A 144,179-nucleotide genomic window follows, 5' to 3' on the forward strand; every position below is an offset into this window, starting at 1 on the left:
TCTTGAAAGCCCCTTGAGGGTGGAAAACTGAAGTGCACTGTCTCTTTCAGAAGCAATGGTCAAGGAATCTAGCCTGCATATTCAGTTTAAATCACACAGAAATTATGTTCCCAGTATTATGTATGCTTTGTAGTTCTGGCATCTCACTTTGACAGCAATCTAATTAGTGATAAAGTAATCATCCTGGAGTTTTTAGGTTTTTGGTTTTTTTTAATCTTTTGTAAATAATTGGGGCAAAACCCTGGCCCAGTGGCAAATATCAGGCAGGACTGTAAGGCAGTACCAAGATGGTTGAGAGTTTGCTGACCGCCCAGACTGACTTAGCTAACACTTGGGAGTTCTTCAATGCAAGGCCTAAAATGCCCCAGACTGACGTCTCCTGCATCTTGCCCTCACCAGGTACCCTGGAACATAGGATGCATTGTAGTTAGATTCTCTCCCCTCCTCCTGGTTCATTTCCCAGGATGCCCAGGCTGCTGGTCCAGAATCTCATTGCCCTGTTGACTCTGGAGAAGCAGCATTTGCATCACAGGACTTTGTGGCAGTCTCTAACATCCCTCTCCCTCCCCCTGGTTAAGTATCATATTGTACAGTAGCTTTCAAACCATACAGTATTCATTGGGTTACTCTTATTATTATCAAGTAGCTGGAATTGTGAAGGTCGGAGTAGTTAGATCTTTAGCTTTTATTCCTTTTTTTGTATTACTATCCATGTGTATAAATTATTGATCATGTTGCTGGCTTTTATAAACTCTAAGCAAGGGAGGAGCCCTTCTTCACCCTTTGCAAATGGTAATGAAGCACTGTTTTTAAATAAAAGAAAGAAACACCACTCCTGGATTCCTGAGCATTTGTGTTCCAAGCCTCTCAGTAAATTACATTTGAGATCCTGGGGAAATGGGAGTCTCTACCTCCCTTTGCAAATAACGCTTCTGCTTTGATTTGGAAAACAACTCTGACCCAATTGAGAAGCAAATGTGAAGCTCAGAGAAACCATATTTAAGTGAACAGGTAAGTTTACCTTTCATAGGAAGTCTAGGCAATGCCAGGTCCTACTACCAAAATAGATTGGATATATTTATGTCGTGGAGCTTTTTAGTGTAGGGAAAAGAACAACTATGGGGCACAACCTGATAGAGATGTATAAAATTATTCATGGAGTGGAGAAAGTGAATAGAATTATTTTTTCCGTAATACTAGAACTTGGGACAATCCAATGAAATTGATTGACAGTAGATTCAGAACAGGCAAATGAAGGCCCTTATTTGCCAAGGGTGCATTATTAATTTATGGAATGTATTGCCACATGGCTTAAGTGGCTTTGGAGATTAGTCACATTCATGTAGGAAGACTAGTCGGTGATAGTAGGCCACAATCCCAGTTGCTGCTGCTGTTGGGAAACAACAGTGGGAGAGGGATGTTCCCTTCATGCCTTGCTTGTGGGCTTCCCAGAGACATTTGAAGGGCCACCATGGGAAGCAGGAAGAGGGCTCTTGCATTCTTAATGCTTTGGAATCCTGCCACACTTAGAATTGTCTAGGTACTGCAAAGGGAAGGACATTTGGGAAGGAGGGGTGTTGGGAACAGGACGATGTATGTAGTAGCAGTTTGGAGAGGCAGAACTTGGCTCCTGGACACCTGCCCTGGCTTTCTTGTTAAAAGCTTTCAACAACAATAACCATGTTCAAACTTGAAGCCTAGATACTATTAGAATAAGTGGTGTTTCTGGTATTTGAAAAAGACTTGGTTCATTGTTCAGTTCTAGATGGACTTCCATTAGAATTTTGCAAGATCATCACAGTGTAGGTTGGCCAGATTCCTTTTCACATCTCAAAAGCACTTGACCAGGCATTCACCACAGCTTACTAAAACTTCTGAATCCTATTTCTTGTGCCTCTGATGAGCAGAATTACTCGACTCCTCCTGAGCTATTTTTTAAAATACTATGCACCCCTCGATCAGAGATGCTAGATCAGTTTTCAGGAACTTCTCAAAATCCTATGACCACCATGGTGGATTAAAGTGAATAGGTGTGGTGTTGCCCAGCTATATGAAAAAAGACATGGAGGGCACATCCAGTAAAGCACATGCTTTGGATACAGAAAATTCCTGGTTCAGTTCTCAGCTGGGAAAGAGATCTGTCAGTCCAAGATGACTGGGCTAGATGGACCACCAATGGTGTGTTAATGCTCATCCAAGTTGCATCCGCTCCTCAGCCTCCATCAAAGTTTTTAGAAGACAAAAAGTGGCTCCACCCAGATATTTACTTATTTAACATAGTTCTATGCCGCCCAAAACCTGCATCTCTGGGCAGTTAACAATTAAAATCATTTAAAACCCAACGTTTTATATGAATACAGTTTTTACTGCTGCTGCTTTGTGGTTTTTTGTGTTACTGTTTTATATAGGTAGGGGTGTGTGTGTGTGTGTGTGTGTGTGTGACCTTTAATGTGCAATAGAAGTTAAAAATTTTAAAACATTCAAAAGTTTAAAAACTAAACCACAGATGTAACAAACTAGCAGACATTTTGATGTAAGATATCATGATGTCTTACACTGGAACGTCTGCTATTTTGTTACATTTGTGGTTTAGTTTTTAAGTTTTAAACTTCTGAATGTTTTTAAACTTAACTTTTATTGCGCATTAAATAAGGTTATTGAAAATGCTTTGCAGTGTGGAAATGCGTATTTCATTGCCCTTATACCATCTTACACACACACACACACACACACACACACACACACACACACACACACAAACACACACAGGGCTAAGGACATACATGGCAAGCCCTGCTGCAGCTGCGACCTATGGAAATGGGGCGTGGCTTTCCATGTATGTGGAGTTGGCGGGAATGAGGCTGATGGGGCTTCTTCTGTGGAGTGGGAGAGGGTGAAGTTGGCTTCTTCGTGGGCCTGCCTGTCAGGGTGGATTTGATTTAAATCACGATTTAAATCACTAGCAGGGTGGATAAAAATAAAAAAAATCTGATTTAAATTTTAAAAATTGGATTTTTTTGATTTAAATCGGATTTTTTTATTTAAATCGGATTTTTTTGATTTTTATCCACCCTGCTAGTGATTAAAATCGTGATTTAAATCAGTTTGATTTAAATCAAATCCACCCTGCTGCCTGCCATCCAAATGGTCAGGCCATTTTCAGCCCATTTCATTTCAGAGCTCTCTGCCAAAAATGGCCTGACCTGTCATTTGTGCAGCAGGCGTGCTCATGGAGAAGCTTTTGCCACCGCCATCCCGGATGGCAGGGGGCAGTTTAAGGGAGGGGGTGGGGGCATGAGGCCAGAGGGGGCCAGGAGAACTAGCGCACAGATTAATAACCATACTTTTTGTATTTTAATTACATTGGGATGGTATTCTTTATATATAATTCTCTAAGACATGCCCATCGCTAATCCCATGCATGGCAGCTCTTGCGAGAGTTTGCAAGTAACTGCCTGGATAGCAACGGGGATTTGGGGAAAGGTGGTGGTTGCCGACCAGCAGGCAAACAAAATGGCGAATGGCAGTGGGTGGCCGGCCGGCCAAAGCAAACGATGGTGGGGGTGGACGGGAGGGAAGAAGGCAGCGGTGATGGGCAGGGGAAGACGGCAGGTGGGGGAAGAAGATAGCTGGCCAGCGGGCGAACAAGATGGCCGGGGGGGGGGGAGAAGATGGCTGGTGGGAGAGGAAGAAAGCAGCAGCGGGGGTGGGGGGAGAAAGCTGCGGCAGGCAAACTAGAGGCACAGATGCTCTGCACCCAGCCCAGCGAGTTTTAATAATATCGGTATAGAAATCAAACAATAAAAATAAACAACAAATACATATAAGGTGGGCCTGCAAAACATAAGGCCCAGGGGCCAAATTTGGCCCATGGGATATATATTTTTTTCTGGCCTGCAGATAGGAATAATCTGAAGCAACAGCAGGAGCCATGAAGTCTAGAACTCTCTTTATCTGTCCAGCAGCAGCTGAATGCAGTTGGTTGCTTGAGACCAGATGTCCCTTGAGCCAGAGCCTGCTAACACCATCTTTCCCCTGACTTCCGCCCTCTGCCCCGCTCATTTTCATTAAAAGTTGTTATTTTTAATATAATGTGTTAAAAGTTAAATATAGCCCCCATTCACCAAGTCCATGGTTGGTTCTGGCCCACCAGGGCATTTGAGTCGTGTACCCCAGATATATGGCAAGAGACCCCCCCACACACACACACACACAATGGACTTGAAATATGAGTGCAGCAGGGATGTAATGAATGTAATTCACAAGGCAGGATGTGACAGACAGCTGGTTCCCTACATTGTTGCAATTGCCCTTTGATGATTTGATAAGCAGCCGAGAAACAGCCATATGAGTTCACCTCATCCCTAAGAGATGTCTACACAGGGCAGTTCAATAGATTTATCTCTGTATCATACTAATGTTCTGGAAACGCTTGGGGAGTCACTCTCATGCTTTTACCTAGAAGCTGAGGAAATTAACTTCTTGTAAACAGGCATCTAAGGTTAATGCATTTGTATTTACAAAGTACTTTGAGATGAACAGGTAGAGGGTGCTTTCAGTTATAAAGTATTAGTCACTCACTGAAACATTAGCATTTTTCAAGCAGATAGGCCCAATAACTAGAGAGCAGAAGCAAACTGCATTGCTAGAAATTGTTTTTAAAAGCAGCATTTGTCTTGCCAGAGAGAAAGCCAGCCCTTCAACATAAAATGGATACCAAACTTTGTTAGTAGTGCCATCTGGTGGTAGATCCGAAATATATCGCTTCAATATAGACTTCAATAGACAGTCTCTTCAATAATAGACTGGATTGGAACAGAGGGTTAGGAGAGCCATTGGCCTTTTAGAACAGATGCTGTTATTGAATTTTGTTTAAGCTTCTTGCAGCTGCTCTTCAAGTGGCAAATGATCAAACCTCTGTAGATGGCACTTTCATTTCTATTTCGTAGCAAAATAAGCCTATGGGGAGGAGTGGCTGTGGGAAACAGGTTCAAGTGATTCATTTATTCACATTTTTAAACTGGCCTTTCTCCAGTGAGTTAATGGTGGTGTATGTGGTCCTCTCCCTTGTTATCCTCACAGCAGCCTTGGAGGTAGGTTAAGCTGAGAGTTGGAGGCTGGCCCAAGATCAACCAGTGAGCTTTATTACTGACACCAGCTATTTCCTACTCAGCTTGAGAGATCAATGCATTGCTCTTCCTCCTAGGGAATCAGAGCAGTATACATGATATATCGCCCCATTTTTATCTTCACGACAACCCTGTGAGCTAGTTTAGGCTGAAAGAGAGTGACTAGGTCAAAGATACCCAGTGAACCTTACGGCTGAGCTGGGACTTGAATCCAATTCTAAATCTTACATTGCATCCTGTATGCCACACTAGGTAAGTCGCTGGACCTAGACTACTTGCAAGGTTGATTGTGGGGCTTAAAATGCTCCTTTGAGGAAGGGCAGGATGCAAACGACCCAAAACAAATTGTGTTCTGCTCTTGTTTAAGGGATTAAATTCCACCATTTGGAACACAGACTTATGAATTCCGCTGTACAGCAGAGCCTCAATCCAACAAGCGATCTACCCGCAGAAGCAGGCTTCTGTAAATACAGCTGATGTGTCTATAGGTGCAGCTGCATAGGCACATTACAATATTTATGGCCTTTTAAAATTATGATGGAGATGTGCATCCCTGCCCAGAGCTGCAGATTTGTACATGGAACTAGTTGCATGTGACTAGAGCTGGACAGGAACCTAGGTCTTTTGAGTCTCAAGTTGCTTTCACGCTATTGGCTTCTTCCACCCTCTCATATGGAACTTGTGAATATGGTTGATGTTGCACATGATGCAGCAAGTGAGCATTTTTAAATACTCTACAAATGAGTCTTAGCAAAAATGATCTGTTGGGATTTATATTTTCCTCTTCTGGTGAACAGATGCTGCCTTAAATATGCATATTGTTGTAGACGTAGAGCAAGCTTTTTTCCTGTAAAGAATTGCACATCCACTCTCTTTTCATTTGAAAACAGTGGGTGTGATATTTTTAAGTGCAGAAAAATATAAACAGTTGAACGTATGGGTGATCAAAGCATTTCCTGTGAAAGTAGACTCAATTCTTGCACTTGGATTTCTCCAAGTTAGGTGCATCCTACACTGTTGGATACTAGACCCAACGTCTGTCACCAGTCCTGCTCTCATCCATTACAAATAACATTTGCTATCATTTACTGTAGTGCTTGTGGACAGGAAGAGGTAGCACAGTGAGAGGAAGCTTGAAGGTTAACACAAACTTCATTACATTATGTGCCTTACTAAATACACTGAAATGCAAAGACCAGGGAAGCTATTGCATTCCTAAGGTTGGCAGAACTGATGGAGAAATCAGTATCTTTTACCCAATAGCACTGCCAACTTCTCAATATGTGCTGTACCAGAAGGCAGAACTCAACCTTTTCCTCTGAGAGACCAAGTGACAGTTGGCTCCCTCGTTGCTGTGAGCAAATCATTCTTGGAAACATCTAGAGAATCAGCACAGTGTATTTTTTCCTCTCTTGTGTGAGCAGAGACCAGCTGTCCCACTTACTGGCCTTTCGGTCTCCCCCCACCCCTTCCTTTAGCTTTGTTAAGAACGTGCTGAGTGTTGTATGAGAACTTTTCTAAAAAAATGAGATAATTTATAATACAGATTGGTGCTAACAATACACTCAAATACACCTATAACTAGAGGGGAGAAATTAAAAAATTGTGTGTGTGGGGGGGGGAATAATACAGCTGTCCCAAGTATTAACACTGTCTCCTTTATCATGATTAATCTTCACTGCTTAATCAGGCTTTTCCAGTATCAGTTTAATCTAATCTAGCGAATCAGCTTTAAGCTTCTTCATTATTCTGTTATCTATTTTCTTCTGAAACCAAAAATGAATTTCTGTCCATATCACAAATCCCTTACATGAAAGAATACTACAGTATATGTTATATTAGTTTATTATAAAGTGTGTGTTAAAGCATTTCTTTCTCAGCTGCTGGGTGAGGACATCTAAATAATGTGGGTTGTCCTACCCAGCATGCTCCAGTGCAGGACGTCATCAATTCAAAATGAAAGCCTTTAAGTAGTCTGGGAGGATAACCCCTCCCAGTTTAGTTCGTCCTGCTTCACTCCAGCACGGTCGACAGAGCACCGCTCCTCTAGCCTTGCTTCCATCTTGAATCCTATAACTCTCATCCCTCTTTCCTCCCTGCTTCTCCTTCCTTGAGTCTGCTAACTCCAACAACAACAACTACAACAACCTTCCTTCGACTCTCCACCTTTCTACCACTCCTCTCTCTCCTGCCAAACTGACCTGGTCTTCCTCCCGCCTTATGCCTCCCCCTATGGAGCCACAAGGACTGGGCATTCTCCAAGTCCTGCTGCCACAACCGAAACAAGTGATGGAGTAGGCAGCATTGAGCGGGGCCCAGCGCCACCACGCACTGATCCCCACCTCCCGAGCCACCCCGCCACGGTCCAACGTGGCCAGATCGGGAGCGAGCATCGCCCGCAAAGGCATGGACCCAACCTCGGGCCACCATGCTGCAGAGCGGACCACCAGGGCGCACGGGAGGAAGCACAATCGCTGTACACCACCCTGCGCCCACCTAGAGAGTCCCAAACTTGAGACCCAACAGGAAGCCAATCTGAGCCCTTCACATCTAGCCGTAGCTGCAGCTGCCAGACCCAGCACCTCCTTCATGCCACTCAGAGAGAAGCAAATGGATATTAATAATGGCAGCAAGGAGGAAACAGTGGAGGGCTCCACTGCGGAGGGCTGCGAGAGCCAGGAAATTATGGAAGGGGGCAACATGGGCACAGGAGACCCCAACGCGACCCAGCTCCTGCAGCAGCCCAACCAACAGGAATGCGAGCCCAGCGAGGAAGCGGTGAGTCCCAGTATGGGAAATCCTATGCTACCCACAGAACCCCTTCCCATAGACCCTTCCTCTCCTGTTCCAAATGCCCCAAATGTCCCTGAACCTCCTACTAGACCGGGCACACAGGCCTGGATGGACTGGTTTGCTGGTATGCTCCAGCAAACCATGGGCGGCCTCCCCCTTCCCAAGCAGCACAAAAATAGGGCAAGGCGCAGAGTGGATCACTCCTCCCCTCCCTATCGGAGGACTCAGACCCTTAGGAACATAGGAAGCTGCCATATACTGAGTCAGACCGTTGGTCTATCTAGCTCAGTATCATCTTCACAGACTGGCAGCAGCTTCTCCAATGTTGCAGGCAGGAGTCTCTCTCAGCCCTATCTTGGAGATGCCTGGGAGGGAACTTGGAACCTTCTGCTCTTCCCAGAGCAGCTCCATCCCCTAAGGGAAATATCTTGCCTTCCCTTCAACAGACTCTGTAGAGTCCCCAGTTAAAAGGAGGGAAAAGGGCAACAGGGACCAATGCCACCACAGCCACAACGGGAGGCTCCATAAGAAACACAGAAAAGCGCCCAGGCGCCACCTCACTCCCCACTCCTCGGATGTTTCCGAATATGAGTCACCTGACCCCAACCCCGGCAGGCCCGTGGAACCCATATCTCCCCAAGGCTGGGAAACCCCCGTAGAGGAGCCCACAGAGCCGGAATTGCCCACGGATCTACCCACTGAGCCAGATCTTGGAGAGGACTTGAAAGAGTAGGGGGAATGGTCGGATGGCCACCAGATTCACGCAGATTGTTTCCCCCTGAGGATTTTTCAAACCTATTTGTAAAAGTTCTCCAAACCCTGGGCCTCACAACTGAAGGCCTGAAAGACCATACTTCCAGGGAGTCACTAGTGCTTCCCACCATGCCATCTGCAGATCTTCTGTTTCCCTTACCAGAGACCTCCTCAGGGGTACTGCGGCAGAAGTGGCAGGCCCCAGCCATATAGAAAAAGACCACCAAACTGGCCAATAAGCATTACAGCTTTGTTCTCTCAGCAACCGCCCAATTCCAAGTGCCTCCGGTGGACGCTCATGTGGACGCTCTCACGTTGGGAGCTGTGCTACCTAAGGACAAGGAGTTGGTCCTTAAGGACCCCAGTGAAAAGAAATTGGAATTTCAACTAAAGAAAAATAATGAGTGTACCTCCCTCTCCATAAGGGCCTCCATCGCAGCCTCCATCCTGTCCAGGGCCGCTCTACTCTGGATGGATGAGCTATTACAATCCCCAAAACTGGACCTCCACTGGCAGAGGCAGTTCCTCTTAAAAATTCAAAAGGTGCAGGCATTTATAGCAGATACAACACTAGATGCGGTCCATTTTGGGGGCCCGCGCCATGGCTAAAACACTGGCAAGTTGACTCCACGTCGTGAACCAGCTTGTCAGCAGTTCCCTTCTCTGCCACCAAACTATTTGGTGACGAGGCCTTAAAGGACATCTTGGTGGAGACTAGGGACAAGAAGAAGGGACTGCCATCTGCCACACGCAAAGAGGACAAGCACCCACGCAGGAGGTTCAATCCTTTGGCCCTTACGCCCAGGCTACCAATCCACCGAAAGAGACCCCAGGCAACAGCGCACTGGATGGAATAGGCAATGCTTCAATGCCAGACCTAACCCCACCAAAGCAGCAATTTGGACAGCAAAACAAGTCACACAAGGCGTTCTGACTTGGGTCAGGTGGGAGGTCAGCTGTCTCAGTTCTATCACACCTGGGAGATTTCCATAACTGACAAATGGGTCCTTGACACGATCAAGAATGGATGCAGGATAGAGTTAATGTCAACCCCCCGACACCGCTTCATGCCAACGCCGAGGTCAAAATCGCACCAGAAACACACGGCTCTAATACAAGCAATAGAGCACCTCCTCAGCACCAGCACAGTAGAACTGGTTCCCACGCAGCAGCACCATCAAGGTATCTACTCCATCTTGTTCACCGTGCTGCCAAAAAAGACAGAACATCCCGGGCAGTCCTGGACCTCAAGTACCTGAACAAATGGGTCAAGCAAAGGAGGTTCAGGATGGAAACATTGCACTCCATAGTGGAAAACCTGCAACATGGGGATCTATTCATCTCCATCAACCTCATAGAAGCATACCTTCACATCCCAATACATTCAGACTCCAGGCGTCTGCTGTGCTTCTTTTACCAGGGATACCATTACCAATACAAGGTGCAGCCATTTGGGCTGTCATCAGCACCGAGGATATTGCCCAAGGTGATGGCCCGACTAGTGGCCCACCTCAGGCTCCGGGAGTCAGGCTATTTGCTTCTCTAGATGACATCCTCATACAGTCCAGAGGCGCCTCCGCCCAAGATGTAACCACCATGCTCGAGACGCTGTCCTTACACGGGTTCCTCATAAACGAAGCCAAAAGTCAGCTGACGCCCTCCACACGGATCCAGAACCTGGGAGTAATCATGGACACCATATGAGATAAGCTATTTCTCCCCAGAGAAAGAAGGACCAAGATCCTAGATCTCACTGGTAACATGATGAACTCCAACAGAGTGTGCATCATGGCATTAGCACAACTTCTGGGACTAATGGTGTCCACAATGGAGGCGGTGCCATGAGCATGCTTCCACCTCAGACCACTACAGTGGTTCCTCTTACTGCACCAGCAAGAGATTGTACTGAGGCGCCAAACAACGGTCATCCTCCCCACCACGATCAAGAAATCTCTGCACTGGTGGATGAACACAACAGCCCTCAGCTAGGGGAAGCCCTTCCCAACCCCCTTCAAGTGATGACAGACTCCAGCTCCCACGGATGGGGGGCACATTGTCTCTCAAGCTCTGCCCAGGGAATGTGGGTTCCTCAAGAGAAACACCACAACATGAACTGGCTGGAGTTGAGAGCCATTCAACTAGCACTCAAGGCCTTCACCCAACTGTTCAACCCCAAGGACATGCTCATCAGAACGGACAACATGACTGCCAAGGCACACGTAAACCGCCAAGGAGGGACCAGATCCCACTCCCTGCACAAAGAAGCAATCCTTCTGTTCCAATGGGTGGAAAGGCCCCTCACCTCTATCATAGCCCATCACGTCTGCAGCATAATGAACACACAAGTGGACTGGCTGGGCCGCCAGGAATTCCATCCAGTGGAGTGGAGGCTCAATCCTGAGGTCTTCAGGCTCCTCACGGAAGCTCTGGGACAGACGGAGGTGGACCTCTTCGCATCTCAGCACAACTCCCAATTGGCATGCTTCTTCACTCGCTTCCCGTGTCCACGAGTGGAGGCAGTAGATACCATGTTCAGTCCCTGGCCCTGAGAGCTCCTGTATGCCTTTCCTCCAGTGCCACTGCTTGCCAGGTTCCTGCTCTGGGTCCAGCTGATGGCCCTGGCGGCCCCTCATTGGCCACACCGCCCGTGGTTCCCAGAGATACTGCACCTAGCAGTGGATGGGCCATGGTTCCTCCCAGCAAGAGATGATCTATTTAGCCAAGGTCCAGTTTTGCACCACGATCCAACCTGGTTCAGGCTTGCCACCTGACGACTAAACACAGCCTGCTAGGCAGCCTGGGTTACAACAAGAGAGTCCTGGACACCCTGTTGGCATCCAGATGACCCTCCACAAACAGAATCTACCAGTCCACATGGCACATATTCCTGTGATGGTGTAGACAACACAAGCTCATGCCCACAGGCTGCAGCCTCCCGGAGTTATTGGCCTTCCTTCAGGATGGTCTGGACAAGGGCCTGCAGGCAAACACCATTAAGCGCCACGCAGCGGCGCTGAGAACTCCACCTAATGAGAAGAGCATATCATCCCATCCTCACTTGAAGCGATTCCTGCAGGAAGCAGCGCTCATATTACCACTGGTGGTACACAGATTCCCCTCTTGGGACCTGCACAAAGTCCTTAGAGCTCTGCACGCACCCCCATTTGATCCACTGCGCTCTATCTCACTGCGGATACTCTCCATGAAAACGGTGTTCCTAGTAGCCATCATCTCCGCCAGTCGAGTGTCAGAGCCCAGGGTGCTATCCGCCAACAACAGGCTCTGCATATTCTTCTCAGATTCAGTGACACCAACACCAGACTCTTCATTCCAACCAAGGATCAGTCTGCCACAGATCCCAGAACCTCGTCCTGCCCACCTTCTGCCCCAAACCCTCCCACCCTCGGGAGAAGGAATGGCACAAACGTGACGTCCACCAGTGCCTAAAGGCCTACCTCAAATGGACATCACCCTTCAGGGCCACGGAAGCCCTCTTTGAATCCTTCCTACCATCCACATTGGGACAACCAGTATCATCAGCCACTCTGGCTAGATGGATAAAAGCCTGTATCACCCTGGCATATGAAGTACAGCACCTGCCCACCCCACTGAGACTAACGGCTCACTCCACCTGATCAGCGGAAACCTCAGCAGCATTTTCTACAAACACCCCCCTCGAGGACATCTGTAGGGCAGCAACATGGTCCGCTCCGACTACCTTTACAAGGCAGGCACTACAAGCTAGACCTCTGGCACTCTTCAGAGGCAGCTTTTAGCAGGCGTGTTCTCCAATATGTTCTTCCTCTCCAGTAGCCAGCATTGCCCGCCCTCCCACGGTCTTGAGCTGTGGCATGTCCAACGTGACTGAGATGTCCTCACCCAGCAGCTGAGAAAGGAGCATTGGTCACTCACCGTGAAGGCTTCTTCTAGCTGCTGGTGTCAAGGACATCTCGACCCACCCTGGGCACCCTCAGCTACTGGTCTTTTCCTTCCTCAATATCTGAACTGTACCTACCTTAACAACTAATCTGCTCTTTGTCTTATACATTATCTACCTTCCAGAGGCTTGGCTATCCTAACTAAACTGGGAGGGGTTATTCTCCTGGGCCACTTAAAGGCTTTCATTTTAAAATGATGACATCCTGCACTGGAGCATGCTGGGAAAGATAACCCATGTGACTGAGATGTCCTTGACACCAGCAGCTAGAAGAAGCCTTCACGGTGAGTGACCAATGCTCTTATCTTAACCTTTCAGCAAGAACCACTTCCAAGGTGCTTCACAACAGGAGTTTAAAAATACATGGGAGTTCTCCACACAGCAGGCTTTACCATGAGTTTTCTGGGAGGCTTTACTACGAACTCAAAGTTATTCCAAAAACCCGACACAAAAAGTGGACTTTTTTTTACCCTGGATATAAATCAGACTGCACTCTAACTCACAGTGAAAAACCCAAATTGTGTGTGAAGTGCTCCCCAATAGCTTGTAGGGACTTCGGGGATAAATCTGCAAGATATGTGAACACACCCTCCCTCCATTCCAGAGTGGGGAAAGCCCTGTGTGAAAAGCCCTGTGTGAAAAACTTCATGGGAAGCATATACCATAATAAAAACCAAGTAAAGCAGCAATTAGAAAGTCATGAGTTTTAAAGTTTTGTTATTGATATATTCTAGACTGTGTGGTTTGTATTTTAAGATTGAAAACCACCCAAGATGTGTATATGGGCAAAAGGTAAATAAATAAATAAAAGATCAGTAGTAAAGCAATTGGCAGCAGTAACCAGCAATAGAACAGCAAGGCTAGTATTAAATACTACCCACTAGAACCTTGGAGAATAAATTGTCTTCAGCAGGTGCCTAAAAACTAATAAATTGGGCACTAGGCAGGTGCTCCTGGGAAGAGTATTCCACGATCAGGACACCACTACCAGAAAGGACCTGTTTACAGTCATTGCCCATCTGAACTCTGAAGGTGGGGACACCCTGAGTTGGACCTCGTATGATGATCCCAACAAACAGACAGTTTTATATAGTTTGTAGATTCTGTCAGCTTCTCTTATCTCTTCTGACGAACAACAGCCGTCTCGCCCTGCCTCCACATTCCTGACTCAGTCTAGGAGGTTTGTCTTTGCAGACCTGGACCTTCTGAAGACAAGCCTGCTTGCAGGTTGATTTCTTTCCTGTTCCACCTGTGCCTTGATTGTTTCCACCTGAGTGCTTGACTGTTTCCACCTGTCCCTGAGGACCAGCGATCTCTCATGAGAGGGGAGATTTCTAGATCCCTTGGGAGCATAAATTGCGTGCAGCAAAAACCACCACCACCACCACCAGTTCTGGTCTGCATGCATTGCATCTGCAGTTTCACGTTCAGCAGAGCTGTCCTGGGTTGTGAGGAGTTTGATTCAGGCTCCTTCCATTTCCAACCAGTCCCGGAGACCTGCTGTGATGCTTTTAATGGGTTCTTTATGGACAAAATCTCCTGTGTTCGGGCTGACTTGGACTCCACTATTTCTGCAGAGTCTATTAAGGTGGTGTCCAACAATCCCTCTTACAGTATTAGATTGGATCAGTTTCAATCTGTGATGCCTGATGATGTGGACAAGCTGCTTGGGGTGGTGTCGCCTACCATTTGTTCTCTGTATCCTTGCCCGACTTGGCTGCTTCTATCTAGCAGAGAAATTGTTGGAGTTGGCCTAGTTAATATCATTAACTCATTGTTGATGGAGGGTAGGATGCTTCCTTGTTTGAAGGAGGCAATGATTAGACCACTTCTTAAGAAGCCTTCCCTAGATCCCTCAGTGATGGATAGTTATAGGCCGGTCTCCAATCTCCCATGGCTGGGCAAGGTGATTGAGAGAGTGGTAGCTACCCAGCTCCAGGAAGTTTTGGAGGAAACTGATTATCTAGGTACATTTCAAACTGGCTTTAGAGCTATGGAATTGAATCTGCCTTAGTTGGCCTGATGGATCACCTTTATCAGGGAATCGACAGAGGGAGTGTGACTCTATTGGTTCTTTTGGATCTCTCGATGGCATTCGATATCATCGACCATGGTATCCTTCTGGATTTCCTGAGGGAATTGGGGACAGGAGGCACTGCTTTGCAGTTGTCCCGCTGCTATCTCTCAGGCAGTTTCCAGATGGTGGAGCTTGGTGACAGTTCCTCTTCAAAATGGGAGCTATTATATGGAGTTCCTCAGGGCTCCATTCTGTCACCCACGCTTTTTCACATTTTCATGAAACTGCTGGGTGAGGTCATCAGGAGATTTGGTGCAGGTGTTATCAGTATGCTGATGACACCCAAATCTATTTCTCCTCCTCCTCCTCAAGAAATGGCATTCACTCCCTAAATGCCTGCCTACGGGCAATAATGGGCTGGATAAGGTATAACAAATTGAAGCTGAATCCAAGCAAGACAGAAGTGCACACTGTGGGGGATCGGAATTTGAGGGATGAGTTAGATCTTCCTGTGCTGGATGAGGTTACACTCCCCCAGAAGGAAAAGGCGTGCAGATTGGGAGTACTCTTGGATCCAGGCCTCACCCTGGTATCTCGGAGGCTATGGCCAGGAGTGCTTTCTGTCAACTTCAGCTGATTCGACAGCTGCATGCATTCCTTGAAGAGAATGATCTCAAAACAGTGGTGCATCACCTGGTAACTTCCAGGCTTGACTACTGCAATGTGCTCTACATAGGGCTGCCTTTGTACATAGTTTAGAAACTTCAGTTAGTTCAAAATGAGACAGCCAGACTGGTCTCTGGGGTAACCCGGAGAGACCATATTATGCCTGTTTTAGAACAGTTACACTGGCTGACAATATGTTTTCGGGCAAAATACAAAGTGCTGGTTATTACCTTTGAAGCCTGAACGGCTTGGGTCCAGGCTACCTTAGAGAGTGCCTTCTTCTGTATGATCCCCATTGCACATTGAGGTCATCTGGAGAGGTCTGTCTCCAGTTACCACCGATACGTCTGGTGGCGACTTGGAACCAGGCCTTTTCTGTAGCTGCTCCTGGCCTATAAAATGTGCTTCCAGCAGATATCTGCAGCTTAGGCTCACTGTTGGCCTTTAAGAGAGCCCTAAAAGCTCACTTGTTTGGCTTGGCCTTCCAAGATTTTTAAATTGTTTTTTTAAAAAGAATTTTCATTGGTTTTAAATTATTTTTAATTTGTTTTTATATTTTTTGAGCACTGTGTTCTAAATGGTGTATGTTTTTATGTCTCTTTAAACTTCTTGTACACTGCCTAGAGCCTTTGGATGAGGCGGTTCATAAATGTAATAAATAAATTACTAAATAAATATGGTAGGTGGACTTTAAGAAGAAAAGAGATACCGTTGAACATCAGCCATGTAATGCTGAGCTGGGAAATTAACTTGAATCCTGTTCCCAGCTAGCTACCAGCAGATCTTTACCAGCAGTCGCACCGAGTCGTGGAGACGTAGCAGGGGGCAGCAGCAGAGCAACGAGGGGCCAGCAAAATCTTCCCCTCCCCACCTAAAGTGTCTGCCCGCCAGTGCAGGGCCTCTCACAGCGTGGCTGGCCTTGCTTTGGGGGGGCCCTTTGAGACAGCAGACTGGGAGACAACTGTCTCCCCTTGCTTAATGTACCACATGCCCCTGCCTCTGACTTCCCAAGTATTTGTCCTTTAGGCCAAGTTTTATATGACTCAAGTTTCTTTTCCCGATGATCAAATGAGACCAAGTTTTGGTTCACAATAAAGTTCTTTTAAAAAAGAGTTTGAGGGGGTGTGTTTTGCATTTTGTTCATGTTTCAACCATGAGAACTGGAAAAAACAAATCCAGACAAGCAGAGGAACGGCAAAGAAATCATATATTTAAAAAGCAACCCATGTGATGGAGAGTTGGAGCCAATAAATCCCCAGCTGCCACCTGTTAGCAGCACAGCAATCTCTCTCAAAATATGTATTGTGTACAGGGAAATGTACCATTTCTTTATGTGTAGATTTCACATGGTGGAAATGTGTCTTCTGGATAGCAAGCAGGGGACATTTCTTTAAGTGGGTGTAGTGGGAAGGAAAAGGGACATTGATTCTCCCCATCTCATGTTTTGTGCTTCCCTGCTCCACTCACTGTACTTTGTTTTCAGTTAGAAGGCTTGCCTTCCAGAAGAAGCATATTTGAAAGGATGAGGGAGAAAAGGCCATTCACCATAATGCAGAGTATTCTAATTACCTTAACTGACAGAGGATAGCCCTATTCACATGTTATGCTCAACAACCCAGAGCAGTTTACATCCCAAAGCGGTTCCCAAAGTGGTTTTTGTGTGTGTGTGTGTGTGTATGTATGTATGTATGTATGTAGAAAGAAAGAAAGAAAGAAAGAAAGAAAGAAAGTGGCTCCCTGACCTCAAAGGGCTCACAATCTAAAAAAGAAACATAGGACAGACACCAGCAATGGCCACTGGAGGGACATTGTACTGGGGGTGGATGGGGCCAGTTATTTTCCTCCTGCTAAATAAAGAGAATCACCACTTAGATTGCAATCATGACTTAGACTGGGAATAAGTCCTGCTGAACCCTGACTAGGCATGCATAAGATTCTTCTGCTTGATTATTATTTGAGAATCCCAAAACCTCAATGCAGCAATCTGAAATGCCTCTGAGGGTGCATATTCACCCTCATGTATTCACAATGGCTTAACTTGGATTAGTCACACGGCCACATCCTTTAACCATCCTTGTTTTCCTCACAATGACGAGCATTGATACAAGTACAGACTTCCTTCCTGTTGTTTCTGAGGTGTTCTGAGTGTAGATTACCTGGTAGCATATGAGATTTTCAATGACAAACCATGATTCCACTCTCATATGCTACCAGAGAATAGCAACCCATGGGGGTGGTTGTCACCCTATGTGCTCTATACCACCACTTGCTCTGGGCCACCCCGGTGCCCCCCAAGTGCACTTATGGGGCTGCTGAAACCTCCATCATTCCCTATGAAACAAAACGCACACCCTTACCATGGAGTGAGGATTTTAAATCACATCAGTAATGGCACCTACTGTGTTGGTGGGGTAGATAGGATCTTAGTCACCCTTTCTGTATATTTTCCAGTTCATTTATAAGATAGGAGTGTCCACAACCACACACAGTATTCCAAGTGTGGAAACACCATAGATTTTGGCATTATGATTTCAGACTAACAGTGATTATCTGCAGCCTCCATATGGGCGGATTTGCCGCTGTCAGGAATGCTGTTCTGGTGTGCTTGTTGGTGTCAAGATCCACCCAGACATGGAGGTCCTCTAGACTGGAGCGTTTGTGGTGGCAGGATCGATGGATTCCCACACTTTAGTCAATCCAGGGCAATTGTGGGCTGGCTGTATACACACTGCCAGCCCCAACCCCTGGCTTGCCTCTGGCAGTGGCAGGAGGAGGAGAGAGGGAGGGAGAGGGAGTACATGTGGGAGCCATGGGCAGTGGTGGCGGCAGCAGGAGGCGAAAGAGAAAAAGAGACCGGAGAGTGCGGCCTTGGAAGGAGAATGGAGAGGAGGAGGTGGGAGATAGAGACAACAGGTGTGGAACCAGGAGCACAGTGAGGGCTGGAGGAGAGGAGAGGGGAGGGGAGGGGAGGAGGGGGATGGAGAGAGAGAGAGGATACTTGGGATGGCTGTGGCACCAGCAAAGTGGGTGGAGGAGGAGAGGGAGCAAACCCACCCCTCCCCACCCATAGAATGTCATTGCTCCACCTTCATCTCCTGTGAAAACCCATTCTTAAATGTCTATATCCTGAAATCTAATCTGCACAGCAGCTACCTGTGCATACAAAATAGCAAACACCAGGGGATCCCAGGCTCAGACTGGCCCACCGGGCAGTAAGGCAAATTCCCGGTGCACCCCTCGCCTGTGTGCCCTGCCACCGCCGAACAACGAGCCCCCTCGCTACCTGCACGAGTTTCCTTCCTCCCTCCTTTCCTGCCCAGCCTGCAGCTTCTCTCATGAGTCGCAGCACTCACCGAGGACTGGGAGACAGCTAAGCAGGCAGGCTGCTCTGCTCTCAACTCTGGAACCGACAGAGCGTGCAGTTGGCAACCAGCCGAGCCCCATAGGCAGTTGCTTTTCTACTGGCAAAATGTATGTCCCTCCTGCTGGGTTGCAACCACGGGGCACCTTTGAGCAGCAGCGAGCGGGAGAAGAGCCCTCCTGCGTGCCCCTCTTCGCCGCTCCCTGCAATCTACCTGACAGCGAGAGGAGAAGCCAAGAGGAGATTACCAGGGAGCCAAGTCCACCTCCTGGCACATGGGGTCTGTCATTGGTGGGTGGGCAGGCACTATGTGGAGGGAAGGAGTAATTTAGAAGGAAGGGGAGCTCCCTCTTCCCTCTCACTGGCTTCAGCTTCCATGAGGTTTGCAAGCTTCTTCGGTTTGCAAGCTGCCTCGGAGCCAAAGCCAGCAGGAGGGAAGGGCTTGCCAAAGCCAGCAGGCACTTGCCAAGGGGCAAGAAGCAACTTAGACAGCTCATGCCCATTTACTCTCTGGGTCCTGACTCACTTTCCTCCCCTCTCCAGTGTCCAGCAGCAGCCCTTCTCTCTCTTCTCTGCTTGCTCCCTGCTGCAAAGGCTGTTAGGGTCTGGGGTAGTGGTGGGGGGATGGATGGATGGATGGATGGAAGGAAAGCTGTCAGATCCCTCTGTTTCAAGATGCTCTTTGAAGCGGTTGCAGCAGGAGGAAGCAAAACATAAAATCAATAATGTACAAACACAATAAAACAAACAATGAAGTGCAGTCCCAGTGAATGATTACAGATGAGCAAAGAGTCAAGCCAATTGTATTCCCTTCCCTATTGAACCATATGGCAGTTTCATGGAAAAGCTCTCTAAAATAAACTTGCCTTCACTTGTTTTTTAAAAACCCACAAGATAGTGTTCTACAGACACATTCACTAGAAAGGCAGGATTGCCTGTAGCTCTCTGTCAAATGCACATTTGGTGGCAAGCCTGGCTTTGCTTCTAAGTAGCACAAGGAGGACGTTGGCAAAGTTGCACCTTGGGTATGGCTGTGTGAGCATTGGTTGGATCCATGCCTGCTGCTATCACTGGGCTGCCTCATCTCGGGCTCCTGCCTCAGAAGGCTGGATGGGGAAGGAGCAAGGCTGGTGGGGGAAGGAGCCAGAACTGGTTGGCCCGGCTGGGGCACCTGGCCATGATCTCCTCCCCCGCAAAAAAAACCCCAAACACTACAGGCTGCCTCCTGCAGCCCAGCTGCCCTTGCCTCACACATTTATCCACTCCCACCAGTTACTTATGTCCTCCCCCCGTCATTTCTCTTCACCCCACCATTTCTCTCCCCTCCCCATTTTCTCCCTCTCAGTATTCCCTCTACAGGGATTCCCAGATGTTGTTGATTACAATTCCCATAATTCCCATGCAAAAGCCATGGCAGCTGGGGATTTTGGGAGTTGTAGTCAACAACATCTGGGAATCCCTGTTAGAGGGAACACTGTACCCAGCCATTTTCAAGCCCTTTATTCTTTCCTTCCTCATGTCATTTCTCTTAATCACTTTCCCTCTTCTCCACAGTACTTCTTCTTATCCAGCTGTTCAGGCTTGGCATGAGGGGGGGGGACATGGATGGGCAAGGCTTGGCGAGAGAAAGAGAGAGAAGGGGGCATCTGATGGGCATCTAATTAGACTGGCCTAATTAGATTAGAAACTGGAAGAAGAAGCCAGAAAGGTCCTTTAGGGCATATGCATAGACTAAGCTGTTTTTCAGATAATTGCCAGATTGGCTTCCCATGTGGGTGTGGTGAAGAGAAGGAATGGATTCTGTTGGGGGAGAAAAATAATTTTAAAAATCTGTTCGCTGTGCAGACAACTAACCAAGTGGTTTTCTGGCCAGTATCTGTAACATCAATATGCCCACTGTGCTGTGGTTCATTGGGCAAGAATTAAGGAAGTGTAAAAAACTTTTGTTTGCAAGGACAGACACCCAAGCCAAGTGGTGAGCACCCATGGTGGGCAGAGTGGCATCCAGCTGTTCAGCAAGCATGGAGTAGTGATAGGGTGTCCCCATGCATCTTTGCTTCCCATGGTGTTCTCTAATCTATCTATCTATCTAACTATCTATCAAATTTATATACCATCCAAACTTTTGTCTGTGGGCTGTTAAGTTACAGGAGATGGTTCATAGCTGCAGCAAACATCACTGGAAAACCTGTGATTTTTCTATTTATGAATTCAGTTTTGAAATAGGCAGACAAGCTGTTCTTGTAACTCCAGAATGCATTTGTTCTCCACTCTTGTAGCTGGCCTCTGCTTTACATATATATAGCCTGTGCTTCCTCCAAGAAACCCAGAGTGATGCACATGGTTAATTTATACCCCCAAAAGCCCTATGACAAAGGTTCTGCTGAGAGATAAGTGACTGTCCCAGAGTCACCCAGTGAGTTTCGTGGCTGAATAGGGATTTGAACTCAGGTCTCCCCAGTCTTAGTCCAACACTCTAACCCCTACATCACACTGGCTCTTGGCTCTACACCACACATGACATCAGTTTTCCAAAAGAAGTGTGATAAGCTGTTGGAAAGGATTCCAGGGTCTTCCTAGGACCTTTCAGCATAGCATTTACACTTCTTAAACTTAAATTGTTATTTAGCTACCTCTGGAAATATACAGTGTCTGTCCCCACTGTATCTCCCCTGCTCCATCCTCTACAGGGTTGTTTTAAATATTGCTGCAGTGATATGTTTAAATGCTTTGAAATTCTGTGATGCTGTGTATATTAGGAACTGAAAATAATTTTCCTCTCTTGGGTAGGTGTATAGGGGTGAGGGGCGAGAGGGCAGGCTTCTTGTGGAAATTGGTGGGGAGAGAGAACTTAAAACAGTGCTATTGTAGGGCTCAAGCAGAGTGAGTACAATACACACAAACAAATTGTAAGTAGTAAACTCCCATTAAGAGCCCAGAATCTAGTGGAAGCAAAAAACCAACAACCAGAAGTTGGCATCAATATATGGCTCTAAACTGAGTTGTACTCAAGTCTCAGAGGTAGTCTCAATTGAGACTGATGAAATGTGCTCCTGAAGAAGCGTTTCGTGGAACTGCTATTTATCCTGGGGAAGCTGTAGTGCCTTTTTCCAGTCTCTTCAATCGTCGTCCAGCAGACTACACAGCATGCATTGTTTTCCTTTTCCCTACCTCTGAGACTTGAGTACAACTACAACTGACTACATCCCTTATCATCGTTCCCAATCATCAGACACAGTAGGCTGTTCTGCTTTCGTCTTTCTGCTCTTATGGTTTATGAACATACTGGATGCATGTACTTAGACCAGGAGAACAACAGGAGCTGCTATTGGGAACGTGAGCCAATTTAGAACCATATATTGATGCCAACTTCTGGTTGTTGGTTTTTCATGTCTAGTATGTTACATGATTAAATCTTATTTCTATTTAATTGCCTATTAGATCATTCTGTTCATGGCCATCACTGATGGCTTTAGGGGCTTCACTAAAATGTTATACCAATGCAGCATTTTACCTTCACTGATATGGACAGAGTACACATGTACTTCCTTATGAGGCAAGGCTACAGCATCTGGTGCTTTTTAATTTAGAAAAGAGGCAACTATGGTGAGACATGATAGTAGTGTATAAAAGTATGCATAGTGTAGAGAGAGTGGATAGAGATATTTTTCTCCTTCTCTCACAATACTAGAACCAGGGGTCATCCCATGAAACTGAAGGCCAGGAAGTTTAGGACCAACAAAAGAAAGTACTCTTTCACACAGCACGTAATTGATCTGTGGAATTCACTGCCACTAGCTTGGATGGATTGAAAAGAGGCTTAGACAAATTTGCGGAAGGCAGGTTTATCAATGGCTAATCTTGGCTATGGGTCACCTCCAGCCTCAGGGATAAGATGCCTCTAAATGCTAGTTGTAGGGGAGCAACAGTAAGAGAGGGGGTATGCCTTCACCCCTTGCCTGTGGGCTTCTCAGGCATCTGGTTGGCCACTGTGAAATGGGATGCTAGACTAGGTAGGCCTTGGGCCTGATCCAACAGGGCTGTTCTTATGTTCTTAGTCTCTTTAGTTTAAACTTCTTATCAAATATTCCAGCTTTATATGCCCATGATGCTTGTTGCTATCTAGTTGGTAATCTGTATTACATGCATTCCAGTGTTTTCTAACTTTTAATCCCCACCCCAAAGAAAGCACATATTTCTTATGTTCTTAGTTTTACTTTGTCTCCTATGATGTAGATTATTTTACTTATGAAATTTACACCCTGTTATGGATTTCTAAAATTCATTTTGCAATCCCCTGAAGGAGAGGTCTTGTTGCCCCAAAATGCGTTGGGGGCTTGCTTCTACAAATAAAATCTTCTACACCATTCTTTCTATGTATATGCTGCAAACTTTCAAATTTCTTGTAGGTTCAATAAAATGATCATTTTTCATCTCCTCTTGGCCAGCATAGTTACAGAATTCCTGTCATTGTCTTGACTTTTTACCAGAATGTGATCAGAATAGGCTGTTCAGAAGGATAAAATACTCTTTAACTGGGCAGCTCACCCCTACTCTGTCTGGTTTCCTGTTTGATTGAACTTGATAAACATTCTGATTGGTTCCCAGTAGATTTCGTCGTGTTCTTATTCTCTCTATCTGCCCCCTCCAGTTCTTATAATAGTTAACCTTGCGTTCTGGTCGTGTATTTCTAAGTCCAGCTACCTACTGCTTTTTCTTTTCTTAAAGGAATAATAAATACATTCTTAATGGGGTTAACAAATTGTGAGTAAAACTTAATTTATTTTCAGAGGGTGGCACCTGGAACAAAAAACCCTTTCTCCAGAGGAGGCCTCTTTCTCTAGAGCAAAGAACTGTAGGTTCAGAGGAAGAGAAATTGTGGATGCTACTCGCAGTGTTTTTGTTTTAAATTGTGATAGTAGAGAAAACTTGTGGCAGGCTTATTGCTATACACAAAATGGTGATAAATTCTTGCAGAGTGGAAGACATATTTCCAATTTCTAACCCAGAAGAAACACTAAAAGATAGACGCGTGGCAAATCTTGTCTCCTATGCTCGGAAAGTAGAAGGGGATATCTACGAATCAGCAAATAGTAGGGTGAGAATGAGTTTTATAATTCTACTGATATCCTATTTTCCCCCTCAGGCATTCATTTCTAAATTCCTGATCCTGGTGTCAATCCTTTACATCTGTTGCTTAAAAAAAAAAAAAAAAAGTCATGTCTCACTTCATTGTAATATGTGCAAAGCACACACTTTGGAAGGAATGCTTCAGTAATATCAGTAAATCTTCCATTGCACTAAACGCTTAGTATCGATAAAGCCAGTTACCAGGATTTGGTCACACTCTATTCTGTTGTGATAATGGATCAGAACCCAGACTGGGCCTATGCAGAAACGCACTTGAATCTAAACCCCTTCCATTTAGTTCTGTTATACAAAGGAAATGTGAGACTGTGTGTCTGTGTGTACGTACAAAACTTGCTCTTTCTAAGAAAATAGGCTCCTTGGGGTAGAGAGTAGACTTAGGCCAGATCCCAACAATGCATCTGAGTACATGTGTGTACTCTGTCCATATAATTGGAGGTAAAATGCTGCGTTGGTATAACATTTCAGTGACGCCAAAAGCTGCTCACAGTGCCTAACACTGGGTGGTTGTTAGACCTCAGCAAGGGGCAGAGCTGAAGCCATCTGATGTTGAGACCCAAGGAAGCTGGCTAGAAGTCCAAGTGGGCCAGAGGCAGATGTGTGGTATGAATCTGGGATTAAATTCCAGAGGGGCCGGAAGCAGGTGCATATTGAAATTAGGGGTGTACACGGAACCGGCTGGTCGGGAGCAAAAGTGTGTCGCTTTCACCACCAGCCCTTGCAGCTGGCGGCGTGAACTTCCCTCCCCTGCCTGAACTTGATCTCAAGCCAGCCAGCGAGCATCCGGCTCCTTTCAGAGGCAGCTCTCTGCGCCTTCCTCTGAGCTCCTCCGCCCCAAAGCATTGGTTAATCTGCTCTGCTCCCAGACTCAGTCACCTGACAATGAATATGCGCTTTCGCGGGTGATTCAAATTGTGCTGGAGTAGTAAACCAAGGCATCTATTGGGAGGCGGGCGGGGCGGGGGGCAGTGGTTTAAAGAAAATTCTGGTGCACTTCAGCTGAAATGCCTGGAGATATTCCTTTTAAAAAATGAGTCAGCGCCGTGGAAAAGAAGGAATGAGAGGAAACTGGATTCAGACTGAATTGTTTCCCTTGCAGTCTAAACCTCCTCAGCCCTGTTGAAATGGTGCCGATTCTGAGTCAAATATTTTTTTGTCCGAATCAGATTTCAGGGTCTGGGCTTCCCACGCAGTTACTCAAGCCTTCTTTCAAGCAAACCCTTGCTGATGGCAATGGGACTTACTCCCGAGAAGGCATGCAAGCAGTCATTTGGGGCTGGGGTGGAGGGAAGAGACGCTAGGCTGGACGGAATCGCTAGCCCATTAAAAAGAAGAAGATAAGAATACACCTTATCCTATCCTTTGCACTTTTTAGTGTAATAAAATATGCAAGTTTCTTTTTAAAAACATGTGTAATCCTGCCAGAATCACGATGTCTTTGTTCTACCTTTTCCTTTTGAGTGGTGTAGGGGTTACTGTGCATTCTTCATTTCTTTCTCTCTTGGTGAGCACACACACACACACACACACACAGAGACACACAATCTGGATGCAGCTCTTCAGGGTTTTAGGCAGGGGTCTTTCACAGCCCTTTGTGATGTTGCCAGGAATCACAAGGCAGCTGCTCCACCACTGAGATATAGTCCATCCTCTAACAGGGAGGCTAGCAGGCTTACAGAGTGGAATGCAAGAGGAGAGAGATGAGGGGTGAGAGAAGGAGGTGCAGTAATACAGCTTAGGGGCACTTTCATGCACAGTTGGTACTGGAGATGGAGGAGCTTTGAGTTGCCACTGGAATGCTTGTAGAATGGTTGCTTTAAAAAATGATATAAAGCAGCTCTGACACCAGCATCATCATCATCATAAGATGTGTGTTTGATACATATTGGTTGAGTTTTGAGTTATTAGTAAAAAGAAATTAAAATGCTTTAGAGAGGAAGCTTATTAGGAAGTCAAGCGATCACCAGCAAACAGTGTCAATTCTGCTTGATTTGTTCCACTTAAATGCTTGCAATTCAAGAGGACACTTTAAAATGGGTATTTTGGATGACTCTCCGTTCATGCTTTCCCCTCTCAATCCCACCCTGCCATCATGACAAATAAGAAATGAATGGCATTGAAAATGTTCAAAACAGAGACCTAACTCAACTGGGCAAACAGAGCATTGGGCTTTTCATGGTTAGAGTGCTGGACTAGGACCGGGGAGACCTCAGTTCAAATCCCCATTCAGCCATGATACTAGCTGGGTGACTCTGGGCCAGTCACTTCTCTCTCAGCCTAACCTACTTCACAGGGTTGTTGTGAAAGAGAAACTCAAGAATGTAGTAATAGTCCTTGGAGGAAGAGCGGGATATAAATGTAGTAATAACAACAACTACTACTACTACTACTACAACTTTAATAAATCTATACCGGATCGGTCGTTGCCCGGGTCAACAAGGACCGTGCCAGGTGCTGGAGTCCCTGGACATCTGGTGGCAAGTGGGCAACAGGACTCAGGATCTTCAGTTGAGCAACCAGGGCTGAAGACAGCGAAGTTACTGGAAGAAACGTTGCTTGACCGAAAAAAATATATGAAAAATGCCAACAAGGAAATAATGATCTGCTACTACAAGTCTAGTCCAACTAGAAGAGGTTATTTAAAAAGAATGTACCAAATTTGGAAAGAGAAGCTTCCAGATACAGAAATCACAGAACAAAGGCTAGCAGACCAGAGAAGATTCATAATAAGAAATAAAGTATTCACAGGAGCTGAGCTGGAAGAACTGCAAAGAGCAACACAGGCTCAAGACATGGAAGAAGAATTACCACCAACTGAAGCAGTTGCTCAGGCGCAGGTGGAGGTGCTGGAAATTGAGTATGCCACTGTTGCTGAACCGTTTCAAAATCAAAACCAGGCTACCTCCCCTTTGCCTTCACCTCAAAAACCCAAATGCCATTTAACAGAAAAGCAACAAGAACTAAAGCAAAAAATAACTGAGCACATGAACCAAACAACCACCAGGGTTCAACTTCCAGCTCTAAAAACAGTTGCCAAAAAACAACTTGCTCAGGCATTAAAAGATGTCAATGCTGCACTTGCAGAAATAACAACCAATAATTTGCAAGAAACAAACCAACTAATGTACAGTGCAGCAACAATAACAACACAAGAGCTCGGATATAAGATCAATGGACGTGTAAAAAAAGAAAGTAGTACATCACCTAAATGGAAGATTAGATTAGAAAATAAAATCTCCAGGCTTAGATCAGATGCTAGTAAATTGAAAGATATGAAAGACAAGAAGCTGAAGAATGAAAACACCAAACAGTATCTGATCCAAAAATACCACCTAGATTCAAGGAAAATTAGAGAAGTCCTGGAAATAATAAAGCAGCAAATAACAGCAGTGTCAAAGAAGATTAGTAGATATGAAGCCAGAACTACACAACACAGGCAGAATCTCCAATTCCAGTCGAATCAGAGACGTTTCTACCAAAGCATAGAAGGAGAAACTGCAAGAAACCTAGAAACACCAAATAAAGAAGAAACAGTGCAATTCTGGGGGAAATTATGGGACAATCCAATAGATTATAATAAAAAAGCAGGCTGGATGAAAGAGGTCAAAAAATTCTCCCTAACACCAGAATTAATAAGTGAAAGAGCAAAGAAAATTAAAAATTGGACTGCTCCAGGCAACGATGAACTGCATGGCTTTTGGCTTAAACACCTAACAAGCCTTCATAAACAACTATCAAAACAGTTCAATCACATTTTGCAAGGAGGTGATATTGAACAATGGCTAACAACTGGGAAAACTCATCTCATCATGAATGACCCAGCAAAAGGTGCAGTTCCAAGTAATTATAGACCGATAACCTGTCTGCCAACCATGTTCAAATTATTAACTGGAATAATAGCAGATGAAGTGATGCAACACTTATTAACTAACAAACAGCTTCCAGTTCAACAGAAAGGAAATTGCCCGAACACCAGAGGCACAAAAGACCAGCTGCTGATTGACAAAATGATTTTAGAAAACTGCAAGAGAAGAAAAACCAATCTAAGTGTTGCATGGATTGACTACAAGAAAGCCTTCGATTCATTGCCTCACACATGGATACTAAAATGTTTAGAAACAACTGGTGTCAGCAAAAACATTCAGATATTTATAAAAAAAAAGCAATGAGCATGTGGAGTACACAGTTAACAATCAATGGTGAGACACTTGGACAGGTTAGCATTAGAAGAGGCATTTCCCAAGGGGACTCACTATCCCCTCTGTTGTTTGTAATCGCCATGACCCCACTTTCACAAATACTAAACAAAACAGGCCTCAGATACCAAACATCTAAAACATCAAGTAAAACCAACCATCTACTGTACATGGACGATCTGAAGTTGTATGGTAAGTCCCAGTCAGAAATCGAATCACTGCTAAACACTGTCCGTATATTCAATAGCGATATAGCAATGGAGTTTGGACTAGACAAGTGTGCTGCATTAATAATGAACAGAGGGAAAATAACAAAAACAGAAGGAATAGAACTGCCCAATGGAAGCAAGATCAAGAACCTGGAAGAGAAAGAACATTACAAATACTTGGGCATTCTCCAGGCTGATAACATTGCACACACTGAAGTTAAAAGAAAAATAGGAAGTGAATGCATCAGGAGAGTTAGAAAAATACTCAAGTCCGAACTCAATGGCAGGAACATCATACAAGCCATAAACAGCTGGGCTATACCTGTTATCAGATACACTGCAGGAATAATAGACTGGACCCAGGCAGAGCTAGAGACGCTGGATCGTAAGACCAGGAAAATCATGACTATCAATCATGCTCTGCACACCCTCAGTGATGTAGATAGGCTATACCTCCCTTGCAGGTCAGCTGGAAGAGGAATGCTGCAAGTCCATCAAACAGTAGAGGAGGAGAAAAGAGGCCTTGAAGAATATATCAAGGACAGTGAAGACGATGCACTTCAAATGGTCAATAATGCGAAACTATTCAACACCAATGAAACAAAGCAGGCCTACAAGAAAGAACAAGTCAAGAACCGAGCAGAAAAATGGAGAAATAAGCCCCTGCATGGTCAATATTTGCACAATATAAGTGGAAAATCAGACATCACCAAGACCTGGCAATGGCTTAAGAACGGCAACTTGAAGAAAGAAACAGAGGGTTTAATACTGGCTGCACAAGAACAGGCACTAAGAAGAAATGCAGTAAGAGCAAAAGTCGAAAAATCCACCACAAACAGCAAGTGCCACCTTTGTAAAGAAGCAGATGAAACAGTGGACCACCTAATCAGCTGTTGTCAATAAGGATGTGCATGGTCTGGACCGGCACCAAGGGGGGGTCTCCCTTTAAGGGCGGGGGGGTAGAACTTACCCCTCCCGCCGCTCTTCCCCCTCCGGCGCTGTAGTTTAAAGCGAAGATTTTGGGGCGGCAGCATTCCTCGCTGCCGCCCCTGCCCCCGTCGTCGCTTGTTAAGTCTCTGTAATAGCAGCACGCATGCGCACGTGGCGGCACGCACGCGCCCATCACCACCGTGCACGCGCGCGCTGCCTACGTCACACGCAGCGTGCGTGTGACGTAGGCGGCGTATGCGCTCACAGCGGCGACGGGCGTGCACGCGCCGCCACGCACACATGCGTGCTGCTATTACAGAGACTTAACAAGCGACAACGGGGGCAGGGGCGGCAGCGAGGAATGCTGCCGCCCCAAAATCTTCGCTTTAAACTACAGCGCCGGAGGGGGAAGAGCGGCGGGAGGGGTAAGTTCTACCCCCCCCCGCCCTTAAAGGGAGACCCCCCCTTGGTGCCGGACCGGTCCTGCTCCGAGCCGGTTCGGAGGCCTCCAACATGGCCTCTGGACCAGTTTGTGCACACCCCTAGTGTCAAAAGATCGCACAGACTGACTACAAACACAGGCATGACAAAGTAGCAGGGATGATACACTGGAAGATCTGCAAAAAATACAAGCTACCTGTAGCCAAACATTGGTGGGACCATAGAATCGAAGAAGTTGAATCTAAATTACAGTTCTGTGCAGTTCTATCAATAACTACGGTTCTATGCACTGGGAAACGAACTTGGCTCAAACTCAGCAGCAGGCAACAGGTGGGCAAAGTGTCTGTCAGCTGTCAGGAGAGATACGTGTGCTGTTTCATATGCTGTTGCTTGCTTCAACCTGCCAAGGCTCTGAATTAATGTGACATGCCATTTAATCATCTTCCTTTCTCTACTGTCAAAGAGGTATGCATCAAAGTTATTGCTTTCATCATATATTACAATCAAATTTTAAGGTTTGAGCTGTTGTACTTGATTCATTTACCATTATGAACTTTGGCTGACATACAGACTAAATTACTCCTAAGTAGTCCTACTGAAATTAAGTAATTCCTTAGAGTAACTCTGGAGTAGTACTATTGACTAAGTTAGGATGTCAGCCACTGTGTTTTGTTTAGTTTCCTTAGGGAACATTTTTGTCCCTTTCTGTACCATTTCCAGCATTACATTATTAAAGAAAGCAAAGGCCACATCTATTTGCTAGACAGTTATTTCATTCATTCATTCATTCATTCATTCATTCAACATATTTAGATACTGCCAAAATGTATGTCTCTGGGAGGTTTACAAGCTTACACAAACAAAATTAAAACATTAAAACTATTTAAAATTTAACACAATGTTAAAATTGTAAGTCTAATTAAAAGCCTGGGTGAACAAATGTGTCTTAACTGCCTTCTTAAAAGTTATCAGAGATGGGGAGGCTCTTATTTCAGCAGGGAGCGCATTCCAAAGTCTCAGAGCAGCAAAAGAGGCCTGTCTGAGTGGCTACCAGATGAGTAGGTGGCAACTGCATATGAACCTTTCAGGATGATCTCAATGGGCGATGGGGTTCAAGGTGAAGAAGACACATTATCTTAAATACCCAGAGCCTAAGCTGTTTTGGGCTTTATATAATAATCAGCATCTTGTGTTTTTCCTGGAAACTTATCAATAGCCAGTGAAGCTCTTTTAGTATAGGAATAATATGGTCTCTCCAAGATGACCCAGAAAGCAACCTGGCTTCCACATTCTGTACCAACTGCAATTTCTGGACGATGTACAAAGGCAACCCTACATAAAGTGCATTGCTGTAGTCCAGTCTGGAGGTTACCAACATATGTACCATTGTTCTGAGGTCATTTATCTCAAGAAACAGATGCAGCTGGCATATCAGCCGAAGCTGATAGAAAGCACACACTAGGACACAAGGGAGAGGTTTGGATCCAGAAGCACACCCAGACTATGTACCTATTCCTCTGGGGAAGTGTGAACCCATCCAAACCTGGCAGATCAAAATAATCTCCCGAGTTCCAACCTCCATCTTATCTGGATTCAGTCTATCTCTCATCCAGCCCATCACCGCCTCCAGGAAGGCATTTAGGGAGGTTATGCCTTCTCCTGATGTTGTTGACCTGGAGAAATAGATTTGGGTGCATAAAAACAAAAGAACAGATCCTGAGGAAGTATCCAAAAACAAAACAAAACAGTAAATAGCTGAATATAAATAATATTGAAAATAGATCAATAATTTATATACAGTGATCCGGCTATATATGAACAATAGAACAATAATACTGAAAACTATGAGACCACAACAGCTTCCCAGTATTATACACTGTTTCAATATGTCTTTTTCAAGTATCGACTCAGTTCAATTAATCTTCTATAAATATCAGTGGTGGTGTCTTGCTATTGTTTTTCTGTTGGACGATGAATAATTTTCAGAGAAAATCCATCAGTTGTTTCTCATCATCTGTCCATTCTGTCTCCTTGAAGGTTTCCAACAGACTTGGGTATCATCAGCATACTGATAACACCTTGCACCAAATCTCCAGATGATCTCTCCCACCAGTTTCATGCAAATGTTAAAGAGCATTGGGAACAATATGGAACCCTGAGACACACCATACAAAAGTTCAGGTTTTGAAAAGCAACGGTCTCCAAGGGACATCATCTGGAATCTGTCCAAGTAGTAGGTGAAAAACCACTGCAAGGCAGTACCTCCCACTCCCTACCCCCTCAGATGTCCCACAAAGATACTATGGTTGATAGTATTGAAAGCTGCCAAGACATCCAAAAGGACCACCAGTCACACTCCCTCTGTCAATTCCTAATTGGAGTTCATCCATCAGGCTGACCAAGGCAGTTTCCACCCCATAGCCTGCCTGAAAGCCAGTTTGAAATGGGTCTCGATCAACCGTTTCCTCCAAGACTGCTGGGAGGCCACCACCCTCTCAGTTGGAGACAGGCATAAAGTTGCTTAACAATGTGGGATCCAATGCAGGCTTCTTCAGAAGAGGTCTAATAATTGCCTTCCACAACAACCACCCTGCCTGATAGAATAAGGTTAGACTCAATAGGACTTACCTTTCTGCTTGGACAGATAGCTTCCACTACTGTTTTTTGCATTTTTGAAACATTTCCATAGGTTTGCGTGCATGCATACACGTACACACACACTCATGCTGCACACATACAGATTAGACATTTCTCTTTTCTCATATTTTCTTACATTTCATTTTCTCTAACATGCACAACCTCAAAGGTATGTATATAGGCAGCTCACAGACAGAACTGCATGTGATTCCCATCCCTTTAGTTAGCAGTCCCTGCAAATGAGTCTACAGAAAAGGAAAAGAAACACATGCACAGAAGTCCTGATCCATGAAGGTAAAACTGTTGTTGTTTTTAGTGGCAACTCTATTGCATTCATTTTTATTTTGCAAGGGGTTTTTTTTAAAGTAACCTTCATTTCTCCCTTTCCCACAATATAAATACTTTTGGGATACATCCTTGGGCTGCAATCCTTTGCACACAAGTTACTTGGGAGTAAGTCCACTGAATTAATTGAGGCTTTACTTGGGAGTAAATTGTATAGATGTGGGTTGCGAGGCTGCAATCCTATGATACATTATCTGGTACACCATGCTCCCCCCGTACCTGAAAACATTTTATTCAAAGGTAGAAAAAACAAATGTCAAATAAAATTCTTTATTGCAGTCACAGACCAGTACAATATTAATACATACACACAGACGCCCAACAGGATAAACCATATAAGCTGTAATATAACATCAACAAATTATTAATAATAATAAGAATTAATAATAATTAATAAACTTTGTTAGCCAACCCATAACAAATTGTACTCTGAGTGGCTTACACTACATCATTAAAACATGGGATAAAAACACACATTACATCATAACAGGCCACATCTTTTTTGAAAAAAAACAAGCCAAAAAACAGGAGAAAGAAAATAAAGACAAAAACAATCAAAACATTTTTTTTAAATCAGTTACAATCAGATTTTTTTTAAAAAAAATTAAATTTAAAAGGCCTGAGTGAACATAAAGGTATTTTATGGTGGTGTCTAAAAGAACAAAGTGATTAAGCCAGGCGAACCTCACTAGTGAGGCTATTCCATAAATGGGGGGCAGCAACCACCAAAAAGGCCCTCTCCCTGGTAGCCACCCACCTCACCTTGTTTGGCAAGGGCACCTGGAGGAGGGCTTCTGCAGATCTTAAGGTTCGGGTAGGGACATATGGGGCAAGGCACTCTCTGAGGTAACTTGGTCCCAAGCCATTTAGGGCTTTAAAGGTTAAAACCAGCACCAGAAACAAACTGGGAGCCAGTGCAAAACAGTATTAATCAAAACAGTACAACTAAATTGGGTTCAGAATGAGCTCCTGGTGAGTTTTGCTGGCTATCAAACAGAACTTAGCCCCATTATAAATCACTCTGGTCAGCTAGGAGATAATCAAACTAAAAAGAGTCCATACGATTTGGAAGACAACTTATAAAAGGAATTATATATTTTGTGAAAATACAGATGTATGTTTGATCACTGCCTGCCTGTTCATCAAAAGCATGTTGAGAAGTAGGGAAAGGTAAAAATAAACCTGATGAAGTTGCATCAAAATCCTTTCCTTTTAGAAGAGAAAAAAGGTAAGAAATACTCTGTTCTAACTTTGCAGAAAACCTTCTGATAGGCTCCTTGAGATAGTTGTACCATTCATTGGTATTTTTGTGCTTCCAGTGCTAACTTGCAGCTTCTGTAGTGCTTGGCTGTCTTCCAGTGCTTGTGGAGCCTCATGCATTAATTTACTTTTATTTACCTTAAAAACAGATGTCCTCTTTTTCATAGAGATATTTCCAGGCAGCTCACACAATCCAAGAGGTAAAAATACAAGTTAGAACATTCAAAGCAAAAGAAGAAAAAGTCATTGCAAATTAATAAAAAACAAAACAGAGAGCATTAAAACCACTTACAATATTATTTCTCAGATAGTGATAGGAGCAAGGGCTGAGGGGAAGAGAACTTTTGCTCAAAATTTACATTACATGATATTTGTATTCCTTATAATTTCTGTGTAGTATAGTAATATTATCCTGAGCTCAAATCCCCATTCAGCCATGAGACTCACTGGATGACTCTGGGCCAGTCACATATCTCTCAGCCTAACCTACCTCACAGGGTTGTTGTGAGGAGAGAAGAGAAAACAAAACCCTATATGGATTCAACAACATATACGAGTAATAACAGAATTCATAATAACGTACTGATATTTTAATAGAATCTTAACCATGTGATTAAAAGACTGTGCAATTGCATGCATTTTAATAATACTGAAATAAAAATAGATTTGTATATTTCAATAAAATTTATATAAAATGGTCATTAAAATAGTCTATATCCAGTTTAAAAGATTGGATCCAGTTATTCATATTGAAGATGTATTGCTGGCGAAGCAGGAGAAGTATGAATGGATGTTCCTGAGTTCCCTGGAGGTTTTTCACACATGGCTTTATGCCTTGGGATATGTGAAGAGCAAATCTTCTTTGCAGCAGATTTGGCCCCTCCATGCACTCCCTGGCAGATCTTTTTCCTGTGTGTCCGGGTTTTCCCTCCAACACAGAGGAAGAGGTGAGAGAGCTTCTTTTTAAAATAGTTAATAGCAAGAATGAGTAGTCAAACAGCTGGATCAAACAGTAGGACGCTTTGTCTTTGTGAGTGACTGCCTTCATCACATGATGTTTACCACACAGACCCCCAACGCACACCCCTAACTGAATCAGCCTAGACAACAAAGGGCTCAGGTTACATCCATTCTGCATATCTAAAGCCTATGTAAAACATAGCAAGACACACATTTCGAAGTCTGTGCTTGTGTTTAAATAGGGAATCTCTCCCCCACCCTGCACCCTGTTTTTGCGATTGCAAATCACTTAGAGCAGGCCATACCCAAAACAGCTCCCCTTCACTGAGTTTTGTAAAAACCCTGATTTACTGGCATGACCACCCCAAACATAACAGAGAAAAATGCGGGGCATAACACTAGTCCTGGGTTATTTTTCAAAAGCCTATGAAAAAAGAGGATATATTTAAACCAGACTTGCTTTGGGCTAAGCCAGAATTCACAGCCTCCATTGGGGAAAATCAAAGTCCTTTCTGTCCTGGTCCCTGATAGCCTGCAGGGAGGTTGGGATAAATCCAGCAAATATGTGGACTAGCACACTCCAATCAGTGGATTTGCAATAAAAGCCATGTGTGAAAAGCCTCCTGTAGTGATTGCTCATTTTGACTCTTTCAAGTCTTCTTCAGTTGTGGTTTTTAAAGAAAAAAATCTCTTTCTACTCCTGGTCTCTACCCACCACGAGGATTTAGCTGTTCCCTTTTCCCTTCAATTTGAAACATAACCATGTATACTGCTCTGGACTCCTTGGAGGATGAGAGGGATATAAAGGTAAAAATAATAATATGAAAATAAAAGATGCAAACTTCTGTTAAAGCATTTTGAGTTTGTTTGTGTTAAAGCATTTATATCCTGCCATCCAGCAAAAACAACTTGCTACCTCACAAAAGGAGTTAACAATACATGGAATGTATATACCACATTTTTAAAAGTAGCAATGAAAAGGTAAAATAAAGCAATTGACAGCAAGAACAATATAAAACATTACATACTAAAGTTAAAAAGAATTAAACTATTCTGTACTAAAAGCCTAGGAGAATCAAATGGCCTTCAGCTGGTGCCTAAAAGCTAGCTAAGTAGGCATTAGGAGTGCTCTTGGGGAGAGTATTCTACAACTGAGACACCAACACCAAAAAGGATCAGTTTCTAGTTGCTGCCCAGCTGAACTCTAAAGGTGGGGACACCTACAGTATGATCTCTGATGAGATTCCTAACAGACAGTTTTACATGGAGCAAGCGGACATTCAGAAGCGAGGGTAATCTGTTGAATGTCAGCCATTAGTTTCATGGCTCAGCTGGGATAGTGGAGCTAAAGTTTTTCTGGGATAAACAGCCAGATTGGGACCAGGAGTAGGGAAAATACTGGAGCAGCCTTCTCCAGTGACCTATAAATATTTGCCTGGCTTCAAAGATGGCTACATCCAGCCTTCCTTGACTACACTGACTGTTCTCTCAAAACACAAAACATGGATGAAGTTAGATTATAGTACACACACACACACACACACACACACACACACACACACACACTCTGAGCCCCGAGTATCTCCTGAGAGCTCAAAAGGAAACAAGTCGAAGTGAAATGAAAGGGGGTATGAAACTTGGGTATCTAGTTTGATTATAAAAGTTAAAAAGTGGATAGAGAGAGGTTGCTCTCTCTCTCATAATATTAGAACCTGGGGTCATCTATTGTAGTTAAATTATGGAATTTGCAGTCACTGAATGAGTGGCAACCCATCCAGAGGGTTTTAGAAGAGGATAAAACACTTCATGGAGGATAGAGATATCAATGGCTACAAGCCATTGTATTGGGGCGGGGGGAGGTAAGCCCTAGGGATGTGCATGAAATTTGCCTGATTCAGAACCACTTAACAGAGTGGAGATTCATTCAAATTAATTTGAATTTGCCCAGATTTGAATTGAATTCAGTTCGAATTCAGTTGAATTCAAAATGATTAGAACAAATCTCCACTCGAACAAATGGTTCCCAATCAAATCTATTTTAATCAAATTTGGGCAAATTTTGTGCACATCCTTAGTAAGCCCCTGAATACCAGGTGCTAGGGAACACCAGTGGGAAGGAGTAGTTGCCTTCTTCTCCCTGCTTCTTTTCCCAGATGCACCTGATTGGCCACTGCATGAAGTAGGATACTGGACTGAAAAGGGCTTTGGCCTGATCCAGCAGGAATTTTCTTATGTTCTTATTCAATTAGTTTATGGATTCCTGTGCGGCTCTCCAACAAAAAGACACCAGCTAACTGCTAAGTAAATTATGCATCTTCTCCAAAAGGGAAGCTTCACAGCACATGTCCTTATTATCTGGGTTGTATGCAGTTTATGCTAATAAGCAGTTCAAGTAGCTTAAGAAGTCTGTGTCTGATAATTGGTTTGGTCAGAGAAATAGGAGTTGGCATTTAGATAACTGCAAGTCAAAATTTTAAAAAATGGCTATGTTCATCACCAGAAAAAAAGAAAACACAGCAACTCACATAATTTATAAATTCATATTGCAGTTTCTGGTCCACCTTGTTCACACTGCCACTATTAATAATAATAATAATAATAATAATAATAATAATAATAATAATAATAATAATTCAATTTCTATACCACCCTTCCAAAAATGGCTCAGGGTGGTTTACACAGAGAAATAATAAATAAATAAGATGGCTCCCTGTCCCCAAAGGGCTCACATTCTGAAAAAACCACAAGATAGACACCAGCAACAGTCACTGGAGGTACTGTGCTGGGGGTGGATAGGGCCAGTTACTCTCCCGCTGCTAAATAAAGAAAATCACCACGGTAAAAGGTGCCTCTTTGCCCAGTTAGCAGGAGACTAACTAGCAGGGGGCATACTCGGTTGCTCATACAACTTACTAAGCTTCTCCAGTACCTCTTCTAACCTATTAGCCTGGTCTCTGATCTTAGCTGCCTCTTCTGCCTTGCCCCCTTTCACCAAATGTATGGCATCCTGAACAATGAAATAGGCATCTACGGCAAGAAACAACCCAGCTCCCACAGCACCCAGAACCCTGGTTCCTTTGGTCATAGCAAGGGCAGTTCCTTTAAAGGCTTCTTCAACTTCCTGGACCCCCTTGAGTGAAGCCCGCGTTATACCTCCTGCAGCCGTAGCTTCCTTTGCTAAAATCTTCAAGGCAGGATTAGCTTGAGCAACTTTCAGAGCTTTTGCATTGGCTGCAATTCTCCACACACTCCGGATACCGTTAGCCAATTTTGAAACTGGAGAAAACCTTACGCTGCCACCAGTGGTCACATCTTCAGATGGGGAGTTTTGCTGAAGATCCTCTTTATATATAGAAAACTCAGAGTCAAAATCTTTTTCACTGCAGCCAATCAACATTGCTAGGCTTTTCTTGCATTTGTTTAAGCTTTCCTCACATTTGCTTATCAGTTGTCGTGAGCGTTCGCTTTTCTTTGAATTAATGACTCGCTCTGATATACTTGCAGAAATGCCAGTTACTGCTGCTGCTGCTCCTATGCTAGCCCCTGTGATGGTCAGGATTAAACTTGCACCAGCTGTGACTGGGGCCAAGCTCAGGCCCAGGATGGTCAAGATGCCAGATGAGGCACCTGCAGAGCTGGCAGTAATGTTGGCAATGGTGCAGTCCTTGTGGGTCTTGTCGATGGAGTCTGCTGTTTCCCGAAGACAACAGATGCACATTTCAATCACTTCTCTCTGGACAAGAAAGTCCTTTAGAAAGGGGGCAGAATCACCACTGCCATTTTCCTCCATATCTGTCAAAAATAAATGAATTAGATCTGTCAAGGGGTGTAGCAGAAAGCAGTGGTTCCCATTCAGGGGTACATCTAAAGCTTGTAATGAGTACTCGGAGCCCTCTCACCTCCCTGACTAATGATTACGATGCAGTTCCATTGCCTCCTGATTAGAGGACTTGATTACAGTAACCAACTTACATCTAGAGTAAGTTACTTGTGAGTAGTGGTATTGAAATGAGTAGGACAAGTGTACTCATCCTATACATTTCATTGGAAGTACTCATGATTAACTTAGTCTTGATGTAAGCCAGTGACTGTAATAGTCTGTCTCATGACTGTAATATTTAAATTTGTGCCTCTAGATAAGCATAGGAAGCTGCCTTCTACTGAGTCAAACTACTGGCCCATCTAGCTCAGAATTGTTTGCACGGACTGGCAGTGGCTTCTCCAAGGTTTCAGGCAGGAGTCTTACTCAGCCCTGTCTTGGAGATGCTGCCAGGGAGGGGACTTGGGACCTTCTGCATGCAAGCAGGCAGTTGCTCTCCTCCATCCAGTAAAACACACATTCAAGCAAACCAAACATGTAAAACTCTCCCCCTGCCCTCACACACCCACAAATCACATGCACACAAATTGATTTTACTTCTGAAGAGAAACACATGGGCTAAGCAAGGGTGAGGGTTTTGGGTTTTACTTTCCTGGGGGGAGACTACAAGCTGAACAGCCAACTTCTGCCACATCGGCAGCAACTCCGATGTCCAAAATGCTGGTCACAGCAGGGGCAGGCAGCACAAGACCCCAGGAGAACCAATCAGGAAGCTCCTTCTGGGAGAGGGCGGGACTAGCAGAAAGTGCATTACCACGACCGGGATCAAAACTCACGGGAGTGCAAGAGTCCACTCCTTGCACACGCACACACACACACACACACACACACACACACACACACACCCCCCAATCCACCTCCAGAACTGTGAGCTGAGCTGCTGCCTCTCTGCCTACTGCTCCTGCAGCTGCAGTGAGAGTGAGCAGCACATTAGCAAGCAGGGTCAGGCTGCTCGGTCTTGGAGCCTCTTGGAGCGCAGGGCCCCGGGCGACCGTCCCTTGGGGGCCCCTCAGAGGCTGTGGGCCGGGAGACATTGGTCTCCCTTTGTTTTATTAAAGGTACACCCATGTGCAGTATGTAGATCAGCCCCCTCCTTAATTTCCATTGACTCGGCTGGCACAGGTTTTCTCCAATCCATTCGCTCAGCTGTTTGGGGCATGATTTCTCAGGGTTGGTCTAGCCACAGTCCCTCCACCTGGCTTCCAGTCTCATTTGATTGCAGGAATCTTCCCCATCCTTTTCACTGATTGAGCTGCCCATCATCATCCATCCCCATCAATTAAGTTTGCAGCAAGGTGGAAGGAAGATAGACTGTCGAAGAAGGGAAAAGGGGAAAGAAAAAGAGGAGGAAAACAAAAGAAAAGAAAAAGAAAAAGTGAGGAAAGGAAGAGTCTGAGAACAAGGAAGAGAGGAGAGCAGAGAGGAAGGAGGGAGGAAAGAAAGAGGAGAAAAAAGGACAATGGAAAGAGGGAGGAATGTGGAAAGAAAGAAGGGTTGGAGATGAAAGCAAATGGGTGAGAAAAAAAAGAAGGGAGAGGAGAAGAAAGTGATAGTTAGAGAGAACTGGGAAGAGGCAAATGGAGAGGGGACTCACTGTTCCCTCTAAGGCGTATGAATGTGCATGCGCTCACAAGTTTTTGGATGTCTGCTCAGTTCATTTTAGATCCTGCTCAGGTTGAATCAGAAGGCCCCACTCTGAATGCACATGCGCACACACTGCCTTGATACTGCCGCCCAGAACAAAACTAATTCCGGTCGCAGATGAAAAAAATTAGAGAGAACACTGGAGGGGAGGTGATCCAGGAACATCTGGGGGTGGGGGGAGAAAAGGGTGTGTGAGTGAACACATTGGCACTGAAATGTGGCAAAGCGACTCACCATTTTATTACTATGTGTAATGTCTTTGATTGCAAATATAACCAGGTGATTAATCCAATTTGCATACGTGATCTTGTTGTTTGCGGCCAGTGGGGCTGGTGTTCCTTCCCGTGTTTCTATCACTCATTCTGATACCTTTCGTTAAAGATGTCCTACTTATTTCACCTGCCCCTCATCTTCAAACTCAAGTCATGGGCAAGTAGAAATGGTTTAAGCTACAGGAAGCATGGCAATTTCCTTCTTCCTTTCACAACTTAGACAAAAGGACTGAGATCTCAGAGTTTCCCAACATTTAAGGTAAGGTTTCAGAAATGAAAGTTTTGGGCGATCTGCAAATTTGATAAATAAATATGTCTAGTACCTCCAAAAGCATGATTCCAAAAATGCATAATCTCCCAGGAGCCAGGAAGAAACAGCTGCTAAACAGCCTTATCACGTATGCAAACATACAAGTTCCACTCTAAAGGAGACCTCTTATCAAATGTCTTGCCTGAATCAGCTATCCTGGGATGTTCTCAAACCTTCCCTATTCAAGCAAGTCCAGTCCTTTTGATCAGAACCATTAATGGTCAGGCCAGGAGTAGTTAGCACCTCCTGAATATCATTCACTTTGAGACTGTTAACATGCTGCTCTTCCCCCCTGGGCTATTATTTCCCCGGGCTCTTTTCTACCAGGGATCTACCAGGGATCCAGGGCTCTGGCTGGCTGCAGGCACAGAGTTGGGTGCTTGAGTACCCAGCTTGAAGGGGCAATCCCCCACTGTACTGCGCTCCGCACATGGTACATTGTGGGACTTCTGGCGGCAGTTTCCCTGGCCTCCCCAGAATACTGCACCACTCACTACAATGGTGATCATGTGCACAGCTGCACGGCATGGCAAACGCCTCCAGGAGATCATGTGGGGGAAGGTAGGTATACTGCTGCCCTCGCTAGCCACCAGGGCTTCTGGTCATGTGAACAACCTTAATGTCTCCCATACACCTCAACGTTAAGATTTTCCTATAACTAGGGTTAGTATTTGAGCAGAAAGTTGAAGAACATTGGACTAACTCAGATCTCTGTGTAGCTCTGGTTTTCTTTCTCAGTGCTGTGACCGGAGGTGCACATTACTGGACTTTGGGTCCGAAGTCCGGTCTTCTGCAGCGGGGGGGGGCCTCCAAACGCCCCCCTTGGGGGGGCCTGTCCTCTATGGCAGTATGCTATGCATGCTGCTCACCAAGAGGACCTCTGGTGGCCCTCACCCATCACTGGAGGGCCTCTGCTGGCTACATACTCGAGTGGGGGGGGCGGGGGCTCTCAGGAGTTGCATGGTGCAACTCAAGTTGAGCAACCATGTGCTCTAGGGGGCCTCCGGCCGCCCAACAACTGGAGTAGAGCTGGGGGGGGGAGACCCCTTCGGCAGTGGCAATTCAGCGGGGGCTTCTGGTGGTAGCTATGTGCTGGGGGGGGGGGGCTCTGGAGCAGTACTCAACCATGTGCTTGAGTGGAGGGCTTATCCCAGCATGATGGCCATGTGTTTGCAGGAGCCGCTGACAGTGGCGGCCATAATGTGCTGGGGGGGGGGGGCCCTCTGGCGGCGGCAACTCAAGCAGGGTCCAGCTGGGGCCTCCAGCAGCAGCCATATGCTTGGGGATGGGGCGGCCAGGGAGGGGGGCCCTCCGCAGCATGTGTGGATGTGTTTCATTTGAGCTCACGCTGAGAAGGCTGCCTTAGCGCCAGGCTGAGGCAGCTAGCCCACCCGTCTGTCTTTTTTGCCTGCTGGCCTCCCAGCTGAGCCCCAATCAAAGCTGCTCTACTTGACCTGTGCAGACAATCTGCACCCCACAGATACAGACCATGAAGAAGGCAGGTGAGAAGGAGTGCTATGCTGGGGAGGCTTGGAGCCGGCTGGACTCTGGAGCTGCTGCTGCTGCTGCATACAGTCTCTCTCTGCTAGGATCTTCTGGCTGGCTTGGCTTGAGTTGACTGAGTAGTGGCACATACAGAGGCTGCACAGGCACAGCAGCAGGTAGAGGCTTCTCACCCTTTCTTCCACAAACCACAGCGGGCAGCAACAACAGAGACCAGCGACTGAGCCCGAGCCGGCAAAATAAATCATTGAGTCTCTTCTATTATTCTTTCCTCTCCTCTCCTCTCCTGTTGTCTGTTATGATGTGGTGGCTGTGTGCAGGGCTGGGGTCTTAGAGCTTTTACAAACCCTGCCCCATGAGGGGGGTTGGGTTGATAGAGATTATGAGCCCAGTGAGTTTCATGGCTGAATGGGGGTTTGAACTTAGGTCTCTTCCCTTTCTGGTCCTAGTCTAGCAGCCAGTAAAATCATTGAGTCTCTCCACTCCATCTACATTATCCTCAACTCTCCTATTGTCTGTTATGCGGTGGTGGCTGTGTGCGCTGGGGTCTTAAAGCTTTTACAACCCTGCTTCCCGTAAGGGGGATTGGGCTGAGAGAGATTAGCAGCCCAGTGAGTTTCATGGCTGCATGGGGATTTGAACTTGGGTCTTCCCTTCCTGGGTCCTAGTCTAACAGCCAGTGAAATAATTGAATTCCTTTAACAGGGATTCCCAGATTTTGTTCACTACAACTCCCAGCATCCCCAGCTGTAATGGCCATTGACTGAGGATTATGGGAGTTGTAGTCAACATCTGTGAATTCCTTTAAGAGGAAACATTGGTCCCTCTCCTCCATCTACTTTATCCACAACTCTCATGTTGTCTGTTATGCTGTGGTGGATGTGTGGACTGGGGTCTTGGAGTTTTTACATTGAATAATGTGTTATTAATAGGATTTTTAAAAGCCACAATTCTCTGATGAGCCAAATGTGCAAGCAGAGAAAAGCTGAGAAGAAGCCCAGAGGTTTCATGGTTATTTTTTATCCTCACCACAACAACCCTGTGAGGGGGGTTGGGCTGAGAGAGATTATAGGAGCCCTGTGAGTTTCATGGCTGAATGGGGATTTGAACTTGGTTCTTCCTGGTCCTAGTCCAACACTCCTCAATATACCTAAGATAACGTATTCTAGAGCAGTGTTTCTCAACCTTTTTGGAGTCAAGGACTGCTACATTCTTTGTGCGGAGTTTCCCGGACCAGCAGTTAGTAAAGGGGTTTCAAGTTTATCTATTAGTACTATACTACAGGCATGCACAACTCAAATGACCTGGTGGGCCAAAACTGACCGTGACTTGGCTCATGGGGGCCAAGGTCAATTTTTAGGGTGCTGATTATTAAAGTAACACTTAATACCAATCAATTAATTAAATCAAATTAAAGTGAAATTAATTAAAAATGAATTTAATCAAAATTTCTGGCAGGCCAAGATTAATTTAAATTAAAATAAGGGGAGGAACAGCAAAATGAGGAGGAGGCAACGTCTCTAGCTCGGTTTCCCAGGCTTGCTGTGATTGGCTATGTGCCCAGACCCAGAGCTTACTTACAGCCACGTCGGCAGTGTTTTACCCCCAAGCTAAGCTGCATCATCCTTATTCTTGTGTTTGTTTTTGGCGGGTGGAGAACACACAGAGGCAGAGAGAGGGAATGGAGCAGCAGCAGTAGGCACACACGTGAGCAAGGCGAGCCGCTGAGCTGCTGTGTATTGCTGTGCATGCATAGAGAGAGAGTGAGGGAGCAGCAAGCACACACGCACAAGCTGAGGGGACTACTTATGGGGTCTTAAAGAGTGAGGGAGGGGTCTTGCACGCGTGTAATCCAGTGAACTTTTATTACCCCGATTGTGAAGGGTAATTGGGTCTGTTTCTGGGAGGAAGTGTCCGGTGGATTTATCTCTGCAAGGCGCTCGAGTTCACTGAGTTCCTTAGGTATGAGGGGAGAGCGGTGGGAGCTCCTACTGCAGCAGGCTTGGACTAACCCACAGGACAACAGGGCATATTCCCAGTGTGCCTCAACCACAGGGCACTCCTGCACCCCGAATCCCACCCTTAATTACCCCTTCTGCTCAAAACCTGGCACCCTCCGCACATATATAGGTGAAACTCGGAAAATTAGAATATCGTGCAAAAGTCCATTAATTTCAGTAATGCAAATTAAATGGTGAAACTGATATATGAGACAGACGCATTACATGCAAAGCGAGATAAGTCAAGCCTTAATTTGTTATAATTGTGATGATCATGGCGTACAGCTCATGAAAACCCCAAATCCACAATCTCAGAAAATTAGAATATTACATGGAACCAAGAAGACAAGGATTGAAGAATAGAACAATATCGAACCTCTGAAAAGTATAAGCATGCATATGTATTCAGTACTTGGTTTGGGCCCCTTTTGCAGCAATTACTGCCTCAATGCGGCGTGGCATGGATGCTATCAGCCTGTGGCACTGCTGAGGTGTTATGGAAGACCAGGATGCTTCATTAGCGGCCTTCAGCTCTTCTGCATTGTTTGGTCTCATGTCTCTCATCCTTCTCTTGGCAATGCCCCATAGATTCTCTATGGGGTCAGGTCAGGCGAGTTTGCTGGCCAATCAAGCACGGTACACTGTATACTTTTCAGAGGTCCGATATTGTTCTATTCTTCAATCCTTGTCTTCTTGGTTCCATGTAATATTCTAATTTTCTGAGATTGTGGATTTGGGGTTTTCATGAGCTGTACGCCATGATCATCACAATTATAACAAATTAAGGCTTGACTTATCTCGCTTTGCATGTAATGCGTCTGTCTCATATATCAGTTTCACCTTTTAATTTGCATTACTGAAATTAATGGACTTTTGCACGATATTCTAATTTTCCGAGTTTCACCTGTATTCCACCGCCCTTTCAGCGCCTCCAGTCCGGCCCTGTACTGCAGTACGCCTTAGTTTCTGTTGAAGGAGGCTCCTAAATGGGGGAAGTTTGTAATCCCCAAGTCATACCAAAGAGAAAACCCTCCCTATGCATACCCCAGCATGGTATTTGTGGCGGCAGTGTCTCAACTCTGGTGAGAATGACCTTTCTCAGCACTGCCAGGTGAGTAGAGAAAATGGCGTGCCTAGGAATCCCTGCCTTGTGCCATAAGCCCCCCTCCCTTTATGCATATACAAATCAGCTTTCCTTTGACTGGCTGGAGCGCGATAGTCGTCTTGAAAAACTGCCCCTCTCGTTGGACAGCTCCTAAAGCGCATACAAACGAAGAGACTCCCCTCTTCTCTCCCCGCTACTGTGACGAGAATTTTCAGACAGTAACTTTACACGTCTCTTACTATAAGCAAAGAGTTCCAAGCACCCACCCCTTTCTATTTATCATGGGGCAAGATTCTGCAGTTCTAGCTTTGTGCTAAAGAGAGCACTGAGTCTTCTCGGACCTGTTCTGGGCAGCGGAAGGGAGGAGGGAGGGAAAGGAAGCAAGAAAGGCTTGGGAGACATGGACCGGCACTCAACTCTTCGTGGACTGGCACCGGTCCGTGGACCGGCTGTTGAGAAACAGTGTTCTAGTGGATATTACCTATTGGTCACAGAGGAGCTTTTGTATTCTGCTGTGTAAGGGCTTCTGGAGCTCGGTCCTTTCCATTATAACTTGCACATCTTTACATTCATGCAAATTCAGTTGCTTAAGTGGATCCTTTAGAGACTTGGATATTGGATCCTTTAATTTATTCATAAATAATCTAGAAGTAGGGGTAAGCAGCAAGGTGGCCAAATTTTCAGATGATACCAAACTCTTCCGGGTAGTGAATTCAAAACGGTTTGTGAGGAGCTCCAAAAGGATCTCTTCAAATTGGGGGAGTGGGCAACAAAATGGCAAATGTGGTTCAATGTTGGCAAGTGTAAAGTGATGCACATTGGGACGAAAAACCCCAACTTCAAGTATACATTGATGGGATCTGAGCTGTTGGTGACTGACCAGGAGAGGGATCTTGGGGTCATGGTGGACAGCTCGTTGAAAGTGTTGACTCAATGTGTGGCAGCTGTGAAAAAGGCCAATTCCATGCTAGGGATCATTAGGAAGGGGATTGAAAATAAAACTGCTAATATTATAACGCCCTCATACAAAACTATGGTGCAGCCACACCTGGAGTACTGTGTACAATTCTGGTCACCACATCTAAAAAGGGACTTTGTAGAACTGGAAAAGTTGCAGAAGAGGGCAGGGCAACAAAGATGATCAGGGGCCTAGAGCACCTTCTTTATGAAGCAAGACTACAACACCTGGGGCTATTTAGTTTAGAAAACAGACGACTGTGGGGAGACATGACAGAGGTCTATATAATCATGCATGGTTTGGAGAAAGTGGATAGAAAGAAATTCCTTTCCCTCTCACATAACAATAGAACCAGGGGTCATCCCATGAAATTGATTGCCAGGAAATTTAGGACCAGCAAATGGAGGAACTTTTTCACAAAACGCATAATTAATTTGTGGAATTCTCTGCCACAAGATGTGGTGACAGCCAACAACCTGGAAGGCTTTTTTTTGGGGGGGGTTGGATAACTTCATGGACGAGAGGTTTATCAACTTCATGGAGGAGAGGTCTATCAAACTCATCAGTTAAGAGTGATAGGCAGCAAATCCATTAGAAATCAAAAGGAGATGGTATTTAATGATACACAAATTGCCTCTGGAACTAATTTCCTCAGTATATTGTGCTGGTCATGACATTGAGGCTGTGGGAGGAAGTTCCACTAACACAGTAATTGTGAGTAAGGATGCATATGATAAGGATTTTTGAGTAAGGATGCTGAGTAAGGATGCACGGGAGTGTACTGTCAACACAGACTGTTTAGTCTCCCACTAAGTCAGTGAAAACTGCTTATCCAAACTGTAGTGCAATTCTATGCACACCCAGGAGTGTGTTTCATTTTATTATTTCCGAGTAAACATGCATAAAATTGAGCTGCGAGTAAGTCCTGGGTTCTAGGTCGGCTGTTGTGTGTGTCTGTGTGCCTGTCCTTTGGCCTACAGAGCCACATCTTCCTTGGCCGCCTCGTTCCAACCTGGACTAAGCTGTGCTCCCCAAGCAAGAGGACATAGTTTAAAAAGAGAAAGGAAAACCAGAGCCGATTCTCGCTTTGCACACACCGCACAAAGACACGAGTTTCTAGTCAACTGGCCAGCAATGGCTGGTGTGACAGGTTCTCTCCTGGAGCTACTGCCATCGTTCGCATGCTGCTGCCCACTTTGCTTGACACTCGGGCTTCGCCCGACACTCCGCTTGCCTCCTGGGCACCCGGGACCCCTCTCTCCTCAGCAAAGTCCGCGCCAAGCCCAAGCTAGGAAAATCCCTCCTCACCTCGCTGCTCCGCTTTTCCTGCCAGAGGGATGGCTTCGCACCTACCTTGCCTGGCTCTTTTGGCGGGCGTCGCTGGGCTACGGGGCTCGCCTCTCCAGAGCGAGGCTCAAGGGCTCCTGGTCGCGGCGGGCTGCCTAGACCTCGACGACACGCAGAGAAAGCAAAGGAAGCCCAGACCGGTCTTCAATCTGAGAGGGACGCCGACTCCACGGCCTGCAGAGGTCTCTTAGGATGCGTTTAGCTTTCGTTTCTTGTGACTAATAAGGCGCGGTCGGCTGGTTTTAGACTCCCTCTCTCCCAAGGAGGAAGTGGGAGGACCTCATAGAAATCCCGGGTCGGGATGGAGGGAGTCAGAATTTTTCTGTAGATAGGAAACCTGTGTTTTTTAAAAACATGGAATAGCGCGATGCGCCTGCGGGCAAGGGAAGAGAGCAAACTTCTGCATGCAATGAACAGGCCCAGAGCTAACGTTCCACTGCCTCTGGGTTTGCGAAACATGTGAATGTGTGTCACCGTTAGCGATTACACAAGTATTCTTGCACAGCACCAGAATGGGGAAAGGAAAGAAAAAATCCTCGAAGGAGACTGGGGCATTGGATGCGGTCTCGACCGCTCCCTCTCTGCTACATGATCCATATACCCCATCAGGGCCGGATTAAGCTAGTGCGAGGCCTGTAGCATACGTTTTAAAGGGGCCCTAAATTTTAAAAATGCACATAAATATTAAAACATAAATTATTTACTACTTGCAAAGTAAAATAACTCAATTTTTTCATTTGCTATAATAGTTGGCTTTCTTTTTTAAAGCCCACTCCTTGGCTTTTTCATGAGAACCAACCCACCCTAAAGCAACTGACTTGAAGTAATGCCTATTTATTTCGCTCCAACCTTTCCCAAATTGATGTTTTGGAGACAATAACCTTACCGACTCCAGCCCGGAATCCCCTCCAGCCTATTGGTGTCAAGATGGTCATTTTCCGCTCACAAGCTAGTATAAGAGTTAGAACCTCTCCCTTCGCCTCGTGGTTTTCTGCAAATCTCCACAAATCTCCTTGTTACGCCACACCCATGTTTGTCATTTTATAGAGACATTTTCTAGAGAATTTGGACCAGGGAAGGAACCGCCTGAAAGGATACCTATTGCTAGCATCCCATGACAGTACAAAACTCCCCCCCCCCCTAGTCTGAGCCGGCCTGCCGAGGCCCCATTGTTTATATACAAGAGCGTGGTGGGCAAGCTGCTAGAGCTCCTAAGAGCTGCTGCTACTGTCCATACCAGACGGAGCTGGGAAGCTCCAAGGGGGCCGGGAGAGGGAGGAGGGAAGTCAGGCAGCACCTCCTTAGGCGCTAGGTGTGTTTGCTTGCTGCTTGAGAATATGACCCCAGGGCATCAAAAGTCAGACTCCGAGCGCCAAAGAGGGCGCGGAATTTCCTTCCCTCCTGGAGGTGTTTGGCTGACAAAGCCATCAAGCTGCTAGAAAGAGAAGGGGGTGAGATGCAAGCCAGGATTTCACTGCCGAGGAAGGCTGGGCGGCATGTGTGCAGAAAGTGCGTACCAGCAGCAACCGGCTCCGTGTTTGCTGCCAAGCAGAACTTCCCATCTCGCACCACTCAGCCGCACTCACATTACAGGGCAGACTGAAAAAGCAGTCCCGGTGCATCTAGCTAAACACCCACTTCTCCCGGCTACACTCCATGCCACTGTCAGGCAGACAAACGCCCTGCTCTTGGCTGTTTGATCCGCTGCCACCCCCCTTACCCCCTTCCTTCCTTTCTTAGTTCCTTCAAAAAGGGAAACGTTTGCATCTCTGTTGCAACGGCAACAGACTTTTGGCAGCAGCAGGCAGCGAGGACGGAGAGAAGCGGCACCAACCAAGTAGAGAGCAGAAAGAAGAAGAAGGGACAGTTCAAGCTGGGCGTGCAGGGCCCTCAGAAACACGGGGCCCCTAGCAAATGCTACATTTGCTACTACGTTAATCCGGCTCTGTACCCGCTTCCCATTTCTATCTCTATGTGTCGAGGTCTCCGCAAAAGACAGTCCTCTCTTCTCAGGCTCCCGTCAAGGGGAGTCCGTCGGCCCTGAGAGGAGACCAGAGGAGGTGCACCTAGGACATTTTGGAGCCTGCCCTGGACCTAATGGCCTTTAGAGCGCCCCCCCCCGGCAAATTAAGCATCATCACGCTCCGCCAGACTGTCTGGCCCAGAGGAGACGACCACATCTCTCAGAACAGACTAAAGAAGATTTAGGGGCCCCCAGGAGGCCCTGGACATCAGCCTGAAGTCCAGGGGTAAGAGCCCCTGTGGAAGAGATGCTCAGCTTCGTCTCCAAAGAAAAACTAAGTGGTGTAGGAAGGCACCCACCCGAATTGAGGGGGTGGTGGCGGCACAGGAGAAGGAAAGTCTACTTATGGGTACGGGAGCTGTGTCCCACAGAGATTTCTGTGGGGAGCAAAGTACTTTTGAGAGGGCACTTGCACCCGCTTGCACACCCCGCCCTTTTGTGAACCTTACCCAACATTCTTCGAGGAAGGAGCGAGGTGAGGCGGAGGGACTCCAGGGGTGTGGCTATAACTGAGCCAGCCGACGATGAGTTCAAAGAACTGAGGCCCCCCTCCCGCTCCCGCTCCCCCTCCGCTCCCTCCCTATTTTTTCATTATCTCCCACTCCAAAGGGCTGCCAGGGAGAGGGGCAAACACGGTTCCCATGATATCTCCCAGCTGCGCCCCTGCGGGACTCTCCTAGCCGGACTGGGCTTGTCGTGGATTTTGGCAAGAGAAAATGGGCCTGGGCTGCTTCAATCAGCAAGTACCGGAAGGAATGCGCCCGCCAGCAGCAGGAGAAAAAGAGTCGCCTCCCATTTAACAGGCTGTTCCTCACAGTCGCTATTCCATGAGGTCCACATGCCTCTTGCGCTCAAGGCTCCGTGCATAGTGAGAATCGGCCTTATGGTTTCTGTCTTTTTGGTGTGACAGTTGGACGGCTACTCTGGGAAGTTGGACGGCTACTCTGGGAAGAGCAGACACAGCTGAGAAGGTGAGCAAGCCTTTCTAAACATCTAGCCTTTTCCCCTTCAAACAAACGAACAGGAAGAGGGGAGTTTTGCAGGGGCTGTTTCTCTTTAAGGGGTAGGTCTTAGTCTCTCTCTCTCTCTCTCTCTCTGTGTTACTTGTTAGGGCTAAGATATCACAAGGCTAGGGTTACTTAACTGCAGTGTTTACTTAGTGGCTGCCTGGAGGGGGTGGAGTCAGCTAGGGCTGGGAGAGGCCCCACATTCCTTTCCTTTGACTCACATGCTGTGTGACAGTTGGAAGGCTACTCTACATATGAGGTGAAGGCCCGAGAGCATAGCGAACAGGGATAGCAAACAGGACGTAGGAGTTTTGCAGGAGTTTAGTGGGAAGTGTGCGGGGGAGCCTGGAACAAGCCCCTGCGATCACAAGGATCACAAGGAGCCTGGTGGAGAAGAGAACGTAAGTACATATCCCTCCCTCTTATCCCTCATATTCTTGGGACAGGCTGTTTGGACAGTTAAATAGTTGACCATTACAGCTGAGACCTATCCTAATAAACTATCTAATAAACGGATAGTAAGCTCCCTAAATACTGTAAACATCCAACAAAAACAGTATGAAGATAGAAAGTCAGCAGGGGAAGGGGCACTTCCCAGTGTATAGCACAGAGTGCCACATGTATGACTATTTGCCCCATGGGCAGAAGTCATGGGTGTGTGCTCGGTGCAAGGAGCTCCTGGCTCTCAGGGAACAAATCAGTTCCCTTGAGACCAAGGTGGCGGATCTGGAGAAGCTCAGAGAGACAGAGAGGCATGTGGACGAGACCTTCAGGGATGTGATAGAGGCATCCCACTCCAGGGCTGGTAGCTCCTCTGCTGTCAGGGAGAATAAAGGACTTGGGCAAGGAGGACATTGGTCTGAGGAAGAGGGAAATGCTCCTTTAGAAGGGACCCCTTCCGTGGATGATCAGCCTATATCCTGTCGCACAGGGGATACTCCTCTGGGGGGTGGGGGCCTCCTTGTAGTTGGTGATTCGATCATTAGAGGGCTAGAGAGATGGGTTTGTGACCAGAGGGGTTGACCGCATGGTGACTTGCCTGCCTGGTGCGAAGGTTGCGGACATTATGCAGCATCTAGACAGGCTCCTAGGCAGTGCTGGGGAGGAGACAGCTGTCGTGGTGCACGTCGGCACCAACGATGTGGGGAAATGCAGTCGGGAGGTCCTGGAAGCCAAATTTAGGCTGATAGGTAGCATTTTGAAATCCAGGACCCCCAAGGTAGCATTCTCAGAAATGCTACCTGTTCCACGCGCAAGTACAGTAAGACAGGCAGAGCTGAGGGGTTTCAATGTGTGGATGAGACGTTGGTGCCGGGAGGAGGGGTTTAGATTTGTTAGGCACTGGGGCACATTTTGGGGCAAGCAAGGCCTGTACAAAAGGGACGAGCTGCACTTGAACCAAGATGGAGCCAGACTGCTGGCGCTTAAAATCAAAAAGGTTGCAGAGCAGCTTTTAAAATGACACCTGGGGAACAGCCGATGGGAGCTGGGCAATATCCCGTTTGGCAAAAGCCATCCTTTAAAGTGTGAGGCTGCAAAGAATTCAGATAAAACAGAAGGGGACAGAGCAGAACCACATAAAGAGCAGACGGGAGTCTGTGCCAGCAGGTCAAAGAGTCAAAAGAATAGCATACATCAGGGGAGAGATTCAGTGTATAGGTGCTTATATGCCAATGCCAGAAGCCTCTGAGCCAAGATGGGTGAGCTGGAGTGCTTGGTTGCTAACGCAGAAATAGATATAGTGGGCATAACAGAAACATGGTGGAACAGTGAGAACCAGTGGGACACTGTTCTCCCTGGGTATAAACTCTATAGAAAGGACAGGGAGGGGCACCTTGGAGGAGGGGTAGCACTGTATGTTAAAGAAGGGATAGAATCTAACAAGCTAGAAAACCTAGGTGGACTGGAGTCCTCCACAGAAACCCTGTGGGTGACTATACAAGGCCAGAAAGGGAACGTGCTACTGGGGATGTGCTATCGCCCTCCAGATCATAATGCTGACAGTGACTGGGAGTTGCAGGAGGAAATCAGGGAGGCGTCAAGGAGAGGCAGGGCTGTAATTATGGGTGATTTATTATTATTTATTATTATTTAATTTATTATTTATTATTAAAACTTTTATACCGCCCTTCCAAAAGGCTCAGGGCAGTTTACATTAAAACACCTTAAAATCAGTTAATAATTAAAATAAAAATTATAAAACATAACAATGATTAACAATTAAAAACATAAAACTACAATTAAACAATCAAAACAATTTAAAAACAACTTTTTAAAAAGCTGAGAAAGCCTGGCTGAAGAGATGTGTTTTCAGGTGTTTTCTGAAAATTGCCAGAGATGGGGAGGACCGTATCTCAGCAGGGAGCGCATTCCACAATCTCGGGGCAGAAGCCGAAAAGGCCCGTCTCTGTGTAGCCACTAAACGAGTTGGTGGCAACTGGAGACGGACCTCCTCATAATTTCAATTACCCACACATAGATTGGGTAAATTCACATTCAAGTCAGGACAAAGAGGTCACATTTCTAGATACGCTAAATGACTGTGCCCTAGAACAGTTGGTCATGGAACAAACCAGAGAGAAGGCGACCTTGGATCTAATTCTGAGTGCACCCAGGACCTGGTGCGTGACGTTAGTGTCATCGACCCTTTAGGGAACAGTGACCACAGTGCCATCAAATTCAGCATACATGCGGGGAGAGAATCACCAAGGATGTCTAACACAGACATTTTGAATTTCAGAAGAGGAAACTTCTCCAAAATGAGGAGTATGGAGAAAAGAAAGCTGAGGGGGAAAATCAGGAGAGTCACTTTGCTCCAGAGTGCATGGAGTTTACTCAAAACCACAATACTAGAAGCCCAGTTAGATTGTATACCCCAAAGGAGGAAATGTACCACTAAGTCCAGGAGGATGCCAGCATGGGTAACGGGTACCATCAAGGAAGCCATAAAAGGGAAGAAGACTTCCTTCCAAAATTGGAAGGCCTGTCCAAACGAAGAGAACAGAAAGGAACACAAACTCTGGCAAAAGAAATGCAAGGTGACAATAAGGGAGGCAAAAAGAGTTTGAGGAACATTTAGCCAAAAGTATCAAGGGGAATAATAAAAACTTCTTTAAGTACATCAGAAGCAGGAAACCTGCCAGGGAGGCGGTTGGACCATTAGACAATGAGGGAGTGAAAGACATTATTAAGGAGGATATGGAGGTTGCAGAGAAGCTGAATGAGTTCTTTTCATCTGTCTTCACGGCAGAGGATACTGAGCATATACCTGTTCCTGAACCAGGCTTTTTAGGGATGGAGGCTAGAGAGCTGAGTCAGATAGAAGTGACAAGGGATGATGTTCTAAACTGTCTGGAAAAACTGAAAGCTAACAAATCACCAGGGCCGGATGGCATCCACCCAAGAGTCCTCAAAGACCTCAAATGTGAAATTACGGACCTCCTTGCTAAAATATTTAACTTATCCCTGAAATCGGGCTCTGTACCAGAGGACTGGAGAGTAGCAAATGTAACACTGATTTTCAAGAAGGGATCCAGGGGCGATCCAGGAAATTACAGGCCGGTTAGCCTAACATCTGTTCCAGGCAAATTGATGGAAAGCATCCTCAAGGATAAAATTGTAAAGCACCTAGAAGAACAGACCCTGCTGGGAGTGAGCCAGCATGGCTTCCGCAAAGGTAAATCTTGCCTCACTAACCTTTTGGACTTCTTTGAGAGTGTCAACGAGTGTGTGGATCAAGGTGATCCAGTTGACGTAGTCTACCTGGACTTCCAAAAAGCTTTTGACAAAGTTCCTCATCAAAGACTCCTGAGGAAACTTAGCGGTCATGGGATAAGGGGACAACTTAGTACCTGTATGGAATGCTAACTGGTTGAAAGAAAGGAAACAGAGGGTAGGTATAAATGGAGAGTTTTCACAATGGAGGGAAGTAAGAAGTGGAGTCCCCCAGGGATCTGTACTGGGACAGGTGCTTTTTAATTTATTCATAAATGATCTAGAAGTAGCGGTAAGCAGCGATGTGGCCAAATTTGCAGATGATACCAAACTCTTCCGGGTAGTGAAATCCAAAATGGATTGTGAGCAGCTCCAAAAGGATCTCTCCAAACTGGGGGAGTGGGCGACAAAATGGCAAATGCGGTTCAATGTTAGCAAGTGTAAAGTTATGCACATTGGGACGAAAAACCCCAACTTCAAGTATATGCTGATGGGATCCGAGCTGTTGGTGATGGACCAGGAGAGGGATCTTGGGGTTGTGGTTGACAGCTCGTTGAAAGTGTCGACTCAATGTGCAGCAGCTGTGAAAAAGGCCAATTCCATGCTAGGGATCATTAGAAAGGGGATTGAAAATAAAACGGCTAACATTATAATGCCCTTATACAAAACTATGGTGCGACCACACTTGGAGTACTGCGTACAATTCTGGTCACCACATCTTAAAAAGGACATTGTTGAACTGGAGAAGGTGCAGAAGAGGGCAACCATGATGATCAGGGGCCTAGAGCACCTTTCTTATGAGGCAAGACTACAACACCTGGGGCTTTTTAGTTTAGAAAAAAGATGACTGTGGGGAGACATGATAGAGGTCTATAAAATCATGCATGGTGTGGAGAAAGTGGAGAGAGAGAAATTCTTTTCCCTCTCACACAACACTAGAACCAGGGGTCACTCCATGAAATTGATTGCCAGGAGGTCTAGGACCAACAAACGGAAGTACTTTTTCACGCAACGCGTGATCCACTTGTGGAACTCTCTGCCACAGGACGTGGTGACAGCCAACAACCTGGATGGCTTTAAGAGGGGTTTGGATGACTTCATGGAGGAGAGGTCTATCAATGGCTACTAGTTGGAGGGCTCTGGGCCACCTCCAGCCTCAAAGGCAGGATGCCTCTGAGTACCAGTTGCAGGGGAGTAATGGCAGGTGAGAGGGCATGCCCTCAACTCCTGTCTGTGGCTTTCAGCGGCATCTGGTGGGCCACTGTGCGAAACAGGATGCTGGACTAGATGGGCCTTGGGCCTGATCCAGCAGGGTTGTTCTTATGTTTCTTATGTTTAAGTATTGCCTCCTCCTACAATGAGCAATTAAGTCTGTAATCAAGGCGAGGATGTGGAAATTGCTGCCCTCTTTGCCAGGAATTTGCAACTTTGGACTGCCAGATGTTGATGGACTACAATTCCATCATCCCCAGCCACAATGGCTTTTGGCCAAAAACATCCAGGGGCCCAACGTTGGGAATCTCTGGCCTAGAGGGCAGCAGTTTCCATGTCCTTGCCTTTATTGCTAACATAATTGCTTGCCACAGGAGGGAGCAATACTTTATTCCCTCCCCCACCCAAGACAGAAAAAATCATGGCTGATTCTCCACGCAGCCCTGAGCGCAAGATACACAGGTACCTCATTGTTGCTTGTCTTGGTGGACTCTGCCAGGGGGCGACGTGACCCATGGGCCAATAGCGACCCAAATTCAACAGCAACCAATGGGTAGGGAAGCACCCATCATTGCCAGCTGCTCCAGAAGAAAGACTTGAGTTCAGTTTCACATGCCAGTGCTCCCTACTTGATGAGCCGCGCCCCCCCCCCATATTTTTGTGCTTAGATCTGACTTTAAAGTGAGAATTGGCTCAGTCTTTTCTTAAATTTGTTTATTTTTATTTTTGACATATGGAGGAAAGTGTGCATTGTCAGATAACATATAGGGAGATCTCTTTAAGTGAGGCAGCGGGGAAATGCTTGACTAACAAGCAGAAGGTTGCCAGTTTGTATCCCCACTGGTACTATATCAGGCAGCAGCAATATAGGAAGATGCTGAAAGGCATCATCTCATACTGCGTGGGAGGAGGCAATGGTAAACCCCTCCTGCATTATGCCAAAGAAAACCACAGGGCTCTGTTGGCTCCAGGAGTTGAAATCAACTTGATGGCACACTTTACCTTTACCTTGTAGGAAGAGCGAGATGGAAATGTAACAGCTTAAGCTAAAGCAGGAGGAAAAGGGAGTGAAGCACACGGGATAAAAATGTAACTAATGATGCTGATGAAAACAGCTTTTGCCATTTGGCATATGCAGAGGAAAACAGGCTTTACTAGGAGAGGTGCTCTTCCTGGACTTCTGGGCCGAAGTTCAGGGCCTCTGCACACCCTGAGACGCCCCCCCCCCCAATCCTCTTTAGTCTGCCCTGGGTAGTGTGGTCACCACTACATTGCACTGGGCGGCCGAGCATGACTGTTACCTGTGCCAGGTGTGACCTCTGGCTTAGAGACAGAGGGGAGGAGTGGGGAAAGAAATGTGTAGGATGGGAATATGTTAAGTTGCATGTTGAAATGTTTCTGCTAATGCATATTGGCATAAACGTACCTGTTTTATATTCTTACATTATGGTGAGTTCAATTGCTGTTTGTGCCCTCAAGAACCCACGTGTTAAAAATATTGCGTGTGTCACAGTGTGTGTGTAGGGGGATGATGCTTAACTTGTAGTGAGGGTGGGGGATGGGCTTCAAAGGCCTTTAGGTCCAGGCGCCAGAATTACCTAGGTGTATCTCTAGTTGCCAGATATGGAGAACTCCAGTGAAGGGGAGAGAAAGGTAGAAATGTAGCTGATGAAGAAGCGGGGAAACAACCACTTCCACTGCCTTGCTGATAGGGATGTTCACAAACCTGTTCAGCGTTTTATTCTTAGAACGCCAAACAGGTTTGGAACCCGCATCTTTGAACTGGTTCGACGGTGAGGGCAAGTGTGGCTTTAAGTACAGGGGAGGGTGCACTTAACCGCCCCCGCCCACGTTTCCCACTCCAGTGCTCTGTGTATAAATAGTTCGGCTTGACTTTTAAAAGAATACTATTTTTGGATTTTTTAACAATATTTTCCCCCAGGGAGTCCTGGGAAGCGGCGCAAGTGCTCCTGGGATTTGTAGTCTTTTCTAAGGCTGCAGCGATAGCCGCCTCCTCAGAAAATACTATAAATCATAGGCACTTCTGCTCCTTTTCCTGAGAACACAGTGGGACTTATCTCTGAGTGAACTTGAATAGGATGTCAATACTCATGAGAATTTAGGAAAGTGACACCCTCCAACTAGTGGGAACATGGAAGAGAAACCAGCACCTGCCCCCCTGTCTCTCACTAGTGCCTGCTTCCCCTGCGTCAGTGCTGCAGTGTTTTGGACACCTTAACTTAGAGGGACAGGCTCTGTGTTATTACCGGATAAGGGACTGTACAGGTCTAATTACACACTATGCTGAACATATGTAGTGGGACGAGAGAGGTTGCATCTGTTGACTCAGTCTCCACCCATTATGCCTAATTGGCACTGTCACATTTGAGCATGTTCTGTAGAAACATCCAACCATGAAGCTAACTCATCACCATTTTAGAAAACTCAAAACATTCTTTCTTAGATATGTTGCTACATTTGCTAAGATGAAAAGCAGTCGCTGTACAGGGGATTGTAAAACTTGAACTTAACATCTCAGCATTCTTTGCTCAGTTTTAGCCTCTTGGGGGCGGAAAATGAAACTTTAAGTGTAAAGATTTGCTTTGCGACATAGAATGTTTGAACCTTTTAATGCCAGTTTCTAAAACCTTTATTACATGAAAAGCTTTTTTAAAAAAATGTCTTGCTTTTGAACATCATTAGAAATTTTATGTGCAAGTGTAAGTATTTCAGCAGTTCATCTGACTTTGATTGCATTTTATTTGAAGAATATCAGGTTTTTAATGCTAAGGCTACATGTATCCAATAGTTCCAGTTCAGTGACCCTTAACAGAAAACTCTTAAACAGTCACAGCAATCCGTGCAGCTTTGGCCCCTAAATTAAGGGCATGATCTATTAAAGAGCTCATGAGCATACAAACTATACATGTCACTGGGGAATTTGTTTATTCAAGGACCCCTGAATGCATGCACAGAACTCTTAGTCTCCATGTGTGGTGTAGAGGATAGAGGGCATAGAACAGGGGAGACCTGCTGCTTCCCCACACCCCAATCCAAGGACTGTTTGATCACTGCAACCCCAGAGCAGGGTTACTGAGATGCTCCTTGGTGATTCTCTCCTTGAGAACTGGAGGGATTTCAGACAACAATTTATTCTAATATGAAAACAGATTATTATATGAGAAATTTTCTGTTGGATCCAGATGATGTCAAAGGATGTTGTGCTATCTGCTGGCTATTTGTTGACAATCTGTGAAAAAGCCATTGAAAACCTGCCTGTTTTAAATTAAAGTAATATTTAAAAGGGATGGGTTTTCAATGGATTTTTCACCAGTTGTCAGCAAATGGCCAGCAGATGTCTCCAAGAAATACTGCAATATCCTTTGATGTCATCTGGATTGCCCAAAAAATATCTCATTGCCATTTGTATACATATTAGAATAAACTGCCTTCCAGAAATTCAGTGGGAGACCAACTCAAGTCAGCTGGTGGTAAGCCAAGAACAGACCGATCATCGATTAACAGCTTTGTCAATTGAACTGGCACAATTTAGCATAGAACAGGATTTGCCTGCGACCTATCAAAATTAATCTCTCTCTTTTTAAATTTCTCATAAGAATCAAAATGGCATATGGTCAGTAAAATAAAATAAAATATAATTATTAACAAAACATCTAATGCTGTTTTAGGTTTTGCATAGTTTCAGAAACAACATTGCTGTTACTGAGTTGTCTCTCAGTTTGCAGGACCAGAGCTGTAGGTGTAACTGGCAATCCCAGGTCCATTTCTCACATTATGCATTTCCTACCCACAAAGCATCTCCGTGCAGAAAATGGCATCAACCTTCATGTAGATTATGTGCATGCAGAATATATACATGCTCAGAAGACACTGGCAAAGGTATCTTCCCCAGAGCATGTATGCACAGGGGAATATGCGGTGAATCATCAAATCAACTTGTGTTTTTTGCACAAAACGTGTGAAGTGGCCCTTAGATCATTTCAAATAAAAAACAAATATTCTTCATATTGACTGTGGACAAAAATAAATGATAGAAAATTGCACGACTGATGCTGCATATATGGGGGGTTCTTTGGCCTCTTTCATTTACACGGTGCCTTTCAGCTCCTCATAAAGCCTGTTGAGGTTCCACAATTGCTCCTCCAGCTTGCTTGCTTTGGCTCTGATCTCAGTGGCCGTTTCTGCCTCAGCTCCCTCTGTCAGATGTTTAGCATCTTGAGCAATGCTATAGGCATCGAAGAGGAGAAACACCCCAGCTGAAGCAGCGCCCAGCAGCCTGGCTCCTTTGGACATGGCAAGGGTGGTTCCTGCAAAGGCCTTTCTGACTTTCTGGATGCCCCGGATTGTCCCCTGGGATGTGCTTCCTGCAGCAGCAGCTCGCTTTGCCAAAGCTTTCATGGCAGGATTAGCTCGAGCATACTTCAGTGCTTGCACATTCGTCTTGATTCCCTTCACATTCTTGTACACTCTTGGAGCTTGAATAGCAACTGTAGAAATAAGGTTTTTTATGCCTTCTCCCACATCATTCTCATTTGGGGGCGATTCAAAGCTGAAATCTGTTTCGTCAGGGGACATCTCCATTCTTAGGCTTCTCCTGCAGTTGTTCGTCAGCTCTTGTGCTTTTTTCTGTTCCTTTGAATTATTAACACTTTCATATATGGTAGCAGAAAGGGCAGCAGCTCCTGCCACTGTCCCAAGGCCTATCCCAGTGGCTGTCAGTACCAGACTCCCACCTGCTGTGAAAGGGGCCAAGGTCAGCCCCAGAATGGTCAAGATGCCAGAGGAGGCGCTTGTAGAGTTGGCAGCAATGCTGGCTATGGTACACTTCTTATGGGTCTCATCGATGCTGTCTGCCATTTTGTGAAGGCATTGGATGCACCTTTCTATCTCTTCTCTCTGGGCAGGAAATTCTGTCAGAAACTTGATGATATCTTCTCTAGCATGTTCCTCCCTATAACAGTAGTACACCTTTAATACTGGAGTGTGCCAAGAGATCTAGATGGCAGTAGGTTAGGGCAGGGGGAACCCCCAGATATTAGACTACAACTCCTTTGGCCATTATGGCTGGGGATTATGGGAGTTATAGTTCAACATTTTCTGGGGAAAGCTTTATACTTTTTTTTAATGGATCCTTGTAAATTAAATGGTCAGCAACTAGAGGCCCCTAGACCAAATCTAGTAGGCCAATGATTAATACAATGAATGATGGTGATGAGAACAAGAATTCAATCGTAACAAATATATATCTGGCTTACCTCTCAAGTTCAGTTGTATTCTCCAACATCTCCATGTATTTCCTTTCCTCATCAGGGAAACTCAGCAGTTGTTTGTGATCCAGATTATCCAGCAGAAGCTCTGAGACCCACAAGTTGTCATCATACTCAAAATCTTCTATGTCGGCGTCATACGCAAAATCTTCTAAATTGGGGGTGGGGGGAGAAAGCCAACACCCCTTGTTATGTTTGGGGTCCTCAAAACTAGAACCGACATTTGAAGAAGGGCTGCACAACTTTGGCCCACCAGCTGTTGTTCAATTACAACTCCCATCATCCTCAGCCACAGTGGCCAATAGTCAGAGACTATTGGAGTTGTATTCCGACATATGCAAGAGGGCTGAAGTTGTGCAGCCCTGTTATAAAGGCTAAGGACCATTATTCACATCTCTTATTACTGGTCAGCCACAAAGCTGGTTTTAATTTTCAGTGCTTAGAACAAGAAATGACAATGCTAGGTGCCTTTGAGCATGTGCAGAGGTATTTCCATCATTACTGAGTAATCCAGAGGCTTGATGGCCATCTGTTAGGGTTACTGCAGCCTTTTGAGCAGGGGGCTGAACTAGAAGATCTGCAAGGTCTTTTTGAACTCTAAAATTCTATTATTCACCCCATACTATAATACTATATGATCTGCTCCAAACACCTGGGATTCCCAGATCAGAGACTGTTGCTTCCAGGCAGACTATTTTTTAAAAAGTCGCTTTTAAAAAAAGAAATGGATCACTGATGCTAATACAAGAGCCACTGTGATGTAGAAAAGGGAGGTCTGTGTTCAAATCTCCACTTGGTCATGAGGTGCTCTGGGTTTCCTTGAGCCAGTCGCACACACTCAACTTAACCTAGACAACTTAACTTACCTGAGTTATCACTAGTCATCATGGTTATACTGAACCTCCATTTTCATGGGCAGTATGCTTCTGAATACCTGGTTGCTGGGAAAATCAGCACGAGCAGGCCATTTGCCTTTATGACCCGCTTTGGGGCTAACCAAGTCCCTGAAGCATTTGGTTGGCCATTGTGGACAAGAGGATGCTGGAGTAGATGAACCTTGGTCTGGCTAGCGGGGTTCTGCTTGTATTCTTAGGGACCTCACAACTGGTAAAATGGGGAACCCATGAATGCTGATGGCGGGGATAATAATTTAATGGTTGATGGGAATTTACACTCTGTCCACTTGCTTTAATAGCCCTATTCATACATTGTGTCCAACACTTATACAATCTAGCGTAGGCCTGCAAGTTTGGCCCTTCAGCTGGCAGCTGTTGTTGGACTATAACTCCCATCATCCTCAGCCACCATGGCAAGTAGTAAGGGATGATGGGAGTTGTAGTCCAACAACAGCTCAAGGGCTGAGTTGTGCAGCCCTGATTCTGAACAGCTCTTCAGGTGTTCAAGAGAATGCCACTGAACATGCTTACAGCTGCCTAAAGGGGGTCGGAAGTCCAGTTCTCACATGTCAATAAGGCCTTTGTGTATAGTGGTTTTTATGCAAGAGAATGGGGCTTTTGTATGCAGTGTAAATACATACAGATCTCTAATGCAGGCACAGTTATTTGCATCTTACGTTGAAGGCAGGTAGAGATAGGTGTACTTCCTATCTGTAGCCTGCATTTCAGGGGCCCTGTGACAATGAGATAAACCCAATAATGCTTCCTGTGCAGCTGCTGGTTTTTTAAAGCATCTGGACTACCTGAGGAGAGCTGGTAGCAAGCATGAATTGTCCCCTTTGCTAAGCAGGATCCACTCTGGTTTGCATGGGAGACACATCGGAGCACTGTAAGATATTCCTCTCAGGGGGTGGGGCCACTCCGGAAGAGCATGCTTGCATGAAGAAGGCTCCAAGTTCCCTCCCTGGCATCTCCAAGATAGGGCTGAGAGGGATTCCTTCTTCCTTAGAGAAGTCGCTGCCAGTCTCTGTAGACAATACTGAGCTAGATGGACCAATGGTTTGACTCAGTACGAAGCAGCTTCCTATGTTCCAGCTCTGCTGCAGCCCTGACATGGAGTGTTTGTTTAAAATATATACCCCGTCCCTCCAGTACACTACTGCTCAGGCCAGCTCACAACATTAATGTTCCAGTTCCATTAGCCTGCACATCACGTCAACCAATGTCTCCTCTGATCTCTGCAGCAGAGAGAAGTATGCAAGAGACTTTTGCTTTTGACAGAAGTCAAACAGGATCACTGGGGACACTCAACCCCTCTGCTTAGTTTGGAAGTTGAATGAATACATACACACAAAATCTGGGGAGATATATATTTTTAAAGGATCTTTCCCCCTCTCTTATAACAAAAAGGCAGATAAAAGAAGATCAGAACACCAGCAGAAAGAGGCCTACCTTCATAAACTGGCCATTCTTTGGTGGCCATTCTGACAGGGGTCTTGTGGCTACTAAGTATTAAGAGCTCTTGCCTCAACTTGAACGTATTTCAAGCCTGGGAAGGAAAAACAGAACAGAAATGAAGAGAATGAAGATGAATCAAGACCAAAAAAAAAGTAAATATCAGTGGAATTATCCTGTCGTTACCTTTAAAAAATAGTTAAATGAAAACCATTCTGCAATAATATCCCACCAATGTGGCCTGCCAGTAATGGTGGGCCACTGTGTGAAACAATGCTGGACTAGATAGGCCTTGGGCCTGATCCAGCAGAGCTTATGTTCTTGTGTTCTTCAACACCCATAAAAGAAGACAAATAATAGAAAACACAGTACAAAACGTTTTTAAAAGCTTTTTAAATATATATAACAAATCAATTTTTAAAAATCTGAGTGAACAGAAAAGTCTTCACCTGGCATCTAAAAGCACAAAGTGATGATACCAGGCGAGCCTCACCCGGAAGGCTATTCCATAGACAGGGTACCACCACAAAAAAGGCCCTCTCCCTAGTAACCGCCTGCTACTTGGAGGATGCTGCTGAGCTCCATTGAACTGAACCCTATTTTTCAAGGGTGGGCAGTCCTATAACATTACTTCGGGACAAATTTAGAAGTTCCAGTTTTTCATTGCACCAGACTTGGCAAACCTAGCTAATTACATGTTGTGAGTAATTCTGTATAATTGTGTGTTGTATTAAAGAGCAGTTCCTTTTGCTTGTTCTTAGTCTATCTCAAAACCAATGGCGTTGTGCTGTTGGCGGTGATCCACTGCCACAGCCCCCTCTGTCCACCTGCTGTTGCTGCCATTGCCACCAGTTGTTGGTGCCACTGGCCTCTGCTCACTGCCATGGCCGGTTTGCTTCCCATCGCCAGCCGTGCTAACTGGACAAAGAGGCACCTTTTAAAAGTGGTGATTCTCTTTAGCGGGGGAGAGCAACTGGCCCTATCCATCCCCACAGCACAACATCCCTACAGTGGTTGTTGCTAGTGTTTATCATAGGTGTTTTTTTTTTAAGATTGCAAGCCCTTTGGGGACAGGAAGCCATTTTATTTATTTATTTTTATTTCTCTCTGTAAACTACTTGGGGAACTTTTGTTGTAAAGCAGAATACAAATATTTGTAGGGGTAGTAGCCGTGGTGGAGGATAATAGTATCACGGCCTGGCGTCTGTTATCCCTGGGATAACAGAGCACAAGGCCACTCAGTGGCAGATCCACCCCTGCCCAAAGCAACTCTGTTGGGTAACCACTAGTTCTAGAATTATGTGAGCAAAAATATGTTTTCTACTTACTCCTTCTATGCCATTCAAAATCTTATACAATGCACTGAACATTTTAATTGTGATCTTCTGTACCAATTTCAGTTTTGCAACATGAGGGCAAAAGCCTTAAATGTTAGTTGAACATAAGTTGCCAAGATTAAAAGATCCAATAAAATCCTCATAAGCTCACCTTTCGGACTCCTATTTTATTCCACTCACTTGCCTGCATGTCTTCGAGAAGTGCAAAGTTGCCTGGGAGTTGGTAGAGGTGAATTCCTGCCAGGGGCATAACAAGGCTGGAGTGGGCCCAGAGACAAAATTTTAAAATGGGCCCCTCGCTGATACACACACACACACACTTCACAATATATAGTCATGTGAATTGCCTCTGGGGGGCCCCTCGAGGCGTCGGGGCCCCCAGGCAGCCGCCTCCCCCTGCCTAATAGTAGTTACGCCCCTGATTCCTGGTTAATAAGTAGATTTTTTAAAAAAATGAAATTAAGTATGTGAAGCACTTAGTCAACAAGCCTGCATTCACTCAAGGATGAAGAAGCCTGTGATTCCTTGACGAGTGGGGACACATCGTAACTGCACCCATTCAGAACATCCAGGCAAGATCACAGAGTCCCTTTTCATCTGCACACCTCTAGGTGTATCAAGGTGAGGAGGGTCTTTCCTATCTGGAACCTTGTAGTTTGATGTAGAATCTGTCAAAGAGAGTTAGGTACCCGAGGGTAGTAATGAGAATCCATTCATTCTTCTAGGGAAGGTTGGTGATATATTCCTTTAAAAGAAAAGTCTGCAACAACAGTTGAGCTAAAGGACCTGAAGACTAAACTAGATGTGATGTTAAACACATAATTGTTTAGTTTGTTGGGTGTTTTTACTTTAAAATAAGCACAGGGCTCCAGTCTAAAGGTAACATTTTCTTTTCCTTGTGCTATTTTCCCATCAAGAATTATTTGCTCAAGCTGTGATACCACCCCCCACCCCCCACCAAGATGTCATTTGCTGCAATTCAGGATTTGGAGCACTGAGCATGCAGGGGTATATGTGTGTTGGTTTGGGTGGGGGGGAATGGCATGGAGGAGAAGGGTTAGCACTTCTTAATTCTCTGCTGCAGTCCTGACCCAGACTGAGCTCTGCATGCCTGTCATTTTAAAATGCCCCTGCTCCAATTAGACCACGGTCTGTTATTAGATGCTCAGTTCCATACGTGGGTACCACCACTTGACAAAACACCTGTGGACCTTTTACTCAGATGTGTGTATCCAGGTGCAGAATGAGAATCTATTTTTTTAATATCCAGGTGCAGAATGAGAAGTGATATAGAAATTAAACAAACAAACAAACAAACAAATGCATCCACTAGCTGTCTCCCCCTGCCAGTCTCAGAGAGCTGGCGAACACTGATTCCATTGTCAAACTGGACACACTCTGCCTAACTTTGACAGTACTTGCTTGCTATAGACTTTAAGGGGCAGGAAAACTAATAGCCTTTAAACCACTGCTGCTTGAAACTTCACCAAACCACCAAAAGGCACTTTTCCTAGATAAGCCTGACAGAGTACACCAGTCATTTTCACCAAAATGTGAACGAAATAGACGATACACCTGGATAGAATTGGGACAAAAGGTCAATTTGTCAATTTTCTGCACTATTTAACTTGCTGTAGCTGTGGCAATATTTATCAGAACTTCTTGAAATTAGGCACATTTGTAGACTTCATCAAGTAGATCATGCACATTAAGTTTCACATTATTAGCTCAACAGTTGTCATATTTACAAGCAATAGGATTTTGAGACTTATTATAGTCTCAAAATAGCCTTCCCCCTCCTGTTTTGTTTGCTTGCTTGCTTTGCTACTTGCCTTAACATAATATAATTAATCTTTATCTAGGGATTTTGTCTTCCTCACTCCCTCCTCCTCCTCCTCCTCCTCCTCCTTGCTACTTGCCTTAACATAATATAATTCACCTTTATCTAGGAACATTGTCTCTTCAAGGTTGAACCTGTCAGGTCTCTGGGTTAACCTGACATGTCATTTCACCACATCTCTTTTTCTACTCTTATATTAAAGATTAATACATAGGATGTATTTGCTTTGATCATGTGTCTACTTATTTCATTGTTAATCAAACACCTCAGGCTTTCAGTCCAATGTATTTTTCTCCCCTTTGAAAATAATAAAAGCATTTAAAATGTCCTAATGGGCTTAGTTTCTTTTGAATCACTCTTTTGAAACATACTGGCATTCTGGTAGTGAAAGCCACACTAATGATAATGTATAAAAAAGGGAAAACTCCAATTCAGGTGGCCCTCATTGTCTGTGGTTTCAGCCCTCGTAGTTTCGTGTATTTGTGTTCAGGTGATATATACCCAACCTTGATATCTGTGGTACATGTTTCCACATTTCCACAGTTTTCAGTGCATGTAGTACTGCCATTAAATAGGTGTGCTTTTCCTGCACATGCTCATGGGTATGCACATGCTCATGGCTCCAAACAAAGGAGTTTGGAGGATGGTGGAGTGCTTTAGTCAGCATTTTTTGAGCTTCTAAAAGCCATTTTGGGTAGCATTTGGCAGCCTTGGGTAGCCTTTGGTATCCTTGGAGAGCCTTTGAAGGCTTTTTGGAACCATTTCTGTGGAGCCTTTGGAAGCCCTTGGGAGCATTTTTGAGCAATTCCTGTGGAGCTACTTAGAGGTAGAGGAACCATCGGGGGAGTTGTCAGAGGAGGAATTGCAGGACATCATCCAGGCAGCTCCTAACAGTGAGGAGTAAGAGGAGAAAGAGGAGGAGATGCTCCCCAAGTCCTTCATCACAAAGGGGTTGTCTGAGATTCTGCAGTGGGGGGCTGCCTTCGCCAACACGGTCATTGAACTTAATCGAACCCTGGTGGTTGTTTGGTTCATGTGCTCAGTTATTTTTTGCTTTAGTTCTTGTTGCTTTTCTGTTAAACAGCATTCGGGTTTTTGAGGTGAAGGCAAAGGGGAGGTTGCCTGGTTTTGATTTTGAAACAGTTCAACAACAGTGGCATCCTCTATTTCCAACACCTCCTCCACCTGCGCCTGAGCAGTCAAACCAGTCAATACAAACCAGTCAATAACACCTGTCTGACTGTGTAAATAAATAAATAAATAAATATAATAATAATAATAATAATAATAATAATAATAATTATTATTATTATTATTATTGGCTACAGGTAGCTTGCATTTTTTGCAGATGTTCCAGTGTATCATCCTTGCTACCTTGTCATGCCTTTGTTTGTAGTCAGTCTGTGCGATCTTGTGTGGATCCTTCACTTCCAACATATAAACAAAAATAATCAATACACTGCTCTTTAGTTCCCAAAGAACAACCTTTGCTGCCCTTTCATGGCTGTTTCTAGAGACACTTGCTCATAAAGCGGCTCAGAATAGGTAAGCTGAAAGCTATTATGGATAGAACTAGATGCAGCACTCTGCATGGTATGTTATAGCAATTGCCAGCATATGAAACATCCTCGGAGAAGAAGGCTCAAGGGTTAGAAGTCATCCAGGGGACAGCTCTAGACAAAGATGAGCACTGGCAAGACCAAAGACATCCAGGTCAAAATAGGGTCACTTTAGCCCTGTTCACATACAATTTGCATACAGTTTACACAGGTACAGATCTATATGTAGGCACAATTATTCACAGGTTATCTTGACTGCAATACATAGCAATACACTTCCTGTTTCTTATCCTGCATTTCAAGGGGCCTGTGTCCATGTTCCCTTCTAAATGAACACAGGTACAGTCATTCCATAAAAACATGTCCCTGTGTGTACTGACATCTGAAGGCAGGTACAATATAATGTTTAAATAGGGTTTAATGTGACCAAATGAGTCCATGGTGGAAACATGACTCCAGCAAGTCCATGTGCTTTCAGCCTCTGCAGGAGCATGTTTAAGAGAGTAGAATTAGGGAAATATATTATTAAACGGGGACAGGGGACATAGTTAGAACTGCCTAAATGATGACAACACCCCTGAGACTGTGTGAGGATGGAGTTACTTTAAGACAGGCATTCCCAACAGGGGATACTACTAGTACCCCCACCTACCTCTCCACACTGCAGCCATGCTAATTATTCCCCTTCTGAGGATTGCTGGCTTGAAGCTGACATGTCCTCAGCAATGTGCTCACTGCAGAAAGGGAAGAGGAGGGTGAAGACCTCTGCTCCTGATTGGCTGACTACATTGCGGAAGCTCAGCGTACCCCTCCCCTTAGTCTGACTGACAGGCTTCAGAAAATTAGTACTCCCATTGAAATTAATTAATTTAATTGGAGCATTCATCCCATTGAACTAATTAATTTCAATGGGAGTACTCATGAGTAACAGTCTGGATGTAAACCAGTAACTCGAGTAGCCTGTCTCATAACTGTCATACATTTAAATCTGTACATCTCTCTCTCTCTCTTTTTGGGGAACCTGAGTGGACATTTTGCAACAGAAGGGTGTACTTGTTAACAAAGGTTGGGAACCCATAGGAGAAGACTGGAAGGAACAAGCAGATATGCATTCAAAGGACTTGAAACCATTATATCCATATGACCTGGTACCCATTTGTGATGGTACAGCATGAACATAGTAGGCAACACTTCTTGAGGAATGCTCTTGTGCCAGCATTGGATGGTCAATTATACAAAAGGAACAGAAGACATCTTCAGCTCATCACAAGGAGTACTGAGTGTTAGATATGTTTGAATTATTTAGTGAATCTGCAGTTAGGATTCACTCCACAGGAATACGTTGAATCTGCCAAGCTGTTATATCTGCTATCTTAACTTAGTGTTTAGTTAGTTAGTTAGATTTATATGTCGCCCTACTCCCATAGGTCTCAGGGCAGCTTACAAGCAATAACATACACAGCAACACAATTCTATAAAATACATCTTACATAACGTCATAACCCCAACCCCATACAGTACTCATTCCACATGACATAGTAACCATGGATTACAAGATCACTCTGTGACCAGCTATCTCAGCGACCAAACACCCAACAGAACATTTCAGTCTTACATGCCTTAAGGAAAGCCAACAGATCATGGAGAGCTCTGATATTATCCAGGAGATTGTTCCATAGAGCCGGGGCCACCACTGAGAAGGCCCTGGCTCTCACTGATTGCAGTTTAATATCCCTCGGGCCCGGGATCACCAAGGTATTACTTGTGGCCGATCTCAGGACCCGGCGAGGGACATATTGAACAAGGCAGTCCTGGAGGTATGGAGGTCCCATACCGTGTAGGGCTTTAAATGTTAAAGTTAATACCTTAAACCTAACCCGGGACTCAACCAGCAACAAGTGCAGCTGAAAGAGCAAAGGTGTCACATGTGCTCGCCAAGGTGCCTTAGTAAGGACCTTGGCCGCTACATTCTGCACCTGTTGCAATCTCCGAGTTAGGCACAATCGCAACCCCACATAAAGTGAGTTGCAATAACCTAACCTAGAAGTGACCGTCTCATGGAGCACAGTGGCCAAATCCAGAGGGGACAGATAAGGGGCTAGCCGCCATATTTGGTGTAACTGAAAAAAGGCCTTTCGAGCAACCTCCATGATCTGAGCCTCTGTATTCAAAGAGGCATCAAGAATCACACCCAGACTCTTCACTGTAGGCTGAGGTATCAAACAAGCACTATCAAGGGTCGGTAATTGGAAACTCCCCCCTGACCTTTTGGGCCCAGCCACAGAACTCAAGTCTTATCCGGATTAAACCATAGAAGACTTTGCTTCAGACAGTCTACGGCCACCTCCAAGCACCTGGTCAGCTGGGCTATGGTGTCCTCAGCCCTGCTGTCCATCAGCAGAAAAAGCTGGGTGTCATCCGCATATTGATGGCACCCTAGCCCAAAACTCCTCACCAGCTTTGCTAAAGGCCGCATATAAATATTAAACAGCAAGGGCGAGAGAATAGGCCCCTGGGGGATGCCACATGTTAATACATGATGTGAAGACCTCTCATCGCCCATTGCTACTCTATATCCCCAGTCTTGTAGGAAAGAACGCAGCCACAACAAGGCCACGCCTTGAATCCCAGCATCAGCTATGCGGTGGATCAGAATATCATGGTCCACAGTGTTGAACACTGCTGTGAGATCTAACAGCAACCACAGCACCGACCCTCCCCTATCAAGCTGGCGACAGAGATCATCAGCCAGGGCGACAAGGACTGTTTCAAACCCACACCCAGGCCAAAACCCAGATTGAAAGGGATCGAGAATCACTGCATCCTCCAAAAATATCTGAAGTTATACTGCTACTGCTCACTCTATCACCTTACCTTAAAAAGGCAAATTTGATACTGAGCGGTAGTTAGCTGGCTCTGAGACATCCAACAATGGCTTCTTCAAAAGTGGCTTAACCAATGCCTCCTTCAGCTCTCCTGGGAAAATCCTCATCTCCAGGGAAAGATTGAAAATATTCCCAAGCGAGGTCTGCAACCCCTCCAGGGCGGCCTTCACCAGCCAGGAGGGGCAAGGATCTAGGGGACGTATAGTAGGCCTCATAGCTATCAATTTTTTCCCAACATCGGCCTCAGAAAGTTGGTTAAAATTCTCCAAAATTGGCCTGGTAGATGACCATGGAACCTCCAATTCCTCAATTGCATCAGAAGTAAGGGGGAGGTCTTGGTGGAGCAACAAGATTTTATCTGCAAAAAAGCCCTTAAAAACCTCACAGCCAATACCAATTCTCTAACATCATGATCTGTACCAGAAAAATTTGTCAGAGATCAAACTATTTCAAATACTTTAGCCGGCTGTGAGCTTGCGGATGCGATGGCAGCCCCCCCAAACTCTTTTTTCACGTCCCTCACTGCTATCTCATAGGACCTCATAAATTATCTATAAGATGGTCTCATCGCTTCATCCTGGGTTCTCTTCCAGCCCCCTCTAATTGTCTGAGACGCCATTTCATCTCCTTCAACTCCGGGATATACCACAGAGCTGGGTTCCAGGGACATCTCAGAAGATGCCATGGTGTGATCGTATCAATAGAAAGCCGGCTATTCCAGTCGGCGACTAGGGCATCCAACAAATCATCAAGGGGCATCAGATCCCGTAAAGCATGCTGCAATTTCAACGGGTCCATTAATCTCCTCAGGTGAACATAGACCTGCCTTCCCTCTGAATGGGGCAGCGGTGTGACCCTCAACCATGCCTGCAAGGTGTAATGGTCTGACCATGGCACCCTCTGAGTTGAAAATGGACACACCTCTAACCCCATTCCAAAAACCAGTTCCAAGTTGTGACCCAATTGATGGGTAGGACCTGTAACAAATTGTGAAAGTCCCAAGGACATCATAGCTGACACTAACTCCTGTGCCTGAGTAGAGACCGGGTCATCATCGACGTGAACATTGAAATCACCAAGAACTAAAAGCCTCAGGTACTTCAGAGCCCATCCCGCTACCACCTCCATCAGACCGTGCAAAGCCTCTGGCGGTGCATTAGGTGGTCGATACACCAATCAGACAGCTAGACTCTCAGCAACGTCCCACTTTAAACCCACACAGTCAACTCCTGGGATCTCGGGGGCGGGGAATTCACTATAAGAATAATCTTCTCGGATAAGGGCAGCAACCCCACCCCCCCAACCCCTGACCATGACTGATGAAGAACTTAAACCCAGGTGGGGTTAATTCAATAAAGGCAACTGTTTCACCTTCTCTCACCCAGGTCAGTTACAAATGCCAGATCTGCCTCCACATAGTATGTTTGCAAGGTGTTGATCTTATTAATAATGGATCTGGCATTACATGACATCAGTGTCAGGTGTATCCACTCCGTTCTCCCATTCTCCCTCAAAACAGAGCGAAGGTTAGAGAAGTTCCAAGCCTGTGAATATCTAAGGGCCCTACTCCCTGATATCCTCCGCCTATTGCCATATCTTCCTTTCCCTACCATTGTCCAAATCCTCCACCTCCCTTCATTAACCTCTAATCCTCTTCTCTCCATCTCTTGCCCCCTTCCTATTCACCAATATAAAAGCCTAATCCCCTCCCGGGACCCAGCACCACCAACACTCCCCAACAGTACAACAACCACAACTAGGCAACAGGCAGCAACCTCTAGGTAATACACAAGAAGAGCTAATAAGTAAGTAACAGGCAGCAACAAATGGCAATAGCAACAGAAGAACACAGCAGGCAGGCACTGCTCCACCATGTGCCACACTGCTGATAACGATCTTCTCCTCTAGTAGAAGTCACAGTCACGGTCCAAGCAGCAATGATCTCCAATATAACTCAAAAGAAATGGGGAGATGACCAGAAAGGAGCTATCCAATCACTTCGACAAAGGCCCCAATTCTGTCCGATGTTCCCGGACGGCGATCAACAGCTGCCACCAAACCACGATGGTAATCTTATAGGTAGCAGGTGGTGTTGAGAACGATAATCCTCTAGGTAGCAGGTGATACTAGAATGGCGGGCAATCGCAGCAGCAGCAGGGAGGACAAAACGCCAGCAGTCAAAAACGTCAGCTCTCACCTTGATGCTAGACTGCTGGCTAAATATCCCCATGCTCTGCCAAGAGATAGTCACAGCCCAGCCATTAGTCGTCTCTTACAGCCCAGGAGAAACAATAGCCAGGAAACTGCTCGTTCATATCCTCTGAGTCTAATTCTGCCAACACTCTTGGTAATCACCGCAGAACGGCAGCCAGTCCATAGTTAGCACTTGCTTGCGTGGCAATTAGTGGTAAAAGTGAGATATAAACAAAACTTATTGAAGTCTCGAAGTCATGGTCTCCTCATATTCAGCGGCTATGCAACATGTACAACAGCTGCCGAGTCTCCTTTGTTATGCCAAAAAAGCTGGTCTTATCCTATCTTTGAGTTGGCTCATTGCCCATAGAGCTCATCCACAGTTACAATCTCATTTACAGTACTTAACTAAAATAACAAAACTAAGCAATAAAAACAAAACAAAAACAAAACAACAAAATAAACTCCTATCACTCCACACAACAGAACAAATAAACCAGCAAACAATAAAACAATAAAACAATTTTTTTTAAACCCACTAACTCTGGTCTTCCACACCGCCTCTTGAGTGCTCTCTCATTGAGGGAAATAGTTGTAAACGCCTCAGGTTTCAGCAACAAGTTGAAAAGAACAGAGGCAGCAGAGACGGGAAAGAAGTTGTTATAAACGTTGTAAAAAATCGCTCCATTCAGCATTGGTAGTTAAAAATAGACTAAATACAAATTAAAAAGGCAAGGAGCAACCCACACAGCATCTTCTGCTCAGCGTGCCAAACCGGAAATGTGCTTGTTGCTCAATGAAAATGCTTTGCTAAGAGTTCTATGTCGGCCTGCAGTTATTCTACATAAATTCTATACAAGGAGGTCGTTCATATGACTGTCTGCTGGGCTGACGAGGGCAGGGGAGGAGGAGTCAGGAGAGCACTTACCTTCCCCCACAGATGATCCAGAGGCGCTCATAGCTGCGTGGCTCACATGGCCACATGACTGGTGCTGCTGTGAGCCACACGGTGTTCTGGAGGCCGGGAAAAGGTGGCATGACCTCCAAATATCCCACAATGCACCCCATGATGAGTGTGGTGCATTGGGGGATTCCTCTGTGAATCAGGCACTCTAAGCACCCAGATTTGTTCACATGACCAGTGACCTGGGTAAAAGGACACGCTTGTGCAAATTCCTGGGCTCCCCAGCAGGGCAATGCCAGGATCAACCTTGATAGGGCTGCCAAGGCCTGGGTAGGGCTGCTTGTGTGAGAAGTCCTAAGAAGGTCAACTGTACTACACAGAGCACTGCAGAGACTGTTTGTTGAAAAGAGAAAGAAGCCATTTGTATTGGGGAAATGTTGGGGCTTCCCCTCCCCTTATCTTTTTTCTCCTCACAAATGTAATGTATGCTTCCAATTCCCCTTTAATTTCCCTTGTTTTCTTATTGTTATGTATGGAGAGGTATGTAAACAAACCCCACTGGCGTTTGGGTAGTTTTGCTCACTCACTCTAGCTCCGGTGTGAGGGAGTAAAAATATGTTCTCTGCTTCCTCTTTCCACACCATTCAAAATTGTATAAGCCCCTATCACGTTCCTCACCAGCATTAGCTATTTTTTATTCTAAACTAAAAAGCCACAACTTCTTTAGCCTTCCCAGATAAGGAAGATACTACAACTTCTAGATTGCTTTGGTTGGCCTTTTCTGAACCATTTTCAATCTTACAACATTAAGGCAAAACTCACCTCGGGAAGGGCTATAGCATAGTGGTATTGCACACTTTGCATGCAGAAGGCCACCGATTCAATCCCTGGTGTCTCCAGATAGGGAGAGGAAAGACCCATCTGACATGCTAGACAGCTTCTGCTAGTCGCTATAAACAATCCTGAATTAGATGGACCAATGGACTAACTTAGTACAAAGTAGGGTTTTTGTTTTTTGTTTGTTTGCTATATGCAGGTGGCCCTCATTATCAACGTGGGTTCCATTCTGGCCTACAACCACAGATAACGAAACCTTGAGTCAATGGGAATTGGGGGGTTAGTTTCCTTGAGGTCAAAAAGTGTTAAAAAAGCAAGGAAGAGGCAGAAATAAGTGAAATAAAGTACTGTACCTGGTCCCCAAGTCTCCAGCTGTCCCACCCCACCCTCAATTCCTCTGATTTTCCACACACAAAATACAGGGTGTTGTGTGTTTTTTAAGAGCCACAAAATGGCTCCATCTTGCAAAATGGTGGATGGAAATGATATCGGAAGTCATTTCCAGCCACCCAGGAACTGCAGATAAGTGAATTTTGCCTATTTTCTGAACTGCAGATAACTAGGTTGGGTCTCCATTGCCCAACCACAGATATGTGAAACTTCGGGTGCGAGGACTGCAGATGAGGTCCACCTGTATTAGGCTGGTAAGGTTAAAAGACCAATAAATTCCCTTAGGCTTACCTTTCAGACTTCCATTCTATTTTGTTCAAACTTGTGTTTCTGTTTTCCACTCAGCTGCTGAAAGTTGCTTGGGAGTAGGCAGAGATATTTTCCTGGTTAATTATTAAATTTCCTGGTTTAATTATTGTTAAACAGGGGAAAAAAATCTGCCTGCTCCTAAACAACTTTCAGGAACATCAAAATTATGAATGTTGACCTTGTTTATGTTAATTATTTTAAGCTAGATTTTGCTTTAGTTTTTGTAAAACAAGTGCAATAAAAACAAAATAACATCAAATTGAGAGGTTACATTTACAAAGCTGTCATCAGTAAATTAAAAATCACATTAAGATCTTTTCTGCTTAAGCACAGGTATAAAAACAATAATAGGACTATGAATCAAAAATATCCTGCACTTGCCTGGAGAGCTGCAAGAGGCAGAGGTCGAGGGGGAGGCGTGCCCTGCTAGGCTCGGCGTCTGCTGACTGAGTGGGGGCCATCACGCTTGCCTTCCCTCCTGCCCAGCAGTCTCGCAGGAGGAGTGGGACCCTTGCTCTGCCTCCTCCTCTGCCCCCCTCCTCTGCTTCTGAACTTGCTGGGCCCAAGGGCAAGAAAAGTGGAGGAGCAGCCCACCAAGGGAAGCCTGTCCCACCTGTAGCTGCTGCTGGCGAGTCGGGCACGCACGTCTCAACGTATCGATGGAGGAGTGTTCCAGGCTAGCTAGGGAGCCCTGGACTTTGCTAGTTGCCCCTCCCCCTTCCATCTGATGTCAGACGCAGGGGGCATGGTTTGGGGTGTGCATGCTTGATGGAAAAAATGGAGGCCCTGGCTGGATTTTGTCTCTTGGCTGCCGGGAAGCTTGCTATGCCACTGCACAGCTTGTATGTTTTGTCAATGGAAGTGAAAGCTGGAGAGTTTTCATCCATGTTAGTCTGGTTGTAGGCCCATCCAGGCTTGTTTGTGTTTTTCACTTTAAAGTTGGGGGCATGGGCACTGAAGAATACTACCATTAGGCCAGAAAGAAATAAGTTATGACCATCCACTGTAATGTCCTTAGGATAATGCAAATTGATTGATTCATTTAACATATTTGTATACCACCCAAAACGCAAGTCTCTGTGCAATAAAAACAACAATAAACACAACAAATAAAAAAGTTAAAACATTGCAATATTTTAAAATTTAAAAGGTTAAAACTCTTAAAAATTCAAACAGTTAAAACAGTATCTAATTAAAAGCCTGGGTGAACAAATGTGTTTTGACTGCCTTTCTAAAAGTTGTAAGAGATGGGGAGTCTCTTATTTCAGCAGTAAGCATGTTCCAAAGCCTTGGGGCAGCAATGGAGAAGGCCCGTCCCTGCGTAGCCACCAGACAAGCTGGTGGCAACTGCAGATGAACCTCTCCAGATCATCTCAATGGGCTGTGTGGTTCATAGCGAAGAAGACATTTTCTTAAATACCCAGGGCCCAAGCTGTTTAGGTCTGTATTGGTTATAATCAAGACCTTGTATTTTGCCCGGAAACGTATCAGCAACCAGTGTAGAACCTTTAAGATAGGAGTGATACGGTCTCTTCGAGATGACCCAGAGACCAACCTGGCTGCCATATTCTGGACCAACTGCAGTTTCCAGACTACATACAAAGGCAGCCCAACATAGAGCACATTGAAGTAGTCAAGCCTGGACAAGAAGAAGTAAGTTTACATGAAATTATACTTGGAAGGCTGTCATTTGTTGGGTGCAATGCAAAGGTTCTCAGATTAGAGTCCCCAGATGTTTTTGGACTACAACTTCTACCATTCCCAGCTACATGGCCATTGCACTTACTCCCGACATGCACACAAGTGAGGGACCAGGGATAAATTAGGGATTCTATTGGTGTACTAAGCATCCCATTGCCCAATGGAGTTCCTAACTGAGCTGACAGAGCTGGTCATGGAGTTGGTGTTGGAGTCGCCCAGACGTTTGGTGTTGGGTGACTTCAATATTCACTTCAGGTCTGGCTTGTCTGGTGTAGCTCAGGAGTTCATAGCAACCATGACAAGTATGGGCCTGCTCAATTGGTTGCGGAGCCAACACACACTGTTGGTAACACTCTCGATTTGGTCTTTTCTCGATTTGGTAACACTCTTGATTTACTCAGATCAGGGTGGTGTTCTGTGGGTGGAGACTCCTAGAGTGTCTCCATTGTCATGGACAGACCACCATCTGGTTACGGTTGGTCTCCTGGCCACAATCCACCCCTTCAAGGATGCAGGACTTATTAGGCTGCTCCACCCAAGAAGGCTATTGGGATTCCAAGAGGCCTTGGAGAGTTTTAGTGTTGGTTCTGCTGGTGATGCTGTTGATGCCCTGGTGGAGACCTGGAACAGGGAGCTTGCCAGGGCAGTAGACACTATTGCCCCTAAGCGTCTTCTCTGTTCTGCTTCAAAATTGGCCCCATGGTATGCAGAACAGCTATGGGAGCTGAAGCAGCAAGGGAGAAGAAAGTGGAGGAAGTCACAGCTTGAATCCGCTAAGACATCACGTAAAGTCCATCTGCAGGTTTATTCTGTGGGCAGAATTCTATTCTGCACGTATTGCATCTGCATGTTCATGTCCAGTAGAGTTGTTTAGAGTTGTGAGAGGACTGACTCAAGTTCCCTCCTCTCTGAACTTAGATTTGGATTCTTTATCATCCTGCTGTGATGCTTTTAACAACTTGTTTTGCGGATGCGTTAATGATGCATTTTTGTCCAACAATGGTGTAAATGTCCAACAATGGTGTAAATGGCTTCCTTCTCCCAGGAAGCCTGCTGGAGAAGAGGAGAAGAGGATTCCATCTCCCCCAGGGTGAGAGACTGGGGTGTTTGCCTCTTCTCTTCTGCCCTCCTGGGTTGCCATCTGCTTCTCCCAGGACTGCTTGTGGAGAGGCTTTGCAGGACTGGGGTTGTAAGGGTGAGTGGGCAGTTTTTTTTCCTGGTTCCACCTGCTGAGCTTACTGCTCAGCCTATATAGGAAGACTGCCAGTAGCCAAAGCCCCCAGAAGCCTGCTGGAGAAGAGGAGAAGAGGATTCCATCTCCCCCAGGGTGAGAGACTGGGGTGTTTGCCTCTTCTCTTCTGCCCTCCTGGGTTGCCATCTGCTTCTCCCAGGACTGCTTGTGGAGAGGCTTTGCAGGACTGGGGTTGTAAGGGTGAGTGGGCAGTTTTTTTTCCTGGTTCCACCTGCTGAGCTTACTGCTCAGCCTATATAGGAAGACTGCCAGTAGCCAAAGCCCCCAGAAGCCTGCTGGAGAAGAGGAGAAGAGGATTCCATCTCCCCCAGGGTGAGAGACTGGGGTGTTTGCCTCTTCTCTTCTGCCCTCCTGGGTTGCCATCTGCTTCTCCCAGGACTGCTTGTGGAGAGGCTTTGCAGGACTGGGGTTGTAAGGGTGAGTGGGCAGTTTTTTTTCCTGGTTCCACCTGCTGAGCTTACTGCTCAGCCTATATAGGAAGACTGCCAGTAGCCAAAGCCCCCAGAAGCCTGCTGGAGAAGAGGAGAAGAGGATTCCATCTCCCCCAGGGTGAGAGACTGGGGTGTTTGCCTCTTCTCTTCTGCCCTCCTGGGTTGCCATCTGCTTCTCCCAGGACTGCTTGTGGAGAGGCTTTGCAGGACTGGGGTTGTAAGGGTGAGTGGGCAGTTTTTTTTCCTGGTTCCACCTGCTGAGCTTACTGCTCAGCCTATATAGGAAGACTGCCAGTAGCCAAAGCCCCCAGAAGCCTGCTGGAGAAGAAGAGAAGAGGATTCCATCTCCCCCAGGGTGAGAGACTGGGGTGTTTGCCTCTTCTCTTCTGCCCTCCTGGGTTGCCATCTGCTTCTCCCAGGACTGCTTGTGGAGAGGCTTTGCAGGACTGGGGTTGTAAGGGTGAGTGGGCAGTTTTTTTCCCTGGTTCCACCTGCTGAGCTTACTGCTCAGCCTATATAGGAAGACTGCCAGTGGCGGCGGGCCCGCCACCGGCGGGGTCGCCACCGAAGGGGCGACACCAAAGGGGGTTGCCCCTTTGGGGGAGCCACTTCGGGTGAGAAACGAGGGCGAGGGCTGGACACTTTGTCCAACCATTTGTATAGAGGGAGGCTTCTGTTCAATCAGTTTTAGGTTGTGCTGAGGTTGGGCTGAAGTTGTAATGTGTGTGGGTTTGTCTGGAGATGGGGAGCCAGGGAATGCCTTCGTTGAAGGTGGGGCTGCTATTCCTGTGGTGGTGGGGAATAGAAGAAGTAACGCTGGCAGGTCTGCAGGCTGTTCCGGGGGAAGGGTGGTCAGAAATCTAATAGCTGTCCCCTTTTCCGGCTGTCCTGCCAGCTCTTTGACCTCGGGGAGCACTGCCAACATCCCACATAACCTTACCTTGCTTCTCTGCAATGCCAGGTCGGTCCAAAATAAATCAGAACTCATCCATGATTTGATCATGGATGAAAGGGCCGACCTGATGTGTATTACTGAGACTTGGTTGGGGGAGGCTAGTGGTCCAGTTTGGTCCCAGCTTCTCCCGCCAGGATATTCTGTAGAGGAGCAGGTGAGGGGACGTGGGCGGGGAGGTGGAGTGGCTGTGGTCTATAAGGATAACATCTCCCTTACCAGGGTCCCTGTTAGGGTATCGGACCATATCGAATGTGTGTACTTGAGTTTGGGGACCAGGGATAGATTGGGACTTCTGTTGGTGTACCGATCGCCCCGCTGCCCAATGGAATCCCTTACTGAGCTCACGGACTTGGTCGCGGAACTTGCGTTGGAGTCTCCCAGACTTTTGGTGCTGGGGGACTTCAATGTTCATTTTGGGACCAATTTGTCTGGGGCAGCTCAGGAGTTCATAGCGGCCATGACGACTATGGGCCTATCCCAAGCGGTCTCTGGATCGACGCATATTGCAGGTCACACGCTTGATTTGGTCTTTTATTCTGATCAGGGTGGTGCTCCGTGGGTGGGGACTCCTTCGATCTCACCGTTGTCATGGACGGACCACCATCTGGTTAAGGTTGGACTTACAACCACTTCCCACCTCCGCAGGGGCGAGGGGCCTATTAGAATGGTCCGCCCGAAGAGGTTACTGGATCCGGTAGGATTCCAAGGATCCTTGGAGGGATTTAATGTTGGCTCTGCAGGTGATCCTGTTGATGCCCTGGTTGAAAACTGGAACAACTTGCTTACCAGGGCAGTAGACACGATTGCTCCTAAGCGTCCCCTCCGACCTGCTTCAAAATTGGCCCCTTGGTATACGGAAGATCTACGGGGGCTGAAGCGGCAAGGTAGGCGACTAGAGCGCAAGTGGAGAAAAACTCGACTCGAATCCGACAGATTACGACATAGAGCACATTTAAAGATCTATGCTCAGGCGATACGTGCGGCAAAGAAGTGGTTCTTTTCTGCCCGTATTGCCTCTGCGAGTTCACGTCCAGCGGAGTTGTTCAGGGTTGTCAGGGGACTAGTATCTGCTCCCTCTCCCTTGAACCAGAATTTGGAAGCATCAGTTACCCGCTGTGGTGTGTTTAATGAATTTTTCGCAGACAAAATCTCTCGGATTCGGGCCGACCTAGATGGAGACTCCACAATTAATCTGATGTCTGAACTGGAGGTGTCCGACAACCCCTCTTATACGATTCGGCTGGATCAATTTCAGTTTGTGACTCCTGAGGATGTGGACAAGCTGCTTGGAGCGGTGAGGCCTACCACTTGTCCTCTTGACCCTTGTCCAACATGGCTTGTTCTATCTAGCAGGGAGGCTGTTGTAGGCGGCCTGGTAGAAATCATAAATGCTTCTCTGAGGGAGGGCAGGATGCCTCCTTGTCTTAAGGAGGCAATTATTAGACCTCTTCTAAAGAAGCCTGCGTTAGATCCCTCAGAGTTGAGCAATTATAGGCCGGTTTCCAATCTCCCATGGTTGGGCAAGGTAATTGAGAGGGTGGTGGCCTCTCAGCTCCAGGCAGTCTTGGAGGAAACTGATTATCTAGACCCATTTCAAACTGGTTTTCGGGCGGGCTATGGGGTGGAGACTGCCTTGGTCGGCCTGATGGATGATCTCCAATTGGCAATGGACAGAGGAAGTGTGACTCTGTTGGTCCTCTTGGATCTCTCGGCGGCTTTCGATACTATCGACCATAGTATCCTTCTGGAACGTCTGAGGGGGTTGGGGGTGGGAGGCATTGTTTTTCAGTGGTTCTGCTCCTACCTCTCGGACAGATTCCAGATGCTGTCGATTGGAGATTGTTGCTCTTCAAAATCTGAGCTTAGGTATGGTGTTCCTCAAGGCTCCATACTCTCTCCAATGCTTTTTAACATCTACATGAAACCGCTGGGAGAGATCATCAGGGGATTTGGAGCTGGGTGTTACCAGTATGCTGATGACACCCAGATCTACTTCTCCATGTCAGCTTCTTCAGGAGTTGGCATATCCTCCCTAAATGCCTGCCTGGAAGCAGTAATGGGCTGGATGAGGGAGAATAAACTGAAGCTGAATCCAGATAAGACGGAGGTACTTATTGTGCGGGGTCAGAACTCTAGAGACGATTTTGATCTGCCTGTTCTAGACGGGGTCACACTTCCCCAAAAGGAACAGGTTCGCAGTCTGGGAGTACTTCTGGATCAACGTCTCTCCTTGGTTTCTCAGGCTGAGGCGGTGGCCAGGAGTGCCTTCTATCAGCTTCGGCTGATACGCCAGCTGCGCCCGTTTCTCGAGATCAGTGACCTCAAAACAGTGGTACATTTGTTGGTAACCTCCAGACTGGACTTCTGTAATGCGCTCTACGTGGGGCTGCCTTTGTATGTAGTCCGGAAACTTCAGTTGGTCCAGAATGCGGCAGCCAGGTTGGTCTCTGGGTCATCTCGGAGAGACCACATTACTCCTTTGTTGATGGAGTTACACTGGCTGCCAGTAGGTTTCCGGGCAAAATACAAAGTGCTAGTTATTACTTATAAAGCCCTAAACGGCTTAGGCCCCGGGTATCTAAGAGAGCGTCTTCTTCGCTATGAGCCCCACCGGCCACTGAGGTCACTTGAGGAGGTCCGTCTCCAGTTGCCACCAACTCGTTTGGTGGCTACACAGAGACGGGCCTTTTCAGCTGCTGCCCCGAGATTGTGGAATGCACTCCCTGCTGAGATACGATCCTCCCCATCTCTTGCAATTTTCAGAAAACACCTGAAAACACATCTCTTCAGCCAGGCTTTCTCAGCTTTTTAAAAATTTGTTTTTAAATTATTTAATTGTTTAATTGTAGTTTTATGATGTTTTTAATTGTTAATTATTGTTATGTTTTATAATTTTTATTTTAATTATTAACTGATTTTAAGGTGTTTTAATGTAAACCGCCCTGAGCCTTTTGGAAGGGCGGTATAAAAGTTTTAATAATAATAATAATAATAAATGTGCTGCAGGAAAGTAGCTTTAGCCTTGCCCCACATTTTATCCATTGCAGCGTGTGGCAGTATGGACAGTTCTTTGCCCCTCCCCACCCGTGCTTGCTTTCTCCAGCCCCTTGCCACGGGGAGAGAGACAGGCAGGGAGAAATTTCAGCTTCTCCCTCTTTTTCTCCCCACAGATCCCAAACCACACAACTCTCCCCTCCTCCGCTTGCTTCCAGTATAACTTGAGCTTGTCAACACAGAAGGGGAGGGGAGAGCAGCTGAGCAGATTTCTGAATTCAACCCTTTCTTGTGCACTTTTTACTGAAGAGGAAGCCCACTGAACTAAATCATTTACTTCTGCACAACCCCTCTTACTGTACTTACTACAAGGCAAAGGGCAGGGAGAGAGAACAGTCGCTTACTTAAAAGGAAGCCCATTGAAACATGATTTACTTCTGTGCAATCCCACAGCCCTCACTGAAGGAGCACTCCTCTCCTCTCTGCCTCTTCCCCCCATTTATTTATATATTTGTTTGTTTATTTCTCTGGAGGCATGTCACCGCCATCCTCCATCCTCAGGAGAAGGCCCGGAAGGAGGGAAGCAGCGATGGCGACGGCAGAGAGGAGAAAGGCACCTCACCACCCCCGCAAGGCTCCCCGGCCCTAGTGAAGCTCTGCTGCTGCTGCTGCTGCTACGGCTGTCCCCAGTAGCCCTGGTGGGGGAGCTGAGGGGCCGCCGGCCACTGCTGCCAGCATGGAACAGAGAACCCACCCCGGTGTGCCAGTATCTCTCTTCCCCCCTTCAGGCTCACCACAGGATTCCCTTTTGCTCCCCCATTTACTTAAAAAAATAAAACAAAACACTTGTGCAAGGATGCAATGATAAAAGGTCTTGTTTTGGAATGGTGCTTCCCCCTGCTGGCGGATTAATGCAAGGCATCCGAGAAATTCATTTATCTCCATCTCTATCTCGATCATCTTTATCTCTCTGTCTGTAAAAGGTCCTCATGTCACACACATTCCATGACTCCATTGGCCCAAATGGAGCAGGAGGAGGGGCAGATAAATGCGTTTCAATAAGAATATGGACACTCCTGCCTGGAAAATACGTTGCAATGGATGAAAAATATGAATGGCCATCAGCTTACAACGAAGCATTAAACAACCCTTTATTCTCATTTTGAAACTGTTGCACTATTCCATCACAGTTTGCAATGCATTAACCGTTGCAAATCTCATAGTCTGGAAAACACCCTGAGGATGTGGACAAGCTCCTTAGAGCTGTTTGGCCTACCACTTGTCATTTGGATCCATGCCCAAAATGGTTTATAATTCTAGCAGGGAGGCTGTTAGAAATGGCCTATACATCATAAATGCCTCACTGAGGGAGGGCAGGATGCCTCCATGTTTGAAGGAGGCAATAGTGAGACCTCTACTTAAGAAGCCTTCCCTAGAGCCCTCAGTGATGGATAATTATAGACCAGCCCCCAACCTTCCTTGGGTGGGCAAGATAATTGAGTGGGTGGTGACTGACCACCACCTGGTAATTTTGGAAGATACTGATTATCTAGATCCATTTCAAACTGGCTTTAGTGTGAGCTATGGCTATGCTAGTCTTTGACCATAATAAACTTTATTGATTGAGTGGGCTATGGGGTGGAGACAGCCTTGGTCAGCCTGATGGATGATCTCTACCAAGAACTGGACAGAGGAAGTGTGACTCTGTTGGTTCTTTTGGACCTCTCTGTAGGGCTGTGCGAACGTGTTCAATGTTGAACCAGTTCGGTTCAACCATTTGGGGTTGAACCGAACCATCCCCTGGTCCGACCCTGGACTGAACACCCACCCACCCCGACTGTTCAGGGGGGTTGTGGAATTTTTAAAAAAAACCATGCAGGAGCCAATTGCACAGATGTGGCGGCCTCCAAAATGGCCACCGAGCCAGAGGGGGAAGGCCCGAATGGGCCGAACAGCCATCCAGATGGTCGGTATGGACATCAAGGGAGGCTGGCAGGGGGAGGGGGAGGTTATGCAGACCCCCCTCCCCCACGCTGCCTCCAACTGCTCCAACAACGGAGGGGGTCAGTCAATTATTGTTATTGTTATTGTTAAAATGTTCGGGAACACACACACCCGACCGAATCAGGGGGTGGGGTTCGAGGGGGTGCCAGAATGAACTGGCCCAGTCTGGGTCTGGTTCAGACTCGAACTGAACTGGACCAGCTGGTTCTGTGCACACCCCCGCCTCTTTGTAGCTTTCGATACTATCGAACATGGTATCCTTCTGGATCGTTTGAGGGATTTGGAAATAGTGGTACTGCTTTGCAGTGGTTCCATTCCTATCTCTCTGGTAAATTCCAGATGGCGTTACTCTGAGATAGTTGCTCCCTGAGCTATTGTATGGTGTCTCTCAGGGCTCTATCCCATCTCCAATGCTTTTTAATATCTACATGAAACCACTGGATGAGATCATCAGGAGATTTGGAGCAGGGTGTTATCAATATGCTGATGACACTCAAATCTATTTATCCATGACATCATCATCATCAGGAAATGGCATAACCTCCCCTAAATGTCTGCCTACAGGCAGTAATAGACTGGATGAGGGCTAATAAATTGAAACTGAATCCAAACAAGATGGAGGTACTCATGGTGGGGGGTGGTGTCATACTTTGAGGGACGTGATAGATCTTCCTGTTCTGGATGGGGTTGCACTCCCCCAGAAGGAACAGGTATGTAGCTTGGGAGTGCTTCTTGACCCAGGCCTCACTCTGGTTTCTCAGCTTGAGTCTATGTCCAAAAGCGCTTTCTATCAACTTTTCTATCAGCTTCTACAGTATCAACATATCAGCTTGGGTTGATATGACAGCTGGGACCATTCCTTGAAGACAATGATCTTGGAAAAATGAACTGGTAACCTCTAGGTTTGACTACTGCAATGAGCACTATGTGGGGTTGCCATTGTATATAGTTCGGAAACTTTAGTTGGTCCAAATTGTGGCAGCTAGATTGGTCTCCGGAGTTTCTCGGAGAGACCATATTATGCTGGTCTTAAAATAACTGCATTGGCTGCCAACAGATTTCCAGCGGGGTGGGATACAGAGTGGTGGTAATTACCTTTAAAGCCCTCAATGGCTTAGGACCGAGTTACCTGGGAGAGTGCCTTCTTCTGCATGATCCCCATCACACATTAAGGTAATCAAGATAGGTCTGTCTCCAGATGCCGCCAGCTCATTGGGCAGAGACTCCTGAGTGGGCTTTCTCTGTAGTTGTTCCTAGGCTGTGGAATGTGCTCCCTATAGACATTCATGGTTCAACATCTTTACCAGCCTTTAAAAGAGCCCTTAAGATACATTTTTTAAAAGCCTGGTTTTTAGTAATTGTTTTAAGTTGTTTGTTTAAATGGTTAAATTGTTTTAAACCGTTTTAATAGCTGTTTTGTTTTTTGTTCTGTGTATTTGTGTGAACCGCCTAGAGCCTTTGGAGTCAGGTGGTATATTAATTAAATGGATGAATAAATAAAATAAATAAATATTCCTGTTTCAACTCCACTGTCTTGTCCTTGCATACCACAACTCTCTCCTCTGGATTCTACAAATTGCTTGGGGGCAATTGATGTTAACACGAATAGCAATTTACATCTTGTTAATCAGATACTAATTAGCCACTTACTGCCTTTCCTCAATGCCTTTCTATAAATCTTGATGTTCCCCCTACACTTTTGGTCCTCATAGCTTGTAGAGGTGAGTACCGAATGACTGCCTCTGCTGCTATATATCTGCCTTATCTTAGCTGTGCATCACATGCTCCATCACTTTTCATCACATCACAGGCTGCAGCTCTGGAAATTTGTCTTGCATACTTTGCCAGTGTCATAAATGATCTCAGAGAGATGTTGTGATGCCCATGAATGAATCTCTGCTTACTGCACTTCTCAGCTAGAGCCACCAGATGCCAGTAGATCATGTACAACAGATTCAAGATATGGACTTAGAGGCAATAAGGTAATGCTGTGTGGATATGCAGCTTCAAAACTGTAGTTTTAGGGTGCATTTGGGTGGTATGCAGTGGTACTTTCACATTCTATGAAAGTCAATCTGGATCATGCCACATCTGGAACACAAATCGAAAGCAAACGTAGGTACTTTATCACACTATTTATTCATCACTTTGGCTTGTGTTTACTTTGTATGAGTCACAAAATTCTTTCAAGAAGCCTATATTGGACCAAAGTACATGTGTACTTTATTGATATTATAACCTCTGCTAACACAGTAAAGAGGCACCTTTTAAGTATTGGTTCCCTTAGGGAGAGAATGAATGCCCCTTTTCAGCCCAGCATATGGTCTCTCCAGTGGCTGTTGCTGGTGTGTGTGTGTGTGTGTGTGATTATTGTGAGCTCTGCTGGGACAGATAACCACTTTATGTTTCCTTTTGCTATGTAAACCACTCTGAGTACTTTATTTGTATTGAAAAGCAGTATATACATGTTTTTAATATTAAGGGCTGGCTTCCTGACTAAGGAAGCAGCTGCAAGCAAAGAAAATAGGAACATAGGAAGCTGCTTGATGGAAGCTGTCATGGGTCCATCTAGCTCAGTATTGTCTAGTTCATGATTGGCAGTGACTTTGCAAAGTTTCAGGCAAGAAGTCTTTCCTAGCCCTAGCTGGAGATGCCAGGGACCTTTTGCATGGTGAATCAGATGCTCTGCCTCTGAGCTACAGCCCCATCTCCTAAGGGGAATATGTTACAACAGACAGTGCTCATATGTCATCGCCCATTCAAATGTAAACCAAGGTGAACCCTGCTTAGCAAATGGGACAATTCATACCTGCTTCCATAAGACTGGATCTCCACCCCTATGTGTCCGCCCATGCTGCAGAAGGCTTCCAGAGCACAGCGGTATAGAGCAGGCAGGGCTGGGGGGAGCAATTATAGCTGATCTCTACTTCCCCAGAAATGCCCTGTGCCACCCAAAAATATGTCCCTGAGAGCTGTGTGACCCTCTGGGACAAATGTCTGGGTGGCACAGGGCATTTCTGGGAGAAGCAGAGTTCAGCAATAAATCCCACCCACCCTCTGTTCGCTCACGCTGTGGAGCTAAAACAGCTGCCTGCAACGTGCATGGATCTTCCCAGAGTGCTGCCATTTCCTTAGCCAGGATGTTAGCCACTATATACAGAATGAGTCCACTCACTGAACAGATGGCATATGTAGCAGGATGCCAAGCTTTCACAGGACACAGTGGAGCCAGTTTACTAGGGATGTGTGAACCAGCTCAGTTTGAGCTGGGCTTGACGTCAAACCAGCCTGGTTCGGCGTGTTTGGGGCCAAAGTGGACCGGCTGAGGCTGGTCTGAATTCAAACCGAGCCATTTTGGAGCTATAAAGGTAAAGGAGAATCTGGTGAGGATCCCTCTTTACTTGTCCAGCATGTTGTCCTAAGTGTAGAGGGGACAGGAGGGGAGTACATCTGTACTCACAAGTACAAGCAGCATCTGTGGTGGTGGCTGTGGCAGCTGTGGGGGGCAGGGGCAACAGTGGTTCACCCTCATTCCTGCTGGCCTTCCCCAAGTAGCCTGGGCTGTAACCGAATCGAAACAACCCTGATTCGATTTGGATCCGAATCTGACCCATCCGAATCACCCCAAATTAGATTCGGATCCGAATCGCGGCTGATCCAAATCGAATCGATTCGGGTTTTGGATCTGTCCTGGTAATTTCCCCAGATTCCCAGCTTTCATTTAAAAAACAAAGCTAAGCTCTTGCCCTTATAGAAGTGGAGTTATGGAGCAAAATGTGTGGTCACTATTTTTCAAGTGTTCGGATTCTTTGGTGTATAATAACTTTCACTCAATGAATCCTTATGAGGATTCATTACACACCTTCATTTCTTCTATTCATTTTGACTGTCTTTTAGACAGTGCCAATTGTCAACTGCCATGTGCCAACTACACCCCACTCCCACCCACAAGGCAGTGAAGTACTACTCAGTTTAAGTTAAGTGCCTAATGGGTGGAGGCTACCACCCAAATTGCAGAGGAATTGGACAAAGGGCTGATTTTTGGTGAATTGTTGAAGGTTTAGTGTCTTTGAGGCAGATTTGGGGCATAAAGTGGGATCTGGGGTGGAAGAGTGTGGTGAGGTGGTAGAGCCTAATGGGTGGAGGCTACCACCCAAATTATTATTATTATTATTATTATTATTATTATTATTATTAATTTATTTTTATTTTTATTTTTATTTTTACATTTATATCCCGCTCTTCCTCCAAGGAGCCCATAGCAGTGTACTACATACTTGAGTTTCTCTTTCACAACAACCCTGTGAAGTAGGTTTGGCTGAGAGAGAAGTAACTGGCCCAGAGTCACCCAGCTAGTTTCATGTCTGAATGGGGATTTGAACTTGGGTCTCCCCGGTCCTAGTCCAGCACTCTAACCACTACACCACGCTGGCTTTCTAATTGCAGAGGGATTAGGCAAAGGGCTAGTTTTTGGTGAATAGTTGAAGGTTTAGTGTCTTTGAGGAAGATTTGGGGCATAAAGTAGGATCTGGGGTGGAAGAGTGCGGTGAGGTGGTAGTGCCTAATGGGTGGAGGCTACCACCCAAATTGCAGAGGGATTGGGCAAAGGGCTGGTTTTTGGTGAATAGTTTAAGTTTACTCATCTTTAAGGTTTTTCCCTATAAGGTATAATGGAGGGTTTCAGCAGCCCCATAAATGCACTTGGAGGGCGTTCAAGAAGGAAAGCAAGCAACACATTAATTAACACTGAGTAGTCCCATTGACATTAAATCAATGGGAGTATTCATGAGCAACATAGTCTGTAAGCTAGTGACTGGAGTAGTCTGGCTCATAATCACAACATTTAAATTTGTGTACACACCAACTCACACAATCTCTGTGGGGTATCTACCTGACCTGAAAGTTTGTGACAGAATGGGTACACCTGTTTTAAAAGGTTGGGGACCCTACTAAAGATATAGGACAGATTCTGCAGTGTATTTAAAGTTGGATATTTGCTTTTAATATGAGTGCAACCATTTTAAAAGCATATACATTTCTGTTTTGAGGAGGAGGAGACATGTTGCAGTCCCTTAGCAATGGAAGGCACCTTCCAACCATTTCTGAGGTTTGCTAGTCAAGACTGAAGCACAGGAACAGCTGTCCCTTGAAAAAGGCAAGAAGGAATGTGTGATGTTGACACAGGAGAGGGAAGGCAGACCTAGGCTTGGGAAACAGATTCATCAAATTCTCAGGGTTGATCTACTAACAGACACCCCTAACTACTAACAGGCAGTGTCACATCATTTTATTTATTTTTAAACAATCCCACTGGGGCCGATACAAACAAAGAGGGAGGGGAGGGGTGTGAAACCAATTATCTTTGTTCTTCTTGAGAGTGAGTCCAAGATCAAATGGGTGAGTGTTGAACATGGCTGATCTTGGCCATCTTGGGGCTATAGCTCTGAAGCGACATGTGGCATGGGAGATTCATCATTGGATTTTCTGACATTTTTATTTTTTACTTATGAGCAGCTGTGGGATCCCTGAATTTGATCAGAGTGGCATGGCTCGGGGAGGAGGTAAACACTTTCTCCCTGTGCTGTTTTCCTGGTCGAAATGGGGCCTTCCTGGAGGAAAATAAAGGTGCCTGCCTGTATTTTTTCTTCAGAGGGTCTAATAGTAGTGAGTGCATGTGCATGCATAAGTGTTAGACTGGGGGAAATGGCATATGGGGGAAGAGTTAAGCTCTCATGCCCCCAGGGCCACTGACTGAGCTACAGATCTCCCACAGTTGGAAGATGCTGCCAACTTCTCAAAAATGAGAAGTTGCCTTCTGTATTCTCAGGATGGAAGCTGAGTAACAAATTCCTGGCACTGGACCTGGGCAGTGCCCTTTCTGTTCGCCATGAGAACTATGCTAGGCCAATACCAGACACAGCAATTATTTCATCTGGGCCTGCTACAATAGCACCTGACTCAAAATAGCGTGTGTGTGTGTGTGTGTGTGTATGAGAGAGAGAGAGAGAGAGAGAGAGGGTTTGACCAGAGTGACCTAGACTTGAGCTGTCAAGTGACAGGTGTCAGTCTGCAAACCAGCTTATTAAACCCACAGATCTCACTGTTCACGCTTCACTCGAGGAAGAACAACACATAGGCTGCCTGTGTTTATTCTGCTATAAAAGCTCACTTTCCATTGTTTTTTGAGCACTCGCATTATGGGGCTCAGTGAACAGGAATGGCAGAGGGTCGTAGACATCTGGGGGAAAGTGGAACCAGACCTCCCTGTTCATGGGCAGGAAGTTATCATCAGGTAAGCAGAAGCCGGTGATGGAAATCTGAGAAACAGCATTCCCAAGATATTCACAGAGGGGTGTTGGAGAAGCTGCTTGGCACTTTGCTAAGAGTTAAGAGCTGTATGAGTAGAAGATAACTCTGCAAGGAAATCTGGGGGCTCTAATTCTTATTGGCCTCCAATTCTACTGACTTCTTTATTACATAGTTATTAGGGTAAGAGTGCTTTGTGATTCAAACACTGGTTTGTATTTTAAATATTGTGTGCAAAGACTGGTGTAACTATAATAGGGCAAGGGGAGACAAAATAGCTCAAAAGAGACAGTTGTCTGGGGGCCCACTGCCTTGGGGGGCCCCCAGAGGCAAGTCATATGACTGACTCCCCCAGCCGCACACCCGCCCGGGCTTCCTTCAGTTGTATTCATCCTGTGAAATTGATGTGTTAAGACCTGCAGCTACCAGAACAGCATGTCTTTCTCTAGTAGCATTAAATGACTTGCATTGTCCACAATTTACAAAACCTTTAAAAAATAATTTAGGATCTGCTTTTTGTTACGACTATTCAGCCTCATTTAAGATTTCTTTACTTCATGAACTGAGCTTCAGTGAGGGGGGGTGCATTTTAAAATCTTGCCTCTGGGCCCACTCCAACCTTGCTACGCCCCTGTTGCGAGGAGCGGTGGTGTTTATAAAGGTTGCAACTAACTCAGCTGTGGCAATCACATGTAAGGTGGTGGTGGTAGTGACTTTCAATGACCACCCCGTCCCTCAGAAACACTCTGTGCCACGTGAAACTATGTCTCTTAAGGTGGTGCACCTTCAGGGACATATTTTATGTGCCACAGAGTGCTACTGGGGAAAAAGGAGGTTATAAAAAAAAAATCACACATACCCCCAATGTGAGTGCTGGTGCTGCTTAAGCCGGGAAGCTACCAGGGCGTTTTTCACACAGGGCTTTTAGCTTGCATCTCCTCCAGAATGGAGGATGTGCATTCACATATTGGCCAGATTTACTCCGAAGTCCCTGTGACCTATCAGGTAGCACTTCACACACGATTCAGGTTTTTCATTGTGTGCTAGAATGTAGCTTGATTTATATCCAGGGTAAAAAAATCCACTTTTTGCTTTGTTTTTTTGCGGGGGGTGGGCGGCAACTTCAAACTTGCAGTAAATTCACAGTAAAGCCTGCTGTCTGAAAACCCTCCAGGAGCGCCACCACTTTTCATGTAGTGCTGATGATTCCTTAGTCAAGGTGTTTTGATCTATTGTACAGGTAAGTCAAGGTGTTTTGATCTATTGCTGTTATAACTGGCATTACTGAACAAAACCTTAACACAAATAATAAAAGAGGATTAGAGCCATGGTTATCCAACCCCTTCATCTTCTTGTAAGCCAGTATAGCGTGAAATGGTTTGCGTTATTTCCTGAAGGTCAACAACCTGAGGTTCTGGGCACATAAGAAGGTCCAAATATATGAATCCAAGCATGCAGTTTCCTGAAAATGTGGTTTCTTTCATGCAAGAATGCTCTGGATGATCTTAATATCTGTGGTGTGTGAAGTTACACTGAACAAACGAACCAGATATGGGTGTAAAGAACAGATCGTATTTCCATTGTTACTGGTGGGAAATGTCCTATTGACAAGAAAGAGATCTGACTAGATCTGACCAAAGGGTCATCTGTCCAGCTTCCTGTCTTCCATCATAGCCAGCCAGATGATTCTGAGACACCTACAAGCAGGTGTGAAGGCAAGAGACCTTCCCCATTGTTACTCCCCTGTAACTGCTATTCGAGGATATAGTAAATAGACGTAGCCTCCAAGATTTTGTCTAGTTCTTTTTAAAAGTTGCTTGAGCTAAAGGCCAGCACTCTATCTTGTGGCTGTGAATTTGGTAAACCAATTACATGCTGTGTGAAGAAATACTTTCTTGTATCTGTCCTGAGTCTCTAGCCAGTAAAATTCATGCGGTTATCCCGAGTTCTAGTGTTACGGGATAGGGAATTTTAAAATATATACTCACTTTCTCTACTCACTTTACTTGTGCAGCAGCACAGGTGCTTCTCTCTTACATCAACGTTTCTCTGTACAGCATGTAAGCCAGTATTCCAAATGTGGCTACACCACAGATTTATACAAAGATACTCAGTGGGGAAGTAACTTGCCTAGGGAGCAAGAGAATGCTGGTTCGAATCGATGCTGGTATGTTTCCCAGACTATGGGAAACACCTATATCAGGCAGCAGCGATATAGGAAGATGCTGAAAGGCATCATCTCATACTGCGCGGGAGATGGCAATGGTAAACCGCTCCTGTATTCTACCAAAGACAACCACAGGGCTCTGTGGGCACCAGGAGTCATGACCAACTCGACAGCACAGCTTTACTGGATCTTTACTATGGTATTGGTCATTCTATTTTTAATCTCGTTCCAAAAAATCTTTAAAGCCCTAAATGGCTTGGCACTGGGTTACCTGAGAGAGCACTTTGCCCCATATGTCCCAGCCTGGGCCTTAAGATTTTCTTTGGAGGTCCTCCTCTGGGTGCCCCTGCCAAATGAGGTGAGGCTGGTAGCTACTAGGGAAAGGGCTTTTTCGGAGGCTGCACTGCATTTATGGAATAGCCTTCCCAGTGAGGTTTGGCTGGTTAATGTTTTGCTCATTTTTAGATTGTGAACCACCCAGGGACTTTTTAAATAGGGTGGTAGAGAAATGTACTAAATAATAAATAATAAATAAATACATCTCTAAAATGGAATTCTCCTCACCAACACTGCATTCTGAGTTGACATTTTCATGTTCATCAATCACAACCCGAGATCTTTTTTCCTGGTTAGTTACCAAAAAGTCAGCACTGTCAGTGTCTGTGTGAAGTTAGGATTTATTTTTATTTTTATTTCTGTGTACAGGGTGCACCACTTTATTTTTACTTACACTGAACATTGTTTGCCATGTCATAAGAACATAAGAACAGCCCTATTGGATCAGGCCCAAGGCCCATCTAGTCCAGCATCCTGTTTCACATAGTAGCCCACCAGATTTATTTATTTATTTGTTTATTTATTTGATTTATTTATTTGATTTATTTATTTATTTGATTTATATACCGCCCTTCCAAAATGGCTCAGGGCGGTTCACAATTAAAACAAACCACTAAAACAATAAAAAAGCTAAAACAAATTAAAAACAAACAGATGACGCTGGAAGCCTACAGGCAGGAGTTGAGGGCATGCCCTCTCTCCTGCTGTTACTCCCCTGCAACTGGTATTCAGAGGTATCCTGCCTCTGAGGCTGGAGGTGGCCTATAGCCCACTGGCTAGTAGTCATTTGTAGACCTCTCCTCCATGAAGTTATCCAAACCGCTCTTAAAGCCATTCAGGTTGTTGGCTATCACCACATCTTGTGGTAGAAAATTCCACAAGTTGATTATGCGTTGTGTGAAAAAGTACTTCTGTTTGTTGGTCCTAAATTTCATGGCAATGTTGTTGCCCATTTACCTACAAAACCCATGCATCTCATTGTCCCACATCTGACTCCATTTATGAAAGGGTGAAAGTTCTAAAGCAGATTTTTGGGAAACTCACTGCTTGCTTTTCTCCATTGTAAGAACTGTCCATATACTACTACCATCTGGTTCCCATGTTAAAAAACCTGTAGCAGAGTGAATGCTTTTGTCTTACATACTGAGGTGATTCTCACGACTGCAGGAAAGCAGGCTAAGGGAGCCGAGCCCGCTTTCCCATGCTGCCATGTGGCTCCCAGCATCAAACCTTGGTAAGTACCCCCTGGTAAATATCCCCTTTTAAACAAGGTTAGTGGAGCATGCACTCCGCTAACCCCATCTAGTTGATTGTGTGCCACAGTGGCACAGCGCCATGCCACAGCGACACACGAATAGACCCCCCACTGGGAGGCTACAACAAGCCTCCCAGCCATGGGGGTCTCCCCAGGATGCACACTCACGTGAGGCATCCTGGGATTTCCGGGGACCAGGTGGCCCCCCATCCCCTCTGCCCCTACCAGCTCCATGATGGAGCCGGTAATCATGTGGGCAGCCAATACAGCCACCCAGGGGCAGCTCTCTGCTTGTGTGCGGGCAGAGCAGGTTCAGCCTGCTCTCCCCACTCACCACCTCGAGGTGCTTCACTTTGCTTGTGTGAAGTGCCTCACACGACGATGGTATTCATACTTAAGGACAAAACTGTTAAGCATATAGAAGAACAGGCCTTGTTGAAGGAGATCCAGCATGGCTTCTGTAAGGGAAAGTCTTGCCTCACTAACCTTTTGGAGTTCTTTGAGAGTGTCAACAGGCATATGGATAAAGGTGATCTGGTTGACATAATATACTTGGACTTCCAAAAAGCTTTTGATAAAGTCCCCCACCAAAGGCTCTTGAGTAAACTTAGCAGTCATGGAATAAGGGGAGAGGTTCATGTGTGGATCGGTAACTGGTTGAAGGACAGGAAACAGAGAGTAGGAATAAATGGACAGTTTTCACAATGGAGGTAGGTAGGAAGTCGGGTTCCCCAGGGATCGGTACTGGGACGAGTGCTTTTTAACTTGTTCATAAATGATCAAGAAGTTGGGGTGACCAGCGAAGTGGCCAAATTTGCAGGTGACATTAAACTATTTAGGGTAGTGCAATCCACAATGGATTGTAAGGAACTCCAAAAAGATCTCTCCAAACTGGGGGACTGGGCAACAAAATGGCAAATGTGGTTCAATGTAAGATGCACATTGGGGCAAAAAACCCCTAACTTCGCATATACGTTGATGGGATTTGAGCTGTCGGTGACTGACCAGAAGAGAAATCTTGGGATCGTGGTGAACAGCTCCTTGAAAGTGTTGTCTCAGTGCACGCCAGTTGTGAAAAAGGCTATTTCCATGCTAGGAATCATTAGGAAGGGGATTGAAAATAAAAATGCTAATATTATACTGCCCTTATACAAATCTATGGTGCGGCCACATCTGGAGTACTGTGTACTGCTTTGGTCACTGTATCTTAAGAAGGATATTATAGAACTGGAAAAGGTACAGAAATGGGCAGCGAAAATGATACCTGTTCATTATGTTCTTATGTTCAAAATGATGCCTGGAGCACCTTACTTATGAGGCAAGGCTACAGCATCTGGGGCGCTTTACTTTGGAAAAGAGGCGACTAAGGGGAGATATGATTGAAGTGTATAAAATTATGCATGGAGTGGAGCGGGTGGACAGATATATATTTTTTTCTCCCTCTCTCACAGCACTAGAACCCCATGAAACTGAAGGTTGGGAAATTTAGGATCAACATGAGGAAGTAGTTTTTCACACAGCGCATAATTAATCTATTGAATTCTGTGCCATGGGATGTGGTGATGGCCACCAGCTTGGATGGCTTTAAAGGGGGCTTAGACAGATTCTGTCTTAGACATATGTCTTAGACATAGTCTGGTGGCTATGGGCCACTTCCAGCCTCCGAGGCATGATGCCTCTCAATACCAGTTGCAGGGGAGCAACAGCAGGAGAGAGAGCATGCACATACCTCTTGCCTGTGGGCTCCCCAGAGGCGTATGGTGGGCCACTGTGTGAAACAGGACGGTGGACTAGATGAGCCTTGTGCCTGATCCAGCAGGGCTGTTCTTATGTTCTTACTAACCCATATGTATTGGGAAATGTGGGGAGGAAGGCTGTAAACACTTTCCTCCCTTGGAGACATGCCTGTTCTGGGCATGCAGATTGTGCGCCCACACGGACACCAGCTTTTCCTGGCCCCACGGATGGTTGGGGGCCCCTGGAATACCCATAATACACTGCGCTAGTGTGTGGTGCATTATGAGGATTCCCCCAGCAATGGGCAGCTGCCCATCAATGTCACAGCATCAGCTGAAAGCAGCCAGTGCTGCCACATGATTACAAAAATGGGGCTAAGGGAGCCCTCACTCCCTTAACCTCATTTAGGTGGGTGGGTGCCTAGGCAGATTTTCCGCTGAAGTGCTGCTGGGATCAGGCATGATCCTGGCAGTTCTTATGTGCGGACAAGACTGGGCTTGGCTTCCTTAGCCTGGTTTTGCCTGTGTGTGAGAACAGCATCGTTATTTTTTTAGATGAAGCCAGTATGAGGATGGTATGTCTACCTTCTAAGGTAATAAATTTCCCTGAAGAAGGTTGCTGGGTCTTTCTGGTTACAAAGACCGTTACATGAATATAAGAATACAGAGTGAGTGGGTAGAAAAGATACAGCAGAAAAGTTATTAGCATGACAAAAATTGTATACTCTGAGGCTATTCACATAATGGGAGAAAAGCGGACTAGTGGGAGCTAGCCCAATTTTCTCCCATCGTGAGAATTACCGGGCTCGACTGAGAGTCTGGTGGTTCTTAAGTGGGTCACCCGCTTAAGTATCCCTGCCCTTAAACCAGGTTTGCGGAGCAAGCACTCCGCAAACCCGGTTTTTCTAATCATATGTTGCCGCAGCGCGGCTCCGTGCTGCGGCAACTCACGAGTAGACCCCCGACCGGGAGGCTCAAAAGCAGCCTTCCGGCTTGGGGGTCTCTCCAGCATGCCCTGTGCGCTTGCGCAGGGCATGCTGGAACTTCCGAGGGCCACATGGCCCCGATCCCCCCAGCCCCTGCCGGCTCCATAATGGAGCCGGCAGTTGTGTGGGCGACCGATTCAGCTGCCTGGAGCAGACTGCTTGTGTGCAAGGAGAGCAGGCTAAGCCCGCTCTCCTTGCTAACCCTCCCAAGGCAGGTCTCCTTGATCGTGAGACCCGCCTCAATGTATGATCCAGCATCAAATCAAGTGTGTTCTAGCCCATTGTTGTTCAAAAGGTTTAAACATGTTTAACTCTTTGTTATATTATAGCCTATAACTTTAGTCAACACGATATCCCAAAATAATTTATCTCTGCCCCATCCATACTTCTCATGAAATTGCCTTTCATATAAATGCTGTTTTCATACAAGATAGATTTATATATATAATATGTGTGTGTGTGTGTGTGTGTGTGTATGTGTGTGTGTGTATATATATATGTGTGTGTGTATATATATATATACACACACACACACACACACACACACACACACACACACACACACATATATATATATATATCTTGTATGAAAACAGCATTTATATGAAAGGCAATTTCATGAGAAGTATGGATGGGGCAGAGATAAATTATTTTGGGATATCGTGTTGACTAAAGTTATAGGCTATAATATAACAAAGAGTTAAACATGTTTATATATATATGCATGCCAGAAGTAGGGTTTTGGAACAGAAATAGGGTATTTTATCTACCAATAGTACTGAGATTAAGTTAGAATTTGCCTCCTGAATTTTATTGCAGGAGATTCACATGGTATGGTTTGAATTAATTTTTGGAGATGGAAAGCCCTGTTCTCTACCCCATTCTCCCTGTTCTCTGATTGTCCCCACCACCACATTTCTATGACAGAAGCAGGGCAGAAACCTGTAAAGAAAATATATAGGTAGTGATGCTGTCAGGTGTGGAACCTGCTGAAAGGTGGCCTGTGTCCAGCCCCGCTCAGCGGCCCATCTAGTGACGTCCCGTGCACGTCCCCGGAGAGCCAGAGCAAGCTTTCCCCCGGTCCATTTCAGGCAGCATTTGCTGCCTGACAGCCTTTATTTCCCTTTCTCTCCCTCCAGCGAAGGAGAGACAGCTTTTATTTCTCTTTCTCTCCCTCATTAGGGAAGAGGGAAATACAGGTTGTCAGGTAGTAAATGATACCTGAAAAGGACAGGGGAGAGCTTGCTCGGGGCTCTCTGGACAATGGTGGCTCTGCCCCTGGATGCTGTGGCATCTTTGGATGGTATTCAGTTTATTCACCATCACCCACTCACTGAGCTCTTCAATTCAATTGGCAGGATGTTTCAGAAGCATCCTGAGACCAAAGAACGCTTTGACAAGTTCAAACAGCTGAAGACTCTAGATGAAATGAAGAGCTCAGAAGAACTGAAGAAACATGGAACTACCGTCCTCACTGCCCTGGGCAAAATCCTGAAGCAGAAAGGAAACCATGGAGCAGAACTCAAACCACTGGCAGAGACCCATGCCAAAATCCATAAGATTCCAGTCAAGTACCTGGAGGTAGGTGTGCAAAGAAATGGTGGTAAAGCACATAACTCAGTGGTAGAGCATCTGATTTGCATGCAGAAGGTCCCAGGTTCAATCCCTGGCATCTCCAAGTAGGGAAAGACATGTTTGAAATGTTGGAAAGCCACTGTCAGTCTGTAAACAATACTGAGCTAGATGGACCAATAGTATGAGGCAGCTTTCTGTAGGAACATAGGAAGCAGCCTTCTACCGAGACAGACCATTGGTCCATCTAGCTCAGTATTGTCTACACAGAATGGCAGCAGCTTCTCCAAGGTTACAGGCAGGAGACTCTCTCAGCTCTATCTGGAGATGCCAGGCAGGGAACCTGGAACCTTCTGCATGCACAGCAGATGCTCTTCCCTGAGCGGCGTCATCTCCTAAGGGGAATATGTTACTGTTGCTGACACATAGTCTCCCACTCAAATACATACCAGGGCAGATCCTGCTTAGCAAATTCATGCTTGCTACCACAAGACCAGCTCTCCCATCATGTTCCTGGAAATGCTACCACCAATTCTCTACAGCAGCACCACAGATTCAAAGGAGAACAGTGCTTCACATCAAGCATTGTCCTTATACTCAGGGTTTTGTACAGTCAAAGTTAAGTAGCATGAAGTCTCATTGGTTTCAGTGAAATTGCCAAGCACATAAAAAGAGCCTTATTAGATCAGACCAAAGGACTATCTAGTCCATCATCCTATACCTGTCAACCAGATACCACTACGGAGCCTTCAAACTGGGCATGAAGTCAACAGCCATTGTTTGTCCCCAGTAACAGGGACAAACTGTGAAGAGTTCTAAAGGTATACTGCCTCTGAACAAGGAAGTTCCATTTATTTACTGTGACTTATAACTATTAATAGAGCTTTATGAGAATAAAGAAATATTCCCTCCAAGTTCTCTAACACTTAAGAATACACCAAGACTATTCTCTGAATTTAATTAAATAACTTTAAACATAGTTGAGTGACATGATGTGCAGTGTCTTGGTGAACCATGCTGGGGTGCTGTGGATTTGTAAGGCATCCCCGACACTATTGAGAATGAGCAGTTTCATAAATCACCACTGTGGTGTTTCTAATAAATCCATCCCCTAATCCAGGCCAGCTCATGAACAATGTTTTAGATTAATCACTGTATTTACCTGAATGGAAGGTGATTCTGAATTTAAAATGATGCCTTAAAACTGCCTAGAGCCTTTGGAGTAAGGTGATATATTTAAATAAATTAAATTAAATTAAATTAAATTAAATTAAATTAAATTAAATTAAAGATAAAGGTTAAACACAGGTTACACCTGTATTTACCCAAAAGAAAGAAGACTCTGAATTCAAGACCATCCCCTATATTTCACAGGAAAGAACTGGGGAAAAACCTTGTCTTGGATTTGGATAAATACAGTACAGTTAACAGGCTTACTGCACTATCCTTGGACTCACCATCTGTGGTTTCAAGTATCTGCATTCGGGTAATGGAAAACCAACCTCGGCATATGTGAGGGAAAAAAGAGCCAGGAAGGGGTTAACTCCGTGTATCCATGGGTCATTTCCATGGCCGGAAATGATCTCTGAGATCATTTCTGGCTGCCATTTTGTGGAGGAGAGCCATTTTATGGCTCATTTGTAAAAACAAAACCCCCCAAACTGTGTGATTTTCTGCCAAATTTCAGGGACTTTTGCACATGCGGGGGGTATCCTTGGACTTCTGAAGGCCCATGGAGCATGGTAGGGCACTTTATTTGGCCCATCTTTGCGTTTTTGAGGTGATTTTTCGGTGGGGTTTTTAAAGTCTGGGAACCTAACACCTGCGATCCCATAGACTCAATGGCTCATTATCCATGGTTTCATTACTCACAGTAATCTGCGGGAATGGAACCCCCATGGATAATGTGGTACAACCCATCTCTCTCTGGATTCTACACATTGTGTTTACAGTTGGGACATTTGATAACAGCGAATGCAAATATTTATGGTTAACAGCTGGTGCTGTCTCTTAGCTACATGACTAGAGCTAATAATATCACTTCCTGCTTTGAGATGTAATGCTCTAACTTTGAATGCCTCTTCCCCGCCCCCCCCTTTCTGTACAGATCATTTCTGAAGAAATTGTTGGCGTCATTGCCGACACACATCCTGGGGACTTTGGGGCCGATTCCCAGGCGGCGATGAGGAAGGCCTTGGAACTGTTCCGGAACGATATGTCTACCATGTACAAGGAGTTTGGGTTCCAGGGCTAGTGAGGATACAAGGCCCTGTGGCCCCGTGATGTATAACCGTGTGCTGCTGAAAGTGGGTTGTCACGTTAGGAGGAGAATAGTTCCACTTCATCATAGAAATATAGTTTGGCATCAGCTTGAAAAATTCATGTTAAGGTTCAAATTCACATGCTGATGGCAAATCTACATCTTTAAGAGTAACTCTGTCCCATTTGTATTTGTGGGGTTATTTAAAAGGCCAAAGAGACAGCCAGGTATAGTTAAATCCGTCCCCACCTGTCACTCTTACCACAGCAGTCTGTCTCCCAAGATCTTTCCCCCACTCAACTAGGCTGTGATATCAGAAATCAGTACAGGGTTTCTCAAACCCTGGTCCCTAGATATTGTTGGACTACAATTCCCATCATCTCCAATGACAATGGCCTTTGGCTGTGTCTGGGGATGATGGGAGTTGTAGTCCATTGACATCTGGAGACTGAAGCTTGAGAAACTCTGGGTTAAGAGAAAAGGGGAGTGAGCTGTAGGAGAGGGAAGGATCTAACACCCCTTACTCATATATGCCTTTGTTTCTTTAAATGGCCTGCCCTCACCCACTCTTTGTGGGGCAGAGTCTGCTACTGCCTGCATGTGTAATTTGACTCGTATCATTTGAGGCTGCTGTCTTGGATTGTTGACATAAACTACTGTAATTTTTGGCTCAAGTAAAAATTATATATGATATGGTTATAGATCTGCATTCATTCATTAAAAATTACCAGAGATCTCGTCCTCAGGAGCACTGCTAACACACTAATGCCATAACACAGGGGAAGGTCACATGGTGGTTAGTAATAGCTGGGAATAAATGTTGGGAAAAAGTCATTCAGAAGATGGAAGACGCTTATGATCTAGATAGGCTTTTAACAATTCTGGGGCAGTGAGACATGGAAAATAGTCTCCTGTATGGAAATAGTCTACTCTCCCAAACATATTCCTTACATGTGGTAGAAACCAGCATTCTAGTTTCTTCTGGCAGCAAATTAGAGAGGCTTGTGAGCTGCTAAAGCTACAGATAACAATAACACCACTGGGTCACAAGCTGGCTACTCCAGTAGAGGAGAATTCCTGGTTGGAACTGAATAACAAGAACTTCCAGTGACAACGTTATTGAAAACCTTGGCCAAGGAGTTGCAAAGCGGCTGGAAAAAATGGCACTGCTTTAGTATTAGGGTGACATTCTGAATTATCTTCAGAGATAATTAACATTTAGAATATGTTCAGCACACCAGTACTAATTCAGACCCTCTGCAGGAATTGCCCCTGCTCAATTTAATATCTTACCTCTTGTTGGCTGTACAATATCACAACATGAAGTATAGATGTTAAAGTGGATGTGCAGCATGTGGTTTCAGGCATCCACTGGAACACATGCATCACTCACTTCCTATTGGAGAGTGGCAGAAACAGCCATTTTTCATGATTGGATACCAAAAAATCTTGGACATTTACAGATATTAATCAACAGTTTTTGGTAAACCAAGGAATGGTATGTGATGATGTTCCTGACAAGACTTTTACCACATGGTCCGGACGCTGCTGACGCTGCTGACATCCTTGTCATCCTTAATATCTGTGTGCATGTCATCATGATTTCATAGTGCTTCACAGGGCGGGGGCTGTGGGGCTATCCATTCAGAAACACTCCAGCCCCCTCTCCTTCGCCAGTCTGAACATTCAGCTTTCATTTTTAAAAAAGTAACCTCCTAGTTCTCAGACTCAAGGAGATATAAGGCAAAGTGTACAGGCAGTTTTCTACACAGTAGGCTCCTTAAGACAAATAACTTTAAACATGCCAGGCTACCTGCAGTTATGTCCTGGCTGTTCTGAAAGTATTCCCTGCCCCTGTTCTGAAAGGATTTCTTGTCCTCTTACCACAGACCTCTGGCTACAGACCTGGTGTGTCATAAGGGTTGCAAACCCCAGGATGCTAATCACATTATTCAGGATAAGGTGGAATTGCTCATCTCTGCTTTAGAGAGGCTCGTGCTCCTCAAGAATGAAGCTTCATTAATGGAGTGCTGTCACCTGATTCAATACATCTTAGCTGATCATCAAGAGTTTGATTTAATTCAAGAATTCCCAACCTTGGACCCCCAGATGATGTTAGACTACAGTTCCCATCATCCCCTGTCAGAATAGTCTATGGATGATGGGAGCTGTAGTCCAGTAATATCTGAGGACCCAAGGTAGAATCTGTGGTTTAATCAAGCAGTTGGCAGCTACTTGTTTATGAATGTTTTAAAATGAAGGAAAAAAGAATGCTTGCTTTGTTTTTAGAGAATTCATCTCAGAAGAGGTATAACATTGCAGCCCTGGGAGCCCTGTAACATTGATGTAAACAGTACATTGATTCTGGAGCCAAGGAAATGCCTTTAATTTTTAAGGACTTCCCTTCTGACCCTGCCAATGAATGTGTAACCAAAGGTGTGCTGTAAAGACATGGGCTGACATACAGAACAAGGATGTCCCAGTGTAGCAAGAGAGCTTGCCTTCTCAACTAATTGCACTGGTACCGTGGAGAAGTGGCAATTTTTTATGCCTCCCCCCTCCACAGAAAGCCCTCTGTGCCACCCAGAAATATGTCCCTGAAGGTTCTGCAGTCCTCGGGGACATATTTTTGTGTGGCATCAAGGACTTCCTGGGAGAGGGGAGGGCATAAAAAACCCACTTCCCCACTGCATTAGTGCAGTTAATTGAGCAGTTCTGCTCTGTTGCTGCATTGGTGCCTCCTTGCTCTGTATGTCAGCCAGAATATTTTTTGTCTTAATCTCTCTTAGCTGCTACACACATGAATATCTATCACAAGAGATGGCAAACAGTGAGGTCATTCACACAGTCAAAAACTGTGTTCTACCCAGGTTTGGGAGCTGTGTATGCTCCCAATTTTTGGTTGTGTGGAAGAAAGGAAGAAGGAAAACCTGGTTATTTATTTATTTATTTATTTATTTATTTATTAGATTTATATACCGCCCTTCCGATACGGCTCAGGGTGGTTCACAACATGATAAAAACAATTAAAAACAAATTAACAATTAAAATCAAACTAATTAAAACACAATAAAGCCAATAAAACAGCTAAAAGCCCTGAAAATCAGGGCAACAATTTAAAACAGTATAAAACAATTAATCATTTAAAACTCTGGAAGGCCAGGCCAAATAAGTACATTTTAAGGGCTCTATTGAAGGACAGCAATGATCTCAGATTACGAATTTCTGCCGGGAGTGCATTCCATAGCCCAGGAGCAGCTACAGAGAAGGCCCACCTCTGCGTTGCCACCAGATGAACTGGTGGCAACTGGAGACGGACCTCCTCAGATGACCTTAATGTGCGGTGGGGATCATGTAGAAGAAGGCGCTCTCTTAGATAACTCGGACCTAAGCTGTTCAGGGCTTTAAAGGTAATAGCCAGCACTTTGTATTTTGCCCAGAATTATATCGGCAGCCAGTGCAGCTGTTTCAAAACAGGCATAATATGGTCTCTCCGGGTTGCCCCAGAGACCAGTCTGGCTGCCGCATTCTGAACTAACTGAAGTTTCCGGACTATGTACAAAGGCAGCCCCACGTAGAGTGCATTGCAGTAGTCAAGCTGGGAGGTTACCAGCTGATGCACCACAGTTTTGAGGTCATCCTCTCCGAGGAATGGATGCAGCTGTTGAATCAGCCGAAGCTGATAGAAAGCACTCCTGGCCATGGCCTCCACCTGAGACATCAGGGTGAGGCCTGGGTCCAGGAGTACTCCCAAGCTGCGCACCTGCTCTTTCTGGGGGAGTGTAACCCCATCCAGCACAGGGAAATCTAACTCATTCCTCAGATTCTGAGCCCCCACAATCAGCACCTCCGTCTTGCTTAGATTCAGCTTCAATTTGTTCTCCCTCATCTAGCCCATTACGGCCTGTAGGCAGGCATTTAGAGAATGAGTGCCATTTCCTGAAGATGAAAAGGAGAAGTAGATTTGGGTGTCATCAGCATACTGATAGCACCCAGCACCAAATCTCCTGATGACCTCACCCAGTGGTTTCATGTTGATATTAAAAAGCATTGGTGACAGAATGGAGCCCTGGGAGACTCCATATAACAGCTCCCGTTTTGAGGAGCAACTGTCACCAAGCTCCACCATCTGGAATCTACCCAAGAGATAGGAGCGGAACCACTGCAAAGCAGTGCCTCCTATCCCCAGCTCCCCCAGGCAATCCAGAAGGATACCATGGTTGATGGTATCGAACGCCGCCGAGAGATCCAGAAGAACCAGCAGAGTCACACTCCCTCTGTTGATTCCCCGGTAAAGGTCATCCATCAGGCCGACCAAGGCTGTCTCAACCCCATAGCCAGCCCTAAAGTTAGGATGATTGTGTAGAAGCAAGGTAGGAAGAAAACCTGGGTAGCTTTTCCTCCTACCTTGCTTCCACACAACCAAAAATTGGGAGCACACACAGCTCCCAAACCTGGGTAGACCATAGTTTTTGATGTGAATGACCTCACTATTTCCTCAATGTCTGTGATTCTTATTTGAAGACAAGCCTGAAGAGAAGCAGGGGAAATAAAGCAAGAACCATTAGAAGCAGGTATCTGGGACCAGTCCATCCTAACCTGAAGTAAAACAACAATAACAACAACAACAACAATGGACAGGCATTCACTTTAAAAAAAAAGTACCTCAGAGACTTGAGGCAGGAGGTTGTGTCCAAATGCAGTCCACTGACCTAGAATGCACAGTGTCTGAGCTGCAGGAACATCATTGACACAAGTTGCTCTCTCACAGACAATTCTGACTCATTACGTTACTTCCTAGCATTGCCTGGGGGCTTTGCTTGGGAACTGGGCTTGTGGGTGAGATAAATCCTGCACCTATGGCAATTGCTCTTGGCAGTCTGATGTTTCAGTGGCTATGTATGAATAACTATATTAAGAATATTGTACCTTGTGGAGGGCAAAGGTTGTGTGCAGCCATTCCTGTGGCAAATGGAGCTCATTTATTGACTCTGAAATTCCTTATCACTGATACACAAACAAACGATTCCGGGACTGAATTAACCATGAATCCCACCCAGCCTCCCCACTGCTGGCATTCCTGGTTGTGTGCACGACCTCATAGACTTGTTCTCTGTTGCTCCTGAGGGCAAGACTAGAACCAGTGGGGTTGAAAATACAAGGAAGCAAGTTTAGGCTACACGTTAGAGTTTCCTAATGGTAAGAGCTGTTTGACAGTGGAGCAGTCTGCCTTGTACAGTGGTGTGCTTTCCCTCTCCAGAGGATTCCAAACAGGGACTAGACCAGATGGCCATCTGTCAGGAATGCTGTAGCTGTTTCCCGCACTGAGCACAGGGTTGGGTTAGGTTATAAAATCTAAGGTCTCTTCCAACTCTAAAATTTGATGGTTCTGTGAATCAGACAGGCAAGCAAGGTCTTTAAGAATACAGCTCAGTCTTATGGTAGGAAATAGGTTTAACTACAACCCACCTTTGGATGGAAAAGTAGAGAGAGAGGGCGTTTCAGACTGTTTTCATCTTCTTTTGAGGAGATAAACACACACGTCACAGGCAGGGGCTGGAGAAACAACTGTGACCAATAAAACTCTTGTCTCCAAGATCCATCCCATAAGCTTGCACTGACTAGCCACAAATGACCTCAAAATATGGCTGCAGTCCACCTGAATATTAGCTGAACATACTGCAATAGTTCCAACACTGAGTCATGGACTGGCAAAGAGCCAGGTGTGAGATGTTCTCAAGGTCATACAGATAGGATTGAAAATGATAAGGGTCTCTTCCCAAACCCAGCTGTCTTTTTGGCTTCCCCATTCAACATGTCACTATGGAGACATGAAAAAGTGGGATCCAAAATGCCTCTAGGTCAGCTCAGAGATCTTTTCCATTCTTTTAAAGGGTTAGAGTGCTTGTTCTCCCACTCACGGACCAGAGGTTCAACTGCATTGGCAAAGCTGTGTGCGAATCTCAGAACTTGAAATGTCAAGTGGAAATAGAAACCACCTTCACGCTGCCTAAGCAAGGCTTAAAGGCCAGTTCTCACATTACTCTGTGCCCCGGGAGTTGATGAGAACCCTGTCAAAGTAGCAGATCAACTAATTAGACAGTTTAAGCAAGAAAAGCAAACATTATTTAGTGAGAAGTAAAGCACAAGCAAACCATCTGTAAATACAACCCAGGTGTATTCAGATGTTGACTGTGAAAATAAATGCCTAGAATTTCCTAACAGCTAGCGCTTACTTGACTGCAGACAATGAAGTTTTCCTGTAAGTTTGCTTTGTGCTTTCTTGGATGATGTGGGTGATCTGGTGTCACATGTGAGCTTCATTCCTGCAACCCTATTTCCTCTAGATGCTTGGAAAGAAGAGCCATGTGAATATACTAGTCAAACGGCTTGCAAACAACATATGAACTCCCCGCCCCCCATTTCCTGGGACATTTATGAATTTTTGTAGGGTTGTGTTTTTTTGTGGTAGTGTGGCTGAACTTTGGAACCTAACTGTGAAAATGGCATGTTTGATTGTTTTCTGTCTTTTGTGGTTTGGACTCATGGTAGTCAGCTTGTATTTGGCAAGCATATGAATGACTTACCTCTCTGTGACTCTAGTCTTTCTCTAGCTCTATGAGGTCTCATTCACCATGCTTTCCAAAGGGAGAATTTTTCTGTATATTCTGGGAAAGTAATGAATTTTTGAGTTCCCCCTCAAGTTTGATCCATTATGGTCCAACAGAAATGGAAAATCACTGGGTCCAAATACACAAACAGCATCAGTTCCTGTCCATTGCCTACGTGAGTGCAGTCCCGTCTCTTCAGCTCTTTGTGAGCTCTTGGGTTATCTTGAGAGTAGCTGATATGTTAGAGGAGCTCTGCTTTTTCTCATTCTCTCCCTGCATTGGACAGATACATGGTAGGCTAAATATATATTGAAGCTGGCATGCCTGTTGAGAACAGGAACCTTTGGAGAGAACCACAGATGGCCTGACTTCTTGTTGAAAATTTTGTGAAACAAAAGCAAACTGTGCATATCTATTTTAATGGGGCTTTTGCATGGGAGGACTTCCCAATAAATAACTTGTGTCCAGTGGGACAGACTGGTCTCCCACTCTGCTGCTCTGCCACTTTCAATGTCACCCCAAATCAACCCCTTCACGTGCTTTATGGTTGGAACCCCCCTGCCTGGTCCAGCAACATACAGTGGGGATAGTGAGACTGCAGAGGATTGGAATGGATATTTTTCAGGGTATAGCTGGATGTATGAAGAGATGACCCCCACATCTTTAATTATAGCAGTATTTAGAGGCGAGATGTCATCTCTTAGAAACATGTTTTCCAGCTATTCGTCTCAGCAGTGTCTCATGGAATTGCCTGCTAATTGGATCCAGCGTAACCCTTTCACCCACAGTTTTTGAAGTCTTATGTAAGTCTCAGGGGCCCAATCCTCAGGGAACCAAACCACTATTATACACTTGTATAGCTTCCAGTGAGGCTTGTATAGGAGCAGATCCCAGTGGATGCTATAATACAAAGGAGCTGTGTGAGTTCCATAAGAGCAGAAGTGTGAGTCATTTGCCCTCATTCTCTTCTCTTCCCTGGCTTCTCCATAATATCAGAAATGGTTCTGAGTTTCCCTCACTTTTCTCTTCTAGAGACCATTTTTGGGATTACTTGTTCCCTCCACTCTGGCCTGCTTGGCTTACCCATCTGGGCCTCAAATCAACTCGGCTCCTAAACAGCAACTTCCAAAGTGACTGGCCCAGCTGTCTTGCCAGATTATCTCTTCTCTGAGGATCTTTGAGAGCAACACAACTCTGCAGAACAAAATGCATCACACCTATCAGGTCCTCAGTGTATGCTTCATATGAATGAATCTTGATTCTGACAGCTCTGCTCATAACCAACCTAAAAACTAAGGTCTTTAGTGGGTAGCATCAAAATTAAATTCCTGGAGAAGAGAATGAGACAAGCTGTTAACCAAACACATATTTTTAATTAGTCTGGATTTTAACACATCACATAATTCGCCAATCACATTTATCTATGTTTTACACTGCAAAACTTCAATTAAAGTGCCTTTTTGATCACGATCTGAAAGGAAAGGAAAAACTTTTGGAATGTCAAACTTAGAAGGCAAGGCTGGCCTAGGGATAGGCAAGCTGGGTGGCCACCCACTTGAAAGGGGTGCCAGGCTGAGCTTGGTGGCACACTGTTGAATGCATATCTGCAGAGCTGGGGTTGAGAGAAGCAGAACTAGGCAAGAGCCTTGCCTGCCTAATTTCTCTCTTATGGTAAAGGAGAGAGAGATAGGTTGGAAAAAGGATGGAAGAAAAGTCCTAGAAAGAGGAACAAAAACTGAAGTAGAAGCTGAAGAAGGCCTGGGAGACTTTGGTGGGATCTCTGAACAGGAGCAAGAGAGCACTGGCAGCAAACCAGCACATTATTAAGAGGTAACTCAGGGCCCTTTGCATGGACATTGCTAGCAAAGCTGGGGAACAGTAGCAAGTAGGGTTGCCAGGCCCAGGTGGTGAAAAAAGTCAATATCCATCACCCAGAAAGTGGAAGTAGAATATGCTTTTCACCAAAAGAGACTCCAAAAAGTCTCCACTATGCACAAAATGTGCATAGGTTTATTGGCAATATAGATGCATATTTTGATAAAAAAATGGATAATTTTAGAATAAGTACAGCTCTCCATTGTGAAGCTGATGACCAGGTGAGCTGCACATCTGCTCAGTCTGCTGTCTAGGTGCTGAGCTCTCATGGCTCCTGCTTCTTAACTGTTAATTCATCTCCAGGGAGTTATTCGCATTTGGCTTCATGCTTCGGGGTAAATGTTGAGCGAAGCCACTTCGAAGTACACTCACGGCTAGGGATGTGCATGGCCTCCAAACCCGTCCAGTTTGGCACGGGGGGGATGTATCTTTAAGGGCGGGGGGTAGTACTTACCCACCCCGCCGCTCTTCCCCCTCTGGCGCTGTGGTTTTTGGTAAAGTTTCTGGGGCAGCAGCTTTCCTCCCTGCCGCCCCTGCCCCCGTCGTTAGCCTGCCAGAGCCTAAGTAAGTAACACGCATGCACCCGTTCTGGCGCATGTGCGCACCTGCCGCCGCCACGCACACGCTCCACAGACGTCACACATCGACAACTGACATATGCGGAGCACGCGCGGAGCAGCGGCAGGTGCACACGCGCGCCGGAACAGGTGCATGCATGTTACTTACTTAGGCTCTGGCAGGCTAACGACGGGGGCAGGGGCAGCAGGGAGGAACACTGCCGCCCCAGAAACTTTTACAAAAACCACAGCGCCGGAGGGGGAAGAGCGGCGGGGGGGGGGAGTACTACCCCCCCGCCCTTAAAGCTACACCCCCCTCAGTGCCGAGCCGCCAGACCGGCTCGGATCCGAACCGGTTCGGCCACATCCCTACTCGCGGCATTGAGGGAAAGAGCCTCTCCCCTCTGCTCTCGGAGTTGCTTTTGATGCAAGTTCACATGTTTTCCTTCTAGCCAATGTGGGGGGGGGGGGGAGAGGGGGAGAGTACTTAAGAGCTACATTTGCATTTGTAAAGAGAGTATCCTTCTTATCATGCTAATGATTCTACATCAGTGCCTCTCCCTGTTTGCTCTGGTGTTTTCAGAAAAAGTAACTTAAAACCAGCATTTTAAAAACCCGGAAATACCTCGAGATGAGCTAGAATTTGCAAGACAAAGCCTGACTTGTGTGTGGAGGGGGTCCAAGGATCTCAAAGGGATTTGGGGGTAATTTTGGCTGGTGTGTGAACACACACACTCTCCTCTGAAGTAGATTCAGGGTAGAAGCCCTGTGTGTAAAGCCTCCAGGTTAGGTTTACCACACACACAGTCCTCGGTTCTCCACCCCCATGGGTCACCCAGCCAGCTCTCCCCAGCCAGGCCAGCAACTTTACCTCTTGACCTGAGGCAGGGCAGCCAGCCAGCTACCAACCCAGCCTCTTTGCATGCTGGAGCAGTGGTGCATGCACAGTCTCCCACTCACTTGCTGTTCTCTACAACTGCAAACATTCATATATGGTTTTCCAACAAAAGATTTCATAGTGGTTTTCAAAGAAAAACAAATAAGATGCTGCCACCCTGTTCCCAAAGGCCTCACAATCTAAAAAGAAACGCAAGGTAACTCGAGAGCATCAGCTATTGAAGGGATGCTGTGCTGGGGTTGGATAGGGCCAGTTGTTCTCCCCATGATAAACAGAAGAGATTCAACACTTTGAAAGGTGCCTTTTTACTCAGTTAGCAGGGGTATCTGCTAAGTGAATAACATTAGTTAGCTAACTGCTCACTTCTCTGTTGTCACCACCTCCACTACGACACGAAGGAAGCAAGCTTCACCACCACTGCAACCTGCCACTGAAGCAGAACCTCCCCTCTGGCTTCCCCATTGGATGGATGGTCAGTAGGAAGGGGAAGGAGACAGAGGAAGAGAAGCTGCTCATGAGAACACAGTGTTCTGAGCCAACAAAATGTTCCAGCTGCCCCCCAGAACTTCAGATACCACAACAGATACAAAAAAGTTGTTTGGTCCCCAAAATAGTCTGTATTCCTTCTAATGCAACAACAAAAAAGCCATTTGGGCCCCAAAATAGTCACACATCCTCTATTAAAGTCTCTAGGCAGGGCCTGTTACATTATTAGGCTTAAGTCCTATACAAGCCAAACAACTTGGCAGCACTAATAAACTCATTAAGGAGGAGGAGGAGGTGGTGCCAGTGGTGCCAGCTTTATTTTAAGGCTGCCCCTGTATGTTTTCTTTCACACCAAAACATAAGAATATCGGACTGATAACAATCTGAATTACAGGCACCACAGAAACAAAGGGGCTTCAAAGATATTTTTTTAAAGCATTCAAGGCCCTTTAGATCCAAATCTGATATGACTTTAAGTACTGAAGAAAGGATCCAAACTAAATTAGTCATGACTAAGTTCCCTTGAAATTAATGGGACTTAATTTAGTCATGTCTCATTGATTTCAGTGGTGTTCAGTCACGGCTAACTTAATCTGGATCTTGCCCATTGTTTGGACCTGGTGGTGGGCAGGGGCAGAGCAAGGTTGGAGTGGGCCCAGAGACAAGGTTTTAAAATGGGGCCCCCCCTCACTGAAGCTCAGCTCATGAAGTAAAGAAATCTTAAATGAGGCTGAATAGTGGTAACAAAAAGCAGAGTAAAATTTATATATACACACACACACCGTATGTGCCACAATAGAACATCATCCTAATTATTTTTAAAAAGGTTTTGTAAATTGTGGACGATGCAAGTCATTTAATGGTTCTAGAGAAAGACGTGCTGTTCTGGTCGCTCCAGGTCTTAACACTCACATCAGTTTCGGAGGATGAATACAACTAAATAAATAAATAAACTGAAGGAAGCCCGGGCGGGTGAGCGGTTGGGGGAGTCAGTCATGTGACTTGCCTCTAGGGGGCCCCCCAAGGCAGTGGGGCCCCAGACAACTGCCTCCCCTTGCCCTATTATAGTTACGCCCCTGGTGGTGGGGTTTATTGTTGGGAAGGGGGAAAGAGAGTCATGGGCAGGGGTGGGGAGAAATCCAGACTGAAACAGTGGCAGGCACGCGTGGCTCTCCCACACCATAGTTCTGATCTGTATCAAGGCCTCCCATAGCTTTCCCCATAAAAAACAAACAGTGATACACCAGGCCAAATGACATGTTGGAAGTAGCATCTGCTTAGGCCCTAAGTACGGACACTGATGTCATCTGTGCTCTCTTGGCTTCACTTACTTGTGGCTGACTTTGAACACAAGGAGAAGCCATCTCTAAGGTTCTTTCTCAGTACATCTGGTGCAGAGGCAGAACGAGGAGTAAACTGGCATATCCATATGACCTTTACAGAAGAGTACCCTTCAAGAATCCCAAGTCTTTGCTTGTTCTTAGCCTCAGTAATCATTCTTAGCCATGGCAATTAATGGGAGGTTGTTTTTCAGCTGTGGTAAAGGGTTAGCAGATGAACCTACCAATTATATCCATTAAAAGATGCAGCTCCCAATATGGAATTTTCTCTGGGCTGCTCCATGTTTATCTCTTTCTCACTCTAAGTAACAATAAAGTGCTCTAAGTCTTTTTATGTTCATTGCTATTGGTTTCTAAATTAATTAAATAATTAAAATTTTCTTGTATACCGCCTCCTCCACAGACTCTAGGCTGTGAACAACAAAAATACTCATAACAATTGTGGAGGAGAGCTGGTCTTGTGGTAGCAAGCATGACTTGTCCCCTTAGCTAAGCAGGGTCTACCCTGGTTGCATATGAATGGGAGACTAGAAATGTGAGCACTGTAAGATATTCCCCTCAGTGGGTGGAGCCACTCTGGGAAGAGTGGAAGGTTCCAAGTTCCCTCCCTGGCTTTTCCAAGATAGGGCTGAGAGATTCCTGCCTGCAACCTTGGAGAAGCCACTGCCAGTCTGTGAAGACAGTGAGTTAGATAGACTCAGTATATGGCAGCTTCCTATGTTCCTAACAATTAAAAAAAAATTAAAGGGCAAAAGCCTGGTGAAACAGGTAGGTCTTAAGAAGGACCTTAAAAGCAACTAAGGAGGGGGCTGAACAAATCTGGGGGGAAAGAGTGTTCCAAAGAAGAGGGGTGGCCACAGTGAAGGCCCTCCTATGGGCCCAGGCACCACGCACTACACCAGGGCCTGGGACTAAGGAGGGCCAGTTGAGAAGACCTCACAGGATGGGATACAACCAGCCGAGAGAGGAGATCCTGGAGATATACAGGTGATATACAGGTGCTAAGCCCATAAGCGTTTTGTAGGTTAGAACCAGCACTTTGAATTGGACCCGGAAGCAAACAGGCAACCAGTGCAATGACCATAAAAGAGGTGTGAGCAAGTTTTTGTTCTCACCATTAACATAAGTATCTGAAGCCTTTTTGTCTGTGCTGTTTGATTGATATATTATTATCCCTGTTAACTGCAGTACTCTGAAAATCACCATGCTCCCGGGTTTTTAAAAAATTAGACTTAAAAAAAAAACCCTTCACCTCATAGTGATGTAAAAAGGCATGGCATTTTTCTCCTCCTGTCTTTTTTGATTTATTGGCTTTATGCAGGCATGTTCAGAAGTCTTTATCTGAAATCATGAGAAAGAGGAGAAGGATAGATTTTATTCAGCTGTCTTGTTGGGAAAACTATGTTAGGTAACCACCCAGAGACAAATTTCGGGGCGGTGTACAAATCTGATAAATAAATAAAATAGATGCAAAACTCTTGATAACTGCTTCTTCTATGGAAAAGCAGATTCAGGAGGTGTCTATATAGCACGGAGAAGTGGCAAGGAGGAAGGAGTGCTGATTAGCCCCCCCCCGCCTCTGCTGCTTTTCTCCTAGAGTTTCCCACCCCACCAAATTCTCAAGTAGCTGCAATTTCAGCGGTGTAACAGAGACACCAGGAAAAAGTGGAGGGGGGCACAAATGGGGCAAATGTATTTTTTGGTGGTTGAGCTGTGTCCCACATGATAGATTTTTGAAACAGAACAGGAAAAAGGGAACAAAGCTAGTGCTGAAAGCATGTGAATTAGGTGGACTCTGGTAGAGTTTAACAAAGGATGCCTTGTGTTATTGCGCCACCATCTGTTCAGTCCTTAGCTGCAAGCCTGCAAGCCGTGTTTGCTGTATCACTTGAACAGAGCTATGGTATAGTTATGGAGTGAACAGCTCAACTCTTGGCTCATGTCCACGCCACCACATGTACTCCTGCCTCATTGGTCATTGCTGTTCTCTCTCTCTCTCTCTTTTACTGCTTACTAGCTGCAGTAAGTTGTACCTTGACCAGTAGTTTGACACATACCAAGTAAACAGAGGAGTCTCCACAACAGAAAAGCAGCCCAAGCTACATTTCTGTATCTCAACCTGCTGTTCAAGACATGGGAGCAAGACAAGTTTTCTTTCTTTTTTTTCAAGATGGCAATTTAATTGTTCATGTGATTTGACTTGAGTGGCAAAATTTATTTATTTGTTTGATCAATCAGCCTCTCTCTCTCTCTCTCTCTCTCTCTCTGTGATTTCTTTCTACCTTGCTTTTCTATAAAACAGGATTGCATGATGTAGAATCCAGAGGAAAGACTTGTGGCACGCAAGGGCAAGGCAGTGGTGTAGAATCAGGAATACTGATGGTTTAATGAAACATATATTATGTATAGAGAGGCAAGTCCATACTGCTTTCAGTGCCCTTGCTGCTGGTGGTTTGTTAGCCATGCCTCTACTCCAGGACTGGAGAAAAAAATAACTAAAGCACCATTCAACAGCTGGCCTTGATCAAGGAATGGATTCACCAAAAACACCGCACATGACTTGGGCATCCCTGTTGCTTTTAGACTTCATCTCCCATCATCCCCAGCCACAGTAGCCAATGGTCAGGGATGATGGGAGTTGTAGTCCAACATCTGCAGAAGGAGTGAAGCTGCAGCCTTGCTATAAACTAGACAAGGTGGCTTACAAATGCAGGAACCCCAGAAGTGTTTTTAACTCTGGAAGTGTTTTTAAGGTGTGGGGTGGGGGCTCAAGGTGGTCTGGACACAAAGAAAATTGTCTGCTGTATAAGAGTGTTTCTACAACTGCTTATTTAATGGACAAGTAAAAAGGTAAGCGATCGTATTCACTATTGTTGAAATAATGACTGGCAACCAGACTTAACGTTGCATGTGCCAAATAACATTGCAGGTGTGCAGTGTGGGAGGGGTGAATTTTTGCCAAGCCGCACTTCCTTCTGCATCTCTTGAAAATATGTCCTGAGGGCTGTGGGACCCTCAACGTCAGCTAGGAGGGGGGACTGGCAAAAATTGCTCATGCAAAATGTTATTTCTGACTAATGTTAGTCTGGATGTTAGCCAAGCATAAGCATAAGAAGTGACACAATGAGGAACGTTACTCAAAGTAGCCCCACTGAAATTAAAACATCGTTAGGCAATACAAGAGGCAGTTTCAATTTCAATGGGGTTAGAGTAAGGTAAAGGTGTGCCGTCGAGTCGGTGTCAACTCCTGGCAACTACAGAGCCCTGCGGTTCTCCTTGGTAGAATACAGGAGGGGTTTACCATTGCCATCTCCCATGCAGTATGAGATGATGCCTTTTAGCATCTTCCTATATCGCTGCTGCCCAATAGAGGTCTTTCCCATAGTCTGGGAAACATACCAGCGGGGATTCAAACCAGCAATTTCTGGCTTGCTAGTCAAGTCATTTCCCCGCTGTGCCATTAGGTGGCTAGCTCAATGGGGTTACTTGGTGTAATTTTCCTCATCATGTCAGCCAATAAATATGGATATGCTGCTTCTAAAAAAGAAAAAGTCTTAAGTGGAAATGAGCTTATAACAGTCATACATATACCTGAATAAAACTAATAAAAATAAGAACTAGCAATACATCAACTTAAAAATAATAGTACGCTTATTGAATTCAGTTCTGGAACACTCTATCTTCAAGGCATTTTCCTGAAAGTAATCAAAGGACTAGTTTTTTCTTACATATATAGATATTAATGCTGAACAACTCAGTAAGAGTGAAATAATCTAAAATGATCTGTGGGGAAATTTGCCAGTGTTCACTTAAAAACAGCTTGGGATAGCTGCGTCAGGAAGCAGAAGAACAGTGACAGGGGTAGGAACACAGGAACCTACCTTATACTGAGTCAGACCTTTGGGTCCATCGAGCTTAGTATTTTCTACCCAGACTGACAGTGGCTTCTCCAAGGCTGCAGGCAGGAGTCTCCCTCAGCCCTATCAGGAGTCTCCCTCAGCTAGGGAGGGAATTTGGAACCTTCTGCATGCAAGCAAGCAGATGCTCTTCCTAGAGCAGCTCCATCCCTAGGGGGGATATCTTACAGCGCTCACATGTAGTCTCCCATCCAATTGCAAATCAGAGTGGCCCCTGCTTAGAAAAGGGAGAAATTCATGCTTGCTACCACAGGATTAGCACTCCTCCACAATGTTTCCTGCAAGGAAATTGGGACATGCTTGCAAAGTCCCAGTTCTCACTGTTCAGTTCTCCAATCACAACGGTTGCGTCATCTTGAAGGCGTTATTTTGTTTGCCAAATGCTGTCTTCCTTGACTTGGGATGATGGTGGTGCTTCACTTCCTGCCATGTTTCTACCTAGAATTTCCACTCACTTCAGCTTCTTTTCAATCTGTAGGGGGAAAGATAGGCGGGCGGCCCTTGAATATTTCATTTTCCCCTGTGGAAAGGAAAAATAACAGGAGAAGGACAATTCTGAATGGATAAATGATGGAAAGGAAAAGGGGATGAAGTTATAACTCAGTGGTGGAACATCTGATTTATCATTCAGAAGGTCCCAGAAGGTCTCAGGTTCAATTACTGCTTTATTATGCAGAAGGTCCCAGGTTCACTCCTTGCCATCTCCAGGTGGGACTGGGATAAACTCCTGCCTGAAACCTTGGAGAGCTGCTGCCATTCATTGTAGACAAGACTGAGCTAGATAAACCAATAGTCTGCTAACTTGGCAAAAAGGCACCTTTTAATGTGGTGATTCTCTTTATTTAGCAGGGGGAGAGTAACTGGCCGTATCCACCCCCAGCACAGTACCACCAGTGATGTTGCTGGTGTCTATCTTGTGTTTCTTTTTAGATTGTGAGCCCTTTGGGGACAAGGTTCCATCTTATTTATTTGTTATTTCTCTGTGTAAACCGCCCTGAGCCATTTTTGGGAGGGTGGTATAGAAATCGAATGAATGAATGAATGAATGAATGACTTGGTATAAGGCAACTTCTTGTATTCTGTGCCTCTCACCATTCCTCCACTGGCAGTCTTCTGTGGCTCCTTTTCAGTAAAAACCAAAGCAGCTTGGAATTTGTTCAGGGGTCCTCTTTGTATTGCCTGATTTGAATCTGACTTTTGCCTTCTTGTAGGACATGTCAGAAGTTATGGCAGAACACAACTCAACATCAGTGCCTAACTGGATAAGATCTTAAGATTCAGTTTGCAGTTGGCGGATGTAGAGAATACAAACATAAAGGTTATGTGTTAAAAAGACAGTGAAATAAAAGGCACACAAGTATCTGGTTTTAATGTGGGTTTCCAACATTAGTGGGATTGTGTGAACCCCTGCCAAGGTGGGAATCACGGGCTATAAACCACCTTGCCATGGGTTTACACCATCACTTCTAAGTTGGCAACCCACATTAAACCTAGATTCAACCAATTGTGTGAACAAGCCTATAGAGTTGTTGCTACAGTGCTCTTGCTGCAAGGCTTGAGTTCATGTTGGCTGTCACTGGTTCTTCTTTATTTGGACGTGCCTTCTTTTGTGGCTTTGATGTGCCCCCGCTGGGACAAACAAGGAGTGGGAGAAAGTGTGCTGTATTCTGTATTTCCTGCTTCTCGCTGTTTCTTCTTCTCTATTTAGTTTTTGTTCCAAGCTCCCATGGCAGGCTTTTAAGAAGAAGGAGACGCTGCTATCCCGCAGTCTAAAATCAATCTCTCCTTCTAAGGCATCGTCTGTAAATCCAGGCAGCATGACTGCCAGACCCAAGCTCTGATTTAACGTCCGCCGCGCAGCCACCTTCTTCTGAAATCTGCGGTTGGTCTTCCCAATGAGAACCTTAGAATGGAGAGAGATGGCGGGTGGGGGTGTTTCGATAGGTTTGTGCTCAGAGTCATAAGCATGTAGCCACGTTGACATGCAGCAGGCCTCTTTCTTCAAAAAGTTTCTTTTAACTTGGGATCGTTTCATGATTCATGCAAACCGAGAAAGAATTCAAACGCTCTGCTGAGGGCAGCCACAGCGGGCAGCCCACTTTCTCTTCCCAGGCATTAAAACCTTATAGCCAGGCTGTTGTGGAGGTTGGTGGTAGCAGCAGGAGCAGCTGCTTCCCTCTTGTTTTGCCTGCAGCAAGGTCCGCTTCTGCAAGCAAAAATCCATGGCTATTACCAGCTGTTAGGCTACAGCACGAGAAATAAGAAAGGCATAGACAGAGTGCTCCTCTTGTTTTTGGGCAGCTGTGGTTTGACATTTATAGGAATGGCAGACATTTAATAGGGGTGAAGTGTTTCTCATGGCATTCCCCTACCCTGGCGGGGGGACCCCTATTTTCCTGCCATCACAGCCGTCAAGTACCCAGGACTGACTTAACCACAGAGGCAAATGAGGGAAGGGCGGGGAGTGCCAATGTTCCAGGGGGTGCCTGCTTCAGTTATGTCCATGTCTTGGAGAGAAGCAGTACTTGCACTGTTTGCAGGAAGAACACAGAGGCAGCTTAGCAGTTCTTCAGGTGGCAATAAGAGTATCCTGCATCCCAGGGACAGCACAGGGCTTTCTGATCTGCATCGGCTGGAGGGCACAGGCAGAAAAGGCAGGGTGTAAGGATGTGACTTTGAGCACTGCAGCAGTCAGGGTGCAACAACCGCTGACACAGGGGCGTAGCAAGGTTGCAGGGGGCCAAGAGACGAGATTTTAAAATGGGCCCCCCCATCACTGCCTTCCTCTCCTCCTGGCCCAGTGTCTCTGCTAACTATCCCAACTAGTTAAAAGGTGAAGTGTGCCATCAAGTCAGTTTTGACTCCTGGCACCCACAGAGCCCTGTGGTTTTCTTTGGTAGAATACAGAAGGGGTTTACCAATGCCTCCTCCCACGCAGTAGAAGATGATGCCTTTCAGCATCTTCCTATATCGCTGCTGCCCCAAATAGTAGCACTGGGGATTCAAACCGGCAACCTTCTGCTTGTTAGTCAAGCATTTCCCTGCTGTGCCACTTAAGGTGACATATCCCAACTAGTTAAAAGGTGTAAATTTATTTTGTATTTATTTTTATTTATTTTACGTTTTATTTCCTGCTCTTCCTCCAAGGAACCCAGAGCGGTGTACTACATACGTAAGTTTCTCCTCACAACAACCCTGTGAAGTAGGTTAGGCTGAGAGAGAAGTGACTGGCCCAGAGTCACCCAGCTAGTATCATGGCTGAGTGGGGATTTGAACTCGAGTCTCCCTGGTCCTAGTCCAGCACTCTAACCAACTAATACAATAGAATAAATGGCACATCACTTGAAGTCAGCAATCCTCAGATGGGGAACAAATAGTGTGTTTGCAAGATGAGGAGACAGAAGTTCTGTCTTCTCATGTTGCAGACACACTATTTGTTCCCCATCTGAAGATTGCTAACTTGAAGTGATGTGTCCCCTGCACAAAGAGAGGGAGGAGGGTGAAGACCATTCAGACCATCTATTCCTCCAGAATATGTTGGTGCATGAAAGTTCTCTTCTAACGCTTGTTAACCATATTTAAAGTAAAAAAAAAAGCACTAATAATTTCATCCTACACCTCCATGATGCCAAAATGACTCAACCCTTTTTCATTTAAGCAACAGCCACGTTCATCATCATAATTACCACCACTCCAGCCTACTTTTCTTACTTTACAATATGAAGGAAAAAAAATAATTAAAGCATCAGGGAGGGGTGGAATCTTTCTAATTAAAAACAAAGAGGGAAAAGATATCAATGTGAAATAGGAGTGCAGTCTTTAGATACTATGTATTTGGGAGTAAGTTGTCCTGAACTCAGATTTACTTCTGAATAAGTATAGAGAAGTAAACGTTTCAGACCATGGGACCAGATGGGCATAAAGTATAATGGATAGTAGTAGATGTGTCACATTCTTATGTAGAGCCAAGGTGTGTACATGATAAAAGTCAGCACAACCCACACTAAAATAACATCTAAGTAGATAAACAGCCTAGTAAATACCACCATTTTTTTTTTTAGAGAATGCATTTTTTTAAAGAGATCTATGCCAAAACAGCAGTGCTGGAGGAAGCTTTGCCAGAATGCATCCGCTATTCTTCCCTGCCTGACTTTCAAAGGGTTCCAACACCCCTTTCAAGCCCACTAAGACCCCTGTTTTCAAAGAGCCTAACCTGATCGCACTTACCGGAGAAGGCAACGTCACCCAAGCACCTTCCCCAACCTCGAGTCCCGTAGTCTTTCAAGCACACACATCCATCCAGCCCCGAAATCTGACTACTCCATAAAGCTGCGAGAGAGAAACGGCCACATTCAAGGCTGGAATGGGGCGGGGGGTGGGGGGGGCAAGGAAGCAGAAGCCTGGATGGCTGCAGGACCTGAGAGGAAACTTTCAGAGGCTGCGCTGCTTTGGTGGTGGGCGGGGTGGGGGGGAAAGAATCTCCCGCATAACAAGAGGCTTTAGCAGATTTACGCTTTTGCTTGGTGTCCACAGGCTACGGGCTCTCCCCTTTTGCAGGCTGAGCCTGCATACATGTGGGCGGGCGGGGGCGGAGAAGCGGGCGGCAACCACTCAGCTAACCTGAGGGCTCAGAGTCCTGCAAGTCCTCCTGCTGCTCCATGTCTTCTTTAACTTATAAGTTAGAAAAGCTCAGGCTTGATGTTACCTCTTCCTTGCTGGCAGCGCATGTTCCAGGCAGCAGCCGACCTACCAGTCATGCATCTTTCTGGATCATGTGGGGTGCCACCAGCCAATGGATGGGGGAGGAGCCCACGAGGCAAAAGGGTGGAGGGAGGGAGAACTGAGACAAGGAAATACGGCGACCCGAACAAGGAGAGAATGTTTTTTTAAAATAAAACAATTCAGGAAGAAGCTGTGGCGGGTGCTGGGTGGGGGAGACATGTGACATGTCTCTGGGGGCCCCCCAGAGGCCCCTAGACAACTGCCTCCCCTTGCCCGATTATAGTTACGCCCCTGCACTGACGCCAACCACAGGCTGGATGAGGCTTCCTTTGCCTGGTTTTGGCTGATTGTAAGCACAGCCTCAATGTGTGTGAAGTGCTCTGAAAACTGCAAGGAATGATAAAAGCACTTTGCATTTGTATCGTACTTGACAGGGATTCTCCTGTTGTCATATTTAAAACAGCCTTGTAAGGTTAGCATCATTCTTGTACAGGCGAACATCGCCATTCACGGATCCAGCACCTGTGATTTCACATATTTGTGGTTGGGTAGCTGACATCCGACTATGGTGTATGTGGGGGTTGGAGTCAAAAAATGGTTAATTCCACATATTGGCATGTTCAGGGTGGCCAGAAATGACATCTGAGGTCCTTTCTGACCACCATTTTGAAGAAAGGAGCCACTTAGTGGCTCATTTGTGTGAAAAAAAACAAACATGATTTTTCATGGGCAAAAGTCAGATTTTGGACTTGGGGGGGCATTGCTGGAGACCCTTGGAGCACGGTAGGGTACCCCCTACATTTTAGGGCCCCTTTTCACTGCTTCTCTCAGTTTCCAGAGCCTCCAGGAACCTAACCCCCATGTCCCAATGACTCAATGACCCAGTATCCATGGTTCTGATATCTGTGGTTGTGGCGGAGAACAGAACCCCCACAGATACCAGGGTTTGTCTGTATCTCAAACTGGAGAGAGGCTGACAGAAGGAAGTTTGCCTAAGGCATCTCATGAAGTTATGGCAGAGCACAACTCAAACAGGGGACTTCCTAATTTAGGAAGCTCACTCTCTCAGTCACTACACTACACCACACCAGCTCTCTGTTATATAAATGCGAAGAATCATTACGGCTGGTTGCTACCAATGACATTCTCCCAGTGTGCGTGCAGCTGATGAGATTATAAATGGCAATGGTGCATCATCTGAAAACTCCCCCAGCCATGTTAAAAACAGGTAATGCACAATTCTGATTTCCCACACTTCTTTTTAAAAATTGTATTCTTAGCATCTGATGACACAAAATCTCCTTGTAACATAAAGGGAAGAAACATAATCAGTCTCCAGAGATTCCATCCAGGGAATGTATTTACACCTGTGCTTCATCAGCTTACTGTTGTGTAATATGTATTTCTCTTGGCTGAGTAGTAGTCAAATAGGACTCTTCTTTTACACTAGCCAAGGGGATAAATACCATTAGGCAAGGGGAGGCGGCTGCCTGGGGGCCCCCACGCCTCGAGGGGCCCCCCAGAGGCAAGTCACATGTGAAGTGTGTGTGTGTGTGTGTGTGTGTGTGTGTGTGTGTGTGTATCAGCGAGGGGCCCATTTTAAAATTTTGTCTCTGGGCCTACTCCAGCCTCGTTATGCCCCTGACACTAGCCACACCTTGTTGCTTTTTAGCTAGAGAAGCTTCTGCAACATTCCACCTGTATTCAGAATCCATTTGCTGAGATTCTCAAATGCACACATGCTCCCTATGCTAGAGACCTAGCCACTTGCACATATTTCTTGACAGCTTCTTGGCTTGTTTACTATAATAAACTGTACATGGGGCTACTTTTGAAAGTCAGGCACTTCTAGATGAGCTCTTAGTAGCAGCAGCCAGTTGTTTTCCCACTTTCTGTCATAAGCAGGATTGCAACCTAGATACTGTGTGTTTTGGAGACACAACAGACCCACCTTCTTTTAGCCTTCCTGTTTCTGTGGTGGTCTGTTGTTTCTGGGCATGCATCTCTCAGAAAAGTTGGAACAGTAGCACTAACACACATACTGCTGTGCCAGTGTTCTGGTGGGGAAAAGTTAGATTTTCTCAATTAATCAGTGTGACTGTTAAGCACAGGGAAAACACAGGTGGACAATGGATGGACAACCAAGTTGCATGAACTTCCTTCTAAAGTGTGACAACCCTAGATTAAGCATCCTGGCTGATATCCTGACTAACAATGTGTGCAGTAGGGATGTGCAAACAGGTTCGACGTTGAACGTGTTTGACGTCAAACCGGTTTGGTTCAACCGTTTGGGGTCGAACCAAACCATCTCCTGTTTGGTCCACACCCCTCTGGCATGGTGGCCATTTTGGAGGCCGCCACACCTGTGCAATTGTTGGCCCTTCTCTGAAAATGCCCATAATTCAGAAATTTTGGATGGTGCAAAATGCAGCTGCCTGGCTGTTGGCTGGAAGGTGTTGCAGGGAGCCCGAGTGTCACATTTTATTTCTTTTTATTTATTTATTTATTGTTCATATATTTACATATATTTAAGGAACTCCACTGCCTAATGGCAGTTTTCTGGGCTCAGTTCAAAGTATGGGTTCTTACCAGTGTTTCCTCTAAGGCGTGTGTATGTGCTCGTGCTCACAAGTTTTTTTAATGTCCGTTCAGTAAAGGAAGGCCCCACTCTGAATGCAAGTGCACACACACTGCCTTGATACTGCTGCCCAGAACAAAACTCATTCCACATACAGATGAAAAAAATTAGAGAGAACCCTGGTTCTTACCTTTTGAGACCTAAATAGCTTGGGATCAGGATACATGAGGGTTGCAAGCTTTCTCTTCTCTATGTGAGCTTTCAACTGCACTATGGACATTTGGAATCTGCTTTGTATTTCCAGGAGCAAAGTCTATTGCTTTGAGAGCCTTTCCTGTAGTGACACCAATGCTGTAATTTCTACCCAAGAGAGGCTAACCAGGCTCAATTCGTCGTGACTGTTAGAACAGAAACAAAGAATCTTTTTACTTCCTCAGGATATTTGAGGATGGTTGGTTTGCATAATGCAAATCTGAACAACTTCGACCCTCCAATTGCTGTTGGACTACAGCACCTATCATCCCTGGCTATTGGTCACTGTGGTTGGGAATGATGGGAATTGTAGTCCAACAGCAGCTGGGGGGCCAAAGTTGTTCAACCCTGGTGTAATGGACTGTTGTCTGTTATATACAGGTTTCTTTTTTTGTTGCTAAATGTTGGATTCTGGTTTGCAAATTGGTCTAAACATGTTTAGATTGTTGTATGTTTGTTTTATAATACTGTGAGCTGCTTTCAGGGCTTGTGATGGGCTGAAATAGCAGAATTTAAAAATAAATAAAACAAGTATACTGCACAGTGCTCACCACCCATTCCAAGTACAGGAAAGTAGTAATAAGTCCAACAGAAGTTTCCTTCTGATAACAGATGCTAATAATAAAAAAGAAAGATTGCTTCAGGAAGGATAGGGTTAGTGATATCACTGGTTTTCAGCCAATCAGAACTGTGCACAGATAGCTTCTGTAGTAAACACACAAAACCAGCTTACTCTAAGCTTGATTTGGTAAAGAAGCTTGCATGTCTAAACAATGCAGGGTAGCTGTACTTCCACACTGGGCTTACTGCTCAGATATAGATGCTATCCAGGTAGATGATTTTAGCTTCTGTTCTTGCAGGTTGTCTGGAATTAAGACAAAACCCTTTAAAGTCGAAACTCTTTAAAAAGTAACTGGCCACAAGATGGAACCATTGTGCTTCCTATTTAGGATGGCCGAAGCAATATTTTGAAATGTAAGGGATGCATTTATGATGTATTATTATTTTTTTAATAGAAGGCCATAAACCTTAGAACTGGAGTAAATGTTTTGAATAAGAACCATCATGTTCTACAGGGCTGTGATATTCTGGAACATGAGCATTCCTTTAAAATAAGTCAGAACTAAACACTGTGCTAGCACCTACCACCTAGAACAGTATTCTTCACTCCAAGGCCTAGAAGCCAGTGGTGGCTCCCATTGACCATAAGTGCAGCTCCCTGCCGAATTATTTATTAATGCTATGGGAAGCATTGGACACAGCTGAACATTTTGCAAATCCCTTCTAGCACCTAGCAGAGGCAGCCATTTCCACTTCACTGATAGGACTCCTTTAAGGGCAACAGCGCCTTTTGCGGTCCACAGTGCCTTTTTAGAAGGCCTACAAGGAGTGCTGGGAAGTGTAGTCCTTTCCAGAGTTTCCTCCACCGAGCTCCATATGGAAAGCCCTGGGAAGGACTACACTTCCCAGTGCTCAGGGGCATAGCCAATGGTGTTCACATGTGTCTTGTGAAAACAGGCTGCCATGCCCCGAAGAACAGCCATTGTGCCCCCAGGAGTCACCACTGCCTGCCCTGCTTGGTGTCTGTGGGCCCTCTTTGCCACCAATGCTGCCACTGCTTCCTTCCTCCTCTTGCTGCTGAGCTGCCTGGTGTTGTGGGGCCAGCCAGTGAGGGGGTGGGAGAATTCTTTGCTGGCAGAAGATAGGAAACTTAACATCCTCTCCCTTCATTCACTGCTGTAAGAGCCTGCTGGGCAGACTCTTAGAGCAGCTCATGAGGGGAGAAGATGTGAGATTTCCTTTCCTCTACTGCACCAGCAACAAAATCTCTCATTCCCTCATAGCTGCCCTTGAAACAGCAGGCAGCTTAATGGCAGCAAGAGGAGGAAGGAGGCTGTCATGGCTCAGACTTCAGAATCAGAAGACTCAGAGCAGGAAGACTCGCCTGCTAGTGAGCCACAGCAACAAGAATTGGCAGAGAAACCAGATTCTGGAGCTGAAGACTTGGTTTCTGATGAGGAAGAGCCTGAGATTTCCCCTGTATTGAGACAACATATCAAGAGACAGGCTCAGTGGGAGTCACACAGGTGCAGGAGATCACAAGAAAGAAAGCCAAACTGCTGACTCAGGGAAGCCTGATTGGTTGCTGGTTCTGTGGAACCATAGATATTCAACAGTCTCCCATGGCTGAGTTGCTGTTTGCAACTTCGCTGGCAGCTTATAGTGTGCTCTTGCATATTATATCTTTTCCGTGTTCCAGTTTGTCTTGTCTGTACTTCCCTGCATTGTTCCCTTAATTCCTTGTTCTGTGTCCTTCGCTTGCTTCATTCCTTGTTTGGTCTTTTCCTTCCACTTATTACTCAGTTTTTGTTAGAGGGGGGTACCTAGTTTCAGTTCAGGGGACTTTATTCATTTACTGTTTTCTTTGCGAGCCTTTTATTTTCCTTCATTCAGTTTCGTTGCTGCTCTCTGTTTACTTTCATGGGGTTGTAAAATCTTGTAGGGTTGGCCGGGCTATCAGTTCATGACAGAGGCAGTGGTGGAAGAAGGAGGCAGTGAGAGGTGGAGGAGGAGGAAGGAGGCATGGAAGGGGGTGGTGTGCCCCACATACAAGTGGTAGTGAGGGGTGTGTGTCTGGGGGGGGGGGGGACAGGCCGCCATGAGGCTTGCTACACCCCTGTCCATGCACATTTCCCAAGATGGTGCTGGGGATCAAAAGGGCTCAGTTTCTCTAAAAGCAGACCACACCCCAGTGCTGCATAAAATGGAACACTGCACAGAGGTCAGCACGGTGGGAAATGGCTCACACTGAAGGTATTTTTTGCCCAAGCAGCCCCTGCTTGAACAATAGTGAAGATCGCTGACCTAGTCAGTGGCTCATACTCCATACATGGTCCATACTCCACAACCCAAACCTCATTTGCTATGCTTGATAGTCATTAAGGGATCCACAAAAACTTGAGGACCTCACCCCATGTAGTTCTAACTCAGCCTTTATGGATTCAATGTTGGGACAATTGCTAAAATTAAGGACTGATTCATATAATCAATTCTGGGGCATATTTTAGTAAAGGCACCTTTTTTTAATGGCCAGATTGGAGCTGCCTGTTAATGAACAGTAATATTAGCTCAGTTTAAAGCAAAAGGAATCCAAAAGCCCTGCTATCCAGTCTTTCATCTCCCCACATATCCAACATCGGTGGCCCTACTCTTGATTTGTAAACCCTCTCCAAGCTTTTTCTCTTTTGAGCATCCTTTACAAAATTATAAATATTTGTGTTTGCCCCTCTCCCCGGCAGCCACTTGGAGTGAGGGAAATAATGAAGAAAATAGGAAGGGGTGGAGTTGGAAGGCCCTCAGGAGCTGGGGGTGGGTGGGTTCTTTGAATCCATCCGCTCAATTATAGCTAAAGGTAAAGTGTGCCCTTGAGTCAGTGTTGAATCCTGGCGACCACAGAGCACTGTGGTTGTCTTTGGTAGAAATCAGGAGGGGTTTACCATTGCCATCTTCCACGTAGTATGAGATGATGCCTTTCAGCATCTTCCTATATTGCTGCTGCCTGATATAGGATTTTCCCATAGTCTAGTATACATACTAGCAGGGATTCGAATCGGCAACCTCTGGCTTGCTAGTCAAGTCATTTCCCTGCTGGACCATTAGGTGGCTCAGTTATAGCCACACCCCTGTAATATACCCATAGCTGAGTAAAACCTCTGAAGGAGCTGGAGCTCAGGCAAGCTCTGAAAAGTATTTGTGCTCTTGTACAGGAGTGGAAGAGTGCCCATGCTTTGAAAACATGGCAGACCAGCACAGGGGTTAGTGCTTCACTGACGTTAGGCATGCACACACTGAGGTTGTTGTCACAACCAGGTGGAGGGTGGGTGGTGGGGAAGGCAGCAGAAGCCCGCCTTCCCCACAATTACTGAGGACTGTCTCAGCATGCACATTGTACACCCAGACGATCCACCACTGCCATGGAGGCGTGGGGGCCAGGACACGTTGTCCTGGTGCCCAAAAATCCCACAATGCACCATGTGAGTGTGCGGTCCATTGTGGGGATCCTCCCAATGACAGACAGTTAGGGAAACATGGCTAAGGAATCTCTGGCTCCCTTAAACACATTGAAGAGGTGGGCTTATTTGGCAGGTTTGCCACTCGGCTCCAGGTCCTCACTGGCAACCAAGCCTGGGCTTAACTGTCCTAGCTCAGTCTTGGCTGCTCGTGTGAATAGCCTCACTGTAGTCAGGATGCCAACCACTGATTTGATTAGGTAGAGATAAAGCACATTTACCTTTTAAATGAGGATGAGCTTGCTTGCTCCTACTTAGTTTTTCAAACCTGGGCTTTGTGTTTGAGACTGCCTGTGAAGGAATGAGGCCTGAACCTCCTCTTTTTGTGTTACAGATCTCTATACCGCACATATAATTGCTTAATCCCTATGTTCAAGGTTAAAAAGCTGAGCAGGGGTCAAAAGTTCACAGCTCCGATTCTACAGTTGGTTTGGGAGGGGAAATAGTTTTACTGGTTAACCTTTGGAGGGAAGACAGGGCTTGATTTGAGTGTGTGTGTGCTAAAATAATGGAGGGGACTTGAGTTGTCCTGATTGGTTTGTTTAGAAAAATTTGCGGGTGGGGGGAGATAATAAAGGAGGCTTGCCTGCATCAGAGAGTTAGTTCAAGAAAGTTCAAGTTAGAGTCAGGGTCTTGGAGAGCCACAAGAGAAGAGCTGAGAGCTGCTGAAATTAAGAGCTCTTGAGATCTGAATCACCCTCAAAGCAGCTGAAGGAACAGTCTGGAATTGAACCTCCTGCATCATGGTATTTCCGGGGGCCAGGATGACACATTCTGGCCCCCGGCCCTCAACATTGCCTGGGCACGTGGGGAATCATCTGGGTGCATGGGGAGCATGCCCAGCAATGCTGGATCAATCAACTGAAGGGAACGTAGGTTTAACCCACCTTCCCCACAGCCCGCGCTGGAGCCCTTCTCACAAGCAGTGAGAAGAGGCTCCTTAAATGACATATGCAGCTTGGCCCTGGGTTTTCAAACATTCATATGTTTCACTTTGTATTACACTGTAATTTCTGATGAGAGCGTTCTTGCATGTGGCTTCTGCCTTAGAAAAGCAATGCAAATGAATGGTCCAAATGACACTGCAATCATATTTCTGATACTTTCCACTGTTGTTTCAGAACTAGGCTGGGAATCTTGCTGAACCAGAGCTGTTCGTTACAGGCAGGGGCTGGCTCAAGGTATTTTATCTGCCTAGGAGAGATAACATCTTGTCTGCCTTCCTACTCCAGTTGTTTTTATGTGCAACAGCACAACACAGACTCATGGAAAAAACAACTTAGAGTTTCCTAGGATACTGTTTCCTTCTCTTTTCTTGTTTTCTTTTTACATAAAGATACATACCAAAATTACCAATCATTTTTGTAACATAAAAATACTACATAGAATCCACAAAACAACCTTAACTTATAAAAATGTCTACTATAGTTTTTGCTGTGTCAATCAGAAGATAACAGGGGTACAAATGCATTGTGAATGTCTCACTCTCTTGTATGGAAGTAGATATTCCACCAGATGTTGTTTTTTCTAATGTCAGTGTGTATCTGATGTTTGTTTCCAGTCATATTGAAAACAAAGCAAGAATACACCCTTCAGACTTATAAATGCAATCTTATCTTTGAAATAAAATTATTTCTCTGGCTGGCACGTCAACCAGGTTAAGAAAAAGGAGAGAGATCAACAGTGTGGTTATCCCCCTATAATTTATTACTCTTATGGATAAATACAGGTGGGGCATTATTTGTGCTAAAAGACCTCCAAGTCAGGGGCGTAGCAAGGTTGGAGTGGGCCCAGAGACAAGATTTTAAAATGCCCTCCCCCAAAGTCCAGGGCCTCCGCACACCCCAGGCCCCCAAGGATTTAAGTCTGATATTCCAAAATAAGTATGCTGCCTGCAAATACATTTCACTGAATACACACACACACGTCACAATATATAGTGATATACATTGAGTACTATACATTTGTATTACTTTTAATGCCTAGAACACACTAGAAAGATGAATGATTAAAATGGACCCCTTGCTGCAGATTAGCAAAGGAGACTTTCAACCATGCAGGGTGAGCCTATGTTTGTTTTCTCAGAATTCTGAACAAATTCAGTCAAGTTTGATTGCAGGAGGTTTTTCACAGGAGGCTTTTAAAGCCCTTTAAGACACATCTCCTCTGGAATGGAGGTGCTGCATTCACAGGTGGGCCAGATTTACCCTGAAGTCCCTGCAAGTTATTGGGGAGCAGTTCACACACAAGAAAAATAAAATAAAAGCACCACACATGCTTCACAGTTCTCACTCAGACCTTCTGGGTTGCAAAACAACTTGAACATAAGTGCATTTATAAATGAATGAATGAATAAATAAAATTAATAAAATACTGTTCCAGAAGTTTTTGCAATTTTCTGCCATGAAACAAGCCACTTATAGGGCTTTTTAGATAGTTTTTTTTGTCAGCAAATTTTCCAAGCTGTTTCAAAATAAATATTCAGAGACTTCTCGGTCCCTCCCCCCCCATATCCAAGCCCTATGGCAAGCAGATCCCTATATATTGGGGGGGGGGGGGGCGGGAAAGTTAACCACAAAAAGGAGTTCACACTCTACCTGGCAAATGCTGGTCTGGGTTAAGCAGGGCAGCAAGGGGTCTTCTGCTGCAGAGAACACTCTGGCTGCCTCCTCCTTCCTGGCTTGTTTGGGCCCTACTCGAGTTCAGGCTACACTGCGGCCTACACGGAGGCCTCCGTGGAAGCCCTGCCCACCCGCCGATCAGCTGAGAGGTGGGAGAAAAGGAGCTCTTTGCAGCTTGCCTGCTGATTCGATTGTGGGCCAGCAGAACAAGCAGGAGAGACGGCGAAGAGGGCAAGTAGCTGAGAGGCTATGGGGCTGGGCAGGGGGCAATGGGGAGTCACATGAGGTGCCTCTGGGGTGCCCCTCCAGGCAGTGGGGCCCCCAGACAACTGTCTCCCCTTGCCCTATCATTGTTACGCGCCTGCTCCAAGTACCTAAAAGGATGCAAATCTCATATGCAGGGGCGTATCTAGGATGGAGCAGGCAGGGCATGTGCCCTGGGTGCCACTTGAAGGGGGGGAGCCATTAAAAAAATTTTTTTTAAATGGCCGCCGAAAACAAAATGGCCACCATGCAGCTCAAATGGCCTCTGTGAAACCCTAAGCCATGCCAAGCCTTGCAGAGGCCATTTGAGCATGCGTGGTGGCCATTTTGTTTTCAGTAGCCTTTTTTAAAAAAAAATTTTTTTTTAAATGGCCACCGCACATGCTCAAATGGTCCCTGCAAGGCCTTAGAAGCCAATGCTGGGAGGGGGAACCTTTGCAGACCCCCTCCATGGCCTTTAGGAAGACCCCCAAAGGGGCTACAGATAAAACAAAATAATTTTTAAATTTAATATAAGTCACTGTACACATATTCAGTTTGGCACTATTTACAGAGAATCAGGGCTTGTGAATACTGAGCTAGAATTGTATTCATTTGCTCTTACTTTGCTTCTTGTGATAAGTGAGTCAAATGTGATGTCTTGCTAATATGGCTATTAATGGTGAGTTAATATTTGAATCAGTGTGAAATCCTTAGTATAAAGGCCCACTGTGAGTTTCTTGCTCTCTTTCTCTCATTTTAACTGTCTTTCTGAAATACTAGAATATATTCCAAGGAGTGACACAGTTTACTCTGCATATCCTTTAATTATTTTCAGAGTATCTGGGAAAAGTCGAATTCTCCATTGATTTTTAAAACTTATGTAATAGTGATAAATCAATGCATAATAGAGAATTAGACAGGCACTTCTGTTTAGTTTTCCAAGTACACCTCCACATAGTATTTGGGTATTTCATGAGCCCCAGCATACCCAAATTTGTAGTTTTCCAGCATTTTTTGGTCTAGCTACGTCCGCTGCTAAATCGTTTTTGAAATATTGAAAGATTAATGTGCTTGACTTGTATTTTTCATCTGATATTATGGTAAAGTTATCTGAAAGATGGGTGTCAGATGTTTGGATAGGGGGCACAATTTCATTGCTTGCCCTAGGCGCTATTTTCCCTAGATACGCCTCTGGAAAGAGGAAAAGCAGCGTGGCACCATTTTATCTTTCTTCCTCTGCAGGTCATCCATGGGAGGGTACTGCATGGGCTGCCACATCACCCCTGAGAACTGGTCTCAGATCATGGTCCAAGGGCACACCATACAGCCACCTTGATGAGGCTAAGCAGGTTTTGATAAGGTCAGTACCTGGATGGGAGATTAGCTGCAGCTCTCCAAGGTTTCAGGCAGGAGTCTTTCCCAGACCTACCTGGAGATGCCAGGGATAGCTTAGCTTGATTGCAGAAGGTGCCAGGGATGGGTCAATTCCTGGCATCTCCAAGTAGGTCTGGGAAAGACTCCTGCCTGGAACTTGGGAGAGCTGCAGCTCATCAAAGATGTCTCCCTTCTTGTGTCCGGCTTGGAGTCCTGAGACTTGCTATTATGGTGGAAGAGCCTGCGAGCCTCTTGAAGCCCCCTTTCTCCATGCTGAGTGGTGGTGATGCATGCTGCTGCGGACGAGATGCCTGCCTACTGGAAGCAGCAGCACAGGAAGGGGCAGGGTGTGGCAGGTCAGACTCAGAGGCAGGTGTGCTGAGCAGGTGCGCTGCTTCTGGGTCAAAGAGAGGGAGTCAGCTGAGTAGCACTCAGCCCAATGTGCTGGGGCTGGGTGGATGATTTGGGGGGCCTGCAGAGACAGTGGAGGAGTGGGGGCCCCAGACCTGCACCCCTAAGTCCTGGGAAAGGACACCTCTGCTGCTGGCTCAGGTCCAAAGCATTAGTTCATCATCTAGTCCAGATGTTCATGAATTACAACTCCTATCATCCCCAGCTGTAATAAATTGTGGCTGGGAGTGTTGGGAATTGTAGTTCAGAACCATCTAGAGAGTTACACTGTGAGCCAGGTCTCATGATCAGTGAGACCCAGTTCGTAAGAGTGAGCGGGGAGAGTGGGCTGAGCCTGTTCTCCTTGCTCACAATCAGAACGGGAGCCCTGGATGGCCGAATCAGCCACCCACACAATTGCAAGCTTCGTGACGGAGCCAGTGGGGGCTGGGGAGCTCGGGGGCCGCGCGGCCCCCGGAAGCTCCAGTATGCCCTGTGCGAGCACACAGGGCATACTGGGGAGACCCCCAGAGCCGGGAGGCGGCTTTTCGCCTCCCCTCTGGGGGTCTACTCATGAGTAACCACAGTGCGGAGCCATGGCGCGGCCACTCACAATCTTTAAAACCAGGTTTGTGGCGCACTCATTCCGCAAACCTGGTTTTAGGGCAGGGGTAGTTAGGTGGGTTACCTGCCTAGGAACCACCGGGCTCACAGCCAAGCCCGGTGGGTCACACGCTAGCCCGATTTCACCCTATCTTGTGAATAGCCTCATTGTCTAACCCTGAAACAGTCTGATGCAGTATAATGCAGCTTCCTGTTTTCCTAATTGGACACCTTAAGATGCCCATTTCATCAGCCAGCCCTAGTTACTGTCAAGTAAAGATGTTTCAATGGCAACAGAAATGTTGGAAAATAAAGAACTGATTTTCTTTTTTTTTAATCTGGAAGGTGGGTGTTTTATACAGGAAAGAGGATTATGGCAGCAACATTATACAGACTATCCATGATAACTGTTCCCTCTAGAAGTCAATATGGCAACACAGAAATAATAACACAGAAATAAACAGAATACAAGAAGAGAGAGTGCATAAACTTCTTACACACATTCAAGGAAGAAAGCAGGATGCAAACAGAGCAGAGATTTTTATTTACATCACCTGGGAAAAATGGGGGAAAGCCTTGTTGGAAATGGAAAATCAAGTCAGCCACATGGCTTCATAGTTCATTTGTCTCCATCAAGGAGCATGTACGGTTTATTTGTTTCTCCCCTACTGCCTGAGGGAAGATGGATTCCAGCTGCTGAAAACTGCAGAGGTTGATGATGTAGACTGCTATACTGCTACCCATGGTAAAACAACAGCACTACCCTGTGTAGTGATTAGCTAGTGAAACTTGTAGCCGTTTCACATGTCCTGTCGAACGCTACAGCTATATAGGTCACTGCCTTAATGCTGGCAAGGGATGCTGATGGGACTCCTATGTAACCCGTGCATCCGGTAGCTGTCTCCTGTTGTTTCTGGGTCAGTCAGAGGCACCATTATTGCAAATGAATCAGGCAACACTGAAAGTTGTGTTCAATACTGGGAGGCAGTCCTTTGGACTCAAGTTCCTACAGTTCTGTCTTGGACAAACTTAACTGGTTCATCAGCCAAATGGACAACGAAGGCGAAGTACAGATTCAGAAAGGGTCACCTCTGCATGTAACTTTCTCAGCCAGCAAGCTTTACGGTGGCAGGACTGCCTTAAGTTAAGCCATTTTGAGGACTGCACCAAAGTGATCCTTTTTTTTAGGATGCACATAATGTGTAGTAACAGTGAATTGTCAGGAAAGGAGCTGAATGACACCATTGGTTATCTGAAGGGCATCTTCTGTTGCCATCCTGATGTTGCTGTAAATGGTTCCCTCATATGAACTTCCCTCCCAGTCTAAGTGTATTGAAGCTGCACAAGATCTCCATTTGAAAAAGCTCATGGGCATTTTCGAGATTACACACTGCCATTGATTCTCAATGTGTCCCATAAGTGTCCCTCTGTATTGCCAGTGTTTTGGCATCGCTCTCGCTGTGCTGTCAGCAGGGTGCTGTTCATATTTCTCATGCCTTGTTGTGGATTTTATTGCTGCCTTGTACCCCTACAACGCTGTAAATGCGTTGCAGGAAAGTAGCTGTAATTTTTTCATTTTTAGGTGGCTTGCCCCGTGCAGTGCTGTGTAGTGTGGATTAGGGATGTACAAACAGGCTTGACGTTTGACAGGTTCTACGTCGAGCTGGTTTGGTCCAACGGTCCGGGGTTGAACCAAACCACTCCCTGTTCAGTCTGACCCCAGAACAAATACCCCCTGACTGTTTGGGGGATTTGTGAACTTTAATTTTTTTTTAAACCCTTTACTCCCTTTGGGGGAGTTGCTTGAGGCAGTGGGTGTGTGTGTGTCCATGGAGGTTCCCCCTCCCCCCGCTGGCCTCCGTTCTCACCGCCAATGGCCTGGGCCTTCGAACTTCGGCATGGTGGCCATTTTGGATGCTGCTGCGCCTGCGCAATTGGCGTCTGCGAGGCCTGGCACGACCCTTTTCAACGGAAGGTTTCACAGTGATTTTGAAAGAAAAATAAATAATAAGATGCTCCCTTGTCCCCAAAGGTGCTGGATTGGACCTTTAAAGCCCTTAATAGTCCTGGATACCTGAGGAACTGCCTGCTCTCAAAGGTTGCTGCCCTCTTGATGCAGTAATCTGTCGGGGGGTGGGGCCTCTGCTCAGGGTGGCGACAATGAGGGAGGCTTGGCTGTCATGCACGCATGACAGGGCCTTTTCAGTTGTTGCCTCCAGATGCTGGAATGCTCTCCCAGTGGCTATCCATTCCCCAGTCTCAATTACAGTTTTTAGAAAGTGCATGAAATCTTGGCTTTTTACCCAGGCTTTTATATGACTGTTCCTGTTGCTGCTGCTTTGTATCTTTTATGGTTATATTGTGCTTGTTTTAAATCTTATCATCAGATCTCTATTTTTATATTTTAACTGATATTTTAATTGTGTAATTTTTTTTAGTCTTGTTTTAACTTTTATGTAAACTGCCTCAATATTGTTTTAATGTAAGGCAGTACAGAAATCTACCAGCAAATAAAAATAAATAAATTTATTCACCCAATCTTTTTAACTAGACTTGTGGTTTTAAATTGTTTTAAGGTGTTAATTTATCTTTCATTTGTTTTAATTTTCTGTAAACCACCCAGAGACAGAGTTTTGGGGCAGTATACAAATCTATCTATCTGTCTATCATACGTATAAACAAATACACTGAATAAAGTTAGTTAGTTAACTGCTAACTTCTCACTGCTGCCACCACCTCCTCCACCACCACCACATGAAGGAAGCAAGCTGCATCTGTTGGGCCCACCTATCTGTGCTCCAGCATCATGTGGTTCTGCAACCTGACACTAAAGTAGAACCTCCCCTCTGGCTTTCCCACTGGATGGATGGTCAGTAGGAAGGAGAAGGAGATGGAGGAAGGGAAGCTGTTTATGACTCATGAGAGCAAAATGTTCTGAGCTAACAAAATGTTCCAGCTGCTGCCCAGAACTTTGGACAACACAACACATGCCAAAAAAGTTGTTTGGTCCCCCAAATAGTCTCTAATGCAACAACAAAAAGTCATTCCCCCCCCAATAGTAACATGTCCTCTATAAAAGTCCCTTGTTGGCAACCCTAGTTGGAAAGCTGGTCTTGTGGTAGCAAGCATGACTTGCCCCCTAAGCTAAGCAGGGCCAACCCTGGTTGCATTTGAATGGGAGACCACATGTGAGCTCTGTTATATATTCTCCCCAGGGGATGGAGCTGCTCTGGGAAGAGCAGAAGGTTTCAAGTTTCCTCCCTGGCTTCTCCAAGATAGGGCTGAGAGAGATTCCTGCCTGAAACCTTGGAGAAGCCGCTGCCTGTCTGTGTAGACAATACTGAGCTAGATAGACCAATGGTCTGACTCAGTATATGGCAGCTTCCTATGTTCATAACCCTAGAAAGGCAGCAGGTCTCTGGGAGAGACAAGATCCTCCTGTGGTATGGGGGGGCGGGATATTGTGTTCCAGTTCCATTTGTCTTCACATAGCATCACAGCCTGCCTCTCTCTTAGCTGGTTTCACAAAATTGAAATTATAGCCAAGAAAACAAAATCCCATAAGAACCAAGCTCAGAGAATGCTCCAGAAATCCCCAAGTTTAAAGGGCATGAAGCAGAAAAGGCACTTCCAATTTGCCTAAGTGGAAGAAAAAGTCAAAGGTAAAGAAGTAAGGAAGACAGAATGGTTGAAACTGGCAAGCTGTGAGTCAGTTTTGACCCCCTTTCTCTTCCAGATGGAGACCTATAATTGGTGCTCGTGCTCTCTTTCAGTTATGGGCACTTTCCAGATTACACACTACAACAGTGTCACTACTGTCCACTAAGTGTGCTTCTGTACTGCCTGTGTTTCGACATTGCAGTCCCTGCACGGTCAGCAAGGTGCCATTCCCATTTCCAATGACTTCTTTTGGATTTTATCCTTGCATTTTAGTCCTACAGTGTTGCATGTGCATCACACACACACACAAGCTGTATTTCCCCATTGCTGCACAAGCTATTTACATTTCCAAAACAATCCAAAATGTAAGCTGAGATGAGAGCAATTGATTAGCTGTGATTGAGATTTTTGTAAGTAAAACTTTATTTTGGTCATAGACCAGCAATAGAGATTTTTGTATCCCTTGATGCTCTGTTATTTAGATTTACTGTTTCGATTTTGTTTTGTTTTAAGCTGATTTGTATTTTGGTGTGTAGTTTGATGTGTATGTTGACTGGTCATTGACCGTAATATTAAATTACTTCTGAAACTGTTTTCAAAACATGTTCAAAATGATCCTTAGAAGCATTTTACTGCTGAACAGTGTGTAATCTGGAAAGCCCCATGGTGATAGTTGAGGGGGACGAATAAGTGGTACAGAGCAAATACTGCTATGTTGAACAAAATCAAAATACTTGTTGGTGGGACACAATAGGTGAGCAGAAGAGGAGAAGGCAATGCCGCATGGGGGACTGTGACTTCTTTTCCCCCAAATAATGGTTTGTTGTTTAAAAATAAAAAAGGTGGTGGTGGTGAAAGATCGTAATAGTGATCAAAGTGGTCTTAGTCGGGGGGGTGGTAGTGGTGGGTGGTGGTGCAAGGAACTGCAAAGCACAATAACCAGAAATAAAGTGGCAAAAGTGTGCTCAAGTGCAGTACACAGGAACACAAGAAGCTGCCTTCTACTGAGTCAGTAAGTATAAAAAACGTGGGTGTACATCAGTTAACACCATTGTCTGGAAGTAACTAAGGTGTGTAAGTAGTGGGATTTACTGAGAGGCTGGGGATGATGGGGATTGTAGTCCAACAATATCTCAGATTTGGCCACCCCTATTTTAGATTATTGAACAGAAAATATTGAAAATGATCAAAAAATAAATTTCCCTGCACTTGGTTATGGGTAGCCAAGGATGCAAATTGCCTCCACTGTTGTGTCTGAGGTGAGGTTAACATTCTGTTGGCAGTGTGTAGTATTCTATCTAGTAATCTTTGGTTTGGAAGTTTGTCCTGGTGGGGATCCTGTAGAGAGTGTGTGTGGGGGGGGGGTGGAGTGAGAAAGGAAAAGAGAGGGAGAAAATGGAGTTTTTGCTGAATAAACTTTTAATCAAATCTACATAAGACTGTTTTGTGTTTACGAGGAAAGCAGTTATAAAACAGTGTTTGACCAAGATAGCTCATCTATATAGAAATGCATACCACTCAGCTACGGCTCCATCCCCATTCAGTTATAAGACATCACTTGATGCTGCTGCTATAATGTGACAACACAGGGTTGTTGCTCAGAAGAGCACATGATTTGCCTATAGAAGATCCAGTTTCAGTCCTCTCCAGGGCGCTTTCCAGATTACAGCTACAGCCTTTGTAAAATGCATCGGCTTGGTGGAATCGAATTCACAATGTAATTAAAGGGTGTTGCACAAATCCACCAGCAAGGGGAGCAGTCTTTTCTAGTTTACCCGAAACTCTCTAAAATGGAAAAATATCGTTGTATTTAACAATGTTGTAGGACTAAAATGCAAGGATAAAATCCGAAACAAGGCATTGGAAATGTGAATGGCACCTTGTTGACAATTCAGGGACTGCGATGTCAATGTACAGGCAATACAGAAGCACAATTTGCAGATCCGTAGTGACACTGGGGTAAGGGTTAATCTGGAATGCGCCCAGGTGAGGGCTGGAAAAGAACCCTGTCTGGAACCCCGGAGAGTTGCTGCCAATCAGTGTAGACAATGCTGAGCTAGATAGACTAGTATAAGGTCTATCTGTATTCCGTATAAGCAGCTTCGTACAAGTTCAGCCAACCCTTTTAAAGTTACTGTGTGCTCCATCCTGTTAGTGGGGATAACATGCTTGCTTATCCACACAAATGGATGTCCCCATTGCAGACAAGCTATTTTCAAACCTTGATTTCTTGCCAAACACCACAATCATCAGGTAATAATGTGAATGTCAACCCTATTTAATCCAGTCCACAAGTTTAGCCATTTTTTCTCTCGCTGTGTTTTGGAAAGGAGTTATTTTTCAAACAATAGAGACTGCCGAAGCTTTGTGAAAAATGTTCTTCCCGCCTCTTCTCTCTTTCTCTTCCACCTACGAGGTGTGTTTCTCAGGCTGAGTTTGATGTTTTCTCTCCCCACTACAATGCTTATTGCTTGCACAGCCTGCCTCCGTGTATGGCTTGAGTGACACTAATCAGCCGTGTGGGAGGGAGAATATTAACGGTGCAGTGACTGACAAATCTCACTCGCGGCTGAGAGGGCCTTGACGGATAACGAAAGACTGGATATCTATTTATATGAGGCCAGTTTTTGTAGCAACCACCACCACAACAAAAAACGACTCACCTTGAGAGGAGAGGCAGGTGGGACAAACTATGGGCTCTTTATGTTCATAGTGAGCTAGGTTCACCCATGTTTTATACCAACAGCAGATGACTGGGAGCCCATTGCAGAACAGAAGGAAGGCTCTTATAGGACCTTGAGGTATTTCTGTACTTCAGTTTGGATCAATTATCAGCTTTGCTCTGTGGTTGGTTGGTTTGGTTTTTTCAGATAATACAGACATGAGTCAGAATGTTTGGCTTGGGTGAGGATTCAGTTTACTTCAGGAAAGGGTTGAACAAAATAAAGGCCACTTTAAAATGTGCTGTATGTTGAGCATAAGGGTCAAACCAGACATGATGTGGAAGTTCAATGACTGGAACTTCTGTGCGTGCAAAAAAATTCCCCCTTCAACAGTAATAACAGTAGCACCACCTTGGACTCGGTGGTATCCCTCTTGAACCACTATCCATGTGTATTCCCAGGCTGGATTCAGGCTGTAAATTTAGGATTGTAAATGGGAACACGTATTCTGGATGAGGGTACACTTTCTATTGAAAATGAGGTTTGCAGCTTGAGGGTGCTAAGCTTGGTGTTGCTTCTGGATGTCCCAGTAACAACTCTCTGCCCACAGCTGAAGAAGTGAATTAGGGTGCAGGATTTTCTTTCTGGGGATCTGATGTAATCTGCTGCTATTTGTAGGGGTGCTTTTCTGTTTCAGTTAATGCTCAACTTGTATATTTGTAAATCATCCAAACATTACAAAGAGACCACAAGCCTCCAGGGCTTTCTTGTCTGAAAGGAAGTCAGAATCCAAGTTGTGCTACACCCCTGGAATTTCTCACCACTTGTAAGTGGGGAACTGCACATATGACATGAAGAAATCAGGAGGGAGGGATCTCCATGCCTGCGGTCATGGCCTGCATCATGTCATTTCCTCAATTCATATGTTGCCAGAGTGTTGTGGGATGGAAGCCAGCACCCAAGCACTCAAGTAATGTGTGAAACAAGCCTATGTTTGTAAGCAGTCATAACGTGTTGAGAAGCTGTCTACAGTGTACTAGGGAGAGAATAAGAACTGATTGTCAACTGAGGCTGACATACTGTGCAATGTTCAGTTTGTATTTTTAATAAATTTGTGTGAAATTGCTCAAGGGCATCCTTGTGCAAAATGCAAATATTTCATAAACTCAGTTGTGTGATGGGTGGCCATTGGAAATAATACCATTCATCACGCAACTGTGTTTATACAATTTTTGCATTTTGTGCAAGAGTGCTTTTGTGCAACGGGGTGCATGTTTAGTTAAAACTTAAATGGAACATTCCAGGTATGTCAGCCCATATCAGTTAAATGTCTGTCATGCAATGATGCTATGCTTATTGGCTGTTATTATAATCTTCTATATATTTAATTCTCTAAGGCATACCTGTGGCTAATCCCATGTGTGGCAGCTCTCACGAGAGTTCGTGAGCAAAAGCACCTGATTGGGCAGTGGGGATTCCATATGCAAATAGGGAGCAGGAGCCTGTGATGGTTAAGGTCAGTTGGATGCAACTGTTACTGGTTGGAAGATGTTCTTGATTGTAGAGGAGAGGAATCTATCTATATAAAAGGACAGTGGGCAGGAGTCTGCAAAGAGAGGGGCCGTGAGGGAGGAAAGAGCCCCTTCAGGAAAAGGAGGCTGCCACTGTGTGAATTAGATGAGGAAACAAGATGAACAAGATCTGTTAACTCACGAAGGGATAGAGAAAGAGAAAGAAAGAAAAAAAGAAAGAAAGAAGGGAGGGGAATAGACAGAGGGCGAAAGTGAGTGGAAGAGAGAGAAAGGGAGGGGAATAGAGAAAGAAGGAAGGGCGAGGGATGGGCCCGAGCCTGTCAGCGGCCTGAGGGGAACAAGCGGCCATGGCGGCAGCAACAAGGAAGGGCTCAGTCAACCACTGTTGCTGTTTGGGGCTACTGAGTCAACCACTGCTGCCGTTTGGGCTATTGGCGGAGGGAGGCAGGCAGGCAAGGGACGAGCCTGGGCCTGTCAGTGGCCTGAGGGAAACGAGCGGCCATGGTGGCGGCGGCAGCAAGGAACGGCCTGGTCAACTGCTGCTGCTGCTGCTCCTGTGGGGAGGAGCAAGAGCAGGGTGAGGGTGGAGGGTGGAGAGGTCTCTGGGGATTGCAGGCTGCAGCTTGGCCAATAGGTCCCAGAAGTGCTGCAGCTGTGACCAAGAGGGGTGAGGGGGATGGAAGCAACCGGATGGAGGAACAAGAGCAGAAGTATGGCTCAGGTGAGGATGGAGAGACTCAGGTGAGGGTGGAGAGATCTCTGAGATGAGGGGGGCTGTGGCAGGGGGTGAAGGGATCAATCAAGTTCTAGCGTGCAGATGCTTTGTGTGGGTTAGGCTAGATGTTGTGTATTTCTTCATTATAATGGAATGTTTGCCACTATCTGCTGTAATTGACTATCTTTGCTTGCACTCTACATTTGAACAAGTGGGTTATAAACCATGGAAGCTTATGCATTAAACAACAGTCTAAAAGGTTAGTTTAAAAGGTATCTTGTTCTCTCCCTCGCCAACCCCCGCCATATAATTGATGTACATGGCATATCACAACTATTTTGTCACTACAATAATTGAATATTTTGAGGGTGATATAGTTATCTTCTAATAAAGTTTTTGTTTAAAAAGAATTTGTCTTTGGTAGAGTCTAACGTTCCTGGGGGAAAGAGGTTTTCTTCTTTTGAAGTAGAGAAAAGACTAGAGGAATACTATATCCTTTGAAATTTTACCAATTTACTCAGCTCTGCTTGCCTTTTGTCTTTCTTTCGTAAACAAGAGATAACATCTGCTCCCAGGAATGTGACTTGCAGGCATTCAACATCTTTTGTGTTAACATCACACATCACATGGAGTGTGTGAATCATTTGAAGGTAGGAATCACATTACTTGCTAAAGACTTGCCAGAGAAGACACAAAAGGGCTGTTCTCACAAGCAGCCTAACCCAGGCTATGGCAACCCAGGCTTGGTGAGGCTGCTCGTGTGAAGCACTTGGATCGCTCCCAATCCCAGTGCACTTCCCCAGCCTAACCCTACTTTTTACCCCAACATTTAGCAGGGCTTAAGGGTGCAAGTGCACCTTTAACCCCAGTGTGGGCATGCAGCCTGTGCATACACTGAACCGGGCAGCAAGAGCACCCATCTGAGGGAAGATCCCTCAGTGGACCACACTCCAGGCACAGTGCATTGAGGGATGCTGGATGATTTCCTCCTCCAGCTCCCTGCTCTGCTGCTCACCATGGCACCACTCATATGCCATGGAGAGTGGCAGAGCCATCCCAGCAACTCGGATCATGTGCATGGAGGCAGGCAGCCTCCTTCCCTGCCAGCCCTTTGTGCCCCCAGGTCAGTTGGTTTTGTGCACAACCTTACAGTGTGATGGCACTCTTTATCACTCTGTATCCAGTGGCTTTGAAGAAAACACAGGAGTTCCAACAGAAAGAAGAAAAAGGATGAAATAATATGGATGCTGGGAATTGGTTCCATTTAGTTTCCTGGACGTTGGCCAACTTCCTGACAAGGGAAGCAGTCATGCAGTTAATGAGCTGCACATACTCTGGGGAAGAGGAGATTTTTGTTAGATCTCCCCTTCCCTCTAAAGCCAGCTGTGTGAGCCTCAGGGACATATTTTCAAGAGCTACAGTCAGCTTCAGAGGAAAGGGAGATTGACAAAAACCAGCACTCTG

General features: G+C 45.5%; 4 protein-coding genes across 18 annotated transcripts in view; 2 read left to right on the forward strand and 2 right to left on the reverse strand.

Annotated features, from left to right (window-relative positions):
- RBFOX2 (RNA binding fox-1 homolog 2) overlaps positions 1 to 832 on the forward strand; it is a 290,850-nt gene extending 290,018 nt beyond the window's left edge. For all 7 annotated transcript variants that reach the window (XM_053253472.1, XM_053253471.1, XM_053253468.1 and 4 more), the window contains one exon: positions 1 to 832. This exon is cut by the window's left edge and continues 3,782 nt beyond it. The gene's annotated coding sequence lies outside the window, so the exon portion shown is untranslated.
- A 31,984-nt stretch (positions 833 to 32,816) lies between these two features.
- On the reverse strand, positions 32,817 to 47,937 carry LOC128327504 (apolipoprotein L2-like). The gene is made up of 3 exons (XM_053256333.1): positions 47,808 to 47,937; positions 38,142 to 38,574; positions 32,817 to 38,069 (listed from the first exon to the last, which is right to left on the reverse strand). The coding sequence occupies exons 2-3, from the start codon at positions 38,570 to 38,572 to the stop codon at positions 37,655 to 37,657; spliced, it is 846 nt and encodes a 281-aa protein (XP_053112308.1). The 5' UTR covers positions 38,573 to 38,574; positions 47,808 to 47,937; the 3' UTR covers positions 32,817 to 37,654.
- A 10,434-nt stretch (positions 47,938 to 58,371) lies between these two features.
- LOC128327345 (apolipoprotein L2-like) lies at positions 58,372 to 113,470 on the reverse strand. Of its 9 annotated transcripts, XM_053256096.1 has the most exons (5): positions 106,271 to 106,403; positions 102,899 to 103,001; positions 63,394 to 63,490; positions 61,034 to 61,196; positions 58,372 to 60,729 (listed from the first exon to the last, which is right to left on the reverse strand). In XM_053256096.1, the coding sequence occupies exons 3-5, from the start codon at positions 63,422 to 63,424 to the stop codon at positions 59,865 to 59,867; spliced, it is 1,059 nt and encodes a 352-aa protein (XP_053112071.1). In that variant the 5' UTR covers positions 63,425 to 63,490; positions 102,899 to 103,001; positions 106,271 to 106,403; the 3' UTR covers positions 58,372 to 59,864. The 9 variants fall into 9 exon arrangements, with proteins under 9 accessions (XP_053112071.1, XP_053112079.1, XP_053112078.1 ...); XM_053256104.1 differs by lacking the exons at positions 102,899 to 103,001; positions 106,271 to 106,403 and adding an exon at positions 113,364 to 113,470; XM_053256103.1 differs by lacking the exon at positions 102,899 to 103,001 and having other exon boundaries at positions 106,318 to 106,405.
- Positions 91,082 to 102,306, forward strand: MB (myoglobin). Its single transcript, XM_053256105.1, has 3 exons — positions 91,082 to 91,279; positions 99,132 to 99,354; positions 101,453 to 102,306. The coding sequence occupies exons 1-3, from the start codon at positions 91,185 to 91,187 to the stop codon at positions 101,597 to 101,599; spliced, it is 465 nt and encodes a 154-aa protein (XP_053112080.1). The 5' UTR covers positions 91,082 to 91,184; the 3' UTR covers positions 101,600 to 102,306.
- Positions 113,471 to 144,179: the final 30,709 nt, after the last annotated feature.

The sequence above is a fragment of the Hemicordylus capensis genome, chromosome 5 (genome assembly GCF_027244095.1).
Source record: "Hemicordylus capensis ecotype Gifberg chromosome 5, rHemCap1.1.pri, whole genome shotgun sequence".
NCBI lineage: Eukaryota > Metazoa > Chordata > Lepidosauria > Squamata > Cordylidae > Hemicordylus > Hemicordylus capensis.

Excerpts from the sequence above, each read along its gene's own strand:
- LOC128327504 (XM_053256333.1), bottom strand. The coding sequence starts at position 38,572 with ATGGAGGAAAATGGCAGTGGTGATTCTGCCCCCTTTCTAAAGGACTTT. Across the intron at positions 38,070-38,141 it reads GAAAAAGATTTTGACTCTGA|GTTTTCTCCAGTTTCAAAAT; the intron begins GTTTTCTATATA and ends TGGCAGCGTAAG.
- MB (XM_053256105.1), top strand. The coding sequence starts at position 91,185 with ATGGGGCTCAGTGAACAGGAATGGCAGAGGGTCGTAGACATCTGGGGG. Across the intron at positions 91,280-99,131 it reads GGGCAGGAAGTTATCATCAG|GATGTTTCAGAAGCATCCTG; the intron begins GTAAGCAGAAGC and ends TTCAATTGGCAG. Across the intron at positions 99,355-101,452 it reads TTCCAGTCAAGTACCTGGAG|ATCATTTCTGAAGAAATTGT; the intron begins GTAGGTGTGCAA and ends CTTTCTGTACAG.
- LOC128327345 (XM_053256104.1), bottom strand. The coding sequence starts at position 63,424 with ATGGCCACCAAAGAATGGCCAGTTTATGAAG. Across the intron at positions 61,197-63,393 it reads AGAATGGCCAGTTTATGAAG|AAGATTTTGCGTATGACGCC; the intron begins GTAGGCCTCTTT and ends CCCCCAATTTAG. Across the intron at positions 60,730-61,033 it reads AATACAACTGAACTTGAGAG|GGAGGAACATGCTAGAGAAG; the intron begins GTAAGCCAGATA and ends CTACTGTTATAG.